Raw genomic sequence first — 144,179 nt, 5'->3', positions numbered from 1 at the left:
AACCACCCACATAAAACATGTTATAAGATCCCACCTCCACTGGAGGAAGGTTGTGCTTACCTTCCACATAACTAAATACAGTTTTGTGCCATACCTTGAGGCTGACCTACAGCTTTTTCCTAAAGAGACCCAATCTCAAGTTAGAACCCAAGTGATGATGGATTTATCACTTCCCTTGGTAAACTGCTTCTATAGTTAATTAGCCTTACTATTTAAGTCACATCTCATTTCCAGTTTAGAAATATTTGCTGAAGGCCTCATAATATTTTTCTCCACCAAAGTGTGTCTCTCTGGGTGTGGCTTTGTGTGCACACCCATGCACATATTTGTTTAAAATAATCTCATTTTAATTCCTAAAGAAGGGCTCTTTTTTTCCACATGTAACATCTTATCATCGCTGGGTCTGGGAACTTGGTTTTAAACCTGAACTGCTGCTGAAATGACACCTAGCGACAAGGCAAAAGATTTCAGGTCAGTCCCCCAAGTCAGGCTTAAGGCTGCAGACATCTGAACAAAAGAAAACTGACAGCCAACATGGAGTTCCCTCAGAAAATCAGAGCTTGCAAGAGGTGAATATTGTCTCCCACGTTTTTAGGCACAGGATTAAATGCATATGTGTACTTCATCAGTTCTGGCTGCATATTTGACATTGTAAGTACTTGAAGCCACTGCTTGCAGTCATTAAATGTATGCTTAGATACAAGTTTAGATACAGGCTGTGAGACATCTTGAGAAATGACTCTTCGGCTCAACATGATTTTTTTTTCTTTCTTTCTAAAGGTCCTAATGTTCTTACAGTTTTTCTTTTGTGATCCTTTCAAATTTGCTATTATTAACTTCCTGAAGACTTCTAAGAAGGCTGGAAGGTATGAAGATATATCAGGAACACTAGGAGAAAAGCAAGCCCACTTCATCTCCATTCCTGCAAAGTTTCTGCTGTCCAGCTGCAGCCTCTCTCTCAGACAGTGAATCATATGCCTAGAAAGAAACTACATATCTGAGCAAACCACACTCAGTTACTGTCTCTGTTTGGTTATATATTAGGTAAACCCATCCAATCAAAGCTCATCAGCTGACACAGAAGCCAGCAGAATTAAAACACAGACACGCAAAAATCCTTGTAAATTACTAGCAGGGTCCTAACAAGGCCTTAACTATTGAGATAAGCAAAACAATATCTTAATAATTGAAACACTGATAACGTTTCTGCATAGTCAAATAAAGAGAAGAGAAGTGGGAGCTAAAGTTTCCAATTTTTTTTTTTGTGGTCAGAGAGTTTTTAATCTGATACAAAAATGCTTGCGTGGCTCCATGTCCTGGGACAACCAGGACTCAGGGCCTGAAAGACAGTTCAACTGGGGCTAAAAGTATTAAAGGATTATGGCCAAGGAGGGGAAAATCAAGGTAAGCAAAACATTGTAAATCATTGCAGTTGTGTGTGGAGTGAGGCTTGTGTTTATGCAACATCAGAAGCAGATGGTCTGGCAATGGTTAGACTGTGACCTGACTGGTCCAGACTCTCTTGTTCTTACATGTCCCACTGCTTCCACCACACCTTGGTGATTTTCTCTAGCAGACCAGAAACACTTCTCAAAATTTACCTGCTGGAGAGAGTCCAGTGGAGAGCCATGTGGAGAGAGACTGAGGGCCCTGAGGCTGCCCAGTGTGGAGAAGAGAATACTGAGAGAGGATCTCATCAAGGTCTATAAACATCTGAGAGGTGGGTGTCAAGTGGAGTGGGCCAATCTCTTTTCAGTGGTCCACAGCAATAAGACAAGGAGTAGCAGGTACAAACTTGAACATAGAAAATTTCACCTCAACATGAAGAAAAGAAAATATTTAAAGTGCTAGAACAGGCCACCCAGAGAGGCTATGGAGTCTCCTTCTCTGGAGACTCAAAACTCATCTGAATGCATTTATGTGCAGAGTACTCTATGTGATCCTGCTTTGGCAGGGAGGTTGGACTCTATCTCTAGAAGTCCCTTCCAACCTCTAATATTCTGTAATTCTGAGATTCAAGCACACTGTCTGGAGATAGGAAAGTATCAGAGGGCTATGGGGAAGGAAGAGAAGTCAAAAAAAAAAAAAAAAAAAAAAAGAAAAGGCATGTCCTGCTAAGGCTCCAGCAGCAGGATGCAATGAGTGGTACCTTTGGTGCTGTGCTGTTGGCCGGGTGGCCAGAGCAATGTATCCCATAGTGTGTCACAGTCTGCCAAGGCATGCTGCGAACACGATTACATGAGCTTTGCATGCTGGAGTTAAACAGCATCTCTGGGAAAACGATGGCGTTATGAACAGCAGTGTGCAGTAACCTGATCCAGCCAAAGCTTGTGTCATCTCAGGTCAGAAATTATAGGGGAAGAAGAAGCTGTGGGGTTTGTTTGTTTGTTTGGTTTAAGTACGCAGCCAGAGCAAAGATTCGTTGTCAAATGGAAAACAGCAGTTGAGGAGTGTTAAAGAATATAGTCCCAAAGGAAAGTCCTCTGTGCCACAACACAAAATCCACAGGTCTTCAATCTCCTGTAGGCTCCCTATGATCAGGTTTAAACCATTCTCTACAGATTCTAGAAAAACTGCCCCGCATTACATCCAGATCATTAGCTTCTACTGATGCACAGCATAAGCCAAACTATTTGCTTCTTTAAGACAAAGCCCTTCCTGAGAATATACAAAATTACTGCTGAAGCAGCTGGTTCTGGCCCCAAAACATGGGGTTGAATGAACTACTGGCCTGATCTGATGACCTTAGTTCCTATGGCTCTGGTAAGCAACCAGTAGAGACTACTTGGGGCAAGGCCCTTCCAATTCAAGTGTGATGGGAATGAGAAATCATCTTCAAAAAATCAAATCACATGCCCCTGTGTTTTAGAACAGTCATCTGGCTATCAAGTACATGCAGCTATGGCTACCAACCTGATTCTTTTCACCCTTCTGAATTGTGTCTAATTAGAGACACGAATGTCCCATACACAGGTTAAAGTTACTTAAGGTTTAAAGTGCAGGGGTTTATGGACGTAGTAAATGGGTCAGCATTGTTGTGTCTGCCCTGCCTCAGAGCCAGGCTCCAAATCCAGTTTTTTTAACAGCTACACACTTTGACTTGATAGACTGCCCTTGTGCCAGTTCTAGGACAACCTATACAGCTTTTTCCATAGCCAAATATTACCTGGACTGCCAGCACTCTCAGACACTCATGAACATGTCCATGGGGGCCATATACTTCTGCCTGTTGCAGAAGTATTTGCCTCTCAGCAGCCCTTAAGGTGCTGCTACAAAGCCATCACTGGGTAGATAATATGGCCAGGACCTTTATAAGCCAGTGAGCTTCAGCCTCATGAGTGATAATCTATCCCTCCACCATTCCAAGCCTGGAAGCAAGGCCCTGAACATCTCTTGCATGAATATCTCAGCTTCACTACAGTTGTCATTCAGCCTGCACAACTGAAGTATCACATCACTTGAGAGCAAAGCCATGTCAAACAGCTAAAGAGGGATTAGAAGATACAAGAATGTTCACTTCTCCTTGACAAATGAGGTCATTTAAACTATAGTTTTGCCAGGAACAAAAAAAAACACCGCAAAGAAGTGCTGGCCAGGCCAGCCAAAGTACTGCAGAAATGCTGAATCTATGTCTTGGGTGGCCGATGTGTCTAACTATGCATTAGAAAGCAAACACACAACACTTAAACACAGCAGCTAAACCTGTGCTGCTGGGCCTGATGCACTGTTTCCCTATGCAAAACACAAAGCCATTCCTGGAAGCTTTCAGTTCAGTTTGGGTAGAGGAGATAACGATACGGGATGCCTTTTTTCCCTCCAGTTGGAAACACATCATACAACAAAGGGCTGGTTGGTTGCTCTGCCTTTCATAAAATGTTTTAGGTTGGAAGGAATCTCAAGGATCATCCAGTTCCAACTCCCTGCCATAGGCAGGGACACCTCCCACTAGAACAGGTCGCTCAAGGCCTCATCCAACCTGGCCTTGAACACCTCCAGGGAGGAAGCAGCCACAACCTCCCTGGGCAACCTGTGCCAGTGTCTCACCACGTTCACTGCAAAGAACTTCCTGCTAACATCTAGTTTAAGTCTCCCCTCTGCCAGTTTAAGCTCATTACCCCTCACCCTGTCATTTCAAGACCTTGTAAATAATCCCTCCCCAGCCTTCCTGTAGGCCCCCTTCAGGTACTGGAGGTCACTATAAAGTCTCTTTGGAGCCTTCTCTTTTCCAGGCTGAACATGGAGCCCCTAGTTTGACTTCCATGTCTGCCAAACAACTCAAAGATGCAGCTTCCTGTTTTCTAATTGCAAAGTAAATCTGCCAACCAAAAAGTTACTTTTTTTCCTAATTTATATCAGGTCTTACTGTAAAATGCTACATGTTTCAAGTTCCTTGGATGTTATTTTTGCAAACAAAACACCCATTACTTGCAGCTTTTCCTCATGACATGGGTAATGAACACACAGAATCATTTAGCCTTGTCCCATTAATCCAATTCCCTGATTTCAAAAGAAACAGAGACTGTTCCAGTTTACCTGCATGAAAGCTTTGCCCTGCTCAGCCACAGGTATTTGGTTATTTTTCAGGAGGTTTGGTTTTGAGCTGAGGGAACAGTGTTGCAGAAGTTTGAGGCATAGGAAGTTCCATGTAAACATGAGGAAGAATTTTTTCACTGTGAGGATGACAGAACACTGGAACAGGCTGCCCAAGGGGGTTGTGGAGTCTCCCTCTCTGGAGATATTCAAGAACCATCTGGATGTGTTCCTGTGTGAGCAGCTATAGGTGATCCTGCTCTGGCAGGGGAGTTGGATTAGATGACCTTTCAAGGTCCCTTCCATCCCTTAACATTCTGTGATTATGTGGGTTGAAATAAGAACAGATCTGTCATTAGAATGAAATACAAACCCAAATGGAAACAATTACCTCAATAATGGACAGATCCCTGTCTTTACTTTCTTAGGGCACAGATTGTGGCCAGTACTTCAGTCCTTAGACCCAATATTCAAGTTCTATAGGCTCTCATAGATCCATGCTGTCTTCCACTGGCAGGAGATTCCTGCATTATACATATGCCTGTGACTGAATGGAATGCCAAAGGCTAAGCAAGTTGAGGGAGAAACAATTTATTACAGCAAAGGCACACAGTCCACAGGCCAGCTGAACAATCCTTGCATGAAATCCAGAAGAAAAAAGTTTGGACACAGTCCATTCACAGCCCACATGGGGCTGGAGAACAAGCAGCAACTGCCAGATTGCAGTTCAACCTTGCCTTTATCTCTCCCACCTTGTTCCCATTCTTAGAACGGCACCAACAAGATGATGAATGTTATTCCACAGTGACCCCTGCTCCATAGAAAGAAGCAGGGCAATCCCTCCCACTCCTTTCAGTTCTCAACCCCTTTTCTTCTCAGAGAATCACTTTGAAGGTTCATAACATTCAGCCCTGAAGGCAAGAGGGTTTTTCCAATGTAAATTTCTTTTGGTCACTGCAATATGAACAGAAATCTTGGGCAGCTCTGTTCTGCAACAGGGTTTTCATATTTCCTTTGCCTGCCCAGCTATTTATCATTTTCCAATAATCCCATGCCCTGGAGACAATAACACTCAGCAAATGGCCTTACCTCCCCTCCCCCTGTCCCACACACACAATAATGTTTCCATGCCTGAAAGTCTGTCCATCAATGCTGATCGGAAAAAAAAAGATGTTTATCTCTACATATGGCAAGCCACAAAAGTTAGAGATGGAAAAAGATCTATTAGATCATTGAGTCTGAAGCTCTGCTAGTGAAGGACAGAGCCCCCAGAGAATGCAGAATTGTTTTCAAACAGATGCAGTAAATTGTCCTTCATGGTGCGGTGGCCAACTGAGAGATTTCATATCCTCGACTTTGAGGTAAGAGATGCTGCAATATGGAAGTTTTTACTCCTTTCCCAATAGATTCATGACACTAAATTTGTTGTTGGTTTCTGCTAATATGCTCTAGTTTCCAAAAGACAGACCAACCACAACCAGAATTCTTCCGTCACTGCCTGATCCTAATTTATTTAAGATACTTGCTGAAGTCATCACTTGGACTGCTCTCAAATGACCCCAAGCTAGGATCACATATGGAAATATGGAAAAGCAATATGTTGCAACAATCCAACAATATCCTTCCAATTAAATCTTAAACTTTGGTAGGTTCAAACACCACCTCTTTGCCCTCATGGCTGTCTCTTGTTGGGTTGAGAGCTCACACTCAAATTCAGTGCTCCAAAATGCCCTGCATGAACTGAGACCAAACCAAAAGAGTCTTCAGCATTAGTCTCTATTGCTGTGCAAGAGAGGACGCTGGCAGAACTTTGCTGATGAAAAACACAGAAGGCGAAACACCTCTCAGAGTAGCTCAGGTGCCTAAGGAAGCCAAACATGTCCTGAGAGTCTTCCATTCTGTGAGCATTCATGTTCACAGAGATAATGACCTTTCAGAAAGGAATATTCTCAGCACAAAAAATAGCTCCAAGGTCAAAAACATTGCTCTGTGTTTGGGTACAGCTCCAAAGAGGTGTTTAAATTACAGAGCACATGGACTAGACATTCATTATCATCAGATTCATTAACATATTTTAGAAATTAGCAAGTTCAGCTCAATGTTAAATCTAGAGCCATCACAATTTCATACAAGTGAGACACCACATGGAAGTGAATCTCAAGTCTCAGGCACATCCAAGGTTATGTATCCACTTAGCGCAGCTGAGGACACAAGCAGGGACAAGGCACTCTGCACACTCTAGGTCTGTGACATTCCAGTAGCCTCTTGGGCTTAGCTGTGCTGGAACAAGTTGGTACATTTTAGAAATGTTTGGGTTTAGTCAACAGGTTTTCTCAGCAGTAATTAACAGATAGGTAGGACCAAGCAGAGTTACGCAAGGCATATACACATAGAATCACAGAATCATAGAACCACAGAACTGCAGAATTTCCTAGATTGGAAAAGACCTTCAAGATGATCAAATCCAATCATTAGTTTCACACTGACAAGTCCTTGACTAAACCAACGCCCTCAGCACAACATCTAATCACTATGAATTGCTATGGTTGGAAAGGACCACCAGGATCATCCAGTCCAACCTTCATCCCAGCACATCCACTCTTTTTTAAACATCTCCAGGCATGGTGACTCCACTGCCTCCCTGGGCAGTCTGCTGTGGTGCCTGGCCACCTGCTCAGTAAAGAGCTTCCTCTGAACATCCAACCTAAACCTCCACTGATGCAACTCGAGGCCATTTCCTCTTGTCCTATCATTAGAAGTGTGACTCCTTTCACTCCTGTGAAAATCCTCACTCTGACTGAAAACCATTTAAGCAAATATATCTTTTAATCACAGCCTGAATCGAGATTACCTAGAAAATCAGGATAGTTGCTGGTGACAATTCCTCTCAACTCAGAGGACAAATCGCTTTTCATGCTGAGCTCAGCTTCCTCACCATCCATGGAATAAATGCAACAACTATGGACCATTGCAGCCTTGCTGCCTTCAACGCCATGGGCAGACCGAGATGGCCTAACTTTTCCTAATCTAGGTACCAAGGCATATGCATTGAAAAACAAACCAGCCAAGCTGTTCCACTGGGGAAATAGTAAATGAAATGTGTGACAGACATAAGTCATATTATCAGAAAGCATTCAGATTTGACCGCAACAAGGGCACAACAAATGAGATCAGTTGCCTGTGCTAACTAATGCTTCACAAGAAGTGCCTCAGATCATTCATTTGCCATTTTGTGTAAATTCCTTACGATTTGACTTTATATGTTGACATACTTGTTCCCAGGAATCTGGTCCAAAATTGCTCTCACATCTCCCCCTGCCTCCACCCAAACACGTTTTAAAGTAATATTGACACAACTGCAAGCAGTAGCCTTGCTAAATTAAAACTGCTGTATATAGCCTGAGCATACAGTCCCGAGCTCACAGGGCTCTTAGGGACATCAAATACATTTTGAAAGGCTGTGGTTATACTGTCTGTGGCATTAGTCAAGTAACATATTGCCTGTCTGGAGCTTGTGTAACAAGTACTAGCAAGTAAAGTGATCAAATTGCGTCGCATCCTGCAGTCAAGTCTTTGCAAACAGAGGAAATCCTTCAGACTGTGCCCCAACTTGTGTCTCGAGGACAGAGCTTGGGCAAGTCACATTGCCTGCTGTTTATCAGAAAGAGGATTGCAAATACTGGCTTTGTGGTTTGCTCTTGAAAAACCAGGACAATATTCAATTGGTCCATCTGTGTTGGCATTGAAATCCCTTGAGACTTGCACATTAGGAACAGGTCTTCTGCAAAGCCAGAGGAATAAGATGACATGAAATAGCCAAAACTGAGGTCTGATTATTCAGTACCAGATCCACTTATCCCTCAAAAGATTATTCAAGGCTTTTCAGGCTTGAAAAAGAGCAATGAAATCTCTGTGCCTCATTCCCACTTGGCAGCTAGGAGCAGAGTTACTACAAGTTGACTTCTTGCACTGATAACTGCTCTAGGAAAATTCCCATTAACCTCTCCTGACAAAAATGCATACATATAAATGGAAAAGGGCACAACTCCTAGAGACAAAGACTGGCAAGGGAAAGGAAAAAAAAGACCTTCTCCAATTAGCTGCAGACACCAATATTTTCCTCCAAATTTGTACCTTATTTTCTTCATATTTTAGCTTTTTCCAAGTCAACTTTTCTAAAAATCTTTCTTTTCAGAGAAAATGAAGTCAAAAAAGATGCAACAAAAACCTGGCAAGAATAAACCCAGAAGCAAGACCTGAATCCATTGTACTAAATAAAAGAAAGGAGTATCCAGGTTCTAAAAAAAACGGAAAGTTTCAAATTTTGACAACAAAAGTATTGTTTGGTAACAATTTTGGTTTCCAAAGCAGGTTATTTTCCCTTACAAGAAGCGCAGAAGCATTTCAGAGTTGCAGGGTGCTGAAAAAAAAGACAAACAAAAAAAATCAAGGCAGGTCCATTTCTTGTACCTCTGCCTGTCCCAAAAAAGCAAAAATAAATACCTTCTGAGATTTCCAGTCTAACTTTACACTCCCCAAAGAATTGAATCATTAAAATATCATTTAAGCTTTTATTCAGACCAGCTACTTTGAAGTCCATCTGTTTATATCAGAGGTGGCCTTTGCTAAAATCTGAGAACAAAACACACACACTGTGTGATACCAAAGCCAGATCCAAGTTTTCTCGGTTGGCCCCTTTTCTCCCACTTGCTTTGAGCCCATTAGTCAAAGCCACTCTCCCAAAGTGAAGTGGGGGAGTCACATCTTTCATGGCACCCCCTTGAGACCTCTAATACAACATGCCTAAAAGTATACTCTCTCACTGGATAGCAGAGAAGATCAGCAAGCTGTGCTCAGTCCTACATGCCTCTTCCACTCCTATTGTACCCTGTACCTCACAGTCTGCTTTTCCAGCGAGCATCCCACCAACAGCCAGATTAAAACACTAGGAGACCTTACTTCTTTTCAAGGCCCTGCCTTTACTCTGAGTTATTCTCCTTTCACATTTGAGGGGGTGAGTGTGCAGATAACCATCCTAGTCCACAGACCAACATTGTCTACTTTACTCTTTGATGGAGAGTTTTGGGTTTATTTTCTAGCTAGCTTCACTGTGCCACAATAAAGAGGTTTACAGCCACCACTAATTGCCCTGGGTGTGAACTGAACATGTTGCTTTTCCCAGTACTTTTCCCCTTCTCCTAAGTACAACCCAACATGTGTCTATACTCACACATGCACGCCTTCAGCCACACACACACGTTTGCCTTCAGAGGCTATTTCAAACCTACCCAACCTACATAAGGAGAACTTTTAAATGTATTTTCTCTCCCCCTTGATGTGGTGAGATTCACAGGCTGCGGAAAAAGAGGCCGGGACAAGACACAGTTGCATCTGGAGCGGGGGAGGCATTCTTTTTTGTGGTCGTCTGATGAATTATCAAAGGCAACTTTGCAAGGAGTTTGGGGCCCAGAACTTTAAACAGATAGAGATTTTTCATCTCTCCTTCGCTTTCTGTCTCCAACTGTCCTGGGGATTCGACTGAGTCATGTTACACTCGCTGTGACTTCAGATCGGTCGTATCTGGCTTTAATAATGCCTTTATTTTTTATTGCTGTTATTTTTGGCTGCCTGGCTACTCTTAAGAGCTTTGTTGTTGTGCTCCCAGCAGAGGCAGCGGCATGCACTTGGTGGTGGGAGCAACGTAAGGATAAGATTGAACTAGAGACGGAGATGTTGGTGTGGAGTGTCTCTGGGCTTTGCTTAAGGCCAGCTCAGAGCTTAAATGGAGGCCCAGAGAGGAATGCTTGGCATTCCCATCCCTTCACGCAAGATGACTTATGGCTGACCACCTCAAACGTCTCCCCAACTGGGCTGCACGGAAATTTCTTTTAATAGACATCAAGACATTAAGAAGAGGGAGGGGGAAGGTAAAGAGTTCCTGGGACATGTGAAATCCATGTCCAAATGGCGTGGCTCCGATTCAATGCAAAACAAAAACCAATCAGCCAACTAAGGTCAACCTCAAAGGCTGCAGTTGACGGGAAATCCCTCTGGGGAGGTCCAGGTGTTAGGCAGGGGAGGGAAAAAAAAACACACAACACACCATACACACATTAAAAAAAACCAACCCAAACTTCCCCCACCCTTCTTTTTCCTCTTCTTTGGTAGCCATTTTTAGATTCTCAAGTTACAAGAGCACGTCTCAGTAGAGACAAGAGAAAAAGGAGGGAAGAATCTTCACAGGTCAACTTCTTTCCGTTACATGTTTTCATTTATTCATCCATTCCTAGCAAAAAAAGACAGGACATCTCCAGCTTTTTATAGGAGTGCAAATATGAAGCCAAATAGCTTCCTGCCCAAGGTAGAAGGCAGAGAAGGGGAAGAAAGAAATGGAATAGCTTATTAGTGGCTACATTTCATCTTTCAAAGGATCATCTTGGAGGCCATCCCAGAAGGATCCTGCTGTGTTTCAATAAAGTGGCTCTGAAGATCGAAAGCCCAGACACGGGACCTAGAGGGCTGAGCCAAGAAAGCAACCTATACATTAGGGATTTATTTTATTCAGGAACAGGAGATACAGGGGGCTAGGGGAAGACTGCAGAAACACATCATGGAGGCACAATTCCAGACTGCAAATCAGGGCTTTAGGGACTGAGGCTTTTTGCCCATTTCATAAGCAGAACAGATAAATGACTTCCAAACTTCCTTGCACAATTCAGTTCCACTACTAAAATCCTTAGATCTTAGTGCTAGGGATCACCAAGAACAGGCCTTGGAAGAAACAAAAGTGGCTTTTATCTCTCAGCATAGCTTCATTTCAGCTACTTACCAAAAATATTCCACTAGCATTTATAATACTTTTTCTTCTTTGTGTTAGTCATGTAAAAACACAAAGCCTCCAACACCTACAGAATGTTCCCAGAAGCCAAACTAACACATATTTATATAAAAGAGAAGGGGAAGTTCAAGACAGGAAGGAAAAAATATACATTTCAAACACCTTCTGCAGAGTGGAAACAATAACACACAATTTATGCAGCCACTGCTCTACCATGCATAATGAAAAGGCAAACAGCACAACAGAATATTTTGGAATGGGGGGGGACCCCAATAAAACAAAAGAGTGAGTGAAAAAGCAAAAATCCTAAAAATTCTGAACAAAGAGCTTTCATTCAAGTCAGCAGTGGCTTAGGAACATGCAAAGGGGCATGTGGCATCAGCTGAGTTACTCATGTATAGCTGCTCACTCCATCCTTTGCCTTGGACACAGGCGTTACTTGAAGGAGCCCGAAAATAAAACCGTCCTGTCCTTCACTCATCTCCTACTGGGCAGTTAATGCAGATACACATTCCCCCCACTAACCCAGATTCCTAAAGAGCCTCCAACACTTGCACTCTCATCTCTGTTTCTCACCTTACTCCCACCCCCTGCAGCCTTCCTCCGATATACACTGCGTAAATGTAGAGGATGGGGACTGCCTAAATAAACAGATGGGAAGTCAACTGGCAAAGCCTTCCCTGTGATTCATCCCCAAATCCATCTGGAAGCAGCATTGGGTTGCAAAAGGAACATGGACTGAGCATTTCCGTGATTTCACATGTTCTGCATAGAACATGCCAGGTAGAGTGTAGCAGTTCAGCCTGGAAGGTTTCTCCCCAGATATGTAAGCTCATTTCCATCTTCTGCTTTTATGTTTTGTATCAGACTGAAAGCTCTCTAGAAAGGCCCATTTTAGAAACAACACACACAGCATTTTGTTCTTCTCTGAGGGCATGTGAAAAGTTTCACAAAGAGAACTCTGAAACCATAAGTACAGATTTTCAGCTCCACAAGCATCACTTTGCCTGTTTATTTTCTTCTTTAAGAACTAATGCTAGTGGCAAGAATGTAACTGCAAAAGAGCGAGATAGGACAGAATAAGCACCTGGACATACACCTCAATGCCAGTGCAAAGCCTGCATGCATGAGAGGGTTTGTTACTCTAGAAGAGGCAGGAAAAGCAGAAGCCAAGAAGTTAGGAAGCCAAAAGCTGTGCAGCTCCAGAAGTCAGTGGTCTGGAGGAACACACTGATGAAACTTCATGGTTTTAGAGATTTAGATTGTAATTCTGATGCAGCTGCAAGAGATAACTTCCTACAGAAGACCATCTCACACAGCAGAAACTCAAATGTTCTCTCAGCCTACTTGGCAATAAATACACATCAGCAAGGAAAAGACTGCCTACCTTTATTCTGAACCTCAACTTCTATACCCATAGAATATTTTTTAAAGACTTTTAGTTTAAAAGAAAAACAACCAACCTTGAATGGATACAAATCAAGGCTGACAACGTAAATAGTCACCATCAAAAAAAAAATCAATTACAGCATGTCCTAATTATCTGTTTCTATTTTATATAATATTCTGAGCATCTTTGATGCAAGAAGATAGATAGTGAAGAGAGAGGTCATTCATATCTACTTAGCCTTAGTAGTAGAGATACTGTATGATTTTGGAAATCAGCAGGAAAAGTTACATCAGCTATTTCCCCTTCTCTCTGTAGATCAAGGTTTTGGTCAGAACTTAAACTTCCACAATCAATTAAGATATTTCACCCACTCATGCTGATTTCAGACACGAAACAGCTGAACACCTGTTTAACGCTTGGTCAGGAGAGGAGGCTGCTGCAAACTGTCACTTTGATTCAGAGGATAAGATAGTGCCACAAATGGATTAAATCAGGTAACCTCGGTGTTTTGCAGCACACATCATCACTTTGTTTGCATCTTTGTTGAAAAAAAAAGTGCATCTTTCAGACACATAACCTGGCGCAGGAAGGAAAAAGTCTATCAGAAGACCTGGTTTTGTCCTGATTTAACTAGACAAGGTGACCATGAAGTCTTGGCCTCCCCACATTTTAATTCAACTAAAACTCTCTGATGTTGAAATCATTTGACTTGACATTGTAGAACCATATAAAGCTAATTATTCTAGAGTTTAAAAGCTGTTTCACAGGTCTCTTATCAATATTTCCTCCATTCCAGAGCTATTTAAGCAGGTGTTCAGACAAATGACTTTAAAAGTATTTATCTCCTTCCATGGGAAAAACATGTTACATCTGGGGAGAAAAAACACCATTTGCTGTTTACTATTCACCAGACCAAACTTAGATTCTATTTCACCAGTGAAGTAGATTACTACTTCATCAACTATATAAGGAAGCTGAGGAGGCCTGAGTCACAAAATTCAGATATTTTACAGAAAAAAAAAAAAAATGAACAGAAAAGGTGGGGCATAAAGGCTTATCTTACCACAAGTTAAGGTTTTGCATACTGAAAGGCAAAGAAATCCAGAAATTGAAATGCAGACAAAGTCACAGAACCAAGTGATATGGGGTTCTGAATACCAACCTCATTTTCTCTTCAGCAGAAATAAGTTTTGGCCCTGCAGCTTCAGCTACAGCTGAAAACATCAGTAAAACTGTTTTTCCAACCCTATATGCTACTTCTTGTCTCAAGACAAAATCACTGGTCAAAGTGAGAAACAAACAGCTCCTTGCCACAGTATCATGTGCTTTGGCAGCCAGAACATGGATATGGATGAGGAACAATGCCAGAGGAGTAACTTGAACTCGGATCTCTCAAAGGCAAGGACAGCAGCTTAGACTATGCAACCTCAGATTAGAAAGGAATCTTTTCTTGTGTGAAGGTGAGTGGGTAAGAAGTTTTAAACTGTCCTGGTGCCATGATGATACTTAAGATAGATTTCTTCAATTCCAAAATGCTTTATGGGGTCATAACATATCCTGCTAACCCTCACCTGGGATTTTTTCTTTGCTAGCAGTGCTCCAACGTCCTCTTAGATCGGACACAGATGCTGCACTTACTTGGAGAAGTCTATTTGCTGAATTAGGAATTACCACATCCTACAGCACCTGAGTTTTCCTTGGAGGTCTCCCAAGCAAGCACTGATCAGATCCTGGACTGCTTAGCTAGTGAAATCTGACATGTTCTTGGCCAGTAGCACAGCAGCGCTGGCTGCCTGTCTAGAAATATTCAACCTGCAAAGAGACCAGAGCCAGAAAAGATTTCTAAATAATTTGGCAATTTCACTCTGCCTGTTACTGGATCCTTCTCATGTTCCTCTTACGCAAAGAGAAACTACACCAGCCTGGTTCAGCTATTTTTGTGTGGCAGCTGGGTGGGTAGGGGTGAAAATTCAGCCTGCTGAATACTGAGCACTCCTGAAAAAAGTCAGCCTCTCTGTTACTAACATGCACAGGTTTGCTGAGGCTCCTGTATCAGATACCCTACTTTCAAGCTGCTCTCTATTGAAAACAAAAGTATTTAACTGGCAGAAAACAACCAAAAAAAAATTATACAAAAGAAATAAAATAGTAATAAAACAGAAGAAAGCCCCCAGCCCTGAGGAGCAGCTCAGCAGTGAATAAAAGCATAGCACGCTGGTTTACATGCTTTTCTTGTCTCCCTTCACTCTGGTGTCATTGGCTGTTTCCTTGTTTGTGAGGCTGGAACAGAGGGGGGCAAGCTACATGTCAAGTACTGAAATGTGGCTTTGAAGGTCCCTTTTTCAGATGGAAAAAGCAGCTTCAGACTGTGCTCCCGAACCTCACTTCGGCCTTCAAAGTTTGACTAATCCTTTGTCAGAGTGGCATTTGCCACTTAAGGCATAAAGCCCTTTTAAACACTGGCATCAGGAGCCTGTTTTTATACCTCCCCTTAAAAGCACATCCACAGCAGACTTTCATTCATCCTAAAAGTGTGGGAAAGGGTTGTTTTGTTTGTGCTTTTATTTGCCAGCAAAAAGGCTAGGAATTCAGCTCGTGTTGCACCCAAAGACACAAAACTTGTAAAGCAGTAGCTAATACCCCTGTGCTTCAGCAGGACCTGGAAATCTCTCCGGGTCAAAGAATACAGCCATTGAGTGCCAAGGCAAGCCAGGCTACTTTCAGTCACTACTTACTACAGGTTTGTCCTTGGGCAATCCCAGTGTTAAAATTGTGCTTGGTACATGGGCAGATGGGAGACAAAATCCACAGTCTTGACATTTTTCCTATCTGTCATCAACCTAAAAGCCAAGCATTCACACATGAACTTCTTCAGCTTCCTTAGCCTAGAAGTAGCTGAAAAAAATGATAAATATTACAAAGGCAAAAGTTCAAGCAACTGTGGCTGCACTCAATCTTAAAGGTCTTTTCCAACCTAAATGATTCTATGAGTCTACAAAACAAAGAAACAAGGCAAAACAAAAAATCTTCATGTGATATTTCATAGAGAGTTTGAAGAGACAGAACATTTGTCCTAATCAGAGCTTAGCCAGATCATTGAATTTCATCTGACTACTCTTGCAAAAGCTGGTGCAAACCTTTTGATTCTGCCACTGTACTCTGGTGAGACCTCACCCACAGCACCGCATCCAGCTCTGGTGCCCTCAACACAAAAAAAAAGGCATGGACCTGATGGAGCTGAAAATGACCAGGGGGCTGGAACACCTCTCCCCCAACACAGGCTGAAGAAACTGGGGTTCTTCAGCCTGGAGAAGAGGAGACTCCTAGGAGATCCAATAGCAGCCTTCCACTACCTGAAGGGAGCCTACAAGAAGGCTGGAGAAAGACTGTTTACAAAGACCTACAGAGATATGATGAGGGGCAGTGAAATTAGGGAAGACTAGATTTAGATTGGATGTTAGGAGGAAGTCTTTTTCCATGAGAGCAGTGGAACACTGGAACAGGTTGCCTAGGGAGGCAGTTGGGGCCCCATCCTTGGAGATACTCAAAGTCAGGCTTGATAGGGCTCTGGACAACCTGATCTAATGTGGGATATCCCGTCTGATTGCCAGGGGGTTGGATGAGATGACCTCTGGAGGTCCTTTCCAACTCAAACCATCATATAATTCTGTTTCTCTATGACTGCTAAGGGTGGTACTTTGGCTGGCAACAGCAAGAGGACACCAGCCTCACCTGCAACAACAGCGTCTGACCCTTGAGCGAAGAGTGATACTTCTAAGCCACCAGAACTGAAGTCACCTGAATGTAAATACCAGGTTAATGTGATTCTGCAATTAAACTGAAGTCCAGATCAAGCTTTTAACTTGCAAGAAATCAGAACAGTGAAGGTAGGTGTTGGCCATCATGTCACATTTTCATCTAGGAGATCATGAAGTTGTGTACGAGCAAAAACGCAGCAATAAGATTCTGAATGGTACAAGGACCCCTGGTCTCGGCCTGAGGTACTCCAGAATCACACCTGAATGCTGGCAGAATGCTGATGCAGAGACAAGGTAGGTTTTAAAGATTAGAGTCCCTCTTACATATCTCTAAAAGCCTTAGCCATCTCTGAACAGAGATAACTTCTTGTTATAGCAAATCAAACGTACTTCCTTACCTGAACCACAGGCTGGTACATTATGTCTGTAAGGCAGATGCAAACTGATAGACACACTGAGTATGGAGAGATTCTGGATCAAGAAGGGGAGAAACACTGCAGATAAATACTCTTCCAGATGAGAAGTATTTACAGGTGTGGTAGTTTGAGGAGTCCCAGGTCCCCCCTAAACAAAACCAAAGGGACAGAGGCCCAATCCAGGCAGATGGACCTGCTCGTCCCAGGACACTGCAATATTGTTATTCTATTTCCTTTCTGGTATCATGGCTTCAAAGGTAGTGCTCGACTGCATCTCTCCCTTCTCATCCCTCCCTCTCTCCCCCTCACTCCTCCGAGCATAGAATCATAGAATGGCTTAGGTTGGAAGAGACCTCAAGGATCATCCAGTTCCAACCCCCTGCCATAGGCAGGGACATCTCCCACTAGAACAGGTCACTCAAGGCCTCATCCAATCTGCCAAGTAGTCAGCAACAGGGCAAGAGGAAACAGCCTCAAGTTGTGTCAGGGAAGGCTTAGGTTAGATACTAGGAAAAAAAACTCCTCACTGGAGGAGCTGCCAGGTATCAGGACAAGCTCCCTGGAGAAGTGGTGGAGTGCTCAAAACATGGCACTTCAGGACATGGTTTAGTGGTTGTGACAGTGTTGGATTGCCAGTTGGGCATTAGGAGCTTAAAGATCTTTTCCAGACGTTATGATTCTATTCTACCCTTGTACCAGCTGCACTGGAAAGCATTCCCTGGACAGGAATGAAGGAAATCATAGAATGATTTAGGTTGGAAGGGACCTCAAAAGATGATCTAGTTCCAACCCGACCCCCTGCCATAGGCAGGGACACCTCCCACTAGAACAGGTCGCTGAAGGCCTCATCCAACCTGGCCTTGAACACCTCCAGGGAGGGAGCAGCCACAACCTCCCTGGGCAACCTGTGCCAGTGTCTCACCACCCTCACTGCAAAGAACCCTTCCCTGACATCGAGTTTGAATCTCCCCTCTGCCAGTTTAAACCCATTGCTCCTTGTCCTCGCATTACCAGACCTTGTCATTGTCCCTCCCCAGCCTTCCTGTAGGCCTCCTTCAGATCCTGGGAGGCCACTGCAAGGTCTCCTCCAAGCCTTCTCTCCTCCAGGCTGCAGAGCCCCAGCCCTTGCAGCCTGTGCTCACAGCAGAGCTGCTGTGAGGAGTGAGCTTTTATCTCATGGCTCCTGAGGGAGTGGAGCCACTGAGGCCTTGCAGGCCCAGCTGGGGGAGCAGCTTCAGCCTATCTTGTAGGGCTACTGGGGGTGGAGGACTCTAGGAGCCCTGTTTGGTGCCCAGTGGATTTTATACTTATCCTACCTAATTGCCTTGTACAAATGCTCTTATAACTAGAATTTCTCTCTAAACTTCCCATCAGTGCACAGTGTCCTCATTCTTACTCCTGAAAAGGGCTAAGAGTCGACTCTGTCCTGCAGAACGGAGTGAGCTGGTGGCCCAGAGTGGAGCTTTTGGCATTCTAGTGCCATGCTGGTCACAAAAAGCACAGCCTGTTCCTGCCCTAGCAAATGAAATCTCTGCAAAAAGTAAGGAAGATTTGTTTTTTACAAGTGGAGAACAAAAGCAAGAAAGATGTGGTGGATCCCAGAGGATTTCCTTCAGGTCAGGAGTCAAATTTGAGCTCAGATTTAACAGGAAATTTTTAGCCTGAAAAATAGACCATAACATATTTTTTTTTTTAATGAAAACAAACAAACCTGAACCTTTACCCACAGACAAAACCAACCCTGGAAGTGCTCTGTAATGAAGTCTGAACTTCAGAACTGAAGAAGCTCAATCCTTGGCTCACCATGGAATATCTGATAGGTGAACGCCACACTGAGCACTGATGAAGCTCCAATTACAGCCATTTGTATATGATCTGTCTGCCTTGTTGCACCTCTGCTTCTCCACACCCTCAGCTGCAGCTGCTCCTTCGTTTTACAGAGCCAGTGAAACAATCCAACACATCTGCAGCAGTTGCAGCTCAAATTAAAGCACTGGAGCTAAGATAACATCATACCTTTTGATAAAAGGCTCATCTCTACAGCCCTAAAAATGACATCACCACATGGGTCCCCTCTTCCTAAGCTACCAACCTGCAAGCTGCACTCAGAAGACATCTTAGGGAGAAAATTACCCTCTCTTTTAATCTTCTTGCCACCAGCAGTTGCAGCTTGCAGCACAGCAGAGTCAGACTGTAACAGCAACACCATTAGCTGTTAAAACAAGTTTTGTTGTTGTTCTGGTGTGATTGTTGTTGCTTATTTGTTTGGGTTTTTTTTTCCTGTGACAAAACTTTTTTTCCCTAAGGTGAATCTGGTCTGTACTCATCACATTCACCTAATGATTTACAAGGCTATCAGAATTTGCGAAAGCTGAAGCAGTATCACCAAGGTTGGAAGAGACCTCACAGATCATCAAGTCCAACCCTTTACCACAGAGCTCAAGGCCAGACCATGGCACCAAGTGCCACATCCAGTCCTGCCTTGAACAGCTTCAGGGACGGCGACTCCACCACCTCCCCGGGCAGCCCATTCCAGTGTCCAATGACTCTCTCAGTGAAGAACTTTCTCCTCACCTCAAGCCAGTAAATACAGGATTCCTACACACTCCCCTTCTCCTGTTTGCTTGCTTGTGGTGGTTCCTGTTTGTTGTTTTGGGGTTGCAGTGGGTTGAGTTGGTTTTTTTTCCTTGTTGGTTTCTTTCAAGTTTCTCTGCTGTGCTTTGCTCGTTTGTTTGTTGAATTTTGTTTGTTTTGGCATCTGGGACAGTTGTTTGGGATTTTTTTGCTTGCTTGTTTGGATTTTGCTTGTGGTTTCTTTGGATGCTTTTAGTTGGTTTGTTGGGGGTTTTTGGGGGGGAGGAGGTTGTTTTAGTGTTTTTTTAGTGTCTTTCTTTCCTTTTAATTTCCACTTACACACTGACAAACCAAGTTGATCTTTCACACCTGCCTCAGAATAGAGTGGAAACATGAATTGTAACATCCTAGTAGCTAAACAGAGGCCCTAGAATGATAAGAACATTTGTAAGCCATTCAAAATTCACTGACTACAAGCAAACTGACTCACCTACCACCTGTTTTGATGGATATGTATTTCAAGTTTCCCATCTGCCCGTGTGGAATACGCAAAACCAAAGCAACCAGAGTCACAAGCAGACACTCGACACTGAACAATGACTGTTGTTACCACTAACTTTTAGCCACTTATGGACAGCCTTCAGTAAAGACAGCACACAAGGTGTCAGCCTCATCCAAGCAGATTGCAAGGCAAGATCAAACTAGACATTTTTCCACAAACCAATTTCAAAGTCTTCCATGGTACATCAGAGAAAAAAAAATGTGTAGAGAGAGACCTGGTGCTGCCTATTTTCTAAATACAGGAGAAAACTAAACTCATCTTAAGTTCATAGAAAACAAAAAAAAGTCTTCAAGGCAGCTTCCAAAAGGATTTCCAGAAGTAATTCTACAACAAGCAAATTAATATTGCTTATGACCTTACATTTACACTTACTCCCCTTTTTCTCTGTTGTATTTCTTCTTGCAAGTGATCATACATAAACACAGAATGACAGCAGTTGGGAGTGATCTCTGGAGATCACTTAATCCATTCCCCTTGTTAAAGCACGGTCATGCACTGCAGGTTGCCCAAAATCACAACATCCAAGTGGGTTTGGAGTCTCTGCAAAAGAGAAGACAGCACAGCCCCTCTGGGCAGTCTGGCCCAAGGCTTTGGCATACTCGAAACAAAGAAGTTCCTCCTCATGTTTAGATGGAACTTCCTTTGTTCAAGTTTGTGCCTGTTACCTCTTGTTTTATCATTGGGCTCTACCAAAAAGATTCTGGCCCCATCTTCATACTTCCCACCCTTGAGCTATTGGTCAGCTTTGAGGTGTCCACTGTCTCTCTTCTCTAGACCAAAATGCCCCAAGCCCCTCTGTCTTTCTTCATAAAAGCGATGTTCTAGACACCTAATCATCTTTGTAGCCCTTTGCTGTACCCTCTCAGGCAGTTCCCTGTCCTTCATCAAGCAGGGTTTCCAGAACTGGACATAGCACTCCAGATGAAGCCTCACTACAGCAGAGTAGAGGAGAATGATGAAAACACTAAGCTAACATTTAAAGGGAGGAGTTTCACATACCTAAATCTAGAAACCCAGCACCCCATTAAAACTATTGCGAGTAACATTTGATACTCTGACAGCGGTTTTCAGAGCTCCATCTCCATAATACCACTGTAGTGTCTGATGTTTCTGAATGGCTGCTCTGTGATTCTGCTTTGTGGCTAATTGGCCCTCTCTGCCCTGTGGATAGTGTTTGATCACTTGTGGTTATAAGTTCAGAGGACTGAGACACAGAGCAAGTGTTTGTGAACCTAAGAATCGAAACGTCCAAACAAGGACCAACATGGCCAAGAAGATCCATTCTCTTTAGTCCACATTCCTTGCTGGAATCAAACATTTGCTTCTGAAACCTTCTAATCATGTAAGATCTTTTCATGGGATATCACAGAGAACACCTATTGATTCATGAATACACAGCCACAAGCCCATGCAGAAGACTGCATTTCCTCAGCTCTGAAGTCCCACTGATTTTGTCTTCATGATAAGAAGTTCTTAGGCCAACTCTTAAGGAAAATGTCTAACTCCTTTTAGTCCTACTGACTGCACACTCTCTTTCCTTCTTCATTCTGACAGAATCTCACTAGGAGTCATACTGATTTCTTACAGCACTGTGGGACAGCTCCTCTGAAAGCTGAAGGTCCCAATGTGCCCCACATGCAAGAGATCCAATTGTCACCTGCCCCAGAGAAAATGTTATTACTTTTGTGACTCATAAGCACTAAACCAGAGCATATCAATGCTATAAAGGCAGATCCTTAATCTCTTGGGATATTTTTCAATCATATCCAGTTGTTATAAAGGTCCCAACATACTATTTTATAGATTTGACTTTCTGCGGAAGGAAAAATTTATTCCTTCCTGAAAACACTATCAACTAAAATTAAATGATGGTAAGTGAACTGCTTACAAATATTTACCTACAACATCAAAAAAAGTGTATCTTTGGAAGACATTATGAGGAAAGGAAATGGAAATAGCTACCACATTTACATATTTGAAGTCTATATCTGAAGCATTTCTTCTCCTGACACCCAGATTTGAAAGTTCTCGTTTGCTCTTCTTCAAGCTATCTTTCAAGGTGAACCTTCTCTAGCAGAAGCATGTTAATGAATGTAACTAGCCTGTCCTTCAGAGTATCTGAAAAAAGTCCAATCATTCCCCTACAACTTGGCTTCTTTTTCCAAGTTCCTTCTCCAAGATCAACTCCTTGGAGAGATTTTCTGCATTCTAGACTCACACTGTTGTACATACGTGTGAATGAGAAATGAAAGGAAGCCAAGTTTATACTTGGTGCATTCTCCTTGCTTCATTTGTGCAAAGAAAATCAAACCTGCCCAAAAGCCCATATATGCACTTAAACAATTGGAGATGTAAATGACTATGCACACCTGGAAAAAGTACTGAGTACTCTGTTCAATCCAAACTGCACAAGAAAAAAAACACCAAACAAACAAAAAAAGGGGGAAAAAAGAGGCAAGAATAAGTGAAGAGAAGAAAAGGAAAAAAGGCAGATTTCTCTCTCACTCTGCCATCTTGTCTAAGCAACCTATGCCAGCAGTCACCAGTAGTCCAAATTAGTATTGCACAACTATAGTATGAAACATGAGATAAACATAAGGGCAGAGATTCCCCAAACCACTCGGTTTCGGTGCTCTGTTGCAACAGGTGGGTCCAATCTAAGGTTCTGTGGTAACTTCAGAAACTTCAGGCAAAAAGATACCACAGTTTATTTTATCTCAAGCCATCATTAATGTGTTCAATGATCAATGAAATCTGATCTCCCAAACTTTAAGGAGACAAGTGTATTAAGAAAACATCCAGGTCTGAGGCAGATAGAAATGTATGAATTCATAAACCACAGTAATTCAACTAACTACAGGCCAGAGAAACATATCATGAAGGGATGGCAAAGCCATAAAACTCTCATAGCAGGGAGAGAGGTCATCAAGTCTTGTTTGAAATCTTTCAGGCCATGTTTCCCATTGCAAAGGGGCTGCATTAACTGAACCCCAGGAAAGCCCAAGCCTGGAATACTGAGGAGGTTGCCAAGAGAGCATTGAGAACTGCAACCTGGAGCTGTTACTGAGACCTCAAGTGAAACAGTAGTACAAGCAGCTATATAGAACACAAGTATTTTTGCTCCACAGAGTCAGACAGATGAAGTAAGAATTTGGAAGCAAATATTAAAAGGTGGGACTGAGAAAGGTACCTTAAGAGCTGCAAACATTTCTAGCTGGTGCTGTGAGGGCCTGAGACAGTCTCTAGTGAGACAGAGGGAAGCTTTCCAGCAGCCAGGTTCCTTCAAACTCTGAGGTAAAAGCTATCCACCACCATCAGATGCCAGGCCTGCAATACCACTGGTCAGACTGAGTAGAGCCTGCTGAAAAGCTTCTACTGGGACAGCCTCACAATGAGCCAAGTGCCTCAGTAGAGTCTGAATCCCCCCTCCCTCAAACAAGATAATTCACAAGACATCATCTAGTGTTGCAGAAAATCAAGATTAAAAATAATTCAATTTCCTTTCAGGGTGTGAATAAATGTCTCAAAGCAACCCATCAACTGCCAGACAAAGGAGAAAGTCTTCTAACTTTGCATTTACCAACTCTGCATGATTTGAACATGAAGAAATGACCAGGAATTCTGCTGTCTGGAGCACAGTTAGCTTCCTCCGTACAGGCATAAATGATACTCATCAATAGAAATGTGATATCTCTGAACGTAAAGAAAAAAACATAAACTGCTCTTACTAGGTCTCCTCTGGTTCCCATTTAATTTCTTTTGTCTAATGTAAAATCACTGGGCTATGACTAACAGCTAACATAGAATTTCTAATTGTATGGCATTATGCTATGTTAGTACCCAAACATTATCAGAGCCAAGAGGGAGACAGGAGCATATCGTTCAGTCTCACTGGGAGCAGACAGGAATGGAAAAATACAATCAGCATCAAGTACATTTGTCAAGATAGCAGATAAAAAGCCAGCTTTAATGGGAAAAGATTCTCCCCACATTTCATTTCCCTACTTTTTAGATGATAGAACTGTTACATAAACAAGTCAATGATACGTTCACCTTTAGAAGGGCTTCTGGAGAAGCAATTGGATGATATAGGGCACTGCTATTTTCTTCTTTGGAAGATGCTGTATATATTGCCACAGAAATGGCCTAAAGCTTTACAGAGATATAAAGCCTGAAGCCAGACGATTAGCCACAGACTCCCATCTTGCTGCAGAATTATGCTCACATTTACATTTGAAAGAATTATGAGCCACAGACTCCGGAAAAAAAATTAAAAAGAAGGGGGGGGGGAACCTGATTTACACTCTGTAGAGATTTCTCTCCCTGGGGAGTAAACCAAGGGAACATAAATAAAGAGCAAGGCCATCAAGAAGTACACCTCTGAGCCGGCAGATAGCCCTCAAGAACAACCATCAGCCCACAGCTTCTCTGTGTGATCATGAGGTTCACAAATTGACACACAAATGGCAGATGACACAGTATCAGCTTCACTCAGTTACAGCTGTCTGTATGAGACATTCTTCTGACACCTTGAAAGCCAGTAAACAACTTGCCCTATGCAAACAAGAAGAAACCCTTTCACCAGCATGAAGGTTACACCAGTCCCATTAGCAGCTGAGCATGGTCAGATCCTGCAGCGCAGGAAGGGATGGATGGAGAGAATGAGATACACAAGCAAGCAGCAGCCTTCAAATAAGCAAAAGCAGTGATGAAGCTGATAGGTGCAGGAAGAGATGGACAGTGGGGTCCTCAAAGGAGGATACATAGAATTCTCCTAGAGAGGACTGTGTGAGCTTGTCACACAGCAAACCAATGAATTGCTGAAATTAGAGCAAATCTGAAAGAGATCTACTCATATGAGAGGAAAAGAGTTGATCTATTCTGCCCTTCTTTTATTCTGTCTTAATCTAGTTCCAGTTTCTTGATCTGAATATTTGCTGGTTTAAAGCATCTCTATATTCTCTTGGTTGCAGTCCATTAAAACACAGCTTTTGCAATTTGAAACCTTTTTTTCTGGAGAGCTCACTTTTAGGAGGAAGCACAGACAGACTCACCTGGAAGCTCTGGCAAGCTCAGAGTCCTGTCCAAGCAACAGGTATGAACAAACACTGTTGTACTACTGGGTATTGCAGGTAAGGTTTTGGTAAAGTTCTCACTGTGTGTTCCAACAAAGCTCAGTCTCCTTAACTTGTAACCCATTTAAGAACCTGGTAGAAACAGAAGAGCTAGGAGGAGACTGGAAGGAGCGCAGGTGTAGAGCTCTGCTGGTGTTAGGAATATTGTGCTCACTTCCAGCTCTTAGAAAAACCACTGCTGTGCTCATAGCCTGCAGCATGACCCTCAGCCACTCACTCCACACTCCTGGGGAGCATGTCCCTTTGCTTCCTTTCTCATACAGCAGATCAGTGCTGTTCCTTGAACTGCAAACTCTTCAGCATAAACTTTGTGTCTTGCTCTGTATTTGTTCAGAGTTTACTGTGAGGAAGCTCTTATCTGAGCCAGATGATCCTTACACTAGGAGAGCAAACGTTGCTCTCATGCTCTCCCACTGCACAGGCTGAACATCACTCCCAAACCTGCACAGTTCTACTGTACGAAAAGAGAGCACAGCTTGCCATGATTTTTCAGCCAGGAATCCCAGTATTAACCAAAAAGAAAAATCCTAAATTCTATTCCACTGACCTTTAATGTCATTGTCACCAAGCATGCACCTGGCAGCACCCAATCAAAATCTTCCAGGACACTGTAACCTTGATACTATTGACCAGCACTGCTCTGATTTAAATTTCAAACAGCCTGCAATTTTGATTCCTCTTTCCCCCAGCTCTGAAAGCAAACATTATGGATTTTATAGGGAAGAGGGCCCTGGCCACACACTTGATTTGCACAATCTCCGCATACGTGAAAAGGCAGTCAATACAAACAGAATTAATTTTAATTAACCTTAATATGCTGATGAAAACAGTGGGGAGTTTTCACAAATATATCAGCAGAGTCACATACACAAAAATATCTGCTTTGTTAATTACACATGCACACATCCAATAATACAGTCATGGCTAATTATAGGACTTGCTTCTGAACTTACGTTGCTATGATCAAGCCGAGGCACCACTGGAGTCAATAAGCAGGTGTCCTTCTTTTGGTTAGGCAGGGCAGACCTTGGTGCTGAGATTTTGATTAGTAGCCTGGTCAAAAATCTCCAGTTCTCCATCTCATCATCAGATCTCTGGTACCTGTTTGGGATGGGAAGAAATGTATTATAATTCCCCAGCCTGGAAAAACCTCTGGAAGAATTGCTCCTGGATCACAAACACCATCAATTGCAGCCTCTCTCAGGAAGTCCAAGAAGCCATACTCATTCCTGCAAGATCAGGATTAGCTACTCAAAACTGCTTATGCTGATATAAAACCAGTGAAGAGAGGCAATCAAGAATGCAGATTCTGAAACTGATGCATGTAATTAGCAAACAAACATCACCAAGTGAATCCAGACCCCTATTACTCCATTTAAGCCTAGGTAGACATCAGCTGTAGCTTTTGGTGCACAATCTCTTAATGCACATGGTCTGAGAGGAGAGGGCACTTTGGATCATAGAATTTCAGGGGCTGGAAGGGACCTCTAAAGATCATCTGAAATACATCGACATGGTTCTTGAATATCCTCACAGAGGAAGACTCCACAGCCTCCCTGGGCAGCCTGTTCCACTGCTATCACCCTCACAGTGAAAATTTATTCCTCAGGTCCACATGGAACCTCCCATGCCTTAACTTCCACCAATTGCTCTTTGTCCTGTCACTGGGCCTCACCAAGAAAAGGCTGCCCCCATCCTCCTGCCACTCACTCCTTACATAGTTATAGACGTGAACAAGGTCACCCCTTAGTTGTCTCCTCCCCAAGCTAAAAGCCTCAGCTCCCTCACCCTCCTCACAAGGAAGATGTCCAACTTCCTTAATCATTGTTGTGACTGTGCTGGACTCTGATTGTTCACTGCTGTGGGAATCTCAGGCCAGAGCAGACATCTGAACATGAACTGGTCTAAAGGTCTCTGCTCTTTGCTGTGGTAGACCTCATAGGCCCAAAGCAGGCTTCTGCGCGCCCTGCCTTGCCTAGGCATGCTTTGCTGCCCCACCAGGGGCAAGCACAACCTGGAGCCACTGAGTCTGGCCTGCCCAGGGTCCCGTGGTGTAAGGGGCACACATTCTGCTTGTGCTGCCTAGTGCAAGGCCTGTGCTGTTCCCAAACTGGGGACAAGTGAGCCTGTGGCTTTGCCCAATCTGGTAAGGTTTGGCTAACTGCCATCCTGCTTAGCTAGTCTGTGTCCAAAGGGCAATGAAACTTGGCCCACACTGATAAAAGGGGAAATGCAGGTGGACAGCCTGCTTTTGCTGCCCTGCTCTGTGCCTGCTCCCTCTGCTGTGCCCAGCCCTGCTGCTCTTGCACACTGCCTTACTGCTGCCTCCTGAACTCCACTGCCGCCAGTGATCAGCAGCAGCCCCTGGATGCCTGCAGGCAATCAGCTGTGTGGCCAGCGTGACACCGTGCTGAGGCTGCACCACATCTGCCTCTGCACCTGCAGGTCCTGCCTAGAACCCCTGGACATATATAGAGATTGTCCAGAATAAGCCAGGAGAACAGGGTCAGAGATTGTCTGTGTCCTTTCCTCAGAAGCTGCAAAGTCTCAACATCCAACAAAACAGAGTCCCCTGAAAGCATTTGGGCACTGTCTGGACTGTGGCTAGCCCCTGCAAGTGGGTAATGATCATCTGTGAGTAAATGCTTCAATGCCTCTTTGTAATTCTCTATTGCCTTCTGCCATGGAGCAGAAAGAGCTCCTTGAGCCCAGCTACTGGGCAAGCGGCGCATTGACCACAAAGAGCATTTGACCATGGGAATCTTCTCTTCCAGTTTAATTAAATGTTTATGCATGTTGCTGGTTATTACTAGATCTAGGTATTATCCATAGAATGTTCCCTTGACCGTGTAAGAACCAAATAATTATTAAAATTAGTGGTTGGGGGTGGCAGAGTTCTGAATAGCAACATGAATAAACAGTATTAATGTTGGAAAATATCATCTCGCATCAATTAATTTCCCCTCCCCAACACTCTTGAAAGAGCCAAAGCTAAGTCGTTTCCACCAACTGCTTTCCAGTGTGCCCCTACATTCCAGAGAACCAGCTTTCTGTGCTGCCTCTAAGGCTGACCCAGGCACAGCTGAGAGAATCTAAAATGAAACTTGTAAGGAAAAGGTGAAGAAGTTAAACACTTCAAAGAATAAAACTTCTTTTATGGTTGTTGCTGGAAACACATAGTGCCTGGTCCTGAAAACATGCTATGATAAATCTGTGTACTGGCCAAATTTCTGGCTATGGCTGAGGTTTTTTGTTTTGTCCAAAAGCAACCTTTGGGGAAAGGACACACACACACACAAAGTGCTTTCTTAGCCTTCCTCAGGCCTCTTCTCTTCCTTTATCAGCACAGTGAATGCATGCATAAAGAGCAGTGATACCAGACACAAACCCAGGCGCTCAATATTCATTTAGCTGGAAGAAAACCACCTCCAAAACAATGGATTCAAGAATAGAGTTATGCCCCAAAAATCATGAGATTTGGGACTCCCTCTCTTTGCTTTCTACTTTTTAATCTTCCAGGGTGCTTCTGAGTTAATGTTTCTACATATGAAAGCCTGCAGGCTAGGAACTGATTTAAGATACACCGAAGAATCTCATTAACACAAATCCAAGAACTGTTTTTTAAAGGAAATACACAGGTAGTACAAAATTTCAAGTCATGACAACTGGCAGCAGTGCATAAAATATCAATATCTAGCTAATGGCCCCAGAATGATTACTGGTTAATGAGTTGGAGCACTCAACAATAATGGGAAAAAAAAATCATCAGAAGAAATGTTTCTCTTCTAGAATGGCTGCTAAGAATGATACCAAAATGTTTCTCTTCTAGAATGGCTGCAAAGAATGATACCAAAATGTTTCTCTTCTAGAATGGCTGCTAAGAATGATACCAAAATGTTTCTCTTCTAGCATGGCTCTGAAGAGTTATACCAAAATGTTTCTCTTCTAGCATGGCTCTGAAGAATGATACCAAAATGTTTCTCTTCTAGCATGGCTCTGAAGAATGATACCAAAATGTTTCTCTTCTGGCATGGCTGCAAAGAATGATACCAAAATGTTTCTCTTCTAGCATGGCTCTGAAGAGTTATACCAAAATGTTTCTCTTCTAGCATGGCTGCAAAGAATGATACCAAAATGTTTCTCTTCTAGCATGGCTGCGAAGAGTTACACCAAGTCAGGCAGAATCACAGCCTGTTTACTTAAGTGATGGTGGACTAAGCAATGTCATAGGTGGTACTGTAAAAGTAAGCCTGGTGATACACCTTGATTTGCACCTACATAACCAAGCAAAAAGAAGCCCAAACAGAGTATCTGTGTAATTAGGGCAAATATGATCTGGTCTTAAGATTGTAAACCTAGCCACTCCGTGTGTAAATAATGCTATTGACTGTTAACATTTTCCTCATGTCCAGAATCTGTGTGGGGTTAGAGCCAAACTGCTAACATCCTTGTAGATCACAGTATCACAGATCACAGTATCATCAGGGTTGGAAAAGACCTCACAGATCATTAAGTCCAACCCTTTACCACAGAGCTCAAGGCTAGACCATGGCACCAAGTGCCACGTCCAATCCTGCCTTGAGCAGCTCCAGAGATGACGACTCCACCACCTCCCCGGGCAGCCCATTCCAGTGTCCAATGACTCTCTCAGGGAAGAACTTTCTCCTCACCTCCAGCCTAAATTTCCCCCATCATAGCTTGAGGTTGTGTCCTCTTGTTCTGGTGCTGGCCACCTGAGAGAAGAGAGCAACCTCCTCCTGGCCACAACCACCCCTCAGGTAGTTGTAGATAGCAATAAGGTCACCCCTGAGCCTCCTCTTCTCCAGGCTAACCAATCCCAGCTCCCTCAGCCTCTCCTCGTAGGGCTGTGCTCAAGACCTCTCCCCAGCCTCGTCGCCCTTCTCTGGACACGCTCAAGCATCTCAATGTCCCTCCTAAACTGGGGGGCCCAGAACTGAACACAGCACTCAAGGTGTGGTCTAGCCAGTGCAGAGTACAGGGGCAGAATGACCTCCCTGCTCCTGCTGGCCACACCATTCCTGATGCAGGCCAGGATGCCACTGGCTCTCTTGGCCACCTGGGCACACTGCTGGCTCACGTTCAGGCGGGTAGCTAAGGAGACACAAGCATGCTATGAATTGTATTTGTAAAAGCTTCAAAACAAGCTGGTGCTGTGTAGCAATAGACCACGTCTCCCTTCTCGCAGTATCTTCATGTTTGGAACATACCTGACATACTTGAAGTTTATTTTCATTAGATGCATTACCAGATCTGTACAAATGCTGCTGCCACTTGCCCTCCTCCCTATAATTAGCATCTGAACTTGGAAACTGTAGAAAATTGCACTGTCAAAACTCAGGCTTCAGACTAAAAGATGAAAATAATTGTGCCTTGAGTAGTCTGCTTGGTAACAAGTGTTGCAAGCACTCTGGCTTACCTGCAAAAGCTTTGATGCAGGAGTTCATGAGCTCAAATAGCACATTCCAGACCTTGCAGCAGTGCTTCCCTCTGTTTTAGACCTTAACAAATGCACTACAAAAAATAAACATTTGCTTGGCAGTTGTACTTATTGGAGGTTCTCTCCTTTTTAACTGATTGAGAGCGTTAGAGTCACATTAAAAAAGAACCAAAACATAAGGGCACGTACAGGAGGGAAAGTTTGGAGTAATGAACAAAGCCACTTACTCCCTCTCAAAGGCAGAGTGAGGCAGAGAGGGAGATGAAAGCTTTCATTTCATTTTATGTGCAAAACAGAACAGACATCTCCCATAGACATGCTAATGAAGCATTGATTTGCCGGGGTGACGTTTGCTACCACAAGGCTCTCCACCTTGGACTTGCAGGAGAAACCGACTCACAATTAATTAACTCCTTTCCAGATTATTTGAAAGCCAAGCTGGGCTCAGCCCGGTTCTGGGATAATGCCTGTTCTGTTAGCCATGTGCAGATCGATTCATGCATACCCACAAACATCCAGATCCAAAGGCAGAGGCCGAATTTTAGGAGCATGTGTACATATGCAGAGATATAAAACAGTGAAGTATATGTAATATTTCAAGTGTACACATGTTTGTAGCCACTGAATCCCACTGCTCTAAGCATTCATGTACTTTTGCCATCAGCTCAGCACTTCCATGGGAGAATTTCAACTCCCATCACTTCAGGACAACTCCTGACTCACTCACCCACACCTTCCTTACCAAAAGGTTATATCAAACCCCAGTACATGATACCAAACATTGCACCCCGCTGTTGTAACCACCACATGAATTTTCTCAGGCACAGAAGGGGACTGTGGCAAATTCTGGGCTTTCTAGGCCAAGAGGAACTGGGAACTACTGGAGAAACTCCAGCAAAGACTGCTATGATGGTGAGGGGCTTGGAGCTTCTCTGTGAGGAGGAAAGGCTGAGAGACCTGGGACTGTTGAGCCCGGAGAAGAGTAGCCTAAGAGGAGATTTTCACAATGATGATCAACAGCTAAAGTGTAAAGGGCAAGAGGACAGGGCTAGATTCTTTCCAGTGGTGCTCAGCAACACAACAAAGGGCAAAAGACACATATTGGTGCTCAAGACATTCCACAAAAACATGAGGAAAAACTTTTCCATGAGAGTACCAGAGCCCTGGACCAAGCTGCCCAGAGAGGCTGTGAAGTCTGCTTCTCTAGAGATTACAAACCTGTTCTACACAGGATACTGAGCAACATATTCTGGATGACCCTCCTTTAGGAGGGAGGTGGGACTAAGTGATCTCCAGAGGTCCCTTCTAGCCCCCACCATACTGAGATTCTCTGACTAGCACTCTTGTCTCTCCATTAAAATAGCAATAACTTAAAAAGATAGCTTCTCTTTAAAGGGAACTGAAGGATAACAGTGGAAATAAAAATCACTCGGGTCTCTGTTTTCAGAAAACAGAAGCTGGAGTGGAATGTAACTGTACAACTCTCTTTCAGTTTGGAAGAGTAATCTACTACACACACACACACCAGAAATTGTCTTGCTGTATTCACACTTTGAGGCAGAGACACATGAAACTCTACACCTTCCATAGCACAGATTTATCATTTGCCCTGCACCCACCGGAGCCTCAATCCAGCATGGCAGCCCCCTTCATCAAAGGGGGTTGAGTCACCTTCACTGAGTTCTACCCCTTCAGCTGTGGGGGTAGTTCTATCCCCTTCTGTAAAGTTTACCTCTATTAATCAATGTTTGAAGTGGCAAAGAAGGGAGCTCAGAGTAAGAACAAATGCTACATTCTCAATGGGAGTTGCTCTGAGTGCTAGTCAGCCCCTTAAAATCTGAGACGGAATTAAGGACAGAAGTTCTTGGTTTGGTTGAAAAATAATTGTTTGGGAAATAAGAAAAACAGATTCTTTTTAATTGATGTATTTAATCTTCTGCAACAAGAATTCCAGAGGCTTCCACAGAAGTGGACTTTTTTCCTTGCTTAGATTAAAAAAAAAACTAACACTTTTCCTTGAAACTCACTAGTTTAGACTTGGTGTTTCAAGCCCTGTGGCAGGGCTTTAAAAGCTGTAGTAGATTTGCATTTCACTTTAAGAGACCTAAAACCAGCTCACAGTGACTTTGTCCTTTTCCTTCCAGGATGCACATAAGAATTATGAATATGAGATGAGATATAATTCTATTGGATATTTTGATTTACAATAAAAATGAGAATTACTTTTAAGTAACAGATCTAGAAGATCAAAAGCCTGTAAGGCAGTAGGACCATAAATAAGGTTCAAGCTACTATTCCTTAAAGATTTTAATTTGAGAATTGAAATAAATCTCTAACTGTCCACAGACACACACACACATTCCCTGACTCCTTCCTCCATGAATCCCATTAACGTGAATTCCAAGCAGGGCTCACCTTCACAACAGCTACTATTGACAGGGGGTAGATGATCAATACAGAACAGACTGGAAGCTCATTTTCAGAAATTGATAAAAGTTCAAATCCCAGAGGGGTTAGATGATTTACAGCAAAGGTTAAAGCTATGCATTCTACTTCTCTCTCAGAAGCCAGGCTTTTTCCAGATGCTTCCAAGCATTTGACTTTTTTTCTTTAATGCCTCTAAATTTGAATACTAATTCTTTTTTCTTTATTAGAATTCATAGCTGAAGTAGAAATTAAGTTAGCTGAGAGTTAGCATCTATCAAGCAGGAGATTTATCTTAGCACACAAGATAACTTTCCTTGTACAACAGCTGCAAGGATTACAGAGCTGGCCCTTATTAGGACCTACTCTGCATCTGCCAAACACCACCAACACCGCTAAGTTGTTCTACTTGCTCCAGGCTGCCACCCTCCTGCAATTGATCACATTGATCCTAACACCCTCCCCATTAGGATATTAATGAGAACTGAGATGCCTTCTCTTCTCAGGTCCCATTTCAAGGGGTTCACAAGCTTATGAGGAGACAAGATTTCATATGGTCAGAAACCAAGAAGCACATAAGAACAACAAGGAGAGGAGTAAGCATCAGCTTCATGTAGAGTTGGGAGCATGAGAGCTGCTTCATGGCAGCTGGGAGTGATGCCAGCCCAGCATGGGGGAAGGAAAGGTCTCAAGAAAAATGGAGAATTCACCTTCTCCAATGAAGTAGCACAGATCAGTGGCAGTGGTGCTTTCCCATGAGCTACCTGCTTGTCCCTCTCCAGTTCAGACACCTTCTTATCACCCTCATCTCCTTTATTCAAGGCATCTCTCCTCTGATTAAGAGGCAGCAGCACAAAGTTAAAAACTGCTTTCCCTCCCGGATCATCAACAATGAGTAGCCTCACTATTGAGGTACTCTAGCTGAAATACTAAGAGAAGGGCCAGTGCAGAGTTCCTCAATTCAAGAGAGATGTTGTGGTGCTGGAAGGTGTCCAGAGAAGGGCAAAAAGGCTGGTGAAAGGCCTGGAACACAAACCCTATGAGGAGAGGCTGAGGGAGATGGGAATGTACAGCCTGGATAAGAGGAGGCTCAGGGGTGACCTCATTGCTGGCTACAACTACCTGAAGGGAGCCTGTAGCCAGATGGGGTTGGTCTCTTCTCCCAGACAACCAGCAACAGAAGAAGGGGACACAGTCTCAAGTTGTGCTGGGGAAAGTACAGGCTGGATGTTAGGAGGAAGTTGTTGGCAGAGAGAGTGACTGGCACTGGAATGGGCTGCCCAGGGAGGTGGTGGAGTCACCATCCCTGGAGGTGTTCAAGACTGGATGAGGCACTTAGTGCCATGGTCTAGTTGACTGGACAGGGCTGGGTGCTAGGTTGGACTGGATGATCTTGGAGGTCTCTTCCAACCTGGTTGATTCTATGAGTCCTGACTCAGTCCAAACCCTAATGTTGATGTTATTACATAAAAGTACCACAGAGTATGTAGGGACGACTCCATATCTGTCACAGCAGCCAGAGCCATTTCATACTGTGTGCTTTTGATTAGTCCACTGACACGCTGGGACTGGCTAACTGCGTGAGCTTTCCTGTCAACACTTTGGCCCTTGATTTGCTTCATTAAATCACAGCTTCAAATTACTTTTTTTCTGCACCCCCACCCCAAGGATTTTTTTCCTTCTAGTTCTTTGAATGCCCCACGCTGTTTAAATTACATGTTCATTTTGGAATACCCAGACTATTTATCTAGGAGGCAATTTTAAGAGTCATGTGAAATTAATTTTCCCAACCCCAAAGTTCCTGGGTACCAGCTTCCAATTCAACCATGGAATTTCCTGGTGGTGCAGCGTGGTTCAGGTTTCTCCACACCTCCAGAGCTGCCCCACCAGCAGTGAGGCTGTAACATGCATGCCCCCCCTACTAGTTCTGCTACTTTCTTACTAAGCTTTTCAACAGCAAATTAAAGCCTACCTTAACTAGTTTGTAAATATTAGTTAAGTCACTCTTAACATTGAATTCACATTTTGTGATGTGAACATGGTTCAAACAACAGAGTACACAACAAGTAGCATGAAACTCAGTCTGGAAAGTTAACAACTGAGAGTCCTGGGGCTGTTCAGCCTGGAGCAGGCTGAGAGGGGATCTTCTCAATGTTGATCAATAGCAAAGGGCTGGAGTCAAGAGGATGGGGCCAAGCTCTTTTCAGTGGTGCCAAGTGAAAGGACAAGGGGGAGCAGGAGCATACTGGAATCCTTCAGGTTCCATCTAAACATGAGGGAAAACTTCTTTGCAGTGAAGGTTCTGAAGCCCTGGAGCAGGCTGCCCAGAGAGGTTGTGGAGTCTCCTCTGGAGAGATTTCAAGCATGCTTAGATATTGTTGCTCAGGATGACCCTGCTTTAGCAGGGAAAGTCCTTTCCTACCCTCACCATGCTGAGATTCTACATAATCATCACACCACATATTAACAGGTACTAGTTGCCCTCTATGGACAGCAGAGGAATTCTTCAGAAGCATCAGTTACCCCAAATGACTTCACCTGGCCTTTGAGTACCCTGCACCACCTCCATCATTAGGGCTGTGAGCAATATCAAAACTGTTTCAAAGATTCCAAAGATAAAATCAAAACCTTGTGGCACAAAAAAACCTTCATTTTTATTTTACACATCTGTATCGAGTCCAATCTGATGGAAGGGATCTGAAATTCCCTGTTGCTTTGTTTAGTGTATCAAAACAAGGTTCAAGTGTTAGAGAGGTCATGGATTGCTTCAATGGCCAATTTTTTTTCCAGGCAAAATTATCTTTTCCTTAAAACTCTTTGTTTGTGCTAAATCACTTCTGACATAAAGGTTAACATCTTTCTGATTTGAAGATGGATGTGTTTCAAGAAATGCCACCATGGACCTACTGAGATTGTTTCTCTCAAAAGCTTGTAAGACCTTTTTGGGAAGAAATTCCACTTAGAACTTGGAGAACTTAATCACAGAATGTTAGGAGTTGGAAGGCACCTGTAGAGATCAAGTCCAATGCCCTGCCCAAGCAGGACCACTTAGGGCAGGTCACACAGGAAGCCATTCAGGTGGGTTTTGGGAATCTTCCAAGGAGCCTCCACAGCCTTACCATAAAGATATATCTTCTCAGATTGAGTTGGAACATCCTGTGTTCCAGCTTAGAACTATTGCCCCTTGTCTTGTCACTGGGCACCACCAAAAGGAGACTGGCATCTTCATCTTGGCATCCACATTCATAAGATCCACTCTCAGCCTTCTCTTGCCCAGACTAAACAGCCCCAAGTCTCTCAGACTTTCTTCACAGAAGAGATGTTCCAGTCCCACAATCATCCTTGTAGCTCTCTGGTGGACTCTCAACAGCAGGTGCCTGTCTCTCTTGAACCTGGGAGTCCAAACCTCAACACAGTATTCCAGGTGTGGTCTCACCAGGGCAGAGCAGAGCAAAAAGAGAACCTCCCTAGACCTGCTGGACACACTTTCCACAACATACCCCAGGATGCCGCAAAACCACATCACTGTTTTGAGTTATAACATGCTCATGATATTTTAAAAGTAAGGATAGGGAACAGAATGATTTTGCAGTATCAGTTAAATGCTTACATTTTTATTTCCTGATACTTTTCTGTGACTGAAACCAATTTGTAACCAGAAAGTGAAGTTTTCCTTCAAACATCTAAGTGTTTGTATTTTCAGTGAGAAAATCACTGTTAAATATTCCTGAAGTTACTCCAGTCCTTTAAAAGAAATGTCACACTATAGCCCTTAAAGAAACAGCTTTTTTACATGCAAGACTTAAGCATCTCTCATATAAAACCTCTCAAGAGACATCTGATCATAGGTGACAGCTGAAATCAATCATGCCATGTTACAGGGTATTTATCAGAAATCTCCTGGTAACTGTTTGATCCACACCTGCCAGTGGAAAAGGGAGTACTCCACTTAACACTGCTATAGCCACTCTTAGAGAAGCCCCAGATCCCCCTTCACTGGTGGGAATTCAGGCAAGTAAACTGACTCTGTAAGTTAAAGGATTTATTTATTGGGTCTGATTTGGTTTTTTTTAGTGTTTGCCTTCAAGTACCCCCAGGCAGGGAATTTAATGCTACCTCTGCTGACATTTTGCTCCATAGCTACAGAGCTGCTAGAGTTAGATAATGGTTGGGTTCAATGATCCTAAGAGTCATTTCCAACCAAAATGATGCTATGACTCATTCTGTGGTAGATGACTGTGCCAGAACAATCTGCTGAACCTGTGGACAGAGATAGTCTGTGCACAGACAGGCCCAAACACCACAGCCTTCTCTCTCTGCCTCCAGAGAACAGAATCTCCACACAGAATGAACCAGGGGAAAAGGTAGCACTGAATTATGCCTGCAAGTGTTGCAGTCTTGAGCACAGCTGATGCACAGAGTGGTGGTTCATCACCAAACTTCCAGGATGTGCCGTTTACCTCCCAGTACCCTGTCCCATGAACATCTTGCTGCCCAGAAATCAAACTGGACTGGTGAATCCTCATAGTACCACTAGAAATGTTAGTACTGTGAGGTGAATAGCACCTAAAGCAGCTACTGGGAAACTCCAGTCTCAGACTAGTCTGGGAAACTAGTGGCAAGGTAATTATCATGGATGAGAGAGTAGTAATAGGAAGGAAAGGAGACCAACTCCAGCTTCCAGGAGAGACAAAGCAACTCAAAGGCCTAAGAAGAATATTTCCCCACAGATATTTAATTCAATTATATTACCATACGAGAGTCTGTTTGCCTGTGTGGTGTCATTTGCTAAGCCAGAAAGTAAAAGTGTTCACACTGGACTGCCTTAGATAGCACCTCTGATTTCTGTCTGTCAACACTTCCTGGTGTAGAAGGCAGAATCTGAATCCAAAGAAGCCACATTAGCAAAAGCTGTTCTAGTTTGGGTCTAGTTAGTGTACCAGGAGAGATCTGCAATCGATTCAAAGTGCAGGTATTCCAGCTCAGAGCGAGGCCCATGCTCCATGCAGGGCAAGAAAAAAAATGACAGCAATGCCTGCATGATAACATTTTAAGCAAATAAAAGCAGAAATAAGGTTTAAAACCTCAGATTTCTATTTTTATGAAAGCAGAAAGCAATACATTCAGAGGAGAAGTGATAAAAATTGGCACAGAGGCCAAGGATGGTTCCAGAGTAACCTCCCTACAAAGCTGGGATGTTGTGGTTCACAGTTTCAGAGCCGAGCCCTTTAGACTACTGAACAGTGTCACATTGTGAAACCAGCAGCAGCTCTGCTTTGCCACCAGCAGAGTGGTAAATCTATACTGAAAAAAAGCCTTAGAAGGAGAGCTACATTTCATTCTCCCTTAAGCTTCTATTACCTGTCAATAAATTGAAGTTCCACATCTGGCTGCAGTGGCAGCCCAGGCATGTACAGCCTGGCTTCTTCATGGGGACTTCTGTGGCAAATGTTGCCTACTGTTTGAAGGATCCACCACTTACACTTGACATAGGTGGGCTGTGGGATGCACAGATGAAACAGAAACGACAGTGGATTCCTGGTGCTTTGATGTAGAAGCTAGAGGCCAGGCAGGCTGGCATCAGCTGACAACAGTAGCAAGCATGTATGGCTAAGTGTCTAAATCCTACCCTAAAATATCCTGAGGAAAAAAAAAAAAAAAAGTAGGAAATTAAATTGAAATCAAACAACATTTTGGTAGTCACCTCCTAGTGCTTTGAACAGCTGAAGCTCCTAAATACAGCCCTGCCCTTGAAAAGCCACACTTTAAAGAAAAATACACTGTACCTAATAACTGCACATTAAAAGGGGAGGAAAAAGATCCATATGTCTACCTTGATCTCCAGGTGAACAAAACCCTGATTTAGATCTCCACATGTTTTACATCTTCCAGGTCTCAGATAGGTATTTTTCAATGTTGTTTTTTTTTGGAGAGAGGAATTTCTCTCCAAACTTTTTTTTAACATTTAGCTGTTTTCCATTCCCATTTTTATAAACAGAGTTTAGAAGCAGGGAAGGGCAAAGAGTCTTCAAATGTTTCTGAAGGCTTTAAGTGCTAAGAATAATACCTGCTGCAGTGGAGGGAAAAAAAAGCCACTGCTAGCTCCAGAGGCTTTGATATCAATGATCACTCCTTTCTCTACCATAAAGCTGATCTTGAATGGCCCTGAGCAGATCCTGAAGAGGCAAGAGCCCTACTGCATTAAAAACACATGGCCAATGGCACGGGTCTCAGCTGTCCAAGAAAAGTAGGAACATTTTAGCACATGTACAATATAGGGTCATAATGATGTTCCCCTTGTTCAAACCCCCCCCCCCCCCCCCCCCCAGAATCATCTTTACATCCAGCTCATTTACATTTGTCTTAGCAGCACATACTAGCTCATACAGGTCTCTGGCTAAATCACCTGCATTGCTTCTGAATCACAAGTGCCTTCCAGCCAGCTGATACAAAGAAGATTGAGAAGATCAAACCTATCTCCTTCTCTTCCATTAGAAATATCCTACAACAATTATCTCCTAAAGGACAAGGAATATATGCCCTGCAGTTCTTTTATCTAGCTACTGCCATGTGGAAGGAGAAGGACTGACCTGAGTGAATGGAATAAAACTCAGGGCACTGGTGAAACTCTGGGCTCGAGCAGTCGCTCCTGTGTAAGCACTGCATGTAAACAGCTGACATAACTAGACAACAGCTGAATGGTGTGGCTCTGTGCTTCATGGCTGTACTGAAGATTTCATGAGCAACTGGATGTTGAACTCAGATGGCTAAAGACAGTCACTCATCTTCCCTCTGAAAAAAAAAAACCACCCCAAAGTCCCTATGCAACCCACCAGGAAAACAAAAGCCTTTTCCCAGAACTGAAATGCCCAACACGAAGAATGCAGAGAAAGTGAAAATCTCAGGAGCCACTCAGAAGCCAGCCAGTGGCAGGAGTCAGGGCTAACTCCTTGTCTTGAGCACACATGAGATAAGGCAGTCTGCCAGCACGCTCAGTCTGCAGCTAAATCAATTGTTCGAGGTTAGCTCTAGAAGGGCAAGGCTGGGATGATGTGTTCCACAGCAGCCATCCAGACATCAGTGAGGGTGGACATCAGACAACCCTGCCACTGCCACACTCACAGTGGGAACTAAGGGTCAAGAAACTTGCTTTTAAGATTACTCTGCAGGCCAGAAAAGATGGAGAGTCACAGATCTCAGCCATTTAAGCATCTACCTCTTCCTATAGGGGCAAAAAAAAAGAAGTTCAAAGTATTTCTGCAAAGACCTCAGTGAGCAAAGTTGATATCCACAAGATGAAGATCTTGCCCTTAGGCCTGTGAGGGAAGTTAGTGTTCCATGATAATGGTAACTCTGTGTTATCATGCAACTGGCATTTCTTCACAGACATTTCAATTGTTCAGGTGAAGAATCAAGTTGTTGAAAGATTTCTCCAGATTTAGCTTTGGAAAAGCCACACTTTTTGCCCTCCACATGTGGGCTTCAGGAAGAAGAGTCTTTCCATCTCATGTTCTCCTTTCTTTCTCTCTTGCTTTCTTCTGAGCAGGCTCCCCCAAAGCAGCACTTACCACAGTGACAAATGAAGCAATAATAGGGTTAGTCATTTAACTCCTTGCATCCTACTTAAAAATCACCCTAATTACTGTGTAATGGGTCCACAGAGGCAGAAGAGTCTGGGTGAAATCTACCCGCAGGGCACCGGTATAGTTCATCTGTCCCTTTCCTAATAGCACTCTAAAGTTCACCCTTATAAACATGTCACCCAGCCTATAATTAAGTGACTGGTCATTAGGTAACATATGTGGTACCTGTGGGTCACGTATCAGTCAGCTGGTGATGGATCTTTATCCAATAGCTGTGCAGGAGCAACTCCATAGCTCTCTGTCACCACAGCACCACTCTCCACTCACAGCACACAAGAGTTTGTGCAGGTGAGGGGTTTTTAAGCAATAAACTCTGTTGGTGAAGGGTGAGAAACTCAGAGGAAGAGGGAGTGGAAGGTCTGTCACAGCTCAGTCTCTGAACCAGCAGCATGATTAAAAGTGGAGATTTTCCTTTACGTGCTGCAAGCGGTCTGGTTCCTAAAGCACTCCTCATGCCTCGTGACAGGTGAGTTTCCCAGTCACGCTCAAAATGCCACCAGACTGTTAATTGCTGCACTTCATAAATTGCAAGAGGATGTCCTGGATGGCAAAGGGCTGAGAGCAGCCCTGAGGAGAAGGACCTGGGCGTCTGGGTTGATGAAAAGCTCAACATCAGCAGGCAGTGTGCACATGCAGCCCAGAGAGCAATTGTGTCCTGGCCAGCAGGGCAAGGGAGAGGATTCTGCCCCTTTGCTCTGCTCTCCTCAGACCCCACCTGGAGTCCTGTGTGCAGTTCTGGAGCCCCCAACACAAGGAGGACATGGAACTGTTGGAGTCAGTCCAGAGGAAGGCCACAAAGATGCTCAGAGGGCTTCAGCAGCTCTGCTATGAGGACAGGCTACAAGAGTTGGGGCTCTGCAGCCTGGAGAAGAGAAAGCTTTGAGAAGACCTTGCAATATCCTTCCAGGATCTGAAGAGGGCTATATAAGGGCTGGGGAGGAACTATCTACCAGATCTTGTAATGACAGAGTGAGGAGTAATGTGTTTAAACTGGCAAAGAGGAGGTTCAAACTAGATGTCAGGAAAGGGCTCTTTACAGTGAGGGTGGTGAGACACTGGCACAGGTTGCCCAGGGAGGCTGTGACTGCTCCGTCCCTGGAGGTGTTCAAGGCCAGGTTGGATGAGGCCTTGAGTGACCTGTTCTAGTGGGAGGTGTCCCTGCCAAGGCAGGGGGTTAGAACTGGATGCTTCTTGAGGTCTCTTCCAACCTAAGCCATTCTATGATCTTTCCTGATCATATTTAAACAAAGTTCCAGGGAGACCTTATTGTGTCCTTCCAGTGCCAGAAAGAAACCTACAAGAAAGCTGAGGAGGGACTGTTTACAAGGGTGTGGAGCACTAGGATAAGGGGTAATAATTTTAAAACAGAGAAGATAGATGTAGACTGGATATTAGTAAGAAGTTCTTTACTATAAGGGTGGAGGAACATTGAAGCAGGTTGCCAAAGGATGTGGAAGAGGCCCCATCCCTTGAGACATTCAAGGTCAGGCTTGATGAGTCTCTGAGCAACCTCATCGAGTTGGCAATGTCTGTGATTACTACAGGGGAGTTGGACTGGGTGACCTCTAGAGGTTCCTTTGAACCAGTGCATTCTACAGACATGCAAGGCCATGATGGACAGAGAGAAAAAAAACAAGAGACAGAGAGCACAAGCCCAACATATCACTGGTTTAATCCAGAGGACTGGGAGACTGTAGGAGGTCCATCTGACAAACTGCCTTGTGTCTGAATGAACTACAGAGTCAGGTCAGCTGAGCTGTTCACCCCTGTGGGCACACGTACAAAGAAATACAGCCAGCTTCATTGCAACTCCCTTCCTTGACCAAAGTAGATACCAGAACGAGAGCAAGACATTCAAGCTTCTCCTCTAACTGCACTGCCCAGGGAGGCTGTGGATGCCTCCTCCCTGGGAATGATCAAGGCCAAGTTGGATGAGACTTTGATCAGCTGAGTCTAGTGGAGAGGCATCCCTGCCTATAGTGGGGAGGTTAGAGCAGATGATATCTGAGGTCCTTTCCAACCTAAGCCATTCTGTGATTTTCACCAGGTTTTCTTGCCCCCAAGAGGCAGAAAAGGACAGGTCACATGAAATCCTGAAGTTCAGACTCAAGTCCTAGAAACTCTGAGACTCTTATTTCATGAAAGAACTGAATAACTTTGTGTGGCTTAGAAGTTCTGTGAACTGACAAGAGAAAGAAAATTAAACTCTTTGAGGAAGGCCCAGAGAGGCAGTGCCACGTAGCTAGAAACTCTTGCAACCAGTTTTCTGTGGGTACAAGAGGACTGTAACCCTGCCTGTGTGCTGTGTACACTGTTTTCAAGGAATTTACTTGTACCTTCTATGTTCTTGGATGCAGCAATGCAGTGAAGAGCTGGACCACACAGATTTCCAGATGGTAAATGAGATTTGAGTTAAGCTTTTCTGGGTAAGTAAATTATAAAGGAAAGGGAAAAAGGGGAAAAAGTAATCAGGAGATCTCATGCCCACAATGTTTAAAGGTTTATAATTGCTGGTTATTACCTCCAAGGAGGGTGCCCAAAGCCATGATATTATGGCCAACAAACAAGACCTTGAAATCAGCTCTCTGACCCCAACTGTTGAAATGTGCTGTAACTACCACATGTATTAACCTCTCCTGATGTCTCTTCTGGCAATGCACTTCTGTTTGATGTTCAGACAAACCACTCCAGCCACCCACAGTTTTGGTAACACAGGAAATGAAGGATTTGGTGAAAGCTTTAGGATGGTCAACAAATTTCATGACCAACATTCCAAGATCAAGAAGAGGTATATATCCATCAATGACTAATTTATCCCAGTGTGCTTACAAATGTAATTAAATGTAACTGGGGGGGGAGGGGAGCATGAAACATCATTACTTGCATTGGGAAGTAAACCAATGTATTTTGAAGCAAATCACATCGAAAAGAGAGCAGAGATGAAGAAATTTTGCCTCCAAAACAATCTGATATTTTTAAAGTCTGCAGCCAAGGAAGGGATGAAGGCTAAAGAAATGCATTTTCCTTTTGTCTCCTAAGTGGAGAAGATGCCTGACCCGCTGGGCAAGGCCAGGACATGGACTCCTCCAAACACTGTCCACCTCATGCTCTTACTGGACTGCAGGAACTTCATAACCAATTCCATTAGCTCCTGCATTCTTCATTCCAAGAAAATGTCATGCTGCTCTTGTATTCTCACAGCTTGCACACTTTACCAAACTCTCACAGGATGTCAGGGGTTGGAAGGGACCCAAAGAGATCAAGTCCAACCCCCCTGCCAGAACAGGGCCATACAATCTAGCTCAAGTCACAGAGGAATGCACCCAGACAGGCCTTGAAAGTCTCCTGAGAAGGAGACTCCACAACCTCTCTGGGGAGCCTGTTCCAGTGCTCTGGGACCCTTGCAGTAAAGAAATCCCTCCTTGTGTTGATGTGGAACCTCCTGTTGCAGCTTCCATCCATTGTTCCTTGTCCAATCCCAGGGAGCAGTGAGCAGAGCCTGTCCCCCACCTCCTGACCCCCAGCCCTCAGATGTTTATAAACATTTATTGAATCCCCTCTCAGTCTTCTCCTCTCCAGACTAAAAAGCCCCAGGTCCCTCAGCCTCTCCTTACCGGGCAGCCCTCCAGCCTCCTAATCATCCTCATAGCCCTCTGCTGGACTCTCTCCAGCAGATCCCTGACCCTCTTAAACTGGAGAGCTCAAAACTGAATGCAATACTCAAGTTCTTTAGTCAAAGACAAGATAAGCTAAGAAGAGTAACCTTGAATAACATCAACAAATATGATTCCTAAATTTAATAGAGCTCATGAAAGGCAGAGCTCAAAGCTGCTAAGGAGGACTTGTACAGAGATGCCTTTTTTCCTGCCCTGTTGTTCTGTATTGTGTCAATACTATAATTTGAAATACTGTTTGCAGGCAGTAAAAACAACTTTTGCATTTCAAGTTATCCAGTGAATAACTCAAAGCTTTTTACTTGTGGCTCTTTAACTCTACCAGGTACCTCTGGGTCTAGCATCAATCACCCTGTGATGGATAGGCATCCCATACCGAGGTCATTCCTACCTCCGCTGCTTATTGAACTGCAACAGCTCATCCTCATTGAGCACTGACGGCTGATCTATAGGATTCAGGTCCAATCAGAACAGCGATTTTTCAGTGTTAAGGACTCTTCCACTTGACATAGTTGTGCTGAGACTATGAAGGATCGAAGTGGAGAACAGGAAAGCAGACCTCAGGTAAGGTGATTAGCCAGCTGTGTGCTTTCACAAACACTCTGCACCACATAAAATGCCAAAGTGGTCCCTGGCTAAGGGGAGAGGGTGAAAGAGAGGGGGAAAAAAGAAAGTCTGTCATACAGTATCTGTGTTGCTTATTGGAGAGCATGTGGCTTTATTTGAGCATGTTCTTGAGCTAAATCATTAGAACAACTTCTCTTCAAGAGTCTGATTGCTAACTGGCACGTGCAGGAGTGGAGCAAATTAAACTTAGCCTTTGGCCACATTTCAGGAGGACACAGAAATGCAGAATGGCACAGAGGATGAGTATGCACAGAGAAGTAAAGATGGTTGACAGAAAAGGATAGACTCAGCAAGATCATTTACTGTTCAAGTGGAGCCTGAGTTAAAGAAGGTTGCTCACAAATCTCTAAGAGAGGAGACATAAGATCTTCTTTGCAAGGAAAGAGAAAATCTGGGAAGGACACTCTTAACAGTACTTTTTTCCTGTATAAGTTGGTAAGGACAGCATACACAGTCAAAGGATTATGCTAATCACAGAATTAAACAGGTTAGAAGAGACCTCCAAGATCATCCAAATCCAACCTATCATCCAGCTCTAGCCAGTCAACTTGACCATGGCACTAAGTGCCTCATCCAGGCTTTTCCTGAACACCTCCAGGGACAGTGACTCCACCACCTCCCTGGGCAGCCCATTCCAATGCCAATCACTCTCTCTGGCAACAACTTCCTCCTAACATCCAGCCTAGACCTCCAGTTGAGGTTGTCTCAAGGCACAACTTGAGACCATGTCCCCTTGTTCTGTTGCTGCTTGCCTGGCAGAGGAGACCAACCCCATCTGGCTACAGCCTCCCTTCAGGGAGTTGTAGACAGCAATAAGCTCTGCCCTGAGCCTCCTCTTCTGCAGGCTGCACACCCCCAGCTCCCTCAGCCTCTCCTCACAGGGCTGTGCTCCAGGCCACTCACGAGCTTTGTTGCCCTTCTCTGGACACGTTCCAGTATCTCAACATCTGTCTTGAATTGAAGAGCCCAGAACTGGACACAGCACTCAAGTGGGTCTCATATCTAAACAGAAGTGAAGCAAAGTCGAAAGAAATTAATACATGGGTTGAAGATAATTTGCTTTAGGATTTCATCCTTGATTAGATGCATCCATAACAGTATCTTTTCCAAGTCAATAACAGAACCCATTATTCAAGCAACAATTAATTCCTGTGCCAGTAAGGTGGTCTAACTGCCTTTCTCTCTCTTTCCTGTGTTCAATGCTGCACATCTTCTTGCCATGCAGTTGCCATGTCCTGAGAAATATCCTAGCTGAATGCAAGGAAATGCTGATCCTCAAGCTCCACTAAGTTTGAACTTGACTTCCTTACATAGCTAGGAAAGTGATGTGGTAAGATCTGGGATTTCAGCTGCCCAATAAGAGCTGGCTGTCTACTCTCCCCTGTGGTTACAGCTGTTCACACTGGTCTACTGCAATGAGAGGGAAATGGAGAAATACAAGAGACTGACATAAGGAAAGGCAATGAAGGAAAGCATTGTCCTTGTGTGGTGAGCACAGCCAGAAAGACATTGGGAGTCGCCTGGAATGGGACATAGAGGGACTGATTCTTTACTGCTTGCATCCTGTCTCATTACTTCTCTGCAAAGGGGATGCTGTTCATTATTTACACAAGCATAGGTGACCACACAGAGACAAGGCAAGATGTAATACAGCCTTCAGAAAGGAAACTTCTGCAATTCATTCCCCATTTGAACAGTAGCTCACTGGGTGGTCTTGAGCCATAAATGACAAGCACAGCTAATACTCTCTTACACAGCCTTTCCAGGGTCCAGCCACTCCATAGCAAAATATTTGCACTTTCCTAGTTGAACAATACTTTTAAAGTATAATGCATTTGGTGTCATTAATGTTTAAGATTATTTTGCTTTTGTTTTGCTGTGTTCAGCAAGAATTTTGTGCCCTTAGCTACTTACAAGGGTCTCAAAAACAGCTACTGCTCTGTGGAATAGAAATATGTCATCGTTCCCACTTTATGGAACTGAAGAGAGTATATATATATGTCCACAGAGCTGTGGGTCTTGTCTTCTCATGTGGGTGACTTCTGCACAGAGTGCCTTCTCCAAGCTTACATCCATGTGAAGAGCTGCCAAATCCTTTGGGATGAGATTTAACAAGGCCAAGTGCAGGGTTCTGCACTTTGGCCACAACAACCCCAAGCAGCACTATAGGCTGGGGACTGAGTGGCTGAGAGCAGCCAGGAGGAAAGGGACCTGGGGGTACTGATAGATAGTAAGCTGAAGATGAGCCAGCAGTGTGCCCAGGTGGCCAAGAGAGCCAATGGCATCCCGGCCTGCATCAGGAACAGTGTGGCCAGTAGGACAAGGGAGGTTATTCTTCCCCTGTACTCAGCACTGCTCAGGCCACACCTTGAGTACTGTGTCCAGTTCTGGGCCCCTCAATTCAAGAAGGATGTTGAGGTGCTGGAAGGTGTCCAGAGAAGGGCAACAAAGCTGGTGAGGGGCCTGGAGCACAAATCCTATGAGGAGAGGTTGAGGGAGCTGGGCCTGTTTAGCCTGGAGAAGAGGAGGCTCAGGGGTGATCTTATTACTGTCTACAACTAACTGAAGGGGCATTGTAGCCAGGTGGGGGATGGCCTCTTCTCCCAGGCAACCAGCAATAGAACAAGGGACACAGTCTCAAGTTGTGCCAGGGTAGGTATAGGCTGGATGTTAGGAAGAAGTTCTTCACAGAGAGAGTGATTGGCATTGGAATGGGCTGCCCAGGGAGGTGGTGGAGGTACCGTCCCTGGGGGTCTTCAAGAAAAGACTGGATGAGGCACTTAGTGCCATGGTCTAGTTGATTGGATAGGGCAGGGTGATAGGTTGGACTGGATGATCTTGGAGGTCTCTTCCAACCTGGTTGATTCTATGAACTCACAATCTTCCACTGCTCCCCAGAAAGAACTCAGCTTCCATACTAAAAGCTGTGTATAAGGTGGCCACCCAGACCATGTTTCTGCCTTTTTCTCTTAAACGTGCCCATCAGACACATTAAAGAGGACCTGGATAGGATTTCCCCCCTATTTTTCTGTGGTACCAGTCTGTGGGCAGGTGTTTATTTTATTTGTTATTCTGCTAAGCACAGCATTCTCTGCAACCTTCAGGGAAGGGGAATGGGGAAGAACAGCATCAACTTCCAAGAAAATATCAAAAACTAAAAACCAGCCTTCTGAATTTTAATCCACAGCCAACCCAGAATAGGTCACTTCATACACCCTTGGCAGTTTTGATGAGGAGAAAAGGACGTGCTTAATTCCAGAATCACATGAACAGGGGGAGCACATGAATAACTTTGAATTAACATGGATTCTTAAAGATAGGACTTAAAATAGTAGTCAAAAGGGTTTCTTGCAGGAAGTCTGGATTAAAACACAATTCATAGTTCTCATGTGGATGTGTGTTTTATAGAAGCTTCCTTTTCAGCTTGCACTGTAGGATCAGATCATTGGCAGAACACCTTTCTAGAAGAGATCTGAGATTAAGTCATTCATATGAACATGTTAATCTTAAGACCATAGCCACAGGGTGGTACTGTGGATGGGCAACTACATTCGCTGTTCATCACAGAAATATTCCAGTTGGAAAAGACCCTCAGGATCACCAAGACCAACCAAGAACTCTGCTCTACAATGCTCACCTTAAACCATATCCTCAGGCACCACATCCAAACGACTTTTAACCACATCCAGGGTTGGTAATTCCACTGCCTCCCTGAGCAGCCCATTCCAATGCCTGACCACTCTTGCTGGGAAATGTTGTTTCCTGTCCCAGATTAGGGTGGATCCCTTTCCTGGTAAACTCACTACAGCAGAGATTTTTGAAAAGTCAGGGAAAATGAAATTCTACTTCTTACAGTTTAAACTAAAACATAACAGTATGAAGAGAGTAAACTACTACAGAAATATAATAACCTGAAGGAAGATGGGGAAGGGGTCAAGCAGCGTCAAAGCAGCAAAAGCAGCAGCAGCCAAAACAGTGTGGGGGAAGATAGCAGCAGACACAGCAAAAGCAGCAAGGGAAGGGTCCAAGATGTGCTTCCAGACATAAAGCTCTTGATGCTCCAATGAAATTATATTCACTTATCCTTGTTGCCATTGCATGGCCTATCCCTACAGTAATCCCTACAGCTTCCATTTCTAAGTTTCTCTGTTCCAAATTCTGTTTTATGTCTGAGCTTGAAATCTAGCTCAAACGGCCACATTTACTGATATCCAGTCTAAACCTCCCCAGTCACAGCTCGAGGCCATTCCTTCTTGTTCAATCACTATTTACCTGTGAGAAGAGACCAGCACCAACCTCTCCACAGCATCCTTTCAGGTAGCTGTAGACAGTAATGATATCTCCCCTCAGCCTCCTCTTTTCCAAACTAAATGGCTCCTGTTCCCTCAGCCACCCCTCGTGAGATTTATCCTCCAGATGCATGCAGTGGCTGTCATGTGCTCAGAGGCAAAAAGGCAAGAGCATTTGGGCACAGCCATTTGGTGCTTGATGCCAACACTCCTGGTTGATACCAGGCACTAACACACTCTTTAAGTGTCCATGCAACCCTTCCAATGCTATGCTTGTGCAGAGCAAAGAGGTTAGCTTGCAAACACCACCAGCACCACAGCATTCATCTTAATTTGTCCTTTCCATCCTCTAGCTATATTAATTTTACTGCAAGTGAATGTTGTGAGTATATTTATGCAACAGAAATCACCAAATAATTAAGCTGACTGCAATACTTCCACGTTTTTGGGAGCCCACCAGCACAGAATCAAAAAGTAGCACAGCACAGGACTAAAATAGAACCTGCAACCCAGAATTACTTAATTTTGTCAGGAAAAGTGAGTATACTTCTAAATAGCATTACTGATGTCCAAACTGCCAAAGGATCTATGGGCTTTATGCACCTGAGTTTAAGTAAATTACAGAGAGCTACTCTGCCATTTTGCTCTTTTTGATTCTTTAAACAGGCTTATTGCAATAGGTTGAAAAATAAATTAGAATTTCACTGAGATGAAAGTTTGAAATTCCTTTCACTTTTTTATCTTCCCATTTGAAATTTTAATGATATTTATTTTGTCTATCACTATGAACTTTCACAGGCAAAGATACTGGAAAACATTATCTAGAGCATACAGACATAGAGTCATAGAATTAACCAGGTTGGAAGAGACCTCCAAGATCAGACAGTCCAACCTATCATCCAGCCCTGTCCAATCAACCAGACCATGGCACTAAGTGCCTCATCCAGGCTATTCTCGAACAACTCCAGGGACAGAGACTCCACCACGTCCCTGGGCAGCCCATTCCAATGCCAATCACTCTTTCCATGAAGAACTTCCTCCTAACATCCAGCCTAGACCTCTCCTGCCACAACTTCAGACTGTGTTCCTGTGTTCTGTTGCTGCTTGCCTAGCAGAACAGACCAATCCCACCTGGCTACAGCCTCCCTTCAGGGAGTTGCAGACAGCAATGAGCTCTGCCCTGAGCCTCCTCTTCTGCAGGCTGCACACCCCCAGCTCCCTCAGCCTCTCCTCACAGGACTGTGCTCCAGGCCCCTTCCCAGCTTCGTTGCCCTTCTCTGGACATGTTCCAGTATCTCAACATCTCTCTTGAATTATCCAAACAGACTAACAGCTTTTACATCATAGTTACAAAGTAATATTTGTGAAGAAACCAAAGAAAGCTGAGGCAGGATGATCTGTAGGTAAATGCACATGGAGAAGAAATAGGATATTGCTATCCAAATATTTTAAGGCTCCTGTGCAATATTATTCTTATATGTCCAAATAAATGTAAATATGGTCCCTGACAAAACCAGATTTGTCTCAAAACAGGTGTGCTAGTTTGAGCCTAGCTGGGATATTTTAATGAGAAGAATTAGATGACAGGCTGTGAAAAGGAAACAATGGTGATGGCTACTGCACTCATAGGCTTGCTGAGATGTATGAAAACAAGAACACATAGATAACAGAGTTGCTCTCTGGCTTCTGGATGCCTCCCTTCTCTCCCTAACATACTGTGTAACTAATCCCTCTACTTCCTAACCCCCCTGTCCAATTCTCTAAACTCACCTTGAACTTAAGGCAAACTCTGGGATAAGGGAGAAGGGTGTAAAGGAGGTGGAAGGGTGGTCAGGAGCTGCTCCTGGTGACTCTGTTTTCTGGGAGTGCTGTTGTGTTTCTGTATTACTTTTTCAACCTGCTTATTTCTGTCTATAGCTGCATAGATTGTAAATATCTGTTTGTATATTGTGCTAAGATGTAAACACAAAGCTTCATTCTTCAATTTCCAGCTGGGCTGAGTCTAGTCTGGGTGATTTCATAAGTGTGGGGGTAGTACCCAAACCATCACAACGAGCAACATGCAGATTCATGTGGGTTGCAATAACGGCCAAACCAGCAAGACCCAGACACTGTGCACAGCATATAAAGAACTATAAAGGTAGTTACAGGTAGTCTAGACAGGGTGGGGGGGAATGTTATAAACACTGGGTTTGAGTTTGGTTCTGTGTGGATTTTCACACTAACTGTACAAGATCTCTGGTGATTCCAAGCTATGAGAACAATCTTATCTTCAGCCCTCTGGAAGAGACAAATTGCATTAGTCCAGCACACAACACTAGCCTGGTGAGTTAGCTGTTTCTTCACTAAGAGATTCTATGTAAACTTGAATAATCCCTGCACAGACAAGACAAAAAGGGCAACCCTTCCCACAGCCAAAACACACCATTTTGCCTACATTAAAAAGTACAAATAGTTTTATTTCATTGCTGGGGTTAGGCTTTACTCAAACCCAAGCTCTCTGCAGTGGGGTCTGTTAATAACCACGTGGCTATGGAGCTGGTGTCAACTGTGTGCAGTTTAATAGACTGTTGGGTTATTGCTGCCTGGAGTAAGTGATTTGCAAGGTTTGTCGAGTCACCTATGAAGCAGGAGGGTCGCATGAAAGCCATTATCTGACATGCAGCTTAACACACTCTGTTAGTCACAGTGCTATAAAAAGAGGAGCACTTTGATAAAGAAAGAGTCAAGATGTCAAAGATGATCTCCTGCTATATAACATTAACATTCTTCCAAGCAGAGAAATTGCTTTGTACACCACAAGTCTTCCAGGAGGCCATGAGCATGTGTGGTGCTCTTAAGCACAAAGGATAGAGAAGGAAGAACTGGAGACAATTCCAACATCATCGCACAATGAACATCAAGAATAAGGGCAAATACCACTTCAACTCAAATTCTGAACAAAGGATGCAAAGGATCATCTCTGAGACTCTTCTCACTCATGCTGCAGTACAGATATGTCACAACTGAATGCATGCCTCTGTCAGGGGTGATAATGTACTATCTGATTTGCTCTCTTACTCTGTCTGCTGATTATTTACTGCTCCAGTCATAGTTCTAACTAGCAGGTAAGCCCCACAGCTCTAAGCAGCTTAGAGATGTCAGTGACTGCTTTAAGTGCTTTAAGATGACCCTAGAACAGTTAAGATGCAATAATCTTCTGAAGTGTTTAAGTGGCTTAGGTCACCAATAAGCTGCTCTCATGGGTTAATCAGGCAAGCAACCCAATTAGGACAAGAAGTTATTCACCAGTGCATCCCAGCAAAGAAAGTCTCTTAGAAGTCCTGTAATCCCATGGGAACCAAACCATTTTTTTCAGCATTCACCAAACAACAAACACACACAGGCCAACCTGCACTAACCTGGTCTAGCTGGCGTTTAATTGTTACTAGTTCTGTGTTTTGCACACAAGCTCTGTTTTGTACTCAGTGTGTTAGTTACATCAATTCACCAGTTGCATCCTGCAGAGCACAGCATGCACTACACCCCGCACAGACCACAGAATCAGTCAGAGTTGGAAGGGACCACAAGGATCATCTACTTCCAACCTCCCTGCCATGCCCAGGGACACCCTACCCTAGAGCAGGCTGGCCACAGACTTATCCAGCCTGGTCATAAACACCTCCAGGGATGAGGCCTCATTCACCTCCCTGGGCAGCCCATTCCAGGCTCTCACCACTCTCATGGGCAACAACTTCCTCCTCATGTCCAGCCTGAACCTACCCATCTCCAGCTTCACTTCATTCCCCCTTGTCCTGTCACTACTTGATGTCCTAAGAAGTCTCTTCCCAGTTTTTTGTAGTTTAACTGCTGAGGAATTCCCAGCCCAATTGCTACTTTTAGGAGAAGTGGCCGACAAAATATTTTTCAACAAGTTATCAAAATGTCAAAACTTGAGAAGAGAAAAGAAAGAACAGCTGAAGCATTCAGGCTAAAATGTTCTGCAAATCTTCTCTCTTTACATATCAAAAATTACCTGATAAAACACACATTTCAAATTGCTTCCTCTTCTACTAGAGCAAACAGCGGTCTCTAGAGTCACTACTGACACCACAAGAGTCCTATTAAACATACACTGTTCAAAAGTCATTGAAATTTCACTTCAATTCAGACTGATGTTCACATTTATTCTGTGTTACCTGTCTGGAGACAGATGACAAGAAAAGTCACAGTATCACAGTACCATCAGGGTTGGAAGAGACCTCACAGATCATCAAGTCATATATATCCATATGAAGTAGCAAGCAAGTAAGTGGTGTGAACATGCAGTACATCCCATGACAACAACAAGTAGACTCTTCACAGTATCACCAAGGTTGGAAGAGACCTCACAGATCATCAAGTCCAACCCTTTACCACAGAGCTCAAGGCCAGACCATGGCACCAAGTGCCACGTCCAATCCTGCCTTGAACAGCTCCAGGGACGGCGACTCCACCACCTCCCCGGGCAGCCCATTCCAGTGTCCAATGACTCTCTCAGTGAAGAACTTTCTCCTCACCTCCAGCCTAAATCTCCCCTGGTGCAGCCTGAGGCTGTGTCCTCTCATTCTGGTGCTGGCCACCTGAGAGAAGAGAGCAACCTCCTCCTGGCTACAACCACCCCTCAGGTAGTTGTAGACAGCAATAAGGTCACCCTTGAGCCTCCTCTTCTCCAGGCTAAACCGTCCCAGCTCCCTCAGCCTCTCCTCATAGGGCTGTGCTCAAGGCCTCTCCCCAGCCTCGTTGCCCTTCTCTGGACACGCTCAAGCATCTCAATGTTCCTCCTAAACTGGGGGGCCCAGAACTGGACACAGTACTCAAGGTGTGGTCTAGCCAGTGCAGAGTACAGGGGCAGAATGACCTCCCTGCTCCTGCTGGCCACACCATTCCTGATGCAGGCCAGGATGCCACTGGCTCTCTTGGCCACCTGGGCACACTGCTGGCTCATGTTCAGGTGGGTAGCAATCAGCACCCCCAGATCCCTCTCTGTCTGGCTGCTCTCCAGCCACTCCGACCCCAGCCTGTATCTCTGCATGGGGTTGCTGTGGCCAAAGTGCAGCACCCTGCACTTCGAGCTATTGAATGCTATCCCAAGCCAATAGATCACAATTTGGCTCCTTACTCCAATCTTACAGAACTAAACACCTTCTATTATCATCATTTGACAATAAAGCGAGTATTAATTCAGAGAGAAAGGGAAGCTTACCAAGCCGCCTAGTCAGAGGTGATGCCACAAGAGTATGCAAGCAAATCAACAGGCTTCACATGTAGTTGTGTCAATCTGCTTACAAGCAATTTCCAAGGTTGCAGGTCAAGTTACACATGCGATTTGGGAATCAGCCTGCACACCTAAAGGAGAAGTCTGCTCCTAATTTTCCATTACAAATTGCCAGTCTAACGCAGATTGACTCCCAGCTTATTGGAAGATGATTCGTTATGGAAATGCCAGAAGGGTTTTGGTGCCTTACGCAGGGTGCTAAGGTTGCTTGTACTCAAAGCACATTTTGGGGGGGGGGGGGGGGGGGGGGAAAGGAGTATCACACCTGCATCATCTTTCAGCTCTTCACCCACCATCTGAATAAGGGCAGGCCACAATTTTAAGGAACTGGCCAAATAGATGATTCATGCAGGGATGGCAGAACTTGCCTTGCTGACCCAGGGCATAAGGAATTCATCAGCCTCATGACAAACATACATGCAGAGATTTAATAGAACAGGCACAGCCATTTGTTGAGTCTGCTGAGTTTATCATGGGTACAGACTCCATCAGTGGATGCATGAGCATTTTCTGGGTCTCTTTTGTTTTTGCAGTCTCCTTTCTTCTAATCAGGGAATTAAAATTAACAACCTTCTAAGCAGCTTGGGTTGCAAAGTGTCTCACCCAGCCTGACCGTAAGTCTGGGACAAAAAAAAGATTTAAAGTGAAAAAAATTCAGGTTGGGAATGACCTTCGGCACTGATTGACTTTAGTGGGATGTAAATGATGGGCAGTAAATCAGGCGCGGCGCACGCCGCTCAGTGAATCATGCCATTCCCTTCAATCCCATCTAGGGGCAGAGACATAAATCCTCCCAGTTCAAGCTGGGCCATGAGCAGCCCTTTATATTTCCAATTAAAGATGTACTGTCCTTTGCCCAGCATTCAATTGGGACGCTGCACATTAATATGGTAATCAGCAACCCAGCAGCAGGCCATGGGGGCCTCATTGTGTTTGCCACATTCATCCCCAGGCTTCCTCCCAGCTGGATGGAGGGGGGTTTGGTGTGACAGGCAAATCCCAAGAGATGACAGAGAACCCTTCATTAGAACTGATTTTAATGCCACGCTGCCAGTAGGCAACGTGTTTTGATTATCAGGGCTTTCACACTGACCCTCTGGGGCTGGAGGCCAGATACAGATGCTTCCCATCGCTACACAAACAAGCCCACAGTCCCCTCAGTATGAATACCTATCAATCACCAGAACATCACCCCCAAGTGCTGCAGCTGAGAGCCTCTTTCTTATGGGAACAGCTTCACTCCGGGTCCCTGAAACCATGGGAGGATGCAGCAGAGAGCAATCAATGACCCCATGGGGCAGAAGTATGAAGGGACAACCAGCCCTGCAACCACCACCACCAGCATTTCTCTGGGCCCTCTGGTGATGATGGTGAACAGAGGACCTGCATGGGACTTTTCCATAGGAGAGAGCCTAGCAGCAGTGACCAACTCTGCTGTTGAGCTCTGCATGTCTCTTGTAATGCTGATGTGCAATAACATAACTCAGGGAAGGAACTAGGAAATACAGCAGGTGTCCACTTACTGCACTGGTGTGAAAGATCATCTGATGAAGATGAGTTCCAGCATATGACTAAGACAGTAAACACCCTTGGACCTCCAAAGGCAACTGAAAGGAAGTGATTAACAACACAAGCTCAAGTTAAATGACTTGAGATTTTTGGTAATGGAAATGAGGGCTGGATGGACAGGACAAGTCCTATCATCCCATCACTTTGTGCAGTAGCAAGGACAGGCTCCCTGCAAATGAGAGCTGATATTTGTTGTTGTCCTCACTATTTAAGCATCAAGCTGTTTGAGGAATGACTGACCCCATCCACTCAAGCATAGGTGAATGACCTTTAGGGTTTTGAGTAGAAGCTGATATCAGTAACTGACAACTAAAATACATCAAAGCACTCAGCAAAATTTCTTCTACATGCATCTCATTGTTTAAACATCATCACACTGATCCAGAGCTTTTTTGAAAGTGGATGGAAAGACTGTAAATAGACACTAAAATTAGGGATTAACCTTGTTTGGAGTTGACCTTGTCTTCAAGCCCTGCCAAGATACACTTCAAGCAGCTCAGTCATAGCTCCAGAGGTAGTCTCAGGGCAAGACCTGGTGCTGTGTGATGGTTTGGTTGTTACCTGCTGCCCCCCCCCCCCCCCCTTATGAAATCACCCAGACTAGACAGCACAGCTTGTAAATTAAGAATGAAGCTTTATATTTACAGCTTAACACAATACACAAGCAGGTATTTACAGTATAGACAGAAATATACAAGGTAAAAAACTAACACAGAAACACAACAGCCCTCCCAGAAACCAGAGTCCCCAGGAGGGGCTCCCAACCACCCTTCCACATCCTTTCCACCCTTCTAACTTAGCCCAGAGTTTGCCTTACATGCAAGTTGAGTTTGAAGGAGGTTCAGCTGGTGGGGACGGGGTTAGAAAGCAGAAGGATTAGTTACACAGACAGCAGGTTAGGGAGAAAAGGACATGCACCAGCTGCACTCAGAGAGCAACTGTGTTATCTACGTTTGTGTTCTTGTTTTATCCATCTCAGCAAGCCCACGAGTGAAGCAGAGATCACCACTGTTTCCTTTTCACAGCCTACCATCCAATTTCTCTCACCAAAACCTCCCAGCTAGGCTCAAACTTGCACATGCTGTCAACAGTGGACAAAATGTAGATATCTGGTAGGTAAATCACAACCTCCCTTTGTGGCTCAGATTAAGGTTGCTAACTTCATGTGGCTAGGTTGAACGGGTGCCAATCGCTTCTCTACACTGTAGATTATAGTTCCACTGTGGGTGGGGGAGTGTTGGCCTTGAATTCCCATCCTGCACATCAGCAGACACTGGGTGCCTCTACAAAAATACAGCTTGCACCTGCAGCCAGCAAGTAAAACCTGTTTCACCCACAGAAGCAGTGCTTGTAATCAAATTTCTCTTCAGGAATTTAACTTCAGGGAGAAATTTACCTTTGCTAGGAAGATAGAGAGAGAAATTCTGGATCCAAAAGTGCCTCCTCCAACACTGGCCACTGTACCCCCACTCCACTCTCTTCAACGCTCCATAGCTATTTTTAACATCTCATTTCCTCACATTATGGCAATTTCCATACTTAAACACATCACATTAGCGTCCAAAATACAAACAAAGTGAGATAATGCACTGTAAAGAGAGTATTAAAAAAACCCTGCAGAAGCACACACAGGAGCTGTTGGAAATCAGGCAGCTCTGTGAAGCGAAGCAGTTGTCCTGTACCAGCAATAGGAGGGTTTCTCAGCAACACTTTACAATAAAGCCGACTTAATGAGAGCAGAGCAGTGGTGTAATTCCTGTGGAATTGCATATTGAGAGCTACATTCATACCCAAGGAGCCCATCAGGAGCAGTATTGTTAGCATGAATGCTGAAGGAATTGCAAAATGAATTGCCATTTTGTTATCAAGTGCTTCCGATTGGCTCTATCCTGCCATCTGTGTCACTGCAAGCATGGGAAGCAGCACAGGTCCGAACTTGGGCATCCGAAAGGCGGGTCAAGGGGAAATTTCGGGCGGCAGCATCCTCTGCTTCTCCACTGAAGAAGCTCAGTGCAGCTGCCTGTCTGTCACTGTGTGAGGAAGAGGGGCCGAGATGGAAAGCACTTCACCAGGGACTGGGTAAGGCAAACCTTTTTCCCTTCAGTGAAGGAGGGTCATCATTTACTGATCACCTACTGATCAGCCTGGTGAGAGCTCAAAGTAGAATATTGCTTCTAAACAAGAGGTTGCAAATTATCTACCTTTTAAAGTTCCTGCAGTCTTGTCTATTTCTTTGTGATGTTAAAGTGCTGGAGCATGTCCAGAGAAGGGCAACAAAGCTGGTGAAGGGCCTGGAACACAAACCCTATGAGGAGAGGCTGAGGGAGCTGGAGTTGTTTAGCCTGGAGAAGAGGAGGCTCAGGGGTGATCTTATTACTGTCTACAACTACCTGAAGGGACATTGTAGCCAGGTGGGGGGTGGCCTCTTCTCCCAGGCAACCAGCAATAGAACAAGGGGACACAGTCTCAAGTTGTGCCAGGGTAGGTATAGGCTGGATGTTAGGAGAAAGTTCTTCACATAGAGAGTGATTTGCATTGGAATGGGCTGCCCAGGGAGGTGGTGGAGGCACTGTCCCTGGAGGTGTTCAAGAAAAGCCTGGATGAGGCAGTTAGTGCCGTGGTCTGGTTGACTGGATAGGGCTGGGTGATAGGTTGGACTGGATGATCTTGGAGGTCTCTTCCAACCTGGTTGATTCTATGATGCTATGTCTTAAGGTTTAAATACTTTAAATGTACCCCAGAAAACAAGGAATATGCAAATTATGTCCAAATTAGCTCTAAAGATAAAGAACAGATTTTAAATCTCTTTGAGTGACCTAGAAGGCTAAAACACTTTCTGAAGCATCCAAATCACATACAATGTCACTGGCCTGTGGCAGAGATGGTCACAGTGTTTAAACTCCAGTCAGGGTTCACACATGTGCATGCTTTTCAATTAGAAGCACAAAGCAATGCTCTAAAAGGGGGTTGTTTTTAACTTTCATTTTGTAGCTTCTGTTAGAGGAGTCATTGATTTCAAATCTTATCTTTCTCTATCACATTCCAGCAAGTTGGATTTGGTTCTTCATATGAATTCCCATTTCTGTCTTGATTTGCAACTCCTTTCCAGTCTTCAAGACTAAGAACTGCTGTAGTATTCCTCTCCTTACATTAGTGCTGCCACGGTGGGATGCTTTACAAGCAGAAAAGCACATCCTGACTCCTGGCATAGACCTTACACTCACTAATAATCTGGAAACTCCACAGCAGTAAGTGTCCTCAACACCCAGCAGGACCACACCAGGACCGATCCATACATACATACTAGAGCAAACCATAATACCTTTCATTCCCCCTTCTTTTAAAGTTCTTCCAAGCTGACACCTCCCATCCTGTGTGTCTGTTATGTGGCTCAAAGAAGAAGAGAGCAGGAACAGCTGCATGCTGCCACAGGAGAAAGTTTCTGCTAGCCAGGCATCTGTGAGTGCAGAGCACAGGTCTCCACCATGCTCAGCACCAAGCTGCTCCCTGCCCCAGGGCCCCAGGAACAGCTGGATGGCATGGAGCAGCTGCATGGAATCACTGCTGACACAAGGATTCCAGTGCTGCTTCCCCTCAAAAATCACAGCACCCAGCTGTCAGGGACTGAACTGACCTCACACTGAATGTCAAAGTCCAATCGTGCCCCATGCATTTCCCAATAGTGATCAGTGACTCGCAGAATGCCAGGGGCTGGAAGGGACCTCCAAGGCTCATCCAGTCCAATCCCCCTGCCAGAGCAGGATCACCTATAGCAGATCACACGGGAACGTGTCCAGGGAGGTTTTTAGTATCTCCACAGAGGGAGACTCCACAACTTCCCTGGGCAGCCTGTTCCAGTGTTCTGTCACCCTCACAGGGAAAAAAAGTCCTCCTGTTTAAACGAAACGTCCTATGTCTCAGCTTCTACCATTGCCCCTTGTCCTGCCACTGGGCATTGCTGAGAAGACTTCTCTGTGAGGAAAGGGCTCCACAGTTCAGGACAGGAAAATGACTCCTCTAACTGCAGCAAGGGACATTGCCAGGAGCTTAATCAGGGAAGGTGCTTGGGCAAGAACTGTAGAGAACTTACAGACTGTGAGGAAGGACTTGGATCTCTGTGGAGTCTGGAATACCTGTGGTGGTTGTAGACTTGAACTGTGATATGATAAACCCAAAGAGCCTGGCTCCAGCCTCCTGGCACTCACCTGTACATTTTTGTAATCACTGATGAGGTCAGCTCTCAGTGTCATTTCCAAGGTAAAGAGCCACAGTTCCCTCAGTCTCTCTTTGAAAGAGAGTTCTGTAAAGCTGATGAGTCTTGAAAGCTTGCAGTGTGTCATGCTTTATGGTGTGGCACTCCACAGAGCTATGACATCATCAAATGCAATAGCCAGGGTAAGGATACACTTACCTGTTTTTGACTGAGATAAACTGATGGTCAAAGATCAGAGTCACGGAATTGGCTGGAAGAGACCTTTCAGATAGTCCAGTCCAGCCATTAACTCAGCACTGCTGCCTCACCACTAAACTATGTCCCTTAGCAACACAGATTTGAAATTCAGGGATGTGGACTCCATTTCCCTGGGCAGCCTGGTCCAGGGTTCAACAACGCTTTCAGTGAAAAAGATCATTCCTAACATCCAGCCTAAACCAAACATTTTGTTTGAGGTTGAACAGCAAACAGTGGCAAAGGCAAGACAAAGACAGAACAGCCCACCACATTTAACAGGATGGTGCCAAACAGTACATCTGGAGTGAACAAAAGAGGGACCTGTCCTCACAGATGTGCATCCAGATTGTACTCCTGCCATGTTCAAAGCCATTGCTTGGCTCTGTCCTCCTGCAGTTTCTTTGTGGCTTGCTGTAGAGGTAGGGTCCATACCAAAGTCATATCTCAGACAATGACAAATGGTGTGCAAATAACACACACATTGCCACTCTCATGCTGGGTGCTTAGAGGTCTGTTTTGTGACATCAGGTTGTGTGACAGAGCAGCAAAATTAAATTCTTAACATTTACTGTATAAAAAGCTAAATATTTCCAGATCTACCAGAGGAATTATCCAAACTAACTTTACAGGTCTGCCTTCTCTATACATCACTCTAAAGCAGGAGGGATTTCACTAGACTTGAACGTAAATAATTTATCATCTAATGGGAAATGCTCTTCACGTACCCAAATCTAAAGAACAGTTCTCTCTCCAGCACCAAGGTCCCAGTGAGGCTAAGCACACACTTAATGTTGCAACCTCTCAGCTGAAGTATCACATATTAAAGAAAAACAATTAGTCACCTCTAGAAGGGCTTGGGTCTAGTTCCAGCAACTGCAATAAATAAAACTTCCTCTAGCACAGCCATTACTCCCAGAACCGTGCCTACACCCACAATCATGCTGCCAGCATACACACAGGAGAAGGTGTCCATCTTCCTCTCTGCATTACTACAGCTGAGAACAACTTGATCCTGCTCCCCTGGCTCGTGAGAGTGTTGTACAGGCATCAGTGAAATGAGACTGAAGAACATTCTTAGATTGAAGCCAAGACTTAACAGAAAGATACTTGCTTGATAACTTCAGACAGAACTATTTCCTTTCAGGCACTTTCCCCCCTTCTTGGCAACTAATTAAGCACCATCTCGCTAGCTCACATGCAGAGGGAAGAAGAGATTAACCTTTGTATTTAAACACCTTCTAGCACAGTGTCTCTACCCACAAATTCGTCGGGCTGCATTTTTGTGGATCCCATGAAAAATAATCAGGGGATAGCCAAGCAAAAGCCAGAGCACTCCCTTCTTTTCTTCCCTTTGATAGAAGAGAGGGAAGCAGGCATCTTAGAAATTCTGCATTTCAAAGTTACCTTTTTGCCTTTTGTTGGGGGGGGAAGGGTGACAAAATCAGGCTATTTAAAGAATTGTCTGATGACAGTTTAAAAGGCTTTGGTTACACTGCCTGGGGGAGTTGAATAAAACAACTGTAATTCAAAGATAGTGCACAGGTTTGTGATCTGCCTTGGCTTGGTTGCTCTCTCCCTTAATTGCATCGTCCTTCTCATGGGGATTTCAAAGGAAGCTCCAGCACCTGAAATACTGATCCCTGCCTCTACGTTGGGAGCAAGCTCTACACCACAGTTTATGCATGTGCAGCTCAAATGAACCAACAGCACCAGTCCCAGGTACAAATCACAGGGCAGATGTATTTTGGCACTTCCTAAGTAGCCCACAGTAGAATATCCCACTAGGCTTCATTCCATATTACTCCTTGCAAACCATATGCACATCAAATGCATGAAATAAGCTAGAAGACACATGTACAATCTGGTGCTCAAGCCAGAGAGACCTCTGTCTCTTTGCTATGTCCCATTCCCACCTGCTGTTGAAATCTTCAGCCAGCTCCTTAGCACAGGGTTCATCTCATCTGATTTAGACAAATAAAACCAGGGATGTCTACATACAGAAGCACCTCTGAGATTCCCTCCATGGCCAGGAGGGAAAATGGTGCTCCAGAACTAGTTATTTCCTTCCAGTGGGGGCAGAGAGTAATAAATCTCATTCCAGGAGTGCCTGTTTGAGAATGCTTCAGGCACAGTCCGTATTCAGATGAATCCCACCCCTGCAGACTTGGGGCTGAGCCTGATGAGATCGAGCAGACAATCCACATGACTCTCAGTGGGCAAAACACAAAAAAGCATCTACCTTACCTAGCACAACTTTGAGGATTGGATTTTTGCTGCTGGGGGGGGAGGGGTCATTGGTACTGTTCAGGGTTTGGGGGCAGGGGGATTAATTGCTGTTGGCATGTTAGGGGTTTTTCCAGCTAGCATCAAACTGCAGCTGAAGTTTGGGATGCTGGTTCTGTGCTCAGGGTTTGGGACGCTCTGCACCACACTGACTAGTCAAGATGTCAGAGTTCCCACATCCCCTCACTGCTTCTGAAGAGCAGAATCTGCTGTCTTCTGCTTTCCTAGAATTTAATACTTCTGTCAGCTCTTGCTTCTTTAGATATTAGGACAACTCATTGAAGCACAATGTCTTGGTATACCTGAAAAGGCCAAAATAGGCTTATACATGTCCTGGTTTGCCCAGACACGTTTTTCTGCTCTCCCTCTTTCCACTATGGGGAGAAGCAACTGCAGGAAAGAGGACAAAGAACCTGGAACCACTAAAGATCATGGCTTGCCCAGGCTTGTTTTGCTCCTATTTGCATCCTGTGGTGAACAAGGCACACACACACTTGGCTTGTGCCTGTCCTGTGCAAGGCCTACATTTTTCCCAAACTTGAGTAAAGCAAGCCTATAGCTTCACCTCATATGGTCAAGCTCAGCTAACTGCCATTCTGATTGACTAATTTGTATCCAAAGGCCCATTAGTCTCAGGCTGTATTGATAAAGAGAGATGAGCAGACAACACAATGTGCTCTGCTGTTATACTTGTGCCTGGTGCTGCCATTGGTCTCTGTCTTTGGCAGTGATTCTATCATTGCCTTCTGCAGCATTATCCTAAGCTATAAGTTAACCCTGCTGAACTGCCTGGAAACTGCCTGCTTTGAGTTTACCAGGAACAGGCTTTAAATGCCTCCATGCAATAGGCCTGCATAGCCAGCGTGACACTGTGCCAAGACAGCACATTGCAAGACATTGTGCCTACAACTGAAAGTCTCCTGCCAACATGAGGAGCCCTGGAAGGAACACACAGATCATCCAGAGAAATGAGGACCAGGTCAGAGATTGCCTGCCTTCTTTCTGCAGCACCCTCTGAAGCCTGGAAAGAATGAGAAGCCTCAGAGGCTCATGAGACAGTGACAGAACCCTCTGCAAGTGTTTGGGTACTGTTTGAATCTGTAGCTATCCCTACGAGTCGGGAGATAATTTTTATGAGTAAATACCTAAAGCCTCTTGTAATTCACTAATTGCCTTCTACCATAAGCAGAAAGGATCTTCCTGAGCCCATCTAGTGGATAAGCAGTATAATGGAGCACAAGCAGTATATTGACCACAAGAACTTTCTCTTCCAGTATCATGTTTGCACTTGCTAGATATTTCTTAAAGTGTTCTAGTTTTGCCTTTTCCCTGTGTGTATAAGTATCCAAAGCATATGTTTTGAACCTTGTAAATAAGTTTTCTGGCAAGAGATGCTGAGGGAGCTGGAATTTTTTAGCTTGGAAAAGAGGAGGCTCAGGGGTGACCTCTTTGCTGTCTACAACTACCTGAAGGGAGGCTGTAGCCAGGTGGGGTTGGCCTCTTCTCCCAGACAACCAGCAAAAGAACAAGGGAACACAGTCTCAGGTTGTGCCAGGGCAGGTCTAGGCTGGATGTTAGGAGGAAGTTCTTCACAGAGAGATGTGGGAGAGTTCTCCTGCAGCGGGGCATGAGCTGTAAACATGAGACCTTGTGATGGGAGATGTCCTTGAGCTTGCAGACTCCAAGGAAGCTAGGCTGTGGACAGTGAGCAACCCACGCACACCTGCAGAGGGCTGGACCCTTCTGGCCCCTGGGGCGGACACAGCTCCAGGGGGCTGAGCCTGTCAGCCCCCTGGGGTGGGAACTACAGGTTGTTTGGCACAGGGTAAACCTATCTGCATCCTGCACGTGGCTTAGGGCCAATCTGTACTGTCCACTTATGCCAGCCCCAGGCTGGCTGGATACACCTCCTCTGAGCACTATATAAGACACTGCACTACCCTAATAAAATGGTACTGATGCCTAGAAGCTACTGAGTCGACTCTTCAGTGCCCCGATCCGCGTCTCGCCAGCCTCCGGACCTCAACAGAGAGAGTGATTTGTCATTGGAATGGGCTGCCCAGGAAGGTGGTGGAGTGACTGTCCCTGGAGGTGTTCAAGCAAAGCCTGTATGAGGCACTTAGTGCCATGGTCTAGTTGATTGGACAGGGCTGGGTGTTAGTTTGGACTGGATAATCTTGGAGGTCTCTTCCAAACTGGTTGATTCTATGCTTTAATGTTAATAAATCATTTTCATCATTATTAACAATCTTTGCTTGGATAGCAAAATTAATATAGATTATTCATTTTGCATAATCCCTAACACATGCTAAGTGTTACATATTAGCACTACAGGAAGAGCTGCACGTTTTTTTTCCTCTTTGGAGTAACTTTGGGAAACAATATACAATCCTACTTTGGCAGAGGGGGTTGGACTCAATCTCTGGAGGTTCCTTCCAACCTCTAATGTTCTGCGATTTTCACTTATATAGAGCTTGAATTCAGATAAATGAGACAGAACATTATATATGCCTGATACACTCACACACAAAAAACCACTTTTTAGAGATAGAGAAGTCTGGTGTTGCCAAAATAATAAAGATAAATCCATCTCTGAATGGAGCAGACACATTTCTACAGCTATTCAGTACGTGCGCGTGGGCCAGGAGTTTAGAAACAGGTCCAGTTAGGAGCGAGAGCCAAAGTCAGGCTTAGCCTCCAATACATCCGATGATCAGACACAGCCAGCTGCAAGCTGCACACTGTCTGGGCTCCAGGCTGACTGGATGCAAACCAGTCCTGCTCTGAAGCTGGGACACAGAGGATTTTGCTTGAGTGCACCCTAACTAATGTACCTGACTGAGTTTTGAGATCATACTGGATTCTGACCAGCTGTCTCAGATAGCAACCAACAGGGAAGAGACAATATTAACTGCACTGTCCTTCTGGGGTACTGGAGTCTGCATCCTCCTGCTATTTATTTTCACTATCATAAGTAGAATTTCCTTATTTATCTAGGCTGAAAGGTCTGTTGCAGATAATTAGGAACTGATGCTGCTGCGCACACATTGGTAATTGTGAGTCTTGAGAGTTAGTGCTGAGGAAAAAAAAATCTGAACTCAGAATGTTTTCAGGAAACTTTGCTCTACACACAGGTACTAAATGGAGCAATCAGCAGCATAAGCTACATTCTGTGCTAACTACAGTTTAAGGAACCAAACCCAATCTATTCCATGGCTCTAAAAACATACTTGATTTTTTTTTCCTGTGTGAACTGTTCTGTTTTCCAGTTTTGAGTCACCTTTAGCTTCTCTTTGGCCTATATCACTCAGCTGACAAAACCTTGATTATTTAGGGTTTTCCTCTAGAAACAGGACTGCTTTCCTGAAGTTGAAATATGGCCAGAGAGCATTCCAGCATGGAGACCGATCAAAAGAAGGTGGAGCTTTTTCAGCTAGTAAGGAGGAGATGGCTGCTTTTGAGGATTTTCCTGCTTCCTGAAGTTCCTTTTCACCCACAGTGCACACAAGTGATGACCTTCTGTTCTGATCCACAGGTCTGAAGCAGAATGGTCCTGCACATCCCTACAATTTCCGCAGGAACTGGTGTGTTGCCGAGTTCATTTCAGCTGCTGTATCTCAAGTTCAGCAGCCTTAATAGCCTTGAGCCCATAACATAATAGCATTATTCTGTATGTTAGATGGGGCATAAAATGCATTACACCAATATTGAAACTATCATGGAACTGACCAACTCAATGAGAATTATGCCAAACAAAAGGAAGCTCAGTTTTGAAATGCTCAATCTTGGCTTTGCTCCAGTTAGAGCAAAGCTGAAATAAATAAAAGTTACTTTAAGTTCACTGCACATTTGAAAAACAAACAAGTAAAAACCAAACCAAGCCCTAACTCTTCGAGGTTCCAGTGCATTTTAGTTCAATATTTAATGAAAACATGAAGGTAAAACCAGAGCATAGTTGCAAGTGAAAAATCAAGAATGTTTAACTCAAGAAAATCTCTCACACAGAAATATATTTGTGCTTTCCTTTCAGACAAAGATCATCAGAATATAGATAATTTATCTTTTTTTTTTCCTGATTTGACAGAAATAACTTCAGATGGAGGTCTACCAAAGTTTGCAATAAGCTTGTATTTTAACTTTACAGCATCTTTAACCCACTACAATCCACAGTTATCCTCAAGAGTTACAGGTAAAATAGGAGTTAAGCCATCTACCTCCACACTGTGTTCAATCAAAACCCCTCTGATTTTAAGCTTGTCAATTTGCTGTCTTCTCATCTCAATAATTCCTCTGCCTTGTCTGCAGTCACAATGAAGCCATAAAATCCTATTAGCTTCACCTTATCCAGATGTCTATATGCAGATCTATTTGTTTCTACAGATACTGAACACTGCACGCCAGTATTAGGTTCCTGCTACCAGTCTTACTTTTTCCTTTGCTCACCTTTCAAGTGCTTAGAGTACTTTGTGAAAAAATCATTCCAGTCTTCTCAAAGCTATGAAGTTACTTCAAGTCCTGTTTGCTCTCACATGTATCTCAAATGCAGACACCGTTCACATGCTCACAGAACCACAAGAACATTCCGTTGGAAAAAGCCCCTCAGCATCACCAAGTCCAACAGATATCCCTACTCTACAAAGTGCATCCTAAACCATTTCCCCAAGCACCACATCAAAACAACTTTTAAACACCTCCAGGGTTGGTGACTCCACCACCTGCCTGGGCAGCTCATTCCAGTGCCTGACCACTCTCACTAGGAAAAAAAAAACAATGTCCAGTGTAAACCTACCCAGCAACAGCTTGAGGCCATTCCCTCTTGTTCTATTGCTAATTGCCTGTGAGAAGAGACCAGCAGCAGCCTCTCCACAATGTCTCTTCATGCAGCTGTAGACAACAATGAGATCTCCTCTCAGCCTCTTCTTCCAACTAACCATCCCCAGCTCCCTCAGTCATTCTTCATAAGATTTATTCTCCAGGCCCTTCATCAACTTAATTGTTCTCCTCTGCACTCACTCCAGCACCTCCATACTCCTCTTGTATTGAGGTGCCCAAAACTGAACATAATATTTGAGGTGTGGCCTCACTGGAATCGAGTTCAAGGGGACAATCACCTCCCCGCTTCTGCTGGACATAGCATTTCTTACCCAATCCAAGACACCAACAGCTTTCTTTGCCACATGGGCAATGCTCCCAAGGCATTCACAGAGACTTCTGTCCCTTCCAATTACCACCACGCCGGGACTGGACTCTGTAATGTTCAAACTGCCTCTGTTTCAGCTTTCACACACTGAAGTATAAAGGGCTTCAGCTGTCTGATCCAGGAACAAGAGAAATGACCCAGATATTATCCAGATACTGCTGAAAGAACTCTGTTCTTGAAAAAGCTGAGTCTTCAAATTTGGTCTGATGCCCTTTTATGCTGATTTAATAATATGTTTATTTCATTACTGATAATAAACAGATCAACAAAAGGTTACTGCCTGATAACTTCTTGTTGATACTGCAATCCCATTCAGTTAATAAACATTTCTTGTTCGTGAACCACTCATTACAATGCAAAGAAACCCACAAAAGAGGTAGCAAAGCAGAAATGGATGCAAGGAAAATCATGTGTCCCCCCTCAAGAAATCCCACAGGCCTACCTATTAACACACAGTGATGTTTCTGAACCATTTCCAAAAGCGCCTTTGCATTCAAACATTGTTCTTCCTCCTGCAGTAAAATATGCTCAAAAGCCATGAGAAATGCTTGTAACAATTGCAAGATGTCAAAGCAGTAAAGCATTAATATATTTGCTCCTCATAGCACAACAGTGCATTCCTTTTGCCACAGAAACATGCTGGGGGGTTATCAGAGCAGTGCAGTGTGTACTGGAAAAGCTCGCTCAGCGCACACAGCGCACCAGGCGCTAACTAGGACTGATGCCAGTACAATTTGTACTGTGGTAACCTACTAGATTCAGACAGTCTGAGGGGCTGAAACAGAGCAGCCACAATGGGAATGGTTCGTGCAACCCAGACCTGAGATGGCAATGAGGAGGGATGATGCCGTCCTAGAACTACAACAGGCTCTACCAGCCCCCAGCTGTGCTCAACCCACACAACAGCAGATCGCAGCATCCCCCTCACTACTAAGGGTGCATCAAAGCCTCCTCTCGCTTCTAGTGCCAAATGGGCTCCTTTCAGCCTCCAGGTCCTCTTAACTTGCTTGCTTGACCAGACTTTGAGCAATATTGCCCCTGCTTTCAAATTATCTGAAGTTCAAAATAGCTGCTGGAAGGAAACACAATTCACTGTTTCATGAGTTTGACATTTCCAGTGTCTCCTTACCTAATCCTTCGACCTTCTCTGCAGCTCCTTTTGTAAAAGTGCTGAGAAAGCAAATCTTTCAGTCACAGGTGGCCTCAGGCAAGCCTAGGCTTGTTGAGGCCAGCCAAATCTGGCAGCTGTCTTTTGCCAGCCCTGTTTTCCTGCTCAGAGGTGAATTAGCAGCAGCTTACACTTTCACTGGCCTCCTCCCAGGCCACATTCCCATGGAGAGAACTGAAAGTCTCCTTTGCATCGCAACCAGCCCTCAATTCAGCTGAAGTTTCTTCTTGTAAGCTCTCCCCCAAAGTCTGCCATAGCCTCAAGTGTTGAGGACAGTCATTTTCCAGAAGGTTGCAAACTCCTTAGCTCACAGAGGCTTATGAGCTCCATCAGTGCCAATCCACCCAAGCTCTGAAGTCAAAATGTGATGCCCGGTTTCTGGGCACCAGAGAACAAGTTACACAGCCTCAATCTGCTCTTTGTCTTGGACAACAGTCAATGTTCATGCACTTGCTGACTTTCAGCATCAAAGAAGAACAGAATATGAAAGTTGGGGCCCTTTCCAACACTTTCAGATGTTTCATAGGCCAGTACTTGCTTTTATTGCCATTCTTATGCATCTGAAATAAACAGTATGGCAAAGCCCAATGCTAATTGACAACAGCTTACAATCTGACAGCCAAATGAACCAAGCCTGAGACCAGTCAAGAGTGGAAAGGTTTTAATTATCCACACTTCCAAAACTAAGGACAAGGTTAAGAGTAAATACACCCTGGGCCTATCTGCTAATCCCATGGCTTCTCTCCCAGTACCCCAAAGAGGCCAAGACAATTATTATTAATAATCACTAACATCCTCCCAGCCTTTACAGCTAATACTGCAGCATCAGAAGCTAAATGAATTCTCTTCAGGTTGTCTCCCTTATTAGAATGAGACAGCCTTAATTTTGTAGGTTTGAGCATTGTAATAGCTGACATTTTCATCACTGATCTCCTGTTGTGTTCATTAGCTGACACTATTGGAAGGAAAAATACATTCAAAGACTACAACATTTATTTTACAAGTCTTCATAGGTAAGGTTTGGGTGTGTAACCTGCAATTAGACACGAACATGCACTGTGGAGTGAGTTTATTACCATTTGCAAAGAGGAAGCCAGGATGATCAGAGAGATTTTTTTCTCCCTGTAACTTCGAGAAGTGAAAATCTATTAAAATCAGTGTGAGGCAGGAAAAGAGTTAGAAAGGGCATGAAGAGGGAAAGGAGAAGACAATAATGAGGACAGACCAGTATTTTAAACACATATTCCTCTACCATGCACTCCACAAAACTACACACAATACAACAGGTCTGCAAAGCTAATGCCATGAAGGAAAGGTTTCCAACTGTAATGACACCTGACTGTGCTTCCTTTTACAGCAGAGAGAACATGCTCAAGTAGTGCAGGGTTGCTAAAGGCCACAAATGAGCACAGATACAATTCAGTGACCTCTGGTGTCCTTGTCACCCACATGTGATATTTATGCATGTGAGGCTACTCCAAAACCTCTCTCAAGCTCCCGTTCATCATTAGCCCATCAGATGCTAAGCCATATATCTCTACCTGGATGCTTGCTAATCTTTGACTATTAAACAGGGATAAACCCACAAATTTTTTACTGGGGCCCTGTCTCTCAACTATCTGGGTCTAATTTGTGACCAGTTCCTTTTGTAAAGGAGCTGAATGTAGCCTTCACCTAGGAGTTGATCCTCTGCTTATAATACTACTTAGTAAGAACACTCACAAGCTAAATCCCCAGGTTATAGACATCAACATGTGTCTGCTCACCTTAAGGATGTCCATGTAGATTACACCACCTGAGCATCTGGCCACACATTTTGGAGGCACACTATAAATGACTCAAGCTTTCTAACAACTTTACAAGTTCCAGCAGCACAACAGTGAAGTGAGGAAACTGCAATAACTCCAAGCAAAGGCACAGTAGCAAATAGTACTTCCAAAGGGCAAACATCCCTAGTGCTTTTCTTTTTAAATGTACATTCTGTTCTTCTCCAGACAAAATTCCTTATGGATCTCTAAGTCAAAAATTGTTGTAACATCAGGATGCAACATAGAGAACTGAACCTGGAAGCTCAATACTTCTTCATGAGACAACTGCAGGTACCAAGAGACCAAGCTGGGCTGCTAAAGTTGTATGGAGTTCACCCATTTGCTTAACCTGGCCACAGAGAGAAGATAAGATGTTTATTGAGCAAATCAGAAAATGAGGCTGAAACAAGTGAAAACAAGATTAAAAAGATGAAATACTTGAAATCTGTGAATATAAGCCTAGAAACTACCAAGTTCCCTCCCTACATAACCAAAGACCATAGATTTTCACCTCATCATTCTTGTAATGATTCAACCTACCTGTTTCAAACTGCGTCCTATTGCTCCACACCCACTCAGCCTTAACCCAAGCCATTGCACCGAAGGACCTCTACCATGAGACATCTAGATTTTCTGTGCTCACACAGGCCTTCTACAGCCTGTGCTGAAAGTGTTTGGGAAGGCTCCTGCCATCCTCTTCTGCATATGCATACCATAACCTTGGCCCAAATACCCCATTATCTCGTGTGTGCCACTTACACAGAGTGTTAGAGGTTGGAAGGGACTTCCTGACATCATCAAGTCCAACACCCCACCCCACCTCTCCACCAAAACCAGGGTCATCTAGCATAGTCCACTCAGGAATGCATCCAGACAGGCCTTGAAAGTCTCCAGAGAAGGAGACTCCACAGCTTCTCTGGGCAGCCTGCTTCAGGGCTCTGTGACCCTCAGCGTAAAGAAGTTTTCTCCTCATGTTGAAGTAAAATCTTCAATGTTAAAGTTCGCATCCACGGTTCCTTGCCATCTTACTGTGCACCACCAAAAGGAGATTGCCCCCTCCACTTGGCACACACCCATCAAGCCTTTATAGACATTTAACAGATCCCCTCTCAATACTATAAAGACTGAGAGCCCTGGGACTGTTTAAGGGAGATGCTCAAGTCCCTCTGTCATCATCATGGCTTTCCACTGGACTCTCTTCAGTAGGTCCCCATCTCTCTTGAATTGAGGAGCCAAAACTGGACACAATACTCCAGGTGTGGTCTCATCAGGGCAGAGTAGATGGGGAGAAGAACCTCCCTAGACCTGCTGGACACACTTTTCTTGATGTGCCACAGAACTTTACCCCACAATAGTGCAGTACAGCTTATTCAGAGCATCTTCCCAAGGCACAGGTCAGTCTTGCCTGGCTGAAGATGACCAAAGAGCAGCTGGAACACACTCCATCACCAAAACAGCTCCCTCACCTCTACCCCTGTGATCCCACAGCACAGCATGTGGAGCAGGGGCAAACCTTCAAAGGCGCACCCTGAGCATCAGCTTGACCTTCACCATCCAAAGCAAGCCCTGGCCTTGATTTGAACGGAGCCAAACATCCCACCAGATTTAAATCACAGCCTCTCCAAAACACAAGTGTCCAGAGTTACAAAACAACCCCGGGTGCAGCTCCAAGCCTCTGCTGTGCCGCATGCAGTAGGGAAGGTTTCCGGCTGTCGGTCGGAGTGCATAATAGGCCTGATTTATAGTTATCAGCGTGGGACTCGATTGGAAAGCTCAATCACCGTGACTCCTCACAGTGGGGTTTGCATGCTGCAACGGGTCTCAAAATTGGAGAGGAATTTACCTCCTGCTGCCGAACATTACATAACAATCAACAGAAAACAAGCGGAGAGCAGCAGGAGGTCCCCATCATTAGCCTGCACAGTCATGTTAATGGAGATGTACACACACTCATCTATCTGCACTTATTATGGAGCTTGCCAGACTGTGGGATTATGTGGTAAGGAAGACTCTAGGACAGAGAGAGAGAGACACACAAGGTGCAGGCAAAGAGCTTCAAAATTCAAGTTGATCCAGAGATTTCTGCACTGAGTGACAGGTGTGGGAGGTCTGAATCTTACAGGTAGCTCACAAACATTGGGATGTGTGTGCAAGCTTCTGCAGTCAAAATGATGCTTTTGCTCTGCAGAAACACCTTCACCTTTCTGCCTCTTTTGAGGCTGCTGATGCTAAGGTGACAGTTCACCTCACAGAAAGATACTACGTGCTCACAAACTTCTCCAAAGTTGTAAATGCCTATCAGAATGCTCTCATTGGTTTGCATCCCAAAATAGTCATAGGTTTAAATGGCAATTAGATGTTTCAGATCAGACAAATGATAGTCCCTGTAGGTACTTCTGCTAGCTTGGCAGATAGGAGGAGGAAAGCAGGAAGTCAATATATTTAACTCATTCAGCGCTAAAAAGCTCATTGTAAACCTATGAAGCTGCAGCTTTGTTTTCACAAAAGTACTACAAAACATTCCAAAATCTCACAAGGCTGAGAAACAAAACAGTTCAATTTGTGGGCTAAGGAAAAAAATGTTTGACTCTGTGACATGAGTCACCAAAAGTAAGCCAAGTCAGCAGCAGCAGACAGCCACATCATATCTCTCTCTCCAGCCACCACTTGGACTTTCATAAATAGTCTCTTCTCCTGCCCAGGCCACCAATTTATTGTTTCCCCCCCATCACAGAGTAAAGCCTGTAAATTTATTCTAAACCTCTAATATACAAGGTTAAGGGAAGGTCAAGACACTTTGAGTCCCTCCATGCTAATTTAACAGGAAGGAGACAACTCCTTTCTCCTTCCCAGACATCCACTAAATGCAGAACATCTCTAATGGCCCCAGAGTTTTCTCCTTGACGTTTCAGATATTCTTCCTAGATCACTAAGCTATGGATCTAACTCCTGTTATTTCCCCTAACAACATTAGAAATGACAGTTTCAAACAACCATTATGTTCTAATCAAATCAACTGGAACATCACTAGCTTTCTAGATGGCCATTTTTGTTTTCTGATTAATATTGTGGTTCCTGTAAGAAACAAGCTTTCCCTGGCCACCACAACCAACCAGTACATTAACCCCACCCAGACTATTTTTGCCCTTGGATCAATTGCCAAAAGATTAGGCTTGCAATTTCTCCTCTGCTCTTTCACCCAAAGAGTCATTTCCTCTCTGTTTCTCCCCACTGATAAATTGACTCAGAAATATTTACAAGCTGCTGGTCAATTTTTGTTTTTAAAATCAGTAGCCCCCTGCAAAACTCAATCCCTAACTCTTCTGTTTGCACAAGGATCTGGAATGTATCTGTTGCAAGGTCTAGACAGGACTAGACAAACCAGCAGTGGGGGAAGAGCCCCTTGCTTGCTTCTGAGACATCCCTTAAATATGCTGCCCTACTTACTCAATTCAACTCCCTTGAAGCTGAATGTCCACATCAAGTTCATGGAGAGAAATAAACAGGTAGTGCTGAGAGCTAAACTATGTGGGACTAATATATAGCTGGGTTAAGAAAGTGGCTAAACACTTGTAAACCCTTCTTTAGCTGTGTTAAAAGAGCTGCTTGCTCAGGGAATGCTCAACACTTCCTAAAGATCAGGTGTCTAGCCATAACACCACTGAATTGTTTTTATTCAGTGTTTCTTCCCCAGGGAATCACCTCCTTGTTCTTGCCCTGTGTTTAAACTCTTTGTACTTTGGGGCAAAAACAGACTTCTTGTGCTGTGTCTGAACAGGTCCCACCAGGAAAACCGTGAGTAGCAATTACTGGCATAGTGATAAACAAACTACTAAGTACTAGCAAAAACTAAAACAAAACTGGTTTTCAAATATTTCACTCTTTAGTTTAGTCCAAGGAGGAAGAAATGAAGCAGTAAAATCCTTCTCTGCTGATGGTGCCTTATTTTCACAGACAACCCCCCTTCAACACAACATAATTTGGGCCAGAAACCCCTCTCTACTTAGTGAAGCTTAACTCAAAACAGCCAAGTGATACCAAGTAAGGTAAGTCAAGGACCTTCTGCTACCACTTGAAATGGTTTTCCTGTGGGAGATCATCCTGAGGAATCCACCAAATACATGCCAAAACACTTTTTGCTCAAAGCCATCGGCAGCACTTTGTGGTCTTACTTTCAGTATCACTGCACTACTGCAGTAATTTCCAGACAAAACTCACCAGGAACTTGTAAACAGAAAATAGTTTTCTCGGGAAGAGAAAGAAAAGCATTCCAGAAAAGCACAAATATTCTGTTTCTGGTACTATATGCAGTTAAAACCTATTATGTACACTTTTTAACTGAAGATGTAAGACAATAGAGTTATGACAAATCCCACATGGGCTTATCTCCTCTAGGTTTGCTGCTTAGGCATAAAATCTCACTTTATCATAGAATCACAGAATTGACCAGGTTGGAAGACACCTCCAAGATCACCCAGTCCAACCTAGCACCCAGCCCTGTCCAATCAATTAGACCATGGCACTAAGTGCCTCATCCAGGCTTTGTTTGAACACCTCCAGGAATAGTTACTGCACTACCTCCTTGGGCAGCCCATTCCAATGCCAATCACTCTCTCTGGCAAGAGCTTCCTCCTAATATCCAGCCTACACTTGCCCTGGCACAAGTTGAGACTGTGTCTCCTTGTTCTGTCGCTGGTTAGCTGGCAGAAGAGACCAACTCCACCTGGCTACAGCCTCCCTTCAGGTAGTTGTAGACAGCAATGAGGTCACCCCTGAGCCTCCTCTTCTCCAGGCTAAACACCCCCAGCTCCCTCAGCCTCTCCTCATAGGGTTTGTGTTCCAGGCCCCTCACCAGCTTTGTCGACCTTCTCTGGACACATTCCAGCATCTCAACATCTCTCTTGAATTGAGGGGCCCAAAACTGGACACAGTACTCAAGGTGTGGCCTGACCAGTGCTGAGTACAGGGGAAGAATAATCTCCCTTGTTCAGTTAGTGAACAAGTAAGCATGAGCAGAACATTCTCTGCCCTTGTTGTTGACTGCCAGGGTTGGAGGGGCTGCAGACAGAAGAGCAAGAAGCTGCTCGTCCTGTCCCACACGCTGTGCACAGGGCAGAGCCTGTCTCGGTTGCAGCATCAGCATCCTTCCCTCTCCCCACAGTAGACTGGCACCTGCTTGCTCAGCCCAGGACACCTCACTAGGGACTGCTGCAGCAGCTTCACCAAGCAGCATTCCCCAGCAGAGAGCACAGCCCTGCTGTCTGCACAAAGCCAATGGCCATTAGAGCTGCGCAACTCAGTGCAGACCTGGCCTTTTGCTGTGCCAAGCTGCCACTGTGGAGATCAAGACCTCCATTTCTGCAAGACAACACTAACTCCTATGCTTCCAACAACAGAGAGAGCAGTTTTGAGAAAGCACAAGACTTTGCTTTTAGCATACCAAGAGCTTACCGTGGGCAGGGACAGGACATGCATCAGTCAGGAGAAAAATACTTTTAAGTGCCTTTTGCTTTTGTTTTTATCACGTTGAATGTTGCACAACTGTGTGAAACATCTGTAGCTTAACAAAGAGATACGAATCCTGCCTAGCACTGCCTCTATGTTAGGAACGTGCACGACAACATGCATGAGGGGCAGCAAGAGAAGTCACACTGCAGCACAAGCTTCTTTGGGACCAGCTTTGAGCTCTGCGCTTTGTTACCCACAGTCCAACTATATGATGAAGCCAAGGGACGGCAAAAGCACACCCTGCAGTGCATCAGAGAATGAAAAAGGCATTATGGGCATCATCTGTTTTAAAAAGCCAAGTTAGCAACGCGCAGCCCATCCCCGGCACAACCGGAGCTACGCTGAACGTCCTCACATGCCACCTACTGGTGCCTTGTTTACCTACCGACTGTCTTCTGCGGAAAGCCGCATATACATGGAGCGTCTATCAACAGTGCTCAGGCTCAGGCTTAATCGACTCCCATGGGAAGGCAGGAGGGCAGCTTCAGAAGACAGCAGGTCCTTCTTCAGGTACCTTCAAAGGTGATTAATTGTTATTACTGACTGCTTCAGTCGCTAAGCAAGACCCCACAAGGACAGCAAGAGGCAATGTGAAGGGACGCAGGACAAAAAAAAATGTTGCTGGGTACTAACACAGAATCACCATGTGAAGGGAAATCAAAGACACACACAGAGCCACCAAGAGATGTCATGAGAGCTAACCTCTGCTTGCTGCTTTCCAGAACACTGCTCCTACTGCAATCCCACCACCACCACAGTTACAACTGCCCATGATGTTATTGGCATCAGGAGTTATCTTCTCAGCTGTGCAAAAACAATAGGTCTGGTTTAATCAACTTAAACTACTTTTATTTACTTCTTTATTATTCATCAGGACACAAAAACCAGAGCCTGTCTTCCTCTATTTAAACGGAGAGCTGTCAGGTTCCGACCTGAGTCTAACCAAAAGAAGGCCTGGGGAGGGGAATGGGCGACTTGAGAAAAATCAATGAATCTACACTAATAAAGGTTATAGGAGTAAAATTTACGCTGGATGCAAGTATGATCCTGTAGTCTTTTTCTCTCTTTGGCAGGCTGCCCCAGCGTGATTTACGTTGAGATAACATGATGGAGCCTCCACCATTGAAAGGAATTAAATAAAAATGCAATAAAGGAGTACAAAATCAATCCGCTTACAGTTTTGTTTAATAAAAATTCATGAAGGATGGGCGGGCAGGCCCATAAGAAATACACCAGTTCAATGAGGGGGCTCTATCAAGCCCACAGCCATTAGAGTGTAGCAGCAGGATGGGATTATTGAACATTAGCATGAGTTAGCTCCGTGCCAGCGTGTTGAATATGCCTCGGCTCCCCCATCATTCCAAGCTCTGTCATTGCTGCCAGTCAATAGCACATCTATCACCTGAAATAATGGTCAAGAAAAGTACAAAAGATGGGGATTTGACCTTGACCGAGAAGCTGATTCCATGGGGATTTGCCAATGGGAGCTATTTTGTCATCAGCCAGGATGTTGGGAAAAAGGTATAGCGGTTACAATCTTCCCCTTGGATGTCAGCAAGGTTACACGTGCTGTCCTAGGCTGAATGTAGCCTCCAAGATGCTGCTTCCCACAGGTGAGTGACCCTCCTGCCCTCTGGAGACATTTGCTTTAAAATTAAGCTTGCATCAATTTTCCTAACAACAGGCTGAAGCCTGGACACAAGGGGAAACAAACATGCTCATGGCACAGTAAAAATATTTCACACCTTTACAGCTATTCTGACTTTGCAAGAGGAGCTATAAGGTCTGGGCTCATACTGTCCCTCTAACAGACTTTTTAAATGCTATTGCTCACAGCCACCCTGATAGGAAAGAATTTTAGTGGTCACAGATAACATAGGTGACCATCAGAAAACAGAAAATAGCTGAATTCATGCAGTATTTCTGAGGATTTCCACCAAATGAACAGTTTCACTGATAATGGAACTGAACTAATTCATTTTCAACTGGAGCAAACCTCTCAGCTTGAAGTTATTTGCTCAGTGCTAAAAATCCCCATTCTCAGGCTGCTCCATTATGCTATGGAGTTCAAGTCCAAACACAGACAAAAAGCAGAGCTGTGCACTGCAGGAGTAAACCTGAGTTTGCAGGTCCAGTGTGAAACATTCCCACTGGAAGCGCTCACAAAATACACTGAGTGTCTGATGTCACCTAGTGGTCAGGACACACGGGACTGACAGGCAATTAATGCTCCCAGCTAATTCCTCCAGCAGCTGCAAGCACATGCCATACCTTCCTAGGATCCTCTCAAACGAAGACCACTACAAGTAGGATGAGATTTAGGTTTACACACACCTGTGATGGAATACAGAGAGAACAGAAACAGTGGGACAAGGCTCATTTCTTCCAGCAACAGCAACCAACACTGCTAATACCAAGCTCATTGTCCTGTCTGATCAAACCAAGCCATAAAGGTTGCATTGCACCTTCTCATCAACAACAGTGGTAACATTATGTTGCAGATCTGCAGACACCCGTGAGCAGATAAAAGCACAGAATTCATCAGTCACACAGTCACAGAGTGCTAGGGATGGGAAGGGACCTCTGGAGATCATCTATTCCAACCCTTCAGTCAGAGATGGTTCCCCTAGACCAGTTTAACTAACACAGCATCCAGGTGGGTTTTGAACTACACCAAAGATGGAGACCCCAACACCTCTCTGGGCAGCCTGGTCCTGTACTCCACCATTCTCGGAGTAAGAGAGTTCCTTCTCACATTTAGATGGAACTTCTTGTGTTTGAGTTTGTGCTCTCATCCTGCCTCTAGGCACTGCTGGTAAATGAGTGGCTCCAAATTCTGGCCACCCACTCCTGAAGTATTTTTAAGCATGGAGAAGATCCCCCTCTCAGTCTTCTCTAGGTTGCAAAGCTCCAAGTCCCTCAGCCTTTCCTGACAGGTGTCCTAGTCCCTTAATCAATCTTCACAGCCTTCTGCTGCACCCTACCAAGCAGTTCCCTGTCCTCAAACTGGACAGGGCATTGCACCCAGTACCCAGATGTGGCCTGATCAAAGCAGAAGAGAGAGGAAAGAGAATTTCCCTCAGCCTGCTGGTCATAACCTGCTTGATTCACCCCTGGATGCCATTGGCCTTCTTGGCCACAAAGACACATTGCTACCTCATGGTTATTCTGTTGTCCACCAGGACATCCGGGTCTGTTTCCAGAAAGTTGCTTTGCAACAAGCCAGCCTCTAACCTGTACTGATGTACAGGGTTACTCCTCCCTAGGCCACTAAATTACCCCCATATCTCTCTCTGCATGCAGTCTCCCTCGGAGCTTGGCCGAGCACAACACAGATATATCCCCCAGACACATCCCAGCTCCTGTCAACCCCAGGCTGGATTTGCTGGATCAGGTGATGTGCACACACTCCTCTCCTGACACAGGGAATGAATGCCATGGGAAGCACTTCAGCTGGGCCCTCCCATGAACCAAATCAAGGCAGTTCAGCTTTGTGATGTGGCAGTTGCTTCCCAGCTCTCTCTAAGCACTTGTCAATGCCTAGAAACACAGACAAAAGGCAGAATGCCACATCAGCCCACTCCTGAGACTCCCCAAAAGAAGCCTGAGGCCAAGCATAACTGCCCTGCCCCTGATTGCTGGTAGGCTTTCCTTGGCTGTTCCAGTACGTTGACTTGGAGGACAATAACCTCTAGCTTGTTTAACAACTTGTCCCTGCTGTGTAATTACGCTCCTTTTAATTGGCTCGTGGGGTTTAATCACCTCCTGGGACCCAGCTTCCAGCATTTCTCATTAACTGCCAGCACACACTCCTGTTCTGAGGACAGGGGGGTGTGCTCCAGCACAGCGTGCCAGGGAGGGTCTCTGGGGTTTAGAAATGAAAGGCTGATAGCAGAGTTCACTGCTGTACCTAGCCAGCCCCCACCACCACCACAGACACTCCTCCCAGTCAACTACGGCCCATTCCTCATGCACACAGCCAGCTCCACACCCCCTGGGAGAGGTGACCAGACCCACTCACACCCACCAACAACTTGGGAAAGAATTACAGCAGGCAGAACACAGCAAAGGCTGACAAACCACGGTGAGGAGAATGCCTGGCTGAGGCATAACAGAGCTGATATGGGAGCCTACACATGGGGAACATGCCCTTGAGACCTCCCATACCATCAATTCTCTCCTTTTTCTTACAAGCTTTCATATTTCAAGTGTTCTCAAAGCTAGGTTTAAAAAAACAAATCTAAAATGATATCCAGAGCAGTATTGGAGCTCTCTGTTCTATGCAAAGTGACTTTGCTTCACCCTGTATGGTCAGCAGCAGGCAGAAGTCTGCAGCTTTGAGGACATAGCAAACAAAAGAGTCTCCCAAGATTAACAGGGATTGCAGTTGGAAATAATCACCAGGAAGCTATCAATTTAAAGGAAGCCAAGCAGAGGAGGGACTAAGAGCTAAGATGAGCATTTCCATGCCTTAACTACCCATCTCCTGAAGTTAATGCTTGCCAGTAAAGTCTGACAAACTTAAGCCTGGGAACAGCTATGCTGGCTTCGTACAAAGCAGACACATTTCCAGCCCAGCTCTACCTGCTGTATATATTGTCCTACAGGATGTACCTGTGAAAGGTGAAGTGTGTCCTGGAGTTCCAGGATGATCAGAATGACTTATCACACCTGTCAATCCCTGTCACATTCAGCTTCTGGACTGCAGATGTTGGATACAACCTCTGAGAGCTATGTTACAGTTACTACTATAAAATATTACGAGCCTTGGCTCATCCTTAATTTCCTCTGGACTTCAGGAAGAAAGCTGTTTTCAGCTACGTGCAGGCCTTCAGAGACCTCAGACTGACAGTACCAGAGAGATGGAGTTGCAATGGGCAATGTCTTATGCTGACCTTGCTTCCAGTCCCACAGACACAGACCTGTGCGCGCAGGCATTCTTACACCAGCCTTAGACCCCTGAAGTTTCCTGGCATTACAGACTTGTTCTGGTGTAATTTAAAAGCTCTCTGATGGATCAGAGGAAGACACACAAGGAACAGCTAACTATTCCCAGAGGGTCTCTTTGTTTCCTATTTCATTTCTTTCTCCCAAATCCAAATCTTATTCTGCCATACTTTAACAGTGTAAAAAGAGAGGAATAGAGCATGGGAAAATGATACTACCTCTTAATGTTATGTAATACTGTGTAACACAGAAATCAGTACCAAACCCCACTCTTAAGAACCCCAATACTTCTTAAAGTAGAAGTTATACTTGTAGATCATTATTAAGAAGACTTCTCAAGCCATCTATTTGTCACATAGAACAGACCATGCAGGTTTCCCCATTTCAGTCATCAAACAGACACAATTAAGCTGCTGGTAGCCTATGTAGCATATTTTTCATCTTTCGTAACTTCCCCTCACTACAAGAAGGATATTGAGGAGCCAGAGTGGATCCACAGAAGGGCAAAGCCCTGGAGAGGAGCAGCTGAGGGAACTGGGATTGTTTAGCCTGGAGAAAAGGAGGTTGAGGGAAGACCTTCTGGCTCTCTACAACTCCCTGAAGTGAGCTTGGAGTGAGGTGGGTGTTGGTCTCTTGTGCCAATAACAAGAGATAAGACAAGAGCAATTGGCCTCAGGTTGCACTAGAGGAGGTTTAGATTGGACATGAGGAAAAGTTTGTTCCCCAAAAGGCTTGTCAAGCCCTGGACCAGGCTGCCCAGGGAAGTGGTGGGATTTGAAGCCCTGTAGATACGGTGCTGAGGGCCAGGGTTTAGTGGTGACCTGGCAATGCTGGGTTAATGGTTGGTCTCAATGGACTTAAAGATCTCTCCCAGCCTAAACAATTCTGAACTTTCCTGCATCGTAGCTTTCCACATGAAAACCCCCAGCTACAGAGATACCTCCCAGCTTGTGTAGCACAACTGGCTGCAACACGTTACAAAGCAAATGTAAACTGCTTCCCAGCACAGAAACTGGTGTCAAACACTACAGTAAAGCCAAGACTTCCTCAGAAGGCACTATGGTAATTTCTGCCTTTTCTTACTGTTTGTCAAACCTGAGCAGGAGGAGGTTGCTCTCTTCTCTCAGGTGGCCAGCACCAGAACAAGAGGACACAGCCTCAGGCTGCGCCAGGGGAAATTTAGGCTGGAAGTGAGGAGAAAGTTCTTCACTGAGAGAGTCATTGGACACTGGAATGGGCTGCCCAGGGAGGTGGTGGAGTCGCTGTCCCTGGGGCTGTTCAAGGCAAGGTTGGATGTGGCACTTGGTGCCATGGTCTAGCCTTGAGCTCTGTGGTAAAGGGTTGGACTTGATGATCTGTGAGGTCTCTTCCAACCCTGGTGATACTGTGACTACACTGGTGCTATTAGGTATGCTGTAGAACTGCAGGCAGGACAGCAAAGTGAGCTGCACAGAGGGTCAGAAAGCCTCCCCGAAGAGGGAAGTGCTAGCTGCCCAGCAGCCAAGGCTGTTTGCAGCAGGATGAACCAAGGACACGATACATTGCAGAAAAGGGGAAAAGATCTTTGACATCTGGAGAAGCAGCAGCACTGTGTTAAACTTCTACTGGCAGGGCCTTGAGATCCAAGTAGTTTTCTATTACTTCGCAGCCACGCTCGGCAGGTTTGTTTGATTTTTCCATCAGAATCCTGCAGCTCAGGTCGCTTTACCAGAGGGGGAAGTTGCTGGGAAAGAGACTGAGAAACAAGAATCTGTCAAAGAGTTGTTTTATTTTCTACAGCACTGCCTGACTGACCAAAATCCTATTAAAAAAAAAAAAAAAAAAAAAAGAAGAAAAAAAGTAAAAATCAAATTCAGGAAAAAGCCCTGAACGTGTCAAGGCTTTTGGAACAAATGGCACAAGAGGTTTTTCCTGTAGCTATAGGCATGTATTTCTTCTTCTTCTTTATTTATTTATTTAAGCCCCTGTAACACACCATTTCCCCCAAAGGGCTGCGAAGGTTCAAAGGCTCTGAGAGCACCGATAAATCACGGCCACATAAATGTCCTGTAGTGAAGTTTGATTCTTATTTACCCGGGGTCTTTGGGCCAGTGCTCAGTCTGTGTTGGAGGCGGCAGATTTAGTTCTCCTGAGATGCCCTCAATTCACAGAGTGCTCATCTTTCAAGCAGCACCACACCAGGCCTCAGCTGCCAAAACACTTCTAGCTGCAAGTTTCCATCATTTGCTTTATCACACTTCCCTTTCCCCTCCCAGATACTGGTCTAAACTAAGTTATGTTTAGAAATATCTTGCGAGTGGCCAGACTGTGAGTCAATGAATCTCTGTAAATCACTGCCATATGCAGAAGAATTTCAGGCTCCACTGAGCTTTCTCCTTACACCATCTCCAGCTTCAATTCCCTCTCTGAAATAATGCTCACAGCTATAGCACACTGTATAGCATGGCAGGAAAGCTTAGCACATAGATATAAGCAGGCTACAAGGGTGGAATATAAGACACAGAGAACAGAAGAACTGTTTCAGGTGAATTGCATGTCCAGTTGCACAGCCCACGTGCAGCTCTGTCCACAGACAAGTACCACAGTGTAACAGTCTGTGTGCCACAGCAACAGGGAGTCCACACAATCACAGCAACATTTGAGTTGGAAAAGCCCCTCAGGATCACCAAGTCAAACTGATTACAAGATCCACCCTAAATCATATCCCCAAGCACCACATCCAAATGACCCTTAAGCCCTTCCAGGGTTAGTGACTTCCCCACCTCCCTGGGCAGCTAATTCCAGTGCCTGACCACTCTTGCTGGGTAAAAAGTTCTCCTAATGTGTAGTCTGAGCCTACCCAGCATCAGCTTGGGGCCATTCTCTCTTGTTCTGTCACTAATTACCTGTAAGAAGAGACCAGCACCAACCTCTTCACAATGACCTTTCAGGTAGCTGCAGACAGAAATGAGGTCTCCCCTAAGCCTTCTCCTCTTCAACCTAAACATCCCCAGCTCCTTCAGCTGCTCCTCTTAAGATTCATTCATTCATTCAGTTCCACTAAGAGGAAAACAGCAGCCGTGGTTCCAGCAGTTTGGTGAACACAAGCACCTGATGCTGTAACTGTTTCTCCACATTTTCCTCGGGTTACTTAACCTAGCATTTGTTCTTTGCCAGTGAGCATTTACAACTAATCCACTTTGAAGGTCCCTTTTTAACTGTTCACAGATAATACAGCCAGAGGTAGTGGCTAGCAGTTGGTGAGCAGCCTTTATAGTAGTCTTATTCCTTTCAGAAAGCTACTCAGACAGGGAATAGAACCAACACTACTGAGGTAAATTAACCATTTAGATGATCTAAAACTGAAGCACTACAGAAAGTAACAGTTGTCATTAATCATACCAAGCCATATATAAAAATAAACTCTGACATTCTTGAGAGAGGGATACGGTGTTCAAGCACTTCAGAGGTGGCACTTAGTGCCATGGTCTAGTTGATTGGATAGAGTTGGGTGATAGGTTGGACTGAATGAGCTTGGAGGTCTCTTGCAACCTGGTTGATGCTATGATTTTATGAGAAACATCATAGCTATATGTATCACACCTGAAAGACAGACAAATCTGCCATGTTAATTAAAATGAATTATTAGATTGGATATTGAAAAAAAATCATTTACTGAAGGAGTGGCCAGGGGCTGGAACAGGTTACCAGGGGAGATGGAGTCACCATCCCTGAAGGTGTTCAAAAAACATGTGGTCATCACACTTTGGAGCATGGGTTAATGCCCATGGTGGTATTAGGTCAACAGTTGGACTTGATGACCTTGAAGGTCTTTTCCAACTGAAGCAATTCTATTATTCAGCAGAATGTGATCGGGACACACATAGGTACAACACATCAGCAGCCTCCAAACCTGAAGCAATCTGCACAGCTCTGCCTCTTAGAAAAGGCCTTTTGCCATCTACAGTTTACAACTGTGGAAAGGAAATGTTGGCAAAAGCCCAGCAGTAGATTTTAATTAATTCACTCTAATCCAAGAAGCAGGTGGGGATATGCATCGGTATCAAAGATCACTTTTCCCCCACACTACCCAAGAAAGCAAACTCTATGTGAGGCTCTAGAATGCTCCAAATTACATTTGACTGTTATTTAATTTTCCTCAGCTTCCCTGGGGGAGTCAGTGAGTTTTAAACAAATAAATTCTATATATAGTAAGCTAAACAAAGGGGTTGTGAAATGATGGATCTAGGGAGGATGCAGTGCCAAGTCCAACACACCTAACCAGGGAGACAGCTTCACGACAAAAAGCTTAGAGGACTCACACTGCCAGTCCTGACCAAGCTGGCAGTAAGCAGAAGTCAGCATTAGTTTGGTTTTGTGAAGTGGGAGAACAGGCTAGTTCCAGAGGACGCATCTCAACAACACAAGCTCTAACTGAACACAGAGTCCCTTCTGAAACCAGCACAAGGCAACCTGAGGAAGTTTGGCATCTACCTGCCTTATGCATTACCAGAAACCTTGGGGCTCTGGGCTTTTCTTGGCAATTACCAACCTTCCCTGAACAACTCCAGTGGAACAACATTATTACTAACAAGATCTCAGTAATAATAACATTGAGCCTTGTGGCTTTTCCTGTCTCTAAACAAACTCCAGAAGTTGGTCTGTGAAACTTAAAATAATCAATGTCAGGGGAAAAGAGCAAATGCAAATTTGGAGGGAAGAGCCCAGAACAATCCATAAGCAAGCCAAGCTTTGCCAGCCATCTTCCACATAGCTTAGGTAATGTGTTTAATTTCTGGATTTCCACTTTCCCAGCTGTAAAACAGACTTGTGTAGACAAGAAGTTCCACCTATTAATGCAACAAGAGCCATAAAAGTGCTACCTGTTAGCAGACTTCACCTCTCTGAGTCTCCACTTTTGTTTTGTGCAGTAAGTTCTGTCTTGAAATTGCAGAGCCTCCTGGCTAGGGAACCTGCTGAGTTGCAAAGCCACATAAACTGAAGGTAAAGCAAACACATATACAAACAAAACCAGCTGAGCACTTGCCATAGAATCTTTTCACTTCCTTCCTCAACGCAGTGAGCACATTTTGCCACAGAGTTTGTGCTCTAGTGCTGAGGAGCTGGAAAACAAGAGCCCACCTCCCAGTCACTGGCGGCAAAATTCCATCTCTCCCATCATGGACAGATAGAACTGTTGTGCACCCTGTTAGGTGTGTCAAGTGATTGATACAATGGAAAAAAAGGTGGTGGGAAGTCGGGGGTGGGGGATTATGCTAATCTATAAAGATCTCATTGGAACAGAGAAAGAGAATCATTTTTAATATGATTAATACTGCAGCAGAGAAGGGGAGAAAGGAAAGAGATGGGATTTGTTCCCTGTTATAACACTCTACTCCTGTGCAATACTGCTTAGCAGGAAAGCCTTCCAGCTGAGGGCTATGAAACAGTTATCACTGTTAGGTGATTAAGTTACTAATTCTTCAGGGAGAAGACATTTAGAGGCCCATATTAAAGGAGAGCGAGGCAAAATTACATTCTGTTTCAATTTAGTTTAGCAATTCTAGTGATTTAGTTAAATGAAAAGCAATTGTTCCAATTAATAGTATTGAATGTTATTCATCAAAAGTGTCAAAACAGCTGTGTTGGTGCATTAGTAACCTATTCTCTTGTCAGGGATATGGATAATTCCCCAGGATTGCACCGGGGAAATGGCAGAGCAGTCAGCAGCCTTCAGAGGGAACCACACATCCTGCAGCTTTCATGACTGCAGATCCCTGGTGCTCCTGCCAGGCTCCAAGCAGGACTGTGGAGGGGTGGGAAGGACAGCAGGCTACACGGGGGTTCAGGAGAGCAGGGGATGTTCCTGAACACGTGAATCTGTCTTTCAGCCTCTCCGGCACCGTTCCACAAATGGTGCTTCGAGACGTTTTGACAGGGCAAAGCAGCTTCGCACTGCTGGGGAAGAGGAGACGCAACACAGCTGCTCCCCAGCTCTGCAACCAGCTCCTTACTCCTCCTTTTTTGTCCCCTTGCTTTGCCCAGAGCCTGTGCAAGAATAATTAGGAAGCTGAGCCTCAGCAAGTGCCAAGCAACCATTTTGATCCATGCAGTGACAGCGATGGCCGCAAGCAGCTTTTCTCATGGAGCTCATCCATCAAAACAGTGATTAAGGAGCTAAGAGGAAAAGTTTGGCTGTAACCCCTGAATACAATGGGGTAATAAAACACAATGGTGCTGCTGGCCTGGGAATATGACACTCTGGCACAAGACAGCACCTTCTATTTTGGGATAAACAGACCCCGGTCTGAACATGGCTGAGGGCATCCTGGAGCTCGTTAATCTGTATGGGAATGACAGCGACAGGATAACAGGTCTGATAAGGGTTTCCTCCAGCCTTTTCCTTGCACCATGCAGGCTCCTGCAGCCACCTCGGCTCTCCCCACTCAATAAGGCTTTATACACTTCCTCCCAGGACCCATAATTGCCGTCTCGGTGCAGCCGACACTATCGCCTTCCCTTCCTTCCAAGTTTCCATAGCCTTTTTAGAGAGATTAAAAAAATCCTGCCTTTTTTTTTCCTTTTTACTCTGATAGTTGTTTTCTTCAAGAGCTAAGCTAAAGAAATGCATGCTGTACACTTGAGTTGAAGGACAAGGGAAAAGGAAGGTACAAAGAGCCCAGAAACAACCTGCTGCAACTTGCGCTGCTTGCCAGCACGGTACCTTAACCAGGACAACACTTTTTCACTCCAGGGAACAAGGCAATCCATGTAGCACTGCCATTTTCCCAGCAGTTGTGGGATGCTCCAGGTCACACTGTGGGCCAAGGGCTACAACAGTCTGATTAGGGGCATGGTTTAGTGGTAGACTTGATAGTGTTGGGTTAATAGTGAACTTGATGAGCTTAAAGGTTTTTTTCCACTCTAAATGATTCTATGGTTCCAAACATCAGATGATGTTTCTGTTAACAGATAAACTTCACAAAAATGTGGGGGACATTTACAGGCTCACAGGATGTTAGGGGTTGGAAGGGAATCAAAGAGATGGAGTCCAACCCCCTTGCCAGAGCAGGACCATACACTCTAGCTCAGGTCACAGAGGAACACATCCAGGCAGGCCTTGAAAGTCTTCAGAAAAGACTCCACAACCTCCCTGGGGAGTCTGTTCCAGTGCTCTGGGACCCTTACAGTCAAGAAGTTCCCCCTTGTGTTGAGCTGGAACCTCCTGTGCTGCAGCTTACATCATTGCTGCTTGTCCTATCGCAGGGAGCAAGTGAGCAGAGCCTGTGCCCTCCTCCTGACCCCCAGCCCTCAGGTGTTGAGAAACATTTATTAAATCCCCTCTCAGTCTCCTCCAGACAAAACAGCTTTAAGTCCCTCAGCCTCTCCTCATCAGGCTCCAGTCCCCTAATCATCCTTGTAGCCCTCTGCTGGACCTTTCCAGCAGCATTCAAGGGAAATTGAGCCCTGGTCACCTCAAAGGTGAAGAACAAGTTTGCTTTTTCTCCTTGTCTCTTATGGAACCCTTCAGCCAATGCTCCCAATCTAACCATCCTCACCAAGGCAGCAGGTTGTTTGTGGTGGGGTCTCTCTTGCTGCTTCTTCCCCGCTCCAATCATTGCCACAGATTACACCCAGCAGTTACCCTGCTGTAACACACACAGTGAAATAGCCAGATGTTCATGCTGAACATAAAGTACAGTGAAAAATGCAGAGTACCTCTGCACACCGGCACTGCTGTAATTGAAACATTATTTATTGGGAGAGAGAAATAATCTCTCTTATCTATGCAAGCTGCAGCAGTTTGGCATCACCTGCTCAACAGAGAAGAGAAGGAGGAGGAGGGAGGCTCAAGCAACCTGTAACTGTAAAAGCCTTTCACACAAAACTAAATAAATCAAATATCCTCACTAGGTTTGACATCCACAATATTCCCTCTAAGCCCTGGCTTGGAGCTGTACCGACATCAGCTTTTATCATAAGAGCTGGAAAGCACTCGGAGGATATCACCTTAACTAACTTGGTCTGTGTTTTGTTATGACCTCAGGTGCTCTGCTGCTTCAGAAAAGGGGTTGCTGACATCCAGCTTGCTGCCAGAGCAATTAGCCAAATCCTAACACGTTGATTTCAGCACATGACTGGACAGGAAGCACACACTGAGTTTCTGAAGACGTTGAGGGGCAAGGCTGTTACCTTAAGACCAACAATCAGAATAGAGGAGCACTAGGAAGCCCTCACGATATTACAACTCAGGGGTCTAGCATAAAGGAAGCTCCTGTTTGGCAACTCTTATTTTCTCATTCCTGCTCAGGATAGTCAGATTTCAAATGCCTGCAGGGCACAGAAAGTTACTGATAATAAAACCACATTATAATACACCAGAGTTACAGTCGGTAGAAATGCCTGCTTTGGTACACGTGGCTCCATCTTAGCTGTATTTCAAATATGCCACATAACATTTATTATGAAGAAGAATTAAAGAGCCCTTCATTAATTATTTGTATTACCATAGCACCTAAGGGCATTAATCACACATCAAGGCATCGTTCAGCAAACACTGCCAGAGCACAGTCTGCCCAGAATCAAAAATTCAAGGCAGAGAAAAAAGCAAAACACTGAACAGAAATGAAAAATGCACCCAGTGTGGGAAGTGGGGGTGATAGTTTAAGTCAGCAAGGAGAGGCGGCAGGCAGAGAGTGTCCCCCACCATTAAATTACCTGTATGCATCCCAGGTGAGGATATCTTTAAAAGAGAGGTTGGGCAAGGATTGGCACCTCCCCTTGGCAGTCGGGAGTAAGTGGTCAGCAAATTGGAAACCAAACTCCATGAGAAGCCATGCAAGAAAGAGGACAACTTCCAGTTCTAGTAGAGAAGAGACCCTGGAGACAATGCTGAAAAGTCAGGTACAGTTAGAGTCAGGTTATGGATCAAGGAAAGGTCCTTTTCAGGTCCATTCCTTTTGCTTTTAAGATATTGAAAAATATTTTTTAGGCACTAGGAAAGTTTGTCAGTCACATTTGTTCAAGTGACCTAAGATTTAAATGTTTCATTAGAAGTTCCTATTAATACAGTCCCCCTTGCTCTGAGAAGCTAAGGCACAATGGGGTTGAGAACTGCATCTTCACCCGTAACAAACCCCAACGCAGAACATCAACGCTTCAACGTATGCACAAGACCATATCTCCTGCCAAAATTAAACACCAGGAATAAACTAATACCAAGTTCTGATATTCTAATAAAGCTAAAGCAGAAAAGTAAAACTCAGACCCTGCCTAGAAGGAAATCAGTGATTAATATAGCAGAAAAGTTCTTTCTACCTTTTTAGTTCATGCACCAGCCAATGTATGAACCCCAGACCTTCAACCTCAGTTCCTCCAGCACATGCCCAGCACAGACTGGGAGCAACTCTTCACTTGTCAGCACTATTTTGAGTCTTACTACCTCATCCTTCTGAAAATGATGCCCTAATGTAACAGGCAGCAAATACATAAAACTGATGTATGTTGTGAGGTGAACTGATTAGCAAATCATGCAGATTCCTCCTACCACGTAAGCTTTGGGAGTATTAAATAAAAGCAGAGTTAAGTCTGCAAAGATGCTGTTGTACTTCACATGCCTCATATTTTCTGCTCAAAAGGAGGCTCCTGCACTAAACCACATCTCACACCAAGCGCTTCTATCAGTACCAAAGGGCAGAACAGAGCAAGAATATGCTTCATGCAGAGGTGGCAGTGATAGAGGAAGTTACTGTAGAATAGAACAAGGGCACAAAAGAATTAGACTACTTCATTCTCATCTTAATTTCACATTTCACCTTCATTTGGTTTGGTGTTGGTTTGTTTGGGTTTTTTTTTTTTTTTTTTTTTCTCTCTCTCCTTTTTTCCCTTTGTGGGTTTGGTTTTGGTTTATTTTGTTTGCTTGGGTCAAGGGAGGTGATTCTCCCCCTCCACCCCGCTCTGCTAAGACCCCATCTGGAGTACTGCATCCGGGAGTAATAGGAGCTCCTATTACAAAAGGGATGTGGACATGCTGGAGTGTATCCAGAGAGGGGTGCTCAGAGGGCTGCAGCAGCTCTGCTATGAGGACAGATTGAAAGAGTTGGGGCTGTTGAGTCTGGAGAAGAGCAGGCTCCCAGGTGACCTTATTGTAGCTTTCCAGTATCTGAAGGGGGCCTACAAAATAGCTGGGGAGGGACTTTTTAGGCTATCAGGGAGTGACAGGACTAGAGGGAATGGAGCAAAGTTGGAGGTGGGGAGATTCAAACTAGAAGTAAGGAGGAAGTTGTTCAGCATGAGAGTGGTGAGAGCCTGGAATGGGTTGCCCAGGGAGGTGGTTGAGGCCCCATGCCTGGAGGCGTTTAAAGCCAGTCTGGCTGAAGCTGTAGGCAGCCTGATCTAGGGTACAGTGTCCCTGGGCATGGCAGAGGGGTTGGAAGTAGATGATCCTTGTGATCCCTTCCAACCCTGACTGTTGTTATTCTATTTTTTTTTGTTGTTTGGGTTTGCTTCAAGATGAAAGCAGGCTTATGGCAAGCACAGCAATCAGAAGTGTTCTCACCAGTAGAAGCAAACCACCAACAATTTCCATGCAGAATCCAGAAGAACTATTCCACACCTGACTGCAAAGGAGTTTGACTAACAGGGAGAGGATTTTTTTCCATTCATATTTTTTTCATTATTATCTAGGTGCATTCTCAGAAGTTATCAACTAATCTCTTGCCTGATTTCCTCCACCAAGAAAGGGCCAGATGCAGTAATCTGTTACAGACATGATATAATTGTACTGTAATCATAACAGAAAAATATCTGCACATATGCTTTTGTTAAGCACAGGGCACAGCCTGACACTACTCATTAAGAAACAAATGGAACATTCAGCTACAGCTTTCAGCTGATCTTACAGAGATAAGCCTCAGTATTGTTATTGCAGATCTGGTCTATGTGCAGGACAAAGGCTTTCTCTAGACAAAAACCCCAGACTGGTTTGCATGGGACAACTGACCACTGGAACAGTATATTCTGCTCTTGGCACTCTGGAATAAATTATTAATCACTCTGAGTAGAACATTAAGACCAAAACACCAAGGCTGGACTAGTTCATTATCTCCTGCTACAGCCAACGTGGTCGTTTCTCTCCGACATAATTTTTCCCTTTCAGATCCAGCTGCTGTTGTAATTTATATTCTATTACAAATAATACCACACTCCTAGCAGTGTAATTTAAACCTTGTCTGTGCTTTGTGCATGAAAAGTTCTCGGTGTAGCTAATAGTTGTACCAGAAAGAGGAGAGAAATCAAACAAACAGCTGATGTGTTAGAAGCTGCTGAAGGATGTGCCTAGCAGGAAAGCAGTTAAAAAAAAGGCAGCAATGTGAACTTGCATATGATATAGCACAGTGATGCTGCTGCATTATAAATAATGCTGAAAGATGCATTATTTATGTGTTTAATATTGGGCTCACTTATGAAGTAAGCTTCTTTCTCCTCTTGGTCTCCAATGGTAATAGGGAGACAGGATCACACAGCAGAGCTTGGAAGGAGACAGGGTAATTCGGGGAAGTTTGGGAGGCAAAGAACCAAACAACTCCGAGTGCTGTGCTCTGTTGTATTTCCTCAGTTTCATAAGTAAGCTGGAAATCTCAGGGGGTTAGGAGCTCAACTTTCATTCATTTAGACATTCAACAGTAAAGAAAAAAAAAAAACAAACTGGATGTTTATTTGAGCCTTATCCCAAGTCTGTGTCCTTTAACAGCTGCAGAGCTGGCACGGAAATACTCAGAGATTTCTGGCACCTCCACGTCTGATCACTGCTTTAAACCAGAACTAGAGAAAGACTCTGCTCCATCGAAGTGTTTAAACTGGCTCTTGTCAAAGGATGGAGCCTGAGCCCCATGGTGAGCTCGATCTTTTAACACACTCATTCTCTAGTCCTGTGTTGAATTCAGCCCTTTGCACAGATCCAGGAGAAATCCTGTTGCTGTGAACATGTCTTTCCATCAGTGCATTGAAAACCACCCTAGTGACGTTTAGCCAAGCACAGCCATGAGGGTGAATGCACCAACAAATCTGATTGATACCCCAAGTCAGAACACTGGCAGGGGCGAATGCAGTTTTGCTAACCAAACACCTTGGCCTTCAGCCAGAAGTTACCTACTCTGTCATAAAATGCCTGTGACAGGGTGGGAAAGGTCAGAGCTGTGCCAGCCACCAGATGAGTGCCAGAGGCTCTCTGTAATTCCCTCTGCCTTCCCAAAGGGAAAAAAAAAAGAAAACAGAAAAAAAGGAGAGAAACTGATGGGGTGGGAAAGAAGTAAACCAGCTAGGATGGAAAGAACAATAATTGAATGAAGTAGAGACAAAGAGATATAAACCAATATGGAACCCAACCCCTGGGGGCAACAACATCACCTTTGTCACCACTGGTGCTGGGCACTGGTACCGGGGAAGTCCATGACTGAACTCAGATTCTGGAGCTGGATTCATGAACACATGGATCAGGATCAAGGGCAGAATGGACAGAGTCTTCCTGGGACACCAGCCAGTGAATAAGGAAACTGACTTGGGCAATCCCTCAGCTTGATCCTGAAAATTACATCCATGGGATACAATCCCTCGTTGGTCAGCTAAGGGCCACTTGTCCACTTCTCCCCACAGGTGCCACCTCTGACTGCTCCCCAATATGTGGCATATGATGTAGCAGTGTCCTTGGTGTGCACAGGAGCCTGTCTAAGCCAGAGCTTTTCTGCAGCCCAGCCCTTGGCAGCAGCTCTGCCCAGCAGCTTCTCCCTACTTAGAAGCAGCACCTGGCTGTGCAAACATGTCCTGAACATCAGAAAGTGCCAGCATTGGCGAGATTGAGTTAAGAAGTCAAATCCCTGAACAGACTTAGTTCTTGTCTGGCTCAAACCAGTACCCAAGGATTTTATCTGCCTCTTGTCCCATATAGTTTCACAGTGTATCAGGTATGAACCACTGCCATCTTTCACCTGCATCAGCATGCAGAGTTCCTTATGGTGACAGTGGAGGAAAGGAGATAGATGTCATTCATCCATTACTGATAGAGGACCATTAGATTTAGATCAAGTTTGGCTGGACAACTAACTTTGTCTGAAAAAGAAATGTCAGTTGCAGTAGGTTAGAAGCTACCCTCAACAGTGGGTGCAGAGCCATTACAGAAGGAAGTAAGAGCATTGTCTAATCCAGCCTGCACAAGCCAGGGATAAACTGAAGCATTCTTGGTCTTCAGTTTTGCTGTTGTGTTGCTTCAGCCCAGCTTTGCCTCATAAAAGCAGAACAGGCCTGTGCTTGGGACAAGTCTGCCAGTCACATGGGCTTCTTTCTCCAGCTTTAAGTTTTCCAGTTCTTGCAGTTGTAAATGAAGGAGCGAGGGAGGGAAAAGAAGAAAGGCTTAAAGATAAGAATGGGACAATGACCCCAAAAGATTGCTGTGAGCTTTATAAAGGATATTAAATTATTCCCTTCAAATCCATTGTTTTGGAAATCTGCTTAAATAATCTTATGCTTCAAGGTCCCAGATTATCCATATTTCACATTACAGCTAAAAATACTTTGCAGTTCCATCTCTGACTTAAGCACCACTCAAAGCTCACCCTATAAAAACCCTCTAAAATGCAGGTCCAAACTCAAAGTGAACAATGAGGAAGAGCTGAGATTCTTCCTCAAGATGGAAGATTATCTTCTAGGTCCAAATATTTCACAGAATGTCAGGGGCTGGAAAGAACCATGACTGAATATTCAGCCCAATCCCCCTGCCAGAGCAGGATCACTTATACCTGATCACAGAGGAACACATCCAGGCAAGTTCTGAGTATCTCCAGAGAGAGAGACTCCACAACTGCCCTGGGAAGTCTGTTCCAGTGTTGTCACCCTCACAGAGAAGATTGCTCCCCATGTTTAAATGAAACTTCCTATGTCCCAACTTCCACCTCTTGCCCCTTGTCCTGTCACTGGGCATCATTGGGCAGAGCCTGGCTCCAGCCTTCTGGCACTCACCCTCTACACATTTATAAACATCAATGAGATCACCTCTCAGATCTCTTAAGAATCATTTCAAACCACATCTACTACCAGTTCAGTTCTGCTCTGCAGGGTTTGGGGTTACACAAAGCATTTCAGGATAGGGCGTTCCCAGTCTGGAGACCACAACAAAGGGCTCACAGCCCCTCAGTCCTACTTGACTCCTCACTGCAGCACAGGCAAGAATAGGGATTAGCATCAGTCCATTCACAGTGCAGTAAGTTCTCCTGTAACTCGTTTTCCTGAATGCTTCTCATTGATAGCCAAAACACACCCCACTTAAACCCACTGACATTAGAAACTGTGTTCATTTTGACATGTCCAGGACATTGCTAACTGTGGACAGAAGTTGAAAATACAGACTGAGCACATCCTCCAGCCTCCAAACTGAAGGCAGACAGATGATGCTCAGATTGTATTGCACTGAACTCAGCACCACGATACCCATTTCCACACAACAGATTCCTTTGGCTTGGCATGGACAAACAGTGCCTTTTCCATTCTGTTTTTGGATGACAGATGGAGATCTGAATCCAACTTCTCCCAAGAAATGAAGGTTGTCAATAATTCAGCTTTCACCTACAGATTCTCATTCCTATAGTGCACTCCACTTGTGACTGTCCTCAAGATGAGAAACTCCACCTGGTCTAAAAACCTCCAAACTTCATAAAGGAATTTAGCTTATGCTAAACAGCTTTTTCCAGATAAAACTCTGCATCCAACTCTCCCAGCACTATTCATTCCAGTTTCCCATTTAGCTGTGCAATATCAGACAGTTTAAAGCACTGGAAGCCAAAAGAATCCTCAAATTAAACCCCACTTTCCCCATATTCTACTCAGCAGCTGTCAGAGGGGAAGTGCAAGTGGGTGATGGATTCTTTCAGTTACATTTTGGATACAAGAGTGCCAACCTCAGATTTGGGCTTCATTACTGTGCTCTGCTTCCCCCAGCCAATTGCAAGAGTCAAATTGTGACAAATTTCATACTGTGAGGCTTTTAAACAGTCAAATATTGCTTTATTATTTAGAACATCATTTTTCAGGTTTGTTTCCAGCTGTATGTAGCACTGAAGCTCGCATTAGTGCGCTGCATTATATCATCCTTATCAGACAAGTTTCCTCGGTACAGCTGATTCTCCTTTTTGATTTTCTCCAAGAGCTATTAAAAATGCTGACCAAAGAATATAGATTTTCATTAATAGTTCCTCTTCTTTTGATCTGTTCCTTTGATTTACCTGACTCTACGATCCAAATAATCAGAGGAGTTCCTGTCTTTCATGCAACAAATGTAATGCCAAAACTTAATCAAATCAAGGTTTATAACAAGGAGAGGGGGGAAGGCAGTGTAGTTAAAGAGCTTTCCCTCACCCTGTCTCACCGGATGACTTGGAAGAAAAGCAGGCCTCCAGAAGAGGTACCAGCTAAGTTCCAGTATGCCTGGCATCCTCAAAAGACTTGCTTTACTTTGTAGGCATGAAATGCCTTTCTGTACATAGCAAAGCTGCAGAGCTTTGAGGTCGAGAAGATGACAGCCTTTTTCTTCTGGCAATGGAAAGGAAAGTGTTGCTCTGGGGATTTCTCCATGCTGTCTCTTGATTCAGCTCAATGTCCTCTACTAGGGTAAGCCATTGATATGCTCTTGGGACAGCCAGTTGACTGCACACTTGTTTTGCAACCCTGCTTTGGCATAAGGTTGCTGTTCTTATTCCTTTTGGTATTGTTCCTGCACAGGAAGGCAGGAAAATATGTTTCCAGGCTCTGAATATATGTTTGTTTTCCCTTATTGTTGTTCGCTCTCTACACACTGGTTGTTTTTTCTTTGTCTTTGATGGTGAAATTTAAACACTAATAGAAGGAGAAAGATTTCAAGGAGTTGGAAAATCCAAAGACAGGCAGGGTACTGAAGCAAAACACAGACTTGGCTTTCGGTGCTGTTTTCTTGCGGAGCCAATGCTGCCCCAAGATGCCCAAACAAGTTGTGAGAGCAGCACGTGTGTTTTTGGAATCAGACCAAACACCTCTTGTTTTTATACTATTTTTACAGCAGTGAATGAATGAACAGATGTGGTTCAGAGTCAGTCCACCCCAGAACACCATGCTACTTTCACTCCAGTGTCATCAAACCACCGTTGGAGTAACTTTGTTCAGGAGTTGTTCAGCTGCTTTTGTGTGATGGCAGCACGAGTCTAGCTCTAAGGGCAAACACACAGTTGCTGTGAGATGAATCAGATTTGGTAATTCACCATCCTCTTCCTCAGTCAAAATTAAAAAAAATCATAGCTACAGGTCAGTGAAAGCAGCCACTTGCAAGGGTTAGACTTATCTGGGCTGTCACACCATGGAATCATAGAATTGACCAGGTTGGAAGAGACCTCCAAGCTCATCCAGTCCAACCTATCAACCAGCTATGTCCAATCAACTAGACCATGGCACTAAGTGCCTCATCCAGGCTTTTCTTGAAAGGGACAGTGACCCCACCAACTCCCTGGGCAGCCCATTCCAATAGCAAATCACCCTTTCTGTGAAGAACTTCCTCCTAACATCCAGCCTAGTGAGACTTGGACAGGTGGAGGGATGAGCAGGAGGAAATTTCATGAAATTCAACACGGACAAGTATAGAGTCTTGCACCTGGGAAAGAACAACTCCAGGTATAGGTTGGGGACTGACCTGTTGGAAGGCAAAAAGGATTTGGGGATACTAGTCGATGGAAGGGTGACCATGAGCCAGCAATGTGCTCTTATGGCCAGAAGGGGCAATTCCATTCTGGGGTGTACTAGAAGGACTGTGACTAGTAGGTCAAGAGACTCTGCCCCAGTGAGGCTGCATCTGGAGCACTGTGTCCAGTTCTGAGTCCCTTAGTTGAAGAGGGACATAAAACTGCTTGAGAGAGTCCAGCACAGAGCCACAAAGATGATTAAGGGAATGGAACATCTATGTTACAAAGAGAGACTGAGGGAGCTGGGGCTGTGCTGCTTGGAGAAGATTAAGAGGTGACCACAGCAATGTTTATCAATATGTAGAGGGTGAGTGTCAGGAGGCTGGAACCAGGCTCTGCTGGGTGATGCCCAATGCCAGGACAAGGGGCAAGAGGTGGAAGCTGAGGCATAGTTAGTATTTAAACATAAGGAGGATTTTTTTTTCCCTGTGAGGATGACAGAACACTGGAATAAGTTGCCCAGGGGGGTTGTGGAGTCCCTCTGTGGAGATATTCAAAACCTGCCTGGATGCATTCCTGTGTGATCTGGTATTGGTGATCCTGCTCTGGCAGGGGGGCTGGACTGGACAAGCTTTTGAGGTCCCTTCCAGCCCCTGACATTCTGTGATTCTGTGATCTTGGCAACTTGGGAGAAGTATCTCCGTTCTGTTTTTAAAAGCAAATGAGTTCAGATGCACGTTAAAATAAGATCTGAGGCTCTTAACCCTCACTCATGGTTTTCACCAAAAAGAGTGATGTGGCAGGCTGAAAGCCTCATCCTTCAAGCAAATAAATTTATTTTCTTCACAGAACAGGACAGTTTCCCCTCAAGAAGATAGCTGGCATTGCTAATTACCTCCCTTTGCAGGACTGCTTGCTGCCCCAGTTGGGCTAGAGCTACACTCAGGGTTCTCCTCACAGGACCAGCACACTGTCGTCATTTCACTCAGTATCATCCACACCTTTTGCTCTTACAAAGGATGATCTCACCTTAGACCAATTCCCCCTGGTTTCCACAGTGACAGAATTCCCATACCTAACACCATATGGTCACAGCTAGGTTTGAGCAGCAACAACCTCCAGTCTAAAACCACAGAAGAGGACCCACAACACTGGATGATTTCACAAGTCACTGACACTGTTTAGGACCTTCCCCTCATGCTTATTTTCCACCTATTTACCACAACTTTACACCAAAAGACAGAAACAACTTTTCACCTCCCAAGAATTAGTTCACAAAGATCCCTGAACCATCAAGTAAAATTGTGGGAATCAATGGCCAGCTCAGGAAGGCACAGGAGGTAGCATAAAAGAAAAATACTCCTCTGAGCATACCATTATTGTTAAATATCACCATTCCAAATGTAAGAGATAAATTTTCAAGTGTTACAGCAGGTCTCAGAACCCTATTAATAGAAATTAGAGAGAAGTCTAATAGAAAAAGACAGAGAGGAAGCCATTGCCTCCACTGCTCCCTGGGGAAGGTGAGAAGAGACTGAAAGATGACACTTTATCTCTTCTAATTCCCCTGGGACCCATAATCACAGCATTCATTCAGCAAATAATAATAATAAATATGGTCTGAAGTGACTCCAGCTATTTCAGCTTTAATAAATGGCTTGAAACAGGGGCAAATTCTGATACAGAGAGCATCTTTTCAATAAAATCTGATGGGGGTTATTAATAACATTAATGGAGTACCAGGCTGCCTTATTCTCCCCCTCCCCTCCAGTACATTCCCCACTCCTGTGCACAGACACAGAGGAACACACACACACACACACTTTTTTCCCTCCAGTGATGACAAATTCACACTGTCAGCTTTCTGCTGGCAATGCATCCCAAGAATTAGTCAAATTTGACATGATTTTATTGTTTTATGGGAACTGCCAACAGGGATTTTTCTGCCTGAAGTACATTTATATCCCAGTTCAAATCAGATCCTGGCTTAGTTCATGGACTCAGAGAAGATAAGCCAGGAAACCTGCAGCTTCTCAAGGACAAAAAAATAAAACCAGCCAAAAAAAATAATCTTATGACCATGCTGGGGTGCTTAGTCCAGGTAGTTGTGCCTTTGTTTTAACCTGACTCCCAGGACAGCTTTCCCCTTTATCTTGTGACCTCCTTACCAGGGAGCCAATCCCAGTGCACAGCCGCAGCATTTGGGCTTGTTGGTTTAAAAGCAGAATTTTCAAGGCAACTGAAATTCCTTGCACACAGTTTCAGAAGAACTGAAAACCTGTATGCAGAAGAATAAGTGCAAGCAGGTAGATAGGCTTCATCTGACCAGTTTTAGTCTAAAGAGACAGTCCAGAAGTATTCTCTTTTAGCCTTTTCTTCTTATTCCTCCCCTTCACCTTTTCTTCTTATTCTTTCCCTTCCCTTTTTCCTTTTTCTCTCCTTTCTTTCTTGAATTTTATTTTTCAATAAAGCACAACCTCACTCCCAATGTACCCCATGAATAAAAACACCACAACAACTATTGGCTCCACTTGTACAGGACCAAACCTTAACTGTTGGCTCCTGATAATTTGGAATTCACCCTCATTTATCCCATTGCACTTCAGCCTTCAGCAGTATTTTCCCCGTGTCAAGTAATTTTACCGGCTTAATGAGACTAAAAAAAGCCATACTCTGCTCCCTCTGCATTTTATGCTTTCAGCTGCAACTTCCATAAAATCATTTTGGTTAGCAAACAAGATGGCTGTATGATTAAAGAAAAAAAAAATGCATCTCATTTTCCTAGTCCCATATATAGATGCAGGGAGGGAGCAGCCAGAGCCTAAGTGGTTTATATCACTACTTTCCTTGCAGGGAAAGGACAAAAGAAAAAGGAGTGGGGAAAAAAAATGAAAATAAAATAAAAAAAAGAAGATAAATAGAATTATAAAGTTGCAGAGAAATGAAATGTTTGAACAGAAAATAATCTCCCTAGCTTGCAGCCTGCAGGCATAACCTGTCATAACTCTGCATGAAGTGAACAGTCAGGGAGTTGGAGTTTTCTGCAGCTTACCAGAAACTAATAGGCTCTGTCGTATCATCCTCGGGAGACAAGGATTTGAAGGAGCCACTGCACTTAGATCAAGAAAAGTCATTCTGTGGTTTAATAGAATGAGAAGGAATCATCAGAAGCCCAACAAGACCTGGTGCAGACACCAGATGGAAGGTGACCAAAACAAAAATCCCAGCCCACGTGCCACACCATCAACAGGGCAGCTAAATGGTAATTTCATCAGAAGCTTTTCCAGAGACTGTGCATTTATCAGTTCATATCAGACAAGAATTCCACTGGTTTGCATGCTTGACTGACACATTTCCTCTTGGTACAGGGAGAAGCATTCTGAGACTCACATTGGGGTGGGTCAGCCTTAGCAGCTGCTGTAAGAGAATAGAGTGCCCTCTGAGCACATCTTAGTTTGTGAAAGGTGGAGTAACTAGAGTGCTAAGGAGAAAAAGAGGAAACACTTCAGGAAGAAATAAACTACTGCTAAATGTGCACTGAACAGAGCAGGCAAGATTCTCTTCCAAGCTTTACATCTGCAGCCTCTTCTCCCTTGATCTTTACAGGCATGCTGAGGTCTGAAATCAATGCACAAAGCACACAGTGGTGCAGGTCCTGGAGGCTACTGTACAGACAAGACACCGTTGGGAAAAACAATGTTTTCCCTAAGATATTTTCTGTCCTCCAGCCTCTGAATGACCATACACATGCTGTGGAGTAGATACAATTCCAAACAGTGTAATCCACCAGAAGTGGAAAAAGGAGAAATCTGTCCTCTCTGACAAGCTTGTGGGTCAGAACTAAAATAGAAGCTCTGACAGAGACTCAGGTTGGGTTATGGATTCATCTCTCTTGTCTGGCAAAGGGCAGATTGAGAAGAAAACATCAAAGTATTTCCAAATGGTGGCAAAAGGCACGCTACACACTGCCAGTCCAAAACACCTCTGTTTCTCCTCTATAACACACTATGAAAAGTTCCCCACACAAAAAGTCTTCTTTGGGAAACCCTCCCCCTCCAAAACAAAGTCATAGCTGACCTGGTGCTAGCTCTTCTCATTGCGTTTGCTGACTTGTTTTGCTTTTGCCATGCTTCCACAGGACAAATGCCCTTTCTTTGGGTTTACCATACCACAGTTCAAGTCTACAATCACCACAGGTATTCCAGGCTCCACAGAGATCCAAGTCCTTCCTCACAGTCTGTAAGTTCTCTACAGTTCTTGCCCAAGCACCTTCCCTAATTAAGCTCCTGGCAATGTCCCTTGCTGCAGTTAGAGGAGTCATTTTCCTGCCCCGAACTGTGGAGCCCTTTCCTCACAGAGAAGTCTTCTCAGCAATGCCCAGTGGCAGGACAAGGGGCAATGGTGGAAGCTGAGGCATAGAAAGTTTCATTTAAACACGAGGAGGATTTTTTTTTCCCTGTGAGGGTGACAGAACACTGGAAGAGGCTGCCCAGGGGGGTTGTCAAGTCTCCCTCTGTGGAGATATTCAAACCTTGCCCGAATGTGTTCTTGTGTGATCCGGTACAGGTGACCCTGCTCTGGCAGGGGGGATGGACTGGATGAGCTTTTGAGGTCCCCTCTGGCCCCTAACATTGTATGATTCTATGATGAAGTCTTTCCCCATGCAAGATCTCCCTTTGACAGTAGGCTTCCTTTAACACAAAGAGCACACTGCTACACTCCTGAGCTAAGCACGAATGTTAGCAAGCGCCTCAAATACTTGGAAGTTTTCATGCATTGTGACTTCCACAGGTTCCATCCCCAGCCACAGCATGAGGCTCAGTCTGCAATACATGGAAAAGCCTCTTGCACACCTGATCGCATCGCAGTCGCACGGGAGAGCTCCGAGATCCCTTTAACTGACAAGTCCTCCCATTTCTCATCTCTCCAGAGTAAGATACTCAAATTGCTGCTTTCACGTGAGGTAACAGTCAAGTTAGCAGCTGGGACAATTTGTTGAAGGTCAGAAGGAAGCTTTAAGTAGATCTGCAAGCTGCAGCCAGAGCTTCCACAGCTATGTCTAGCATCCTACCACTGCATCTCATTTTCTCTCTAGGAAGACTGTTTCCTCAGCAGAGGAAAACATGAAGACAACTTTAAAGGGAAAGACCAAATGAGAGACAGCAGAAGAACCTGCATGCCCCCGCGACTTCAGTGCTCATTGTACCCATTTACCCCTCTGAACAAAGGGACGACACCCACGCCGTGACCCGCTCAGCAGCAGGGGCTTCTCCAAAGCACTCCATCTGACCTCGGTGTAATGAACAGAATTAATATGGCCAAGCCTCTAACACGGCACCACTTCCCAGCAGCACAGCCACAGCCTCTAATTGATTAGTCCATAAAAGTCTGTGCACTAAATTGAAAGGAGCTGCACTAATTCTCTTTTATGTTAAATTTCTGTCTTTCTCCTTTATCGAATCCTTCGTCGAATGTCCCTTCTGCTGCCTATTGTGGGCTTGCTCTGGGCCTGTTTTCCTCTTGCCCAGATTAAGTACCTAATCAAAATCTTGTCTCCCTTAATGGCATAAAATTGAAAGATAGATATTGCACTTTACACAGCTGATTAAACACTAGAATGTGGCTAAATGCTTTACAGGGCTTGTTACATTAACTAACTCTGTCATCTGCCAGCTATCTTATAATTGCATATGCTCATGTTGCCACTGGTGAAGCCAAGGTAAGATTTCTTTTCTCTCCATTACCTCTTTCCACTCTCCCTCTCTGCACATTGCTACTCACCATCAGCTGCGTGTCAGTGCAGAGCTGAGAGCCTCCCTGTAACAACCACTGAAGAAAAACTGTCTGATGTTGGTTGCCTATAATTTTCTCTTCTACCTTCAATTCTCAGTCACCACTTTGTGACCAGCTGAAGTGGCTAATGTCATAGGACAGGACAGTAAATGCACACAGCTCCTTCTTTTAAGTAAGAACAATCTTGCCTACACTTGTCTTCTTCACAGCTTTGATATTGGACACCTTGTTCCAGAGCTCAGAGGAAAGCAAGGAGAGAAGGGGGGGGAAAGTGCTTATCCTAGCTAGTATAAGATATATTAAATAGTCTGAAATCCTCATTGGCTTGTCAAAGCACAGTCTGATGTAGGTATCTGACGTTGCACATCTTGGCTTTTTCCTTGCATTGTAGTAGCAATGATGCAGATGGACTTTTTGGAAGACTTACAAGTCTATCCCAGCTGATCTGCTTTATGGAGGAGAGTATCACCTTCTACAAGATATTCACCCTGGATGTAATCTTTGATTGGGTTGCTTCAAGGAAAAGAAAAACAAGCCAACCCAAAAAGGCTTCACCAGAAAATCCTTTGGAAGAAAGAAAACCAGTAGAGAGATTTTGAAATGTTCTTAGGAGTGGTTAATGATTAAAGCAGTCATCAGGGACTGTGTTTTGTTTAAAGATACAAACCACCTTGCCAAGTATTCTGCAGGTAAGAAGTAAGGTCTGCCGTGGTTGTCATCATAGACTCAGCAGTTTCAGGAACAGATCTGCTCCTTGGCACAAACACAAATATTTCTATGCAGATTGCTCTAAGGTAATTGCCAAAACACTCTGTTTTTAACACAGACTAGACCACACGTTACAGCCAGACTGTAAAAGCCAGTCCAGTTCATGTGTATTCCTTCCTGGCCCAAATCTTTTACAGAGAATGTATTTGTTAAGCAATAAAATGACATGTCATCCATTCTGGGCCCTATATTACCCTAAAAATCTATTTTCCTATTCTCAAATCCATTGCAGAAAGGTGTTAGGAGTTGCTTTCTGTCCCTTCTAATTCTGCACCTTACTATACAAGAACACCACTAGAGAGGTGTAGATATCCCAATCACTGGAAACATCTAAGGTGAGTAGCCTGATCTAGTTGAAGAAGTCCTTGCTGATTATGGAAGAGGTGGATCAAATGACATTTCCAAGTCTCTTCCAACCAAAATCATTCTGTGGTTCTATGATAAAGAGCAGGACTTCAATCAGGAGAGGGGGATCTGTCTGTTTTCAGAGGAGGCAGTACGCTCGCACAGGTCTGCGTTGACAGCCAAGTACCAACGCTGACACAAAGCTATGCCTTAGAAATACTCAGAGGTTCTATTTCCTTCCCCTGGGCTAAGCAGCAAGGCTTTACTGGGTGGGTCCTCCCTCTCCAGTTTATACGGTAGCTAAACCAAGTTGCACTGAAGCAGACATTACAATTCTGCTGGTAATTAATAATCAATTAATTGTTTTCTTATCCCACAAGGATTCTGCACCACTCATCTTCCATTCTTTGGCTCCACATAGAAGCCACACAATTTAGTTCATCATGCCATTGTTAATGGTTCATAAAAGCTTACTAGAGGCTATTATGAAACCTTTACTAAGTGCCTGGTTTTAAATATTCATAAAGGCACAACATATATTTTAATAAGACATGTTGCAAGTTACAAAACTGAACTCTGAACTAAACATTAAGATCATAGCAAAGATTCATCTCAGAGCACACAACTGGATATCCATAGCAGAAAGCTTTCTCTTTGTTTTCCTTTTTCTTGACTGAGGAGAGAAATCTTGCCAAACCCTTTCACCTGTAGTTTCAAACCAGAGAATTTTACCAAACCTCCTCCTGCCACTTCAGGAGGAAGAAAAGAGCTCTGCTTGACATCCATATCAGCATGCAGGCAGGTTTCTGTCCTGACTGGTTTTAAGCAAAAGCAGTAATCTAGCTCAAGACTGACATGTAGGTAGCAAAATTAGATGGAAGTTTACCCAAGTATCAGATAGCACAAAGCCCATCCCAAGCTGGTCACCTAACAGAGACAATTCTTTGCCAGTAAGCACTTACCTAAACAGAAAAATGAGAGGCTTTGCTACTAGCAACACCGTATCACACAGTCACAGTGTCAGGGGCTGGAAGGGACTTTGAAAGCTCACCCAGTCCAACTTCCCTGCCATAGCAGGATCACCCATACTAGATCTCACACATCCAGGCAGGTTTTGAATACCTCCAGAGAGAAAGACACCACAACCCTCTTGGCAGCTTGTTCCAGTGTTCTGTCACCCTCACAGTGAAATAATTCCTCCTCATGTTTCCATGAAACTTCCTATTGCCTCAGCTTTCACCATTGCCCCTTGTCCTACAGCTAAGTTCTAATTTGTGGGTCCGACACAGAATAGATCATAAAAACAAGACCAAGTTTGACCATTTTGTCCTAGTGGACACTTGGCCACAGCCATGTTCAGCTGGCAGCAGCTCAGTTCAGCACAGCTGCCTAATTCCTTCCAGCAGAGGTGCAGAAATGGAGCTGCTACAGCAAGATACTCAGGAGACTAACAGAAGTACAGAAGGAAGAGTAAAGCTTTTACCAGGCGTAGGTATAACCAACGCCACCAATCCTCCACTTTCAGGATCAGATTCACAAAGTAATATGTTAAGGCCTTTTATAGGCATAAATCCCAGCGCTGTGACCCCTGCCAAGCACCTATTTCTGCATTGAAGCCTATTTGGGAGCCACGAAATTCCCCTAATGTGCTCTCCAGCAGGAGACCACCACCTGTACCAGCATGCAACCAGAAGTGTTACATTTCACAAGGCTGATCTGATGAGGTGCTAAACGTTACCGATGGGGTGACTTAACCAACACCGCAGCAGCAGCACCATTCTGAATGATACCCCTGCTGCCACCAGCCAGAATAGAGCTATTGTGCCCTGCTCCGTGCTGACCTGGGTGGTCCAGCCCAGCCTTGCTCCACACCTCACAGGCCCAATCTCGTTCATATTCCCAGAACGAATGGGTTTATGTATATAGCTCTGCTACTCCTGCAGTGGAAGGAGAAGGATGGGCTGAAAGCTTGCTCAGCTTCACACCCAACTTCCAATATTGTTTCTTCTCTCATTTCCCCCAAAAGGGTCCCTGCACCTTGTTTATACTGCTTGCGGGGTCTGACAGAGATGGAGTAGAGGGGGAGGGGGACAGATAAAGGATCTCATACAGCAGAGAGAAAGATAAGGGAAAGTGACTGAGAAAGTCTTACTGCTATTCAGGGTCCTCCACTCTCTTTTTGGAAGTGGTTTTCCAGTACAGGAGTATTTGGAGATGTTTTGCTATTTCCAGAATGACAAAGCATGCAAACAGCCTCACTCACTAGTGCTGAACTCCTGTGCTATGAGGAAAGCTGCTCTTACCTAAACAAGAGAGCAGGTAACAGGACCCATCCACCAGCTTCCACCCATCGCTCTGCCTTATTCCAAAACCCTTCCAGGCAGTAGGGGCAAATATTACAATAAGGAATCAGAGTGAGAAGCCATGGGAAAAAAATTCCAAGGAGGAAATTAGGAACTAGAGCTGGTTTCAACAGCAACAGACGCTTTTAGGGCAATGAAGCTGGGGAGAGGCCTGGAACACAAACCCTATGAGGAGAGGCTGAGGGAACTGGGATTGGTTAGCCTGGAGAAGAGGAGGCTCAGGGGTGACCTCGTTGCTGTCTACAACCCCCTGAAGGGAGGCTGTAGCCAGGTGGCGTTGGTTTCTTCTGCCAGGCAATCAACAAAAGAAGGGGACACAGTCTCAAGTTGTGCCATGGGAGGTATAGGCTGGATGTTAGGAGGAAGATCTTAACAGAGAGAGAGATTTGCCGTTGGAATGGGCTGCCCAGGGAGGTGGTGGAGTAACCATCCCTGGACATGTTCAAGAACAGACTGGATGGGGCACTTGGTACCATGGTTTATTTGGTGGGATAGGGCTTATTGATAGGTTGGAGTGGATGATCTTGGAGATCTCTTCCAACCTGGTTGATTCTATGATTCAACCAAAAACATACCAGGAATTATCAGTGATTCTCGGAAATACCTCTTCAGCAGGACCTAAAAAAGCTTTGAACAGCTGAACTGGACAAGCAGCCTCTGGTCTACCCTTCTGAGATGATGTCTATTTAAAAGAAAATAGAAGTATGGGGAAGAGTAACATTCCCAGAAAGAACAAAATAATTCTGTCACTTGAAAATCCCACATCTTTTTAGCTGATTCTCACTTCTCAATTCCCCTTCTCTTTCTCCCCAGGGACTGCTTGATTAAATACATGTGAATAAAACAGATCTATTCCCTTTTGAACTACGCTAAATTAACAGTGACCGGAATCAGACCCCACAGGCCTGACAGCAATTACTTATCAATGAATCATTATCCATCTCTAAATACAATTCAATGCTCTTTCCAAACTCCTTTGACTCTAAGTGCATGGGGAAGAAAAAAAGGAAAAAGGAGGAGTGCACTGGCAAAATTAATTCAGCCAAGCAGGGATCTTGCCAAGGGGTGCAGGGGAGGGTGATATATCAGGATTTCAATAGCAAGGCAGCTACCTGGACAAGCTGGAACATTCTTGGTCATAAATCCCAGCTCATCAAACAACTTTCTCTAGTCCATTTTAAAAAGAATAGAAAATAGTCACTATTTGCTCAGTACCACCCAGGCTTTCTTGACACTCCCAAAAGTCAGGAAAAATAAGTGAATTCAAATCCAAAGAGAAACAAAACAAAGCCTACAACCAACTTTTCTACTATAACTGAGGCTACTGCTTCAACACTACATTTTCTTCTTCCCTGGTCATCACATACCATAAGGAGGTGAGCCCAAGCCACAAAGTTTAATGTTGGGGTTCTTAAAGCTCCTTGGAGAAATGTGGGGGTTTGAGACACTGTTTACTTGCAGGCCACCTTGGACAGCAAGATCTCAATGCCTGAAGATCTGCCATGAGAAAGAGCAATGAAAAGAGAGGGAAGCAATGAGATTGGATAACCTCAATCTGGTAATAGCAAGGCTATGTTATGAGAAGACCATCCTGCTTGCCTAAAAGGAAAAGAAGTATCAAGCAGTAGGAGCATAACTGGTCACATAGAAACTCTCAAGTTGGTTTTTATTCCACTAGGCCTTCACACAGGGTGTAACATTTTGGACAAGTGGAAGAGTTTTCTAAAAGAGATTATTATGTCTTAAGGTGTTCAGGTGTAACCTTTTATCTTTGTCAAAGATTACTGAATTTGAATAGTAACATTAATTCTCTGTGGTTTGCTAGGACCTGCTTACTCCCACAGCAAAAACAACAACTATCAACCTCAGTGGTCCTTTGATAGCTCTGCTTTGCCACTGCCTGTTCTGCCAATGTGAGTGTTCACTGGACCTTGCAGAGCGCTGCTCTGGCCAGAACAAAATTCAGCCACTGAAAATAAAGGTCAGGCAACGTTGCCTGGAAAGCATAGGAAAGCAGAAATCCCAAATCTTTGATGTGAGCAATGGAGCAAGGGCAGAGTGACCTGTCAGAGAAGGACTGGGGGCTATCCAGCATCACCTTCAACAAAAATCATGCAACACCAGCATGCTGCAGGACAGAGGGGACAAATTCTCAGTAAGAGGGTGTCAAGACTAAATCAACACAGTATTCCTGATCTTGTCAGCCCTCTGTGAGTCTCTTACCAGAAATGCTAGCAGGAAACCACTGTTTTCCTCATTTCTAGTCAGTTGGTTTGTATTGATTTGGTTTTCAGAAGGTTTCATGGGTGAGGGGGAAGGGGGACAGCACCAAGGGGCAGCACATTCTTATTGCATTTCCTGCTCTGCTCTGAGGAATGCTCTGATTTTTCTTAAGAAAACCACCAAAACTCATGACACTTAATCTGGATAAGAAGTTTTTAGGCCAATGCCTACAACCAAGATGTACCCAAAAAAAAAAAGGAGGCTTATCGTCATGTTTGTTCATATTACCAGACTTGAGATCTCAGTTAGGGCAGCCCAAACAGCAAGGCAAAAACATCCTTAGAGCAAGTGATTCAAATAGCTCCTTTTGGCTGGTGTCAGAGATTTGCTCAAGTGGAAATTAAAGATCTTAGTGAAGGTTTTGAGAAGCATTGTGCCTAACACTTTTCACACACTGAAACAAGATCTATTTTTCAAGACCCTGAATGAACTTAACAACTGAAAACATTTGTCCCACTTGCCTGTAGCAGTGGAACTGCAGCTAAGTACTTGTCTTAAAGCAATTTATAGAATCACATTTGAAATAGAAAGGAGCTACATTACCCTAGACTGTGACATTTAGATTATCTGAGAGATCTCTTGATAAAGAGAGCAGATACCTGGATAGGCTGGAACAGTTCTGGTCATAAATCCCAGAGTGAACTGTTTTCCAGATCCACATGATAGCATCAGTTAAGTGTCAGGGAGCACTGGCATCATTCAAAAAGTCACAATTAAAAGCTAACTTTGAAAGACTGACAAGCTAAAAAACTCCAAATAGACAGCTAGAGAGATAACTACCATTGGCATCCATCCATCCTTCTGGACAGTATGCTCCAAACCATGAAATCTAGGGCCTAAAAAGCCAAGAAAACAGAAGTAACCCTGGCTGAGCTGCTCCAGCACTGAGCTGTCACCTAAAGACATTGCTGTTTGTTAGGTTGGATGGTGGCCCACTTCTGTCACCACATTACTGAAATTACAAACATAACTTTGAAAAGCTTTGCCCTTGCTCTTACCTGCATTGCAGGGAAGGAGAGCACTCAGCAAACAGAAGGACAAAAATGGGGAAAGGGACAGTCTTTGGTGGTGTTCTGCAGTCACAGCTCAGGTAATACAGTCTCTGGAAGCCAGAGACTGTGGTGCTGCTCTAGTCAATTGTTAGGCTTGCCTTTGTGCAGTTAATTCTGCTGACATCTGTGCTCTCCATTGCTGAATCAGTGCAGGAACTGCCCTTAAAAGGTCCCTTCCAATCCAAACCATTCTATGATTTCATGAATGTGGTTCAGATCCACCCAATTGCTCATCAGTCAGCTGAAGTTCTTATGGGGAACATCAACAGCAGTGGAAAGCTCTTTGCTATCAGTACCAACACCACCATCAAGACTGATTCAAAAGTCAAAAGACATTTGTGCAGTATTGTATGATGAGAGAATAAACAAACATTTCACACTCTTCCAATACCACTTCATCCCTCTGACCTCAAAAAATAATTCTAATCTCTTTGTTCATTCTGGAAATTGTCTCAGAATTACATTGGGCACCACTGAGTTTACTGATAGGTAACTGAAGCAGGCGAAAATGAAGATTGTCAAAGCTGAAGGCTTGCAAATTGTCATCATTTGGGGTTAAGGTTAGATTCTGCCTGGATTTTGATTGTATTAAACCCTTTAAACTCAGAATGGTTTGGACATAAGGATTTCTGTTTGGTCCATCCCTAAATGCAAAAACTCACATAAATAAATAAACAGCTGATGCCACTAGAATTTAGCCATAATGAATTCAGTCCCTCCTACTGCAAAGGGAAAGTCATGCTCGCAGGCATAGTTGGGGCCTTGTTTTTAAATGCAGAGAACAGTAAAATAGATGCAACGCTTATGAATTATTAAAGCCTGCACAAGGATTTCTTTTCCTCTTCCACAGTTTCTTGTTTAAACCTTGTTCACTGTTGGAGGCTCTGGGGATGACTGACATTTAACAAATCCCTGTCATGCTCCCTTACCCACTGAATGCCTGACATGGGAGAGAGAGAACAACTGCACATGCACACCAGTATATGCAGATCACAAACGCTCCAGTCTAGTTTGTTCCTCCTCGCTCCTCATGTTGCTTGAACCAAGTTTCTTGCAAAGAGGAGAGAGAAACATTGCCATCTGGAGAGTGTCCCACTATCATCACTTCATCTTTTCAGCAAGTAAGAACCTTTTCACACCTTGTAAGTAACGGATTCAGGATTAACAAAATTTGCTTTACAAAAAGAAAAAGTAATATCTACCTTTGAAGATCAGGGGAATTGGTTTTCTATAATAATATTGCTTATTTCCCTTGAGAACAAATAGTGCAGAGAGGTACATTTAGAGAGAGCTTCACAGAAATGCAACCTGGAGAGCAGCCCTGTGGAGAGGGACTTGGGGGTCCTGGTGGATAACAAGTTCCCCATGGCACAGCAATGTGCCCTTGTGGCCAAGAAGGCCAATGGGATCCTGGGGTGTATTAGGAGAAGTGTGTCCAGCAGATCAAGGGAGGTTCTCCTCCTGCTTTACTCTGCCCTGCTGAGACCTCATCTTCAATGCTGTGTTCAGTTTTGGGCTCCCCAGTTGAAGAGGGACAGGGATCTGCTGAAGACAGTCCAGCAGAGGGCTAGGAGGATGATGAGGGGACAGGAGGGCATGGCTTATGAGGAGAGGCTGAGGCACCTGGGGCTGTTTAGTTTGGAGAAGAGAAGACTGAGAGGGGATTTGATAAATGTTTATAGGTGGCTAAAGGCTGGCCAGGAGGAGGGGACAGGCTCTGCTCACTTGCTCCCTGGGATAGGATAAGGAGCAATGGATGCAAGTTGCAGCAAAAGAGGTTCCTCCTCAACACAAGGGGTAACTTCTTGACTGTAAGGGTCCCAGAGCACTGGAACAGGCTCCCCAGGAAGGTTGTGGAGTCTCCTTCTCTGGAGACTTTGAAGGCCTGTCTGGATGTATTCCTCTGTGATCTACTATCAGCAGCATTATTATACTAGTGTTGGTCTAAGGATAAATGCTAGACAAGTAATAGGAAGCTAAAGAGAAAACAGTCACATTTGGGACAGTCTTTTCAGAACCATATCTATTTATGCCCAGCAGCCACTAAGCCCCTCTAGTAAGAAGATATTGCCTTCCCTGATCAAACCTGCCTTGCTCTAAGAGCAGAGGAAGGTAGGAGACCCACAGCAGCAGCAATTCTAACAGCTGTATCATTTTCCAAAGAACAATTTAACAGGTTTAAAGTTTTGTGACTAATTCAGAATATTTCAAACACTGAGAAGTTACAATCAACAAAAAAACACTTAACACAAAGTTGGGGCACATCAAATGACTCATCTACATTTTCACATCCCTATCTAGGGGCAATGGACACAAACTGGAAGCCAGGAGGCTACATCTGACAATTCGTAGAATGGTTTAGGGTGGAAAGGACATTGAAGATCATTCAATTGCAACCTGCCTGCCCTAGGCAAGGACACCTTCAACTAGACCAGGTAGCTCAGGGTCTCATCTGACCCAGACTTGAACACCTCCAGAAGGAGACATTTGCAACCTCCAAAGGCAACCTGTTCCAGTGCCTCACCACTCTCATGGAGGAGAATTTCTTCCTAATGCTTAATCTAAATCTGGCTTTTTCCAGTTTGAAATTATTGCCCTTCATCCCATCACTCCACACCCTTGTACAAAGTCCCTCTCTAATTCTCTTGTAGCCCATTCAAATACTGGAAGATATCCCCAGAGACTTCTTTTGTCTTCTGTTGGCCGATCACCACCAACTCTCTCAGCCTGTCTTCATAGAGAGGTGCTCCAGTCCTCTGAACATCTTTCTGGGCTCCTCTGGACCTGCTCTAACAGTTCCACATCCTTACTGGACTGAGGGCTCCAGAACCTCACCTAGCACTGCATGTGGGAATTTCAGCAGAGGGACAGAGTTTCCTCCCTCAACCTGCTGGCCACACTTCTTTGGAGGCAGCCCAGGCTGCGGTTGGCTTCACCCTGCTGTGTAATCAAGCTCCTTAATGTCAGTGATATTAATTGGTTTTGCCAGTTTGCTACGTGCAGATATTTTCCTTTTCCCTCCCTTATTTCTCCTCCCTAATGATCAACAAATCCATCTTGGGATCCGAACGCACTTTATCGTCGTATTATCTGCAGCAAGTGGCACTAAAATAAAACACATCCGCCTTGCAAATGAGAAATGGGAAGCGTCTGCCATGGGTTTAATGAAGTTGTGTGTCTCTGGCGGTTTCATTGCGTGAGCACCACCATTTAATTGTTCACAAGAGAGGTTTAACAGAGAACATGCTTGTGCTAAAAAGATAGGCTTAATGTTTGAGCTGACTGGGTATTCCTACGTGCACTTCTCAGTCTCTCCCAAAGCATTATATCTAAAGTGTTCTTTTAATTTGGTTCATTTTCTCCCTCTGTTAAGAGCATTGTGCTTGTGAAAAATCATCTGCCACAATCCTCATACAAGCTCAAACTGCTGCCAGAGAGCATTTGTTTTCCCGTATTTATTAATAAGCTCTCCCTTTAAGTCTACTCTGCTCTACAAATTGTAAAGAGCACACAAACGAGGCAAAGCAGCTGCCAAATGTCTAAGTAAAGCTTGGCCTGGCCAGTAATAAGCAGAAACTATTTAATCCTCCTGAACACTTTGCAATCTATGCAGAAAATCTTTATGGGAGAAGCATCAACTCCAAGATTTATCAGGTAAAGTTTTGGCAATTAAAAAAGAGAGATGCAGATGAGATTTTTTTTTTTCAGCAACTTAATTTACTTTTAAGTTATAGAAAGTGTTGAGCAGGAATTGAGATTTTTCAGCATGAAGCAGAAATTTGTGAGGATCTGCAAAGAGAACTATTTTCAGAGCAGTCGCTTTTTCATATCCAAATGCAAACAGCCTCCTAAAGACTCCTCACAGAATTTCTTCTTGAGAAAGAACAGAAAAAGCTGGGGGAGGAAAACAAAACCAAACCACTGTACTATGGTTTAAAGTGGATTTGCCTATAGAAAAGCAAGGGAGTTAATTCTAATGTAAGTGTACCTTCACTTTCATCTTTACCAACATCATTCCTGAGTTACTGCTCTCAAGCACCCAAACCATAACTACCCTTTCCAATCTGGCATTTCAGTTGTATGCAGAAAAGAGTGGGGGGGATTGAAGTGTTAGTTCAGAATTAATTCTATCAGTGTAAACAAACTGCTTTCTATTTGCCTCAAATTATTCAGCTTGGAAAGCAGAGGGTGGTTATAAGTAAATTGAGTCAATAACTGAGAAGTGAGCTGAAGTTTAAAAATAGGCTTGGGTCACAGGTTGATTTTCTGCAGTGAAATAAACCTTGCCAAAGGCATCCAAGGCACATCAACTCACACACTTTACACACCTCACAAAAGCCATCCTGGTGTAAATTTTAACCAGTTGAGTGCATGTCACTATTAGCATCTGGTGCAACTGTACCCTGGCTAGCAGGTCCCATCCTCCCCACATTAGCTGGAGCCTGGTTAGCAGGAGAATTGCAAGCAGCATCTGATGAACAGAAAACACTCTGCTTGTCCGTGAATGGTCACTGCTGGAACACGAAAACATGTCTCTAAGAACCTGCTTTAACAAAACTCTATTCTGGTCTTTTCTGGAAAATATTTAAGTACTCATATTAAGGTAAGCAATTTTAGATGCTTCTGTTCCTGAGGAGAGGGGGAGGTGGGTCCAGTCTGAGATTTCCTCAAGAGTCCACCTGTCAGATATCACCACGTACTGTCTGCCAATACCCCCATCCTTGGATATCCCCAAAGCATGAGAAACTAGATGCTAAAAATCACTTGGCAACTGACTATTTTGGTCTGAGTTTGGTGCCTGTGGTTGGATCTGTCTTCACACAACAGTTGTCACCCTAATTAAGACTTCTAGTTGAATCCCCAGTACAAATAAAATTAATTTGTGAAGAGTAAATACTGAGGAACAAATCACAGGCCAAGTGTAGAGTCTCCTGGAGCCTGTGAGACTGTCTGCAGCAGCTTTCTCGCAGATCCTCGCAGCCAGCTCTAATCAGTGATTTAAAAAGAGACTAACAGAAGAGCCTATCCTGGAGGATGAAAGCACATGCAAGTCTCAGCACAGGTTCCTTCAGGAGGGCTGTGTAATTATCACATTCAGCATTGCTCTAACTCAGAGTCACTCTTTCATTTTCTGTCTTTAAATACTTCACTGAAGCATATATCAATAATTTGACTGCAGAAAAATGCAGCTCTCCCCACTGAACTGCTGAAGAGTAAAGACAAAGTCATCAGGACAAAAGTGTTACTGGCCCCATCACGAGGCAGGGCAGCTGCTTTACTCTCAGGTCCCCACTACATTTAACAGGCTTCGGAGTGTTTTGGGTTATAGGTTTGGTTTGAGGCTTTGTTGTGGTCTAGATGTGTTTGTTTTTTCTTAACCAGAGAGACTGCATCATAGTATAAAATAGGGGAAAGCACCCTCCTCTACCAACTGGTACTAGCTTTGGGAGCTCTAGGGATCACGTTGCTATCTGTCAAGCCCAGGGAGAGCACATCTGCATCCGTGCTCAGATGCTTTTGTTTTTTCCTTCATTGAGTCCCAAGTGGAGGCAGGCAGTCAGAATGGTGTAAACCTTGCATTCGGACACAAAGAGTCTTTTATAGTTCAGGGAAGAGAATGATAGATTCCTAGTGCAACCCAGAAGTGAAAAGTGAAAAATGAAAACGAAAGAAAAGCCTACAGGAGGACCTCTACCCTGCAAATAAATTACTTGGGAAAAGATTTACTGAACAAGCTACTCAGCATAGGCTCCCAGCACAGTGTTGTGACAGAAGCAGCTAATGTTGGGTTTAGAGGTATAAACAAGAGGAGTAGTAAGCAGGATTGATGAAGTGATTACACTTTTATTTATGACATTGGTGACATCTGTAAGAGGCACACAAAGCTCAGTTCACTGTAGCAAGAGTGCAAAGGCAAAACAAAAACCAGGAGGAGAGGAATAACCAAGACCTCAATGAGAGCTGAAAAAACTCAATCTATTTAGCCTATCAACAAAGATTGAGAGGTAACTTGATTAGTGTGTAAGTACCTTCATGGAGAGAAAACAAAGGGTATTAAATGGCTCATTAATCTATCAGAGAGAGGCATAACAAAAACTAATGGCTGGAAACTGAAGCCAGAGTGATTCAAATTTAAATCTAGCCACCGTTTTTTATTTATTTACATTTTTTACTCTGTGTGGGGTGCTCCAGCTTTGGCTAATGGCGAGGCTACATCTGGAGTACTGTGTCTAGTGCTGCACCCCCTAGGTCAAGAGGGACATAGAACTGCTTGAGAGATTCCAGCACAGAGCTACAAAGATGATTAAAGGAATGAAAGAGCTCTCCTATGAAGAGAGCCTAAGGGAGCTGGGGCTCTTTAGCTTGGAAAAGAGGAGACTGAGAGGTGACCTCATCAATGGTTATGAGTGTGTAAAGGGTGAACGTCAGGAGGAAGGAGCTAGGCTCTGCTGGGTGATGCCCGATGGCAGGACATGGGGCAATGGTGGAAGCTGAGGCATGGGAAGTTTCATTTAAACATGAGGAGGATTTTTTTCACTGTGAAGGTGACAGAACCCTGGAACAGGATGCCCAGGGTGGTTGCGGAGCCTCCCTCTCAGGAGATATTGAAAACCCACCTGGATGTGTTCCTCTGTGCTCTGCTATAGGTGATCCTGCTCTGGCAGGGGGGTTGGACTGAATGAGTTTTCAGGGTCCCTTCCAGCCCCTGAGATGCTGTGATTCAGATATATTCAGATCAATAAATGGATGCTGTTTGGAATAGTCATTTTAGACACACAAATTAACTTCTGTGGTTAGCTGCAACATATCTGGATCAGTCCTGTGGTAACCAGGCCAGTGACATACAGCAAACCAAAAGGACTATGAACTCTGAGAAGGCCAGCTCTCTGCCCTCCTAAAGATGCAGTTATTCTGATTTTCCACTCACATTCAGGCATTGCTGAAACTCCACTGTGTCACAAGACTGTACCAAACTTCAGAGCAAAACCTGAAGCCAACTGAACCATGTGAACCATACGATTCTATGAGCCAAGGCACAAGCCAAGAGCTAATTCGTAGTTCTTGCATTTTAAAAACGGGGTTTGCACTCAGGAGGAGTGAGATTGATGACACCAATAAACTCTCTTTGGGGGTGGGGGTTAGGAGTGGAGAAATTAGGAATTTTAAATAGTTCAAGCACACAAAGTGCCTCGTCTCAAGATGCCTGAAGGAGTGTTCTGTAAATTAAAGAGCGCAGTTCATCAGGCGCATTGGTTCTGCCCCGGCCTCGCAATTGGCATCAAGAAAAGAAGGTTATTAATGAGCAATTGTGTATTTACCCAAGCAGATTTGTAGAACTCTTCTCCAAGTTATTTAAAGCTTTTTTCAGAAGCACAATCACGAGAGGAAAACAAGGAGGGATAAGAGGGGAAAAATAAGGTTAAAAAAAGAACAGTGGTTAAGAGATGAGAACTCTTCAAACTTCCCAGCTACATTACACAACAAAAGCAGCACATAATTCACTTGAGCTGCAGTGAGTTGTTAACACTGCAGAGAGGAAGCATTTTATTTGACTCTGCATTAAAACAATTAATAACCTCTTTTGTCATGAAAATCACCCTCTGTGTAATCTTCCCATTTGGCCGCCACCCCGAACACCCACTCATGCCCCTATGGTCCACATGAAGGGTGCAAACGCCGCAGAAGGATGTCCAATGACACATGGCTCTCCTGTTCAGAGACAGGAGCAGCACAGACTGTTTGCACAGCCCATCAGACAATGCTCGTCATGAGCAGGGAAATGAAGCAGTGCTTAAGATGCAAAAACATCTCAGCTTTCTCCCAAGCCTCAGCCCTGGTTCCCCAGGCCATGCACCATCAGCCCATTCACACCCAAGTGGCGGCAGTAGGTGCTTCCTGTCCCTCACCCTTCCTTGCTGCTTCCTTCTGGGATTACAAAGGGTTTGCTTGCAGAGAAGAGGGCTCAGTTCATCTACACTATCGGTGGAATTTCAGTTTTCCCTTCCCATACACGTATGCCCTTGTGAATGAAAATCAGCATGAATGAAGCCAGCTTTGTCCGCACTTGCGCTGTGGATATGCACAAACTCCAGGAAGCCAAGGCTTAATTTGATCTGAAAACCCCCACAGCCAATGCATTTTAAAGACAGAACCACAAAGCCAATCAATAGGGACCATTCAGATACTTGCTGTCAGCGGCTAAAAGAAAATGGATACCAAGAAAGCCATAACCATGATAAATTTAGGCGCTGCTTCTCTCTGACTAATGTAGGCACTAAAACACTCCATGAATATCCTGCTTTGAAACGTGTCATATTTCTGAGAGGCCAATCAATCTCGGGTTCTCTGTGGACCACATTAAAATACATTTGTCACTGTAAGTTTATGAAATATTGATGGTGTTTTTTAGGGGGGTGTTAGGAGGTGGAGAGGTGGATCAAAAACAGAGGGAGGGAGAGCTACTTTAATGAATTATCTTTAGGCTAGAAGAAAAAGAAGAAACAAATGTAAGTGCTTATTGTGGATGAGGGTGAAAAACAGGAAACAGAATTGCTTACTAAAAGAAGGCATTTCTTGGATTATTAGACAATATCATGTGGGTGAATAGCCTACAGAAGTATTTCAAGCTCAGTTTGACCCAGATTTATGACTTAATAAAATCTTTAATTTTCTAAATTCAGAAATTAATAAAAATAAAACCAGAGCCACCTTAATGACATTCACAGAGGGGAAATTAAAAGCATATCTGAGTTCCAAAGGGGAGTAAGGTTCTACTGCAACAGGCACTGCTATATATGTGTACCTGGAAGAGGGAACGAGCCCACACGCACTATCGAGTCTTGCCAGTTCTTCCAAACAGAGACACAGATGCTCCGTGTGGAAACAGAACAGGGATGCATGGAAACAGACCACCTTTCATACTGGTGCATCTACATACACTTGATACTTGAAGACTCAGACATTCGTCACTAGGAAATTCCCATCTTAAAGGATTTATGAACATTAGAATAGCTAAAAGACCAGAAGTGAGCAAAGAGAAATTGGGAACAAAGGTGAAAATGGGAACCAAATCACACAGAGTAATTAATTTAAGACTATAAAGGAAGCCTGTTGCAGATCCAAGCTGTGAGCTCACAACCAGTCCAGGTAAGACCTCTCTACCTTTCTGTAACCCAATCTGCTGAACACAAGGCAACTTACCAAGCTTCCTACATGAGTAGCTCCACTCAAGTCAATAAAGCTATTCACAAGTGTAAAGTTAAGCCTCAGCTTAAACACTGTGATCTATGTTTCTAAGTGAAATGTGGAACTAAAACTAGTTTGTGTAAATAATCTGAAATTGTGTCATTTTTCACCATTTCTGTCAATGCCAAAAGCTGGTTTTGGGATAAGAACAGCAGCAGCATTCACCAAAGGAACAAAAAGTAAATCCTCATAGGCATTTTTAACTCAAAGATGCAAACCTTTTCAGTAAGGACATTATGCCATGTTGGTAGGAAAAACATACACTAAGGCAATGAGTAACACATTTGGCTTTAGTGATGAACAACAACAAAACTAAAATGAAGTAGAACCATAAAATTTTTCATTTTTCACCAATCTGGAAAAATATGAATTCCTCTATTAGTTTTGGCCAGCAGCCCAAAAATATCTTCCCTTTGGTCTTCAAAACCAACCCTTCTTTCCTTACTGAGTTATTCAAGTAGATACACAGATCTAGCCTCTATTTCCTTTGACATAGTTTGGGTGCTTGGTTATCAGGAGTTTGACAGCTTAGGATACTTCTCTACCTTCCCCCACCCATCAATTTCAAACAAATTGAAGATTTCCATGTGCAAGGAGAGTAGAGGGAAGGAAGCATTTTGTTTTCCATCAGACTGATGAAAGTTTAAACATTTCAGCACGTTCTAGTGACACAGAATGACTTGCTAAGGAGTTGATTCAATATTGAATTACAACTCCTGCAACGCTACCATACTTCCCAAGAACAGTAGCTCAAGTGCGCAAATACCCACTCTTTTCCCTCAAAAACTGCCATCCTAGGTGAAACTCCAGCCATGGGAGTATGCAGTTTCCCTCTCTCCATGATGCACACTACAATTGTGCCTCAGCATGCTTTTCTTTGCCCCATCCTAGTTACAAAGTTAGTAAAGCTATTATTTCTCTCTATATACCAGTAGCACACACAGACCCTGCTTATGGACTGCCACTGTGCAAAGCCAGGTGTTGACCAAACAAAACAAAAAGAGAACAAGATCATAAGGAAGACGTTGAGCTGCTGGTTCAGGAGGGACATGAAGAGGTGGTCAGAGGACTGGAACACCTCTCCTGTGGGGACAGAGAGTTGGGGCTGTTTGCCCTGGAAAAAAAGGTGGATCCAGGGAAACCTTAAAGCTCCAGTACATGTTGTGGACTACATGAAGGCCAACAAAGAACTTCTTACAAGGGCATTTTTTTTTTTTTTTTTTTTTTGTGGTAGGATGAGAGAGAATGGATAGAAGCTTAGGAAGGGTGGATTTAGATATTATGGGTGATGAGACACTTGCTGAGAGAGGTCACATGTGTCCCCTCTCTGGAGATGTTCAGAGTCAGATTGGATGAGACTGCCCAGGGAGATGGTTGAGTCACCCACCCTGGATGTGTTTAAGGGTCGTTAGGATGGGGTGCTTAGGAACATGGTTTGAGGTCAATTTTGTAGAGTAGGGCTATAGGTTGGACTTGGTGATCTTGAAGGGCTTTGCCAACTCGGTTGCTTCTGTGAGACCTTGAGCAACCTGGTCTGGAGGAAGATATCTCTGCCAATGTCAGAAGGGTTGCAGCTAGGTAACCTTTTAGGTCTTTTCCAGGCTAAATGATTCTGTGATTCTATGATACCAGTGAAGGCTGGGCTGTGTGTGCCAGTGACTACCTGCACGGCCACAGCAGCACACACCTCAGAGCTGTACTCAGATCACAATTATCCCCAAGTACAATGGGCTGGCAAACATGACCAGCAGTAACCATCTTCCTTAAACATGGCTCATCAATTTTGTAAGTGTCACATCAAGTTGTCTGTTCATAAACCTGTATTGCTTCTCTCCATGCAGCCTCCTTAAGGTTTCTGGCCTCCAAGAATTTGGTTCAAGATATTTCCTACAACTACTGTATTGTTCCTGGCCACAAAGTGACCAAATCTACTGTCAGTATCTAAGGAAACAAGGGATTCCACGGCTTCCTCATGGAGACTCATTGGTCAGCTACTAAGATGCAATGCCAGTGGATTTTTCCTGATGTTTCACTCTGATTTCAATCTATTATTTGAGTTTCCACGCTTTTGCCATCACTCAATAAAATCTCTCACCAAAGCCATCCCAAATCAGTAACAGCAAGAATAAAAGCCCAGTAATAAACTCTAAAATAGTACTTGACATTTTCTGTACTGGGACAAAACCAGATCCCCATTCCTCTGAGCAACACAGGGAAGGGCAGGGTGATCCTGACATGTAAGTTTCAAACCTCTCCATCTCTCTAAAATGAAGAAATTAGATGCTTTTAAATAGTCACAGTTCCACAGGAATCAGATAATACAGTTTAATGACCCCTTGAAGCTTTACACTCAGCAATGCCTTGGGGTATATTTGTACATCAAACACAAACCTCATGAAAAACCCAATCTCTCACCTCCAAGCCCCTCATGCTTACTCAGTTACATGCATCCAGATCTGCCACCATAGCTTGAGGCAACGTTTTAAGTTTCTTCCCACTTATTAGAGGTCCATGAGTCTGACAAAACACACTTTAAAAAGGAGAAGTTGTAAAGCTGGATGCTTAGATTCATTAAGCACCAGGGTTCACGTCATCTCTAATGATGTTTTATGCCCTCTATTTACATTTCTAAGCATGCAATAAATACCTGCTATAAGCACACAGAGAGCTGGCAGGCCAGCTCTCACCCACAGGCCCTCTTGCCCTTGTGCAAGTCATTCTTCCCAAAGGACAGGCTGACATTCTGGGCAATACAAAAACGTTTTTATTTGATGCATCATCAGTTCATGTTGAGTTTGCCTTGTGCCTTTAATTTTAAATTTCAGCTTTTAATGGTGGCAGCAACCTTTGGAGTGCTCCTCAATAGAACTTGCAATGAGGCCTGTGCATGCTGCCTTTCAGCAGGGCTAAGTCCCACGGAACTAGTACCTACACAAGCTGTTAAGCATAGAATCAGTTGGGGTTGGAAGGGACCACAAGGATCATCTAATTCCAACCCCCCTACCAAGAGCAGGGACGCCTCACACTACATCAGGCTGTCCAGAGCCTCATCCAGTCTGGCCTTAAACACCTCCAGGGATGAGGCTTCCACCACCTCTCTGGGCAACCCATTCCAGGGTCTTGCCCTTGTGGTCCAGAACTTTTTCCTAATGTCCAGTCTAAATCTACTCATTTCCAGCTTTGTTCCATTACCCCCAGTCCTCACACTACCTGACATGCTAAAAAGTCCCTCCCCAGCTTTTTTCATAGGCCTCCTTCAGATACTGAAAGGCACAAGAGTCACCTCAGAGTCTTCTCTCCAGACTGAAGAGTCCCAACTGCCTCAGTCTTTCCTCATAGCAGAGGTGCTTCAGCCCTCTGATTATCCTCATGGCCCTTCTCTGGACACCTTCCAGCACATCCATATCCCTCTTGTAATAGTGGCTCCAGAACTGGATGTAATACTCCACATGGGATCTCACCAGTGAGGAGTAGAGAGGAAAGATCACTTCCCTCACCCTGCTGGCCACACTTCTCCTGCTGCAGCCCAGGCTCTGGTTGGCTTTCTGAGCTCCAAGAGCACACTACTGCCTCATGTTGAGCTTCTCAGCTGCCAGCACCCCTCAAGTCCCTCTCCTCAGGGCTGCTCTCAAACCAGTTACTGCCCAGCCTTTGTTAGTGCTAATCAATGCTGAAGATAGTGGGGTTATTTCAGAAGCAGATCGAGGGAGGTTCTCCTCCACTTCTACTCTGCCCTAGTGAGACCTCATCTTGAGTACTGCATTCAGTTTTGGGCTCCTCAGTTTAATAGGGACAGGGAACTGTTGGAGAGGGACCAGCAGAGGGCTACAAGGATGGTGAAGGGACTGGAGCACTGCCTGATGAGAGGCTGAGGGACCTGGGGCTGTTTAGTCTGGATAAAAGACTGAGAGAGGATTTAAGAAATGCTTCTAAACATCTGAGAGCTGGAAGACCACTAAGAAGCCAGAATATATGAGCACTCAAAACTGAGGCTGTGACCTTACTTAAGCCTGCCTTGATCATCTTATTTATGAAACTTCAAGTGCTCACCTCCTGCACAGCACTGACTTAAGACTCCACTGAAGTTTCTGGGGGCAGACATCTGAATAAAACATGTTCTGAAAGACATTTAGTCTTTTATTCCATGTTTCTTTGGTATTTTTACTCTTCCTGGGTGAAATATCCATACAGGTGACTTACAGTATGGGATAGGCTGTAAACTCAGCCTAGCAAAAGAGAATACAGAAGACAACAGAGGAAGTGTCAACAAATTAGTGACCATTTGAACGCAGACTAAAACTCTTCTTTTGTTCAGGAAGTTTCTGTCCAAGGGAAGTCCTCCAGTTCAAAACTGGTGTCATCTTGAAAGCCAAAAAAGGAAGAAAAACCCATTTACAAAACAATTAGAAACAAGGTTTCAGCCTTGGGGGTCTTCCTCAGGGCATGGTGAACCTAGGACACAGCAAAACCAAACAACATCCTGTTCTCTACACCGAGGAAGGTCCCATGGCCCAAATGCCTTCTCATATCTACTTTTGTACTTTTGACAAACATGTTGACCCTTCCTCTGCTAATTACTGTTCTGTAACTTTCAGCACTGCACCAACTTCATCCCTTCATTTTTAGAGGTCACACACAACATAAAACATTTGTCCAAGCCATCTTCCAATCCAACACCTTCATTTATGTCTGGAATGAACAACTTTGAAATGCTCACTTTGGGAGGGCAGCTACATAACTCAATTCTCCACTGCCTTTCACTCCTGCTGACAGGAACTCTCCTGGGCAGGAGGATGAAATGCTACTGTGCCAGAGTGGTAGGAGTTTGCATAACTGGATAGGACCAGCTGAGGAGCAAAGCAATGGAGAACAGGACCCAGCAATTTGAGGATGTCACCTGTAAAAAGGAAGAATGGTTTCTGTCACACAAGTTTATTGCAGCCCAGAAATGTCTACAGTAACTGTGGGCATATAATATGATGTGCAAGGCTCTTATGAATGGGACCCTTGTGGCTTCTTGTCAGAACTGAATCTGAAGTGATGACAGGACATTTGTAGGAAGTCTTTTCTGGGATGCTGAAGGACTTCCATGTGGAATCATCTTGGAGATTGGGCTCTTGAGGCTTTCAGTCAAGAGGAGTCCTTCCAAAAACTGTTGAAGGTTTTTGGTAAAGAGCAACACAGATACCCTCAGAAATACTGAAGGAGCTGAACTGTTGGGTTTCAACATCCCAGAGTTAGAGGAAGGAAGCACACAGGGTGGGTGTGCAACCAGTCTTCAGGCAGGGGGGGAAAGCAGAGGAAACAAAACCAAGACAAGTGGAAGTCCACACTTCAATACTGTTGCCCCTAATGATAGCACTTCCAAAAACATGACAGCACTCTGCTGAAGGATTAGTTTGCCTTAGTTTCTATTTGCAGGTTTCCAAAAGATTCCATGGACAAACTGAGGAAGCTACAGAGGGCCCCTTGAGGGAGCTACAGAGGGTCCCTTCTCTCCTTTCAGCAGTGATGAGAATGGGTAAGCCTGCAAAACACAGTTTACATCAGCTCACTCCTGTTCTCATATGTGTAACAAAGATGTTGATAGCACAAAGTCCTCTCTAAGTCTTCACCTGTGGGTACACAACCTACAGCCTAGCCCCTTACTCTCAACCTGGGGAAGAAGCTCTTGTGGCTTAAGGGGTGCCAGTGCTCGACAGCTAGAGTTGACACGCTCCTGATGCCTCATCTTAAAGATTGATACACTAATGTTTTATTATTTTAGAGTTTTTAACTATGAAAAGTGTCCATTGCAGATTCCAGTATTGCAAGCTTTAGTGGTCCACATGGCCTCAAAAAGCTGGTAACATCTCTGTAGAACTCTGATACCAGTTTAGAAAACTAAAAGAGTCTGCATTCTGATTTACCAGAGGTATGGTCATAGGTAAAACACTGCAAAAATCAAAACCATAAAAGCCTGAAGTATGAAAAGCATTCTCTTTGCCTTAGGTCTGGATCCTGGAGCAGGCTACCTGGCATCAGAACCTTCCCCAGAACAGAGAATTTATTCTGCAGAGGCTTCAGCATGAGCTTCTTCAACTCAGCTAAGGCAGCTCAAACCTATCCAGTCCCATTAATTGCTATTCATCTCCCAGTCTGCTGTCTCCAAAATGCACTTGAGGGTTTTTTGCTCAACTAAGACTATTTTTATCAAAACAGTGATGTGTGGGTCTGCCTCTCTGCTCACCCCTCTGCAGCTTTGCTCTACTTTTGCTAGTTATCATTTGACTTCATGCATCACTGTTTCCAAGTTTGTCTATACCTGAACTTGCTGGAAGCTGCACAGCATCCTACTCTCTTGAAAATGGGTTTATTATAAAACTAAGCAAAGGGTGGTCCTGTAAGAAAGGCTCCATTTTAAATAACAGCAGCACCCAAAGTTGTTCCTAGTTCTACTGATGAAATCAGAGTGAGCCTGCTTAGGTATAGTCCCTGTCCAGAAAATGAATATAACATTTACCATGGTAGGGAAGTCTGATTACAGCCTCATTAGTGTTCCTAGAGCAATTAGAGTTTGGGTGAGATACTACAATGAGAAAACAGAGAGACATCTCAAGAGAGTATGTTTATTCTGTGCCTCAGAGCAGCTGAAGCAGAGCAACACCCACAGGGGATCAGATTGGAGAAGTGAAGGGGAGTGGGAGGACGACAAGAGAATGCTTCTTAAAATAAATTGAAACAACACAACACTAAAACAACCAAACACAATACAAAGCAAACAAACTAGACCAAATTTAAAATACAAACAACAACAAAAGCTCCTAAAACAATGACAAAGACAGCAAAACCCCACAAGCCAAAACCAAACAAGCACCAGGCACGAAACACCGCAGAAAGCATGTTAAAAAGGAGGGAAAGCCTCCCACCTTTACAGTAACACTCTGTGCCTCACTTCAGTCCTGGGAGTGCCAGTGAAACTAAGGGCTGTCGTTTTCTTCTCTCACCAGAGCTTCACAGAGTGAACCCACTCTCTGCCCCACTCAAACAACAGAGATTTCAGTCCAGCAACTTGTAAGACCCTGAAGGAAGGCACTGCAAGGGACTTCAGTCAACCACGCTTAGTGGGGGTCCAAACCACGCTGGCCCTTTCGGCACATTAGGGATGGTTTCCAGCAGGCTGGTTCTCCACAGTGCTGTAGCTGGCAGGGTAAACTGTGTGGCAGCTGTCCCTTCTAAGCTGCCTTCTACCAGAGGCAGAGTGCTCCTACCATCTCATCCCCCTGACCACATGCCTATGGAGAACACATGCCTGCTTCGATTTGAAATACAAAGCTGCTTCCCTTTAATTGAAACTTTGTGCATGAAAAGTTTATTAAGTCAGACAGCGATGCCGCAGAGCAGCAGTGGTAGAAATTGCCCTCAGGCGGATCCTACCTAGCCCCCCATTAGATGCTGTTACACTTAATTGTTGGTGAAGGCAACTTAGTGCTTGATCACATTACTTTCACGTTAAACCTTTCCTTTGACACAGGTTCTTTGTTAAAGGCAGATCTGTCAAATATACTTGCACAGACAAGTGTCTTAAAACCAACAGGAGCTTTACAAGTAGAGGAAGTTACCAAAGTTGCACAGAGGACTGCAACATTAAAGCCAGGAGAATGAATACAAACAGTAACCTAACAAATACATTTTGCTTTCTTTTTTTCCCCCTATACTTTTCATACTGTGGTCTTTGGAAAGACCTCTTCACCTAAAAAAGTCAAACTAATAACTGATCATTGAATTTAATAGCCAAAACACCCTTAAGAACTGGAAATTGTTCAGAGACTTGAAGGTTGGATGATGTGCTGGTTTGAAGCCAGTTGGAATATTTTAATGAGAGAAATTAGGTTATTGGCTGTGAAAAGAATCATAGACTCAACCAGGTTGGAAGAGACTCCCCAGCTCATCCAGTCCAACCAATCACCCAGCCCTAGCCAATCAACTAGACTATGGCACTAAGTGTCTCATACAGGCTTTTCTTGACACCTGTGTTCAGCACTGGTCAGGCCACACCTTGAGTACTGTCTCCAGTTCTGGGCTCCTCAATTCAAGAGAGATATTGAGGTGCTGGAACGTGTCCAGAGAAGGGCAACAAATCTGGTGAAGGGCCTGGAACACAAACCCTATGAGGAGAGGCTGAGGGAGCTGGGGGTGTGCAGCCTGGAGAAGAGGAGGCTCAGGGGTGACCTCGTTGCTGTCTACAACTACCTGAAGGGACATTGTAGCCAGGTGGGGGGTGGCCTCTTCTCCCAGGCAACCAGCAATAGAACAAGGGGACAGAGTCTCAAGTTGTGCCAGGGGAAGTATAGGCTGGATGTTAGGAGGAAGTTGTTGCCAGAGAGAGTGATTGGCATTGGAATGGGCTGCCCAGGGAGGTTCAGGCACCATCCCTGGAGGTGTTCAAGCAAAGACTGGATGAGGCACTTAGTACCATGGTCTAGTTGATTAGCTCGGGCTGGGGGATAGATTCGACTGGATGATCTTGGAGGTCTCTTCCAACCTGGTTGGTTCTATGAATCTATGACTGCTCTGGTTTGGCAGATCACTTGCCACCAAGCAACTAAGTTGCCTGCATTATCTACATCTGTCTGCCAAAAGTTAACAAACAAGAATAAAAGCATTAAAAATCAGCAAGCCAAGATAACAGAGACCAATGAGTTTTAAAGGAACTTGTGGACTGATAACTTAATACATCATGGAATACAGCCCCATAAACGCTGAAAGTTTCTGGGCTGCCAACATGATTTCCATTTGAAAAGAGTTAGGGATGGCTCCAGAAAATCATGGATCTAAGTCTAGTCTTAATAACTGGCAAAACAATAAAATATTTATTCATGAACCATCAACAAAGGATTGCAGACTGGAACTACCATTGTGATGTTTCATGGAAAATTGGCTTAAACAAACCACACTTATCTTTTTGTTTTTGGCAGGATTACAGCTCTGATTGATAGAGGCAGCTGTGATAATAAAGTGGACTTGGACTTCTCCAAGATTTCTGACTCAGTTGTACCTAAATTCTTACTTGAAGCCCCAATTCTTGTCACCAAATTGATTAAATAAGTGGTTCAGTGACTGATCTCAGACTGGAGTTGTTAATGGACAACTACCAGGGAGTACAGCAGTTGCACTGAGATTAGTTTTCAGTCCAGCCCTGTTCAGTGTTCTATGGAAGATCAAGGTGGTAAGGAAACAGACTTCAAACAGCAGTGGAGAGCTCAGAGTTTGAGGGGTTTGTCGTGGCTTTGTTTGTTTGTTGTTTGGGGGGTTGGAGGGTTTTTGTTCATTGGGGTTTTTTTTAAGCTGGCACCAGAAAGACAAGACAGCTATTGTTAAAATAAAGTGTGAGTTACTCAGGGCAAAATGCTCCTAAAGGAAGTGATTTCTCATAGAGGCATTCAATCTGCATCCAAATACTCCTACAATTAAATCTTATACCTCTTGGTTCCCAGCTGTGAGTCTCTCCAGCCAGCACAGAACTGTTGTCACTTTCCAGGACCTCCTGGCACTTCCCACCAACTCTCCCAGTAAGCAAGGGCAAAATGAGTTAACATCCAAGAGAAGAATCCTAGCAGGTTATCCTAACCTATGAATTGTCCTGCTTTTGAGGATGAAATGTATTCCCTGTTTGCTTAGTTAATGGATGCTTCTACAGTCCTGTGTCCCCTCTCACAGTCACTAAATAGTAGTGGCAATTAACAAGATGGAATTAACAGAAGATTTACTGACAGACCCTGAAGTCTCATACTCAGTTGGAATCCACATCTCACATGCTGAATGAAGTGTCAGCGAAGTTGAAAGCAACGTGTTCAGTAACAGACACAAACCTGGATGTAAACAAGTGACTTACTGCTCCAATGTGAGTCATTAGATTCCACTTCCAGTTCTCATTTAAGCTTTTTTACACAACACTTCTCCTGTGCAAGCAAGCCAGGCTGAGTGGCCCAAGTCTCCACAGGAGGGATGCTGCAGTCTGGTTGGTATGTCCTGCCAGGTTCCTCATTTAAACATTTTCTGATTCAATGCAGACAGGAATTAAATACAGCTGCTCTTAGGGTGAGTCTTAGACTCATAAATGAATGTTTAAATGGTCTAACAGAGTAGCATATTTTAGATATACCAGGTTAGGTGTCCCCATGGCTTTGTGTAGCAGCATGCAGACACTAGCCCCTGGCAGCAAGGCAGCCAGCTCAGCTAGGACTGTGCTGACACTGCTTTTATACTGATGCTCCTCCTAGAAAAGGGTCTGAGATGCTGTTGTAAGCTAACTCAGATGTACAAAACTAGCTTTTATTCCAATGCACTGAGCACAAGAGCAGGAATCTAGTTTCATTGGCCCAGTAAAAATGTTACTTCAGATGTTATGACACCATGGCTTTTTGGGAGCATTTAAGACTATAGCTTATTATTTCCAAATTTCTCCTTTCAGTGTCTTCCTCTAGAAAAGAATAATGCTTCCCTTTTACACAAATATCATCGCTACTGTTGCTATAACACTTGAAAGGTACAAAACTGCCCAGTTAGTGGTGGTCTATATGTATGTTAAACTGACAAAACTTAACTGGATTTTAGCTCTAAAATACCATTGCTCTGCTAACTTCTCATGCTGTACTGCATCACAACAGTTCAGAGCACTTCTGGAAACAGCAGGTTTTGGGTTGTATTCCCATGCTATTTCTAAAGAGTTTTTTGTCTTGAATTAGCATTCCCAGCATAGTAGTACATATGCTGGCAGGGAAGGCAGTCACAACTTACTAGCATGTAGGGCTCACACTAGAAGCTACCCTCACCCCAATGACATCAAGTGAGTCATCTCTCCTTGCCTGCTTTATATCACAATGTTTAGCCTGATCTTCTAGCCTTTTCCTCAAGGTCAAGTCCTTCTACGAACCAGCCTCACCTCCAATAATAGCCAACCAAAATTGGAAGTAGCCTTGAGGGGCACTGGAAGTAAGCTGCAGGCTGTTGTGGAGTTGAGACCAGCAGATGTGCTGCATTTGATGCTCATGTCTGGGCAGGCATGCTCTGCAAAAGGGAAGCGAAAAGCTTCCACAATCAGGCTGAGCTGCTGCCAGAGAAGGAAGGCAGCTTTCTGTAGAAACAACTCTCAGATACAGGTTTGAAGGCCATAGCTATGACAAAAAGCTCACTTTAAGGTTCCAGACCTGTGTATGCCAATTTGCTTTGGACAGTGATAAATAAGAAGCAGGTAAATACATCTGCTTGCTGCACAAGGGAAATGTTTATACTTTATATTAGGCAATTATTAGAACTGAAGTCTGCTGAGGAGGGCCCTCTGATAGCACATTGCCTTTCCTCCAAGTACCTGTGTGCTGACAGCTTTTAAAGCTTATCTAAAAGTCTGTGTAGATAAGGCTAACATCTGTTGTAACAGTGTCATCCTTTTTGACAAAGCATTTTAGCTCCCTAACATACTGCAAAGAATTCCACCAGCCATTTTACTACGCACTTAAACAATGAGAAAAAATAAAACTCCTATAATCTATTTTAATGCAAAGGCAAAACTGCAAGAGAGTCAATTTGTAGTTCCACGACTCCTCATGCAAAGTTTTACATGTCACCATCATAGCACAACAATCCTTTTTCCATAACATGCTCACCTTTGACTGACACAGCTCTGGATTTCCTCATGACTACCCCTTATGAAGAAGAAGACAAGTAGGAAAGATGACTTCAAGGAGAAGGAACTGCTGAAAGCCTCACTAAGGTCCCTATAAATATTCCCCATGGACCTCATTACACATTTGAACAAACATTACCTTCACTCACACAGCTAAATTTCCTGTTTGCTTGGCTGATCAATTCCTCATCAAATTTTCATGTGGGGTTCAGGGCGTCTGTGTGGTTTTAATTAGCCCTAAGATTCCACAACGTTGGAGGCAGAGCTAAGGACCATCGAGGTCCCTTCTGCCTGGATATAAAGGTGGAAGGTGGTTGAGGTAAGGAGGAAATTAAGAGACCAAGAGCTAATTAGGTTTTTTTTACTAAGTTAAGCCTGCTCTCTAGTGGTCACATCACACAAATATAGCATATAGAAAGCCTACAGGAAACGGTACCTTGAACCATAGCTGAATTTCTCTTGGTCCAATATGAGGGAAAAAAAAAAGATGAAATCTGTATCATGCGTACCTCTGCTGCTGCATCTTCTAGCATTTCTCTACCTCTGCTGCTGCATCTTCCAGCCTGTCTCTCTCCAGATACATTCTTGGGTTTTTTGCTCTCTGTTCCAGAATTTTGTACACTTTTATTGGAGCTCTCAGTTTTGGCACACGAGGAACTACAGCTATTTCAAACAACACACTTTGCTCTAACAAACAGTTCTGAATGATGGAGAACACACAGGCTATACATTCTGCCATCCATAACCATGAACCACAAAGCCAAAGCACTGCCCAAGAGATCTCTGACCTGCAGTAAGGGGCTGGTAAGTCTTAGAAGTTGTTGAATGAATTCTACTTACATTAGCTGCAAAGCCTTTCACTTAAGGGAGTTTAACCTGCATCCTTCTCTTTGGCAATGAAGGCAATCACTGATTTTTTTTGTTGAAATCAGAATAAAGAAATGTAGTATTCCAGCAACACCTGCTCCTACTAAACTAATGTAAGACTGAAATGCAAACCTTTTACCAGTCAGTCATCTGTACTGCTGTGTTTCACAACCCTCTGAAAGGAACCTGAGCTCATTCCCCCAAAAAGCACACGTACATCGCACCAGAGGTGTGTCTGAGCACAGCAGTTTTCCCTGCAGAACAATTAACAGCTCTATCAACAAGTGCTGCTCCATGGCACTAACTTGCTTCATCCCAAACCCTGGGACTGGGACACTTCCAGTCTCAAGTTTGGGTGGCTTCATAACAGAATTAACTAGCTAAATGACCCTGAAATGCACCTGAATTCTATCCACCCTGGGAAAGTTAAACTTCTTAAAATCTGTACAGCTTTTTTAGTCAGAGAAGGAAAAAAGCTGACATAGAAACAAATTCTTTATTTCCCTTTGCACCTTGGGTGTGGTTATTTGAAGCATTAATCTGCATATTGCCAAAGCAAGGTGTGCATTTGCTCATTTCACAGACACTCAACCTCCACCCAATTCTGACTTCCTTGAAATTGCAGCACTTTGAGACTGTATAACTAACAGCTGCACTTACAAGTGCATTTATTTGCTGTAGAGACATTGTAGTATATAAAGCTGCTGATGCTTTTTATACAGTATTGTTTCCAGAGCAGGAGAGTTACCCAACAAATGCACATTATCAGGCCCAAAGCATGGATTTTAGTTACATATATCCCTTAATAAACAGCAGCAAAATGGTTGGCTTTGTTGTGACAGACAGCAGGTTTGGAAAAAACAGCATAAAGTTTACCTCAGCCTAGCCTCCCTGCTTGAAACTTAGATGCACTGAATTTAGCAAGTATAAATTCATTCGTTTTAATAAAATGCAACTCGACACCAATCACAGGCAGACTGCTACTACTTCAACAACATATTAGCTGGTCATTGCAATCACCTTGTCTCATAAAGCCTGGACCAGCTAACACTCCTTTTACCTATACTAGAAAATGGATGTTTGAAGTTGCCCCTAACTTCAAGTGAAACCTCCTGTGTTCAAGTTTATACCTGTTGACCCTTGTCCTATTGCTGGCTGCCACTGAAAAGATCTCAGTCCCATTCCCACAACCTTCCCCTTTTAGATATTCATATGGAATTACAAGAGTCTCTCTCAGTCTGCTCTTTTCCAGGCTAAACAGCCCCAGGTCTCTCAGCCACTCCTCAAATGAGAGATGTTCCCTCATCGTCTTCATGGCCCTCTGTTGGGCTCTTTCCAGTAGTTCCCAGACTCTTGTGAGCCTAGAATTGAACACAGTACTCCAGATGTGACCTCACTGGGGCACAGTAGAAGGGTAGAAGAACCTCCCTCAGTTAATCTGCTAGTCACACTCCTCTTAATGCCCCCCGGAAGGCCTTCCTGGGAACAAGGATCACGGTGAACTTGTCCACCAGCACTCCCGGGTCTTTCTCCACAGAGCTGCCTTTTAACACATCAACCCCTCACCTGTGCTGGTGCAGGGAACTGCTCCTCCACAGGTGCAGCACTCTGCACAGGTGCAGGACTCTACACTTGCCTTTGCTGAACTTCAGGAGGTGGGAACACTTAACCAGTTTCACCAGGCAGATATTTTTATAAGAAAATACCCCAGTTCTGATTCTTTACAGCACTTCAAAGACCTTTATTGGTTACAGACTATGACAAGCAGTAGCAGTACCTTTGTCTTGTTTCCCTTTCAGCTCTCACAGACAACATTCATCTGTATCTACTTGGATTTTCTTCCTCACAAATAAAAAGCAGCTATCCCCAGGCTTCAGGCACTTTGTTTAAAAACAAAACAAGCAAAAACCCAAACCACACACAGTGAATCGATGCAACTGTACTAGCTCCAATCCTCACAAGTAACCAAGTAAGGTCAAGTCCACCAGTAACTTTTTACTCTCACATCAGTGAGTCTTTCACCTCAAAGCACCCTACAAGCCACACTACATCTCTCAAACTTTCAAAACCTGCAAATTGCTCCTCCAGAGCCATCAGAAAGCAGAACCTGGCCTGGCATTTGATACTCTGTTCAAACTTCAAGGGCCACCACATCTACCACACCACCAGACTCAGCAACAGTGGAAACCAAAGATGTTCAGAGAATCCCATCAACACCAGGAAGGCAGAACAAATTCAGGGTCTCAGCCAAAGGAAAAGCGACCATATCACACCTCTCACAGATAACATTAATGCTTGATGGCTCCAGGCTTCTGCCTTTTGCCAGCTACATGATCAGAAACAATATGCCACCAATATCAGACATTTTAATCGTGTTAAATATACTACACACAGCCTCAAAATCATGAAAACAGAATCATTTCAGTTGGGAAAAAACACCCTTAAGACTGAGTCCAACCATTATATAATTCTATCAAGCCTCGGGCCCTCAGCACCACATCTCTGCATCTTTTAAACACCTCCACAGATGGGGATTCAACCACCTACCTGAGTAGCTTGTTCCAGTGCTTGAGACTGCTTTCAATGAAGAGGTTTCTTCTAATATCCAACCTGACCCTCCCTTGGCATAACTTGAGGTCTTTTACTCATCTCCTCTCTCTTCTTACTTGGGAGAGGAGACCAACTCTCACCTTGCTCCAATCTCCCTTCAGGGAGTTGTAAAAAGCAAGACGATCTCTACCCCCAGACTAAATAGCCCCTTGGCCACTCCTCATTAGCTGCCCCTGCAAACACTTGACACCAATCAGTAACTCAGACCTCAGGTGCTGGCAGAACAACTGAGATTAGATTCAGCCCCACCCAGGCTAAAGCAGGTGCCATTTACTGCAGGCAGCTCTCACTTCTGAAGGGTTTCCACTGCCAGGAGTTCCCCCCAGATCAATGTTATCAATCCCACTTGTAATTTTACAAACTTCAAAGGGTTAAGGCAGCCAGCACATTTATTGACTGGTGCTTCTTGGTGGGTTCAGTAAAGCATGACTGATTAGAGCCCAGTTCTAAAGAGCCCAGCTTTGTGAGGCTGGAATAAATGAGAGTCTGTCAATAACTCAGATCCAGGCATATTGACATAGTTTACAGCCTCAATAGGCAATTAACACTTTACAGTGGATATTACCCAGTGGCCTTCCCATGTTTTACTGCACATTTTCTGCCGTCAGCTGCAATATTGAAGGTTTGGAATAAAAATGATATTGGACAGACAGCACCTTTGTTCAGCTGCACAGAAATTTCTTTAACATCTGTGAGAGATCACAGTTTCATTCCTCTTTATTCAACCTCTCACACTCCTTTTCTCGCTTTCTCTGTCCTTTAAAGTTTCTAGCCTGCACTGATGAACTCAAGAAACTCTCTTAAACAAGTAATTAAACCTGTTACACACCAAAACTCTCCAGGGAAACCCTGAAAGAGTGACGACCCCAGCCTTTTCTCCTCCCATGGGAGGGGCTGAGTCAGTGCCCACATGAATGCCTCTTTGGCAGACAAATCATACTATCAAGTAACCGAGACTCAACCAGGAGCAGTCAGAGCAGAAATAGCTGAAAAAGATTACATTCACAGAATCAGTCAGGTTGGAAAAGATCTTCAAGATCATCCAGTCCAACCCATCACCTAACAAACATCTTCTAATTAACTAAACCATGACGCTAAGTGCTTCACCCAGCCCCCTCTTAAACACTTCCAGGGATGGGAACTCCATTGCCTCCCTGGGCAGTGCATTCCAAAGCAAATCACTCTTGCTGTGAAGAACTTCCTCCTAACATCCAGCCTGAACCTGCCCTGGCACAGCTTGAGGTTGTGTCCTCTTGTTCTGTCACTGGGTGCCTAATAGAGGAGACTAACCCCACCTGGCTACAACCTCCTTTCACATAGTTGTAGACAGCAATAAGGTCTGCTCTGAGCCTCCTCTTCTCCAGGCTGCACACACCCAGCTCCCTCAGCCTCTCCTCCCCAGCCTTGGTGCCCTTCTCTGGATACAATGAAGCACTTTAACATCTTTCCTAAATTGAGGGTCCCAGAACTGGACAAAGCACTCAAGGTGTGGCTCACATTCATCCCTTAGTGGGAGGTCCAAGCCCATAGCCCACCCCAATCCAGCCAGAATAGCCATACAACTTCCTAGTAGTTGTACCTTCACGAAATGAGAGGGAGAAAAAGGTGGTGAAACCTTCCTTGGTTTTCAACCTATTTAACCTTAGTGAAATATGCTGAGTGAACTCTTTCTGCTTTAAATAGAGCAGCCCTGAAGTTCCTCCTGCGGCCCAGGTGTTGCTGTGCTGGTTATCAGAGTCTGAACTGTCTTTTCCCAAGTGTGCTGGTCCACCATAAGGCTGCAGCATCCCTCAAGGCTTACACATGGAATTAAAGTGAAGGGGGGGGTTATTCTTTAAGGCTACACAAAGTTACAGGCTCTGAATGAAAGGGAAAATGCCTCATCACTGATTCATACAAAGGCTTGAGTGAAATTAAACGAAGATGTAAGACAAGCCAGAGAATTCCCACAGGCACCATTTTCAGCAAGAAAAGGAAATCATTTTCTCTACCTGTGTCTTGCAGAGGATTCTCTTGTCTTGTGCCTGCCTGTCTCTTTTAAGGGAGGAAAACTCCCTAGATCACACATTACATGACTGTGAGGGGTGATAGGGAATTGATCTTCATTTATCCCCTGGTCCAGTAGCAATAGACACCAGTGGAATTTTCCAAGATACAATCCCAATCTCCAAGTGCCAACATTTCACTTATATGAAAACTATGGAAGTCTTGCAAACTGTTTTAAAATAAGTCATGTATTTTGCTCCTCACTCTCCTAACTAGTGAAATGTTGCACTGATTAGAACTTGGGTTGGATGGCCTGAATTTATTGAATAATCAAAATTGGTATTCTGTATTTAGATGCACCAAATAGACTGGCAGCTAGATTTGCCATCAGCAGCTCCCATTTATTTGTAGGCTGGAGGATTTGGAATTATAACTCATTTAATGGAAACCTTGGACAAGAATAATAAAAGACAAAGCCACCAGGTTTAAGAGGTGGAGCAATGCAATTTTCAAGGATGCCTGAAGTGCCATGGAGTCCTCAATCCTGTACCAAATGCTTCCCATACACTCATCCATCATAGAATCAGAGAATCAACCAGGATGGAAGAGACCTCCAAGATCATCCACTCCAACCTAGCACCCAGCCCTGGCCAATCAACCAGACCACGGCACTAAGTGCCTCAGCCAGGCTTTTCCTGGACACCTCCAGGGATGGTGACTCCACCACTTCCCTGGGCAGCCCATTCCAATGCCAATCACTCTATCTGGCAACAACTTCCTCCTAACATCCAGCCTATGCTTCCCCCGGCACAACTTGAGACTCTGTCCCCTTTTTCTGTTGCTGGTTGCCTGGGAGAAGAGACCACCCCCATCTGGCTACAGCCTCCCTCCAGGTAGTTGTAGACAGCAATAAGGTCACCCCTGAGCCTCCTCTTCTCTAGGTTAAACAACCCCAGCTCCCTCAGCCTCTCCTCGTGGGGTTTGTGCTTCAGGCCTCTCATCAGCTTTGTTGCCCTTCTCTGCACACATTCCAGTATCTCAACATCTCTCTTGAATTAAGGAGCCCAGAACTAGACAGAGTCCTCAAGGCGTGGCCTGACCAGTGTTGAATACAGGGGAAGAAGAACCTCCCTTGTCCTGCTGGCCACACTGTTTCTGATATAGGCCAGGATGCCCGTATCAGGAGTCAGAGCTCTCTGTAAAACCTTTTACTACAGCTATGGCATGTAAGGGATGCATGCATACATTGATGTCTTTTGCTGCCAATACTGGCAAAAAGTACCTGTGAAAAATTCTGTGAACCATGCTTTCATCTCTGGTTTAACTGTCTGTATTTTGCACTGAATGTGTGCTTGGGATCAGGGGGCTTGGTGCTCTAGACCTCTCTGATCCTGCTGGCCACACCATTCCTGTTACAGGCCAGGATGCCATTGGCCTTTTTGGCCACCTGGGCACACTGCTGGCTCACGTTCGGTCGGCTTTTGACCAGTACCTCCAGATGCCTCTCTGCCTGGCTGCTCTCCTGGATTGATAAAATCCCCTCTCAGTCTTCCCTAGACTCAAAAGCCCCAGGTCCCTCACCTCACTTTTGCAGTCAAAGAAAGAAATAAGCAAAACTCTAGGCTTAAGTTCTGGAATCACTTATGTGGTTCTGAAGATTTGACCCCAGGAGTTATTTCAAAGGTGACTTATTTTCTTTTTCCCACAACAGAAAACCAGACCTACAGACCAGCAGTAGAAGGGGAACTTTCTTTTTGCTTCTGCATTCCTGCCATGTGTCTTCCAATCACAAAGCCCAGTTTCATGAAAGAAAACAAACAAACTAATTAGCATCTGAATTCAGAGATGGTAGCTGATAACTTTTAGGGATAGATTTCCCCACTTGAATTTCTCTTGAAAGATGGAATTAGAGCAGGGTAACAGCCTTCTGCCCACTCCTCACCCCTTCAGATAGGTGAAATAGAGTAAAGAGAGATGTTGAGATATTGGAACATGTCCACAGAATGGTGACAAAGCTGGAGCACAGTCCTGTGAGGAGAGGCTGAGGGAGCTGGGGTCGCTTAGCCTGGAGAAGAGGAGGCTCAGGGGTGACCTCATTGCTGTCTACAACTCCCTGAAGGGAGGCTGTAGCCAGGTGGGTATGGTCTCTTCTGCCAGGCAACCAGCAACAGAACAAGGGGACACAGTCTCAAGTTGTGCCAGGGAAGGTCTAGGCTGGATGTTAGGAGAAAGTTGTTGGCAGAGAGAGTGATTGGCATTGGAATGGGCTGCCCTATCCATTGGAATTGGATAGGGCTGGGTGCTAGGTTAGACTGGATGATCTTGGAGGTCTCTTCCAACCTGGTTGATTCTATGATATTAGATCTGTAGTCTAAGAACTAGAAATTAACATGGTATCTTCTGTGCTGAAAGACATCAGTGGGAAATGTTTCCTCCAGCAAAAGAAGTAAGTTTTAAGTCACCTTTCCAACTGAGGGAAAAATCAAAAAGTATTTAATAGATAACCATTTCTGGCTGCCATTTCTACAAGCTCAGAAGCAGCAACATCCTTGACAAACTTTGGGCAAGATGCAGCTGCAAGTTTCCTAAAGGAGACAATACACAGCCTGTTTTTGAGTTTCTACTTGAAGTAATCACTTCAAAGCCTTGCCTTTATAACTTCTATTGATGAACCAAAAATTAAATACCTGCGTAAGATCAACATGAGGCATAGACAAACTACACTCTTTCCCAAACAGGCAGTGTCCTGAGCTCTGTTCTGAGCTTGAAATTGCAAAGGCACCAAGAGGCAAAGGACTTGCCAGGAAATAAGATACTCCTCAGTCTAAGCATAGACAGGCAGTTCTGACCTTAAAGAACTTAAAGACCTTATTGTGGCCTTTCAGTATCTGAAGGGGGCCTACAAAAAAGCTGGGGAAGGATTTTTCAGGATATCAGGGAGTGACAGAACTAAGCAGGAATGGAGCAAAGCTCAAGATGGGTAGGTTCAGGCTGGATGTGAGGAGGAAGCTCTTCACTATGAGAGTGGTGAGAGCCTGGAATGGGTTGCCCAGGGAAATGGTTGAGACCCAAGCTGGATGGGGCTCTGGCCAGCCTGCTCTAGGGTAGTGTGTCCCTGGGCATGGCAGGGGGTTTGGAACTAGATGATCCTTGTGGTCCCTTCCAACCCTGACTGATTCTATGAGTCTATCAACTATAGTCCTTAGTGCATCTACTGAAGAGAAAGAAACAAACCCAAAAGAAATAAAATCCAAACACAAACAAAGTCAGTCTCCAAATGCTGCTATGTGTTTGCACTGACCTTATTACTTCTGTGGTCCCCTTTTCTGGAAACAGGTGATGTCCCCATCCTGTTTTGCCAAGGCAGTCAGCCCAGTCTGGCAGCCTGAGCTGTGACCCTTGTGTGGTATTCTACCAAGCAAATACATCTGGCAGCTCTTCTGATCTTTAGTCCTGTGGTTTCCTTTGTGATGTGGCAAAGCACATGGCTCCCAGTGCATCTGTATAATTAATGCGAGGAGAAAATATGAGCAACAACAGAAAAAGGAAAAAAAAAAAGCCCAAAACAAAACAACAACCTGAGCCCTCAAAGAACTGTTCAGGGTCAGTAGAAGGTCTGATAGTAAAAAGATGTAGCACAGAGCCACAGGGTGGGATTGCCTCCATATTTTGGGGTCTTTAGCAGATGAAGAGAGCTGTGACTGAGCTCTGTGCCACTGAACAAGTTCTCTATTTCTTGGAACATCTGTTTTACCAGTTTCTGACAGTTTGCAAGCCCTGCAGGGCATGGACACTCTCTGTATTTACATCCAAGGTCTCAGCTGGACCTAATAGCAATAGAGAAATAAGAATAAAATAATCATCTCCTTATTGCAAGCAGCAGGAGTTACTATGCCTGCAGAACTTGTTTAATGCTATTTGTTGTGGTTTGCTGTACTGGCTGCTTTGAACTTTTGACTTACTGTATTTTTTACATACACTTAGATACAAGTTGGGATAATGAGGACAAGAGTCCTCTACAGGACAGCAAAAACGTTCAACTGCAGCAAGAGCCATGGACCTTGAAGGGCATTGCTGGCAAGCTGAATTCCTAGCCACAAGCAGAACCAGAAGCAAAACTGCAGTGTCTGAGCAAAGAGCACTCGCTCTGAGTAAGGACCCCAGGAGGCAGTGATGACAGCAGGGGACAGACACTCCCAAAGCCAGCAGGTCATTTCTGAGCCCCCTTCCCCTCAGACCTTGTTCTTTCCAATTACACTCTTTGGAAGAAAAAAAAAAAAAAACAACGAATTTTTTTATTTTAAAGCCTTCTTCTGTTAAAGGAGAAAAGGAAATCCTGAAATTCAAAGGAAACTTCTAATGTGATTTATAATATTTATAGAAGACTCTTATCAGGGACGAGTTGTATTAATTTCTTCCCCCCTATACAAAGTGAAGGTCATAGGTAGGGGATAAATTTCCATGTTTTATATTATGAACACTCTCCTGTGCCACTCTCTTCCATGGGGATTTCCTCTGGATTTGTAGAAGTCCAAGTGTCATTCCATTGTATTAATGGATACTTAACATGCTACCAAGTGGGTTTTGGTAAGTCTTTATTTTAGATTTCCCAGGATTATGAATACATTTTTTGTTGGAGGTAATATTCCCACTTGTGATGAATTCACCTGGTATGAACAGGCCTCTTGCATAGATGATCAAGTACAATTCAGCATTAGTAAAATTAGAGTTAATGGACACCAAAAGTGCCATTTCTTTTCTAAGTAATCCATTAACACACATGGACACACAAACAAAGCAAAACAAAAGTCAGGCAGCAGATGTCTGTAGTGTGACAGCTCAGAGATCTGTTCTCCACATGTACAATGTGTTATGATACCAAGGGTGGCTTTCACAGAATCACAGAAACATTCAGCTTGGAAAAGCCCCTCAGGATCAAGTCCAACTGATATCCCTACTCTACAAAGTTCACCCCAGACCATATCCCCAAGCAGAACATCCAAACAACTTTTAAACACCTCCAGGGTTGGTGACTCCACCACCTCCCTGGGCAGCCCATTCCAGTGCCTGACCACTCTCTCTGGGAAAAAAAATTCCTAACATCTAGTCTAAACCTACCCAGCTGCAGCTTGAGGCCATTCCCTCTTGTTCTATCACTATTTACCTCTGAGAAGAGACCAGCAGCAGCTTCTCCACAAGGTCCCTTCAGGTAGTTGTAGACAGCAATGAGGTCTCCCCTCAGACTCCTCTTCCTCAAGCTAACCATCTCCAGCTCTCTCAGTCATTCCTCAAAAGATTTATTTTCCAGGCCCTTCCCCAGCTTCGTTGTCCTCTTCTGCACTCCACCACCTCCACATTGCTCTTGTAATGAGGTGCCCAAAACTGAACAAACACAATACTCAAGCTGAGGCCACACGGTACACCAGAGGCCCCAAGTTCAAGGGGACAATCACCTCCCTACTCCTGCTGGATAGGGCATTTCTAATCCAAGCTGGGATGCCACTGTTTGCCAGCTGGGCACACTGCTTGCTCGTATTATGTTGTTTATCTATCACAACCCCCATGCCCCTTTCTGCCAGACACCTTTCCAGCCACACTGCCCCAAGTATGTTGGGGTTGTTGTGGCCCAAGTGCAGTTCCTGGCATTTGGCCTTATTGAAGCTCATGCCATTGACATTGGCCCATGAATCCTATCTATCCAAATCCCTCTGTAGAGCCTCCCTACCCTCATGACAATAGACACTGCCACCCAACTTGGTGGCACCTGCAAACTTACTGCTGACACACTTTGTGTCTTCATCAAGGCCATCAACAAAGATGTTAAACAGAAGTGGTCCCAACACTGAGCCCTGGCGGACACTACTTGTGACCAACTGCCAGCTGGATTTAACTCCATTGACCACCACCCTTTGGGCCCTTTCATCTAGCCAGTGCTTTATCCAGCAGAGCTGTGCTCATTCAAGCCATCAGCAGCCAAAGTTCTCAGTCCTGCATCAGGGCTTTTGATCCACACTCATTAGAGTCATGGAAATGCAGCACCAGGGAATACCACAAAGAAGCCAGAGCCTATCTTTTGAGTTTTACCTTCAGGAGTCAGATGCTCTGCAGCACTACTCCATTTGGATGTGAAAGACAAGCACAGATGCAGACTGACAGTCAAGCAGAGACAAACCAACCTGGTATATTTACACCTATATACGCACAGGAGGGTCAGCAAGGGGTGCTTTGGCCAGCCAGGAGCAGCAGAGAGGATGTGGCTGCCAGCAGGTAATGGGGAGCAAGATGGAAGAGAGAAGCAAAGACAGCAGAGAGCTGCATGCACCAGAGCAAGGCAGAGGCAGTGCAGGCTGCACATTTTGCTGCCTGCTTGATCTTTCCCTCATTTGGTGCCAGGCTCCAAAATGCTTTACCCCAGCTCTGTTCCTCTCTGCGGTGTAGGTAAGCACACAGCTCGGCAGAGCATGATAAAACAACTTCATAAACAACCTCAAATGCAAGTAACATTTTACTTCTTAAAACCACTTCCATCAGTTCAAGGTAATTAGTTCTGGGAGATGAGGACAGAGTGGTGAAAGTCGTTGCAAGTGACAGCAGTGAAACTCCTGACACAGACACGGTACAGATTGCAGCACCAAGTAACACTTCCGATGTTTCAGAAAGCACATTGTCAACAATGTTTCCAGCCCCTAAATTAGCTGAAGTAATCAGGAGTTGCTGGCATCGAGCAGCAGGCAGTTTGTTGGGCTGATTGGAAAGAATCTCTGGGTTTTAACTTAAAAAAACTCCACACCTGTAACAGCTCTCTGCAAAGCTTCTCTCTCTGTTCAAGGGGCAGCCTCTCAAAAACAATGTACAAATCAAGGTCCATGGGCATTCTGCAACACCATCTCTGCCTGAGGCAAAGGCACAGCCAGGTGGCCATGCATTCAGTCCAGGCTGGCTTTGTTCTCAGCAGAACAGGTCCTTCCTGGCTTTTCTTTC

The 144,179-nt window shown here is 44.3% G+C and overlaps 1 long non-coding RNA gene across 1 annotated transcript; it reads right to left on the bottom strand.

Annotated features, from left to right (window-relative positions):
* Positions 1-24,451: 24,451 nt before the first annotated feature.
* LOC135188542 (uncharacterized) lies at positions 24,452-135,302 on the bottom strand. The gene is made up of 4 exons (XR_010307738.1): positions 135,150-135,302; positions 26,157-26,304; positions 25,123-25,275; positions 24,452-24,622 (listed from the first exon to the last, which is right to left on the bottom strand). It is a non-coding gene; the product is annotated as an uncharacterized LOC135188542 (long non-coding RNA).
* Between the last annotated feature and the right edge of the window lie 8,877 nt (positions 135,303-144,179).

This window comes from Pogoniulus pusillus, chromosome 29 (assembly GCF_015220805.1).
Source record: "Pogoniulus pusillus isolate bPogPus1 chromosome 29, bPogPus1.pri, whole genome shotgun sequence".
Lineage (NCBI taxonomy): Eukaryota > Metazoa > Chordata > Aves > Piciformes > Lybiidae > Pogoniulus > Pogoniulus pusillus.
Note: the sequence above shows the minus strand (reverse complement) of the source record. Positions and strands in the feature narration are given on the sequence as shown.